Consider the following 144,179-nt stretch of genomic DNA (forward strand, 5'->3'; position numbering starts at 1 on the left):
AGTCATTGCATATTGGACAAACAATACACGTGTGTCGCGAAACAAAAAGGATGTATGTTGAAAGCGTGTTGGATGAAAGCTGTATGTGGTGCATCTACTTGAACAACCTCAGGTTTGTCTTCCTTGTTATGCCATACTTTTTAAATGTCCCTAATTATCTCTTGGTTGTACATTGGTCGGTAGTGCAGGGCTGAAGTAGGAACCAGCTTCATAGTGTGTAATACTAGTCTACCATGGTAACCCTTGTACCACTTTCAATTACAGTTTCATCCTCGTAAAGGCGGCTAGCAAAGGAAGCCACCAAGGTGGTGGTAGGCTCACAGATTGGTAGCAAAGGTTTTGCTCAAGCTGATATGTTATTAGGCCGGCAGCTAGAAGCATCAGGTTAGGATTTCTGTCATACCAATGAACTCCAAGCCTGGGAGTGGTATCTTCATGGTAGCTACTATGCTAAGAGTGGTGGCCCTTAGGCTTGGAGCTCAGTTACCAAGCTTGGAGCTCATAGGCAAGAGGCTGGGAGTGATTCAGGTGGTATCTTGATGATAGGTACTATGGTGGTGGTAGCCACCATAGTACCTATCATCAAGATACCACCTGGCCCTTAGGCTTGGAGCTCAGTTACCAAGCTTGGAGCTCATAGGCATGAGGCTGGGAGTGATTCAGGTGGTATCTTGATGATAGGTACTATGGTGGTGGTAGCGACCACTATTAACATTGCAGCTACTGTTCCAAAGCTGGTACTTACCTTTCTATCCCTAAAAGCCACCGGTAGCTTCCACTCTTGAGATGGTTGCTACCTTACCTACCTACTACTGGCTTTCACTCTATACAAGTATCTACCATTGTTAACATGGCAGCTACTGTTCCAAACCTAGTAGTTACCTTTCTGCCTTTAAAAGCCACCATTGTCAACCTGGTAGCTTCCACTCTTAACATGGTTGCTACCTTACCTAGCTGGTGGTTCTCACTCTATACAGGTAGCTACCACTGTTAACATGGCAGCTACTGTTCCAAAGCTAGTAGTTACTTTTCTGTCTTTAAAAGCCACCATTGTCAACCTTGTAGCTTCCACTCTTAACATGGTTGCTACCTTACCTAGCTGGTGGCTCTCACTCTATACAGGTAGCTACCACTGTTAACATGGCAGCTACTGTCCAAACCTGGTAGTTACCTTTCTGTCTTTAAAATCCACCATTGTCAACCTGGTTGCTTCCACTCTTAACATGGTTGCTACCTTACCTAGCTGGTGGCTCTCACTCTATACAGGTAGCTACCACTGTTAATATGGCAGCTTACTGTTCCAAAGCTGGTAGTTACCTTTCTGTCTTTAAAAGCCACTATTGTCAACTTGGTAGCTTCCACTCTTAACATGATTGCTACCTTACCTACCTGGTGGCTTTCACTCTTAATAGGTAGCTACCATTGTTAACATGGTAGCTACTGTTCCAAACCTGTAGTTACCTTTCTATCTTTAAAAGCCACCAGCTTCCACTCTTAACATGGTTGCTACCTTACCTAGCTGGTGGCTCTCACTCTATACAGGTAGCTACCACTGTTAACATGGCAGCTACTGTTCCAAAGCTGGTAGTTACCTTTCTGTCTTTAAAAGCCACTATTGTCAACCTGGTAGCTTCCACTCTTAACATGATTACTACCTTACCTACCTGGTGGCTTTCACTCTTAATAGGTAGCTACCACTATTAACATGGCAGCTACTACTGTTCCAAAGCTGGTAGTTACCTTTCTGTCCCTAAAAGCCACCATTGTTCACCTATTAGCTTCCACTCTTAACATGGTTGCTACCTTATCTACCTGGTGGCACCCACTCTTCACCTAGTAGCTTCCACTCTTAACACGGCAGCTATTGTTCCAAACCTTTAACCTAAAAGCTATTGTTTATTTCTGGCATGAAAAATTTCTAAATTACCAAGTTAGTTCTAATTCTTTGACTTCTATAAGCTATATATGTTGTTCATAGGCTGATTTATTGTCATGATTTATTGCAGGTAGAATTCTTTCTTGCTTTCAAACAGAGTCATCCAGAGGTACAGATTCACCAAAGAGCATTTGAAAAGCTGAAGCCTTATTTTGTACGCAAGCTTCGAGATCGGTACACTTGTTGTTGCATCACACATGTCCAGATGTCATTCTTACGAGAGATGCTATCAACCATTTACGCCAAGCTAGTCTGGGTGTGCATGGAAAAGAGTGTATATGTCAATGTAACATTTGTGGTGTTGGAGAAAAATGCAGAGCTCACACACAAACTTACTCAAGCCTTACAAATTTGTGGGAATCTGTGTTGTGTTTGAAGCCTAGCAATTTAGACTTCTTTGCTTTGAAGTGTTTGATGGGAAAGTGCCCATCTTGTGGACCCTCAAAGAATCTATCGAGGTGTCCTATGGAGGAATCAAGTAGCGTACGCACAAAAAAGGTGAAGATTTTTGAAGACATTCAAGTTGGTGAAACAGATTCAGGCAAGAAAAAGAAAAGAAAAGTTCTCTCCCACAAGGAGATGCAACCTGGGGAACTATTTGACCTCTTTAGGGATCACTTACAAGAGTTCATAAAGCACAACTTTATCTACAGATGGCAAGCTGAGCAATTTAAAGAGTGTCTACGTGTATTTCCTGACAATGTGGTTGTTTCAGTTGTAGACTTTGCTGAAAATTATACATTCAAAGAACAAAATGAGATTCAATCAATGCATTGGTTTTCTTGCCAAGTTACAATATTTGTCCATATCACATATGTGCAGATTACAGGAAGTCTTCAAAAGTATTATCATTTTTACATTTCTGATGAGTGATGATACTCTTTTTGTTCAACATTGCTTCATGCTTCATCATGGATGGTTGAAAGAGCTAGGCTAGTCCATTCAACAAAGGGGAAAAAATTGACGGAGCATTGTAAATGGCCTCCACATCTTCTCATTCTTATAACAACTTAAAATCTAGATATATTACTTGTTACCTCATATGTCAACACATGATTATCATACCTACTTTTAATCCCTTCAACCCTACCTCCATGCAATTTAGGTGGAAGCTCAAACAATAGATTCCCATCATATCTAGAGGGAAGCTCATCCACTTGTTGGATTGTAGTGACCAAATCAAATTCTTTTCGCAGTGAACTCTTACATGGAAACTGTCTAGGCACCACACTTAAGGAAGCCTTAGTAGATTCCAGATCTATTATTGTTTGCGTGTTGCTGGCAGGTATCAATCTCACTCCCTCTACAGTAAAGGTGTCTCCAAATTGAATATCCAAGTGAAACATATTGTTCTCTCCATGGTATACATTAGGCACTTAAAAAGACACATTATTGCAAGTTTCCTCCATAGGTAATTGGTAGAGTGTCAAAGAATGATTTGAAATACCAAAGGTAGAACACAATTGCTCCTTAGTAGTAGTTGCAACTCCATTTGTTGTAACAAGATGCAAATTCTTGTTGGCGATCTTCATTAGTCAAGGTTGCCAATTCCATTACACTCCCTTTTGTATGTGGAGAGACAACGGTGATGGATAATATGAAAATGGGTGGAGTGAATGTTGGAATAATTTTTGAGTAGGAGTTAGATGACTATTTATATAGTTAAGGTGTAAATTGGCTAGCATATATTTTCATAATAGATAGTTAGAGATATGTTCTTACTACATAACTTAAAATGATTACACTTTATTTAAGTAAAAAGCACAAATGTTTGCTTTCAATGAGGATGCATTGTGTGAATGGGACATGCACAAATTGATTATAAAGATTTTGAATCAAGATTATTTAAGAGAATTGAGTTTTAACACATTTTTACCACTAACAACTTGCAACAAACCCATGTAAATAAATAATGAGTTCAATCATACAAAATATTTAATGACAATAAATTTCTCATGATTTGGCCACTTTTCCATATTATAAATGTTTATCTACCATTTTTCCAATAACTCATATGTATTTTTTTCCCTATTGTCACTGTCCCACCATAGTTAAAATAAAACTAAATTGAGTTTTAGACTTTCAAAATATTATTATATGCCTTCAAAAAAGATGAAAAGTAAAGGGTTATACCTACCCTTAATTATCTACTCATTCCAAATGCGAGGAGGAGGAGATCAAGAGGTCCGTGGAACATCTTAACGTGGTATATTTCCCCCCTCTTCTTAGCATTTCACTGGAAAAATAGGAGTGACCTAAGGGAGCATGCTAAGAAGAGCATGCTTCTAGGCAAGTTAGGCATAGGAGCACGCTTGTGCGCTAAGTATTTCACTGGAAAAATAGGAGTGACCTAAGGGAGCATGCTTCTAGGCAAGTTAGGCATAGGAGCACGCTTGTGCGCTATGTATTTCACTAGCAAAATACATATTGTGGGACTTTGGAATGTTGAAATACATTTTCACTGCCTGAGGTGTGAGTGCAAAATCACTATAAATTAGACACATGGGATGTGTGACTGTGTGGCGAAGCTCTGCTTGGAGGGGACTATGGCACCTGATATCTTGGAGGTGAAGGATTTGAAGTCAACTTTGAGTGTAGAGGGTGTCTTTTGCTTTTTAGGCATCGGTGCTATGGTTCTCCTACCCTCATAAATCCCAGAGGGTGTCTTTTGCTTTTTAGGCATCGGTGCTATGGTTCTCCTACCCTCATAAATCCCAGTATACCTAGCATGGCTTTTTTGTCCTTTACAAACCCATTGCCACCTATGTTGGAAGTATGATTTTATACAAAGATTGCCATGTGTGCCCATGCCTTCATGACTTGCAAAAAAAGATGCAACACCTTATAAGTATGCCAGACATGAGCAACATATCCTCTGTAGTTGTAGATTAGGAAGGACAAGCTCTTGTTGTTATGAAGCGCAATGCCAGTTCCCTCATCCCATATGTATTTTGCCAATAAAGTGCAATGCTGGCCTGCTCCCCTTCTTCTTCCTTTGGGGCCATGCCCTCTTGGAAGAGAAGAGGAACTGACCTACATCAGAGATGTACTTGCCTTTGTTGGGTTCACTAGTGATGATGAGATAATCATGGTACATGCTCTTGCTGCAGAACACGGTCTTAACCCATTAAAATTTTAAAGGTTAGAGGGTTATTACATAACACAGTTGTGGACAAAATAGGTAATATTTCTTGAAAATGAGAAACATTTAGCATATTTCAAAGATTCCATAAAAAATTTCACTTTTTTACCTCTTTTTAAAAATTGGTCTACGCATGCATACAACACTACCAAAAAACGATAATATTTTGGGCACTTTACACATTTCTTACAAAAATTGGCATGAAAAAAAAAGACTTTGTTTTGTTTACTTTTTGAGATTATAATTGAAAATCTAACAATAAGTTTTCAAAACATGCCAAAATAGAGACAATGTTTATTATTTCCATTTTCAATCCATTTAAAAAATGATACAATTGTAAAAAGAAGCTATTTTCTAACCATATAGCTTATGGCATAGTTATGGCTCCTCATAATCATTGCTACACCATCACTAGTTTGATGTGCCTTTCCCTGAGAAGGTAGATGAGGCATCCTCTTCTTCACTATCCACAAATACATTTTTTTTCTTCTCTGTACACTTGAAGCTTAGACTCCTTGGGTCATCTACCATGTTAGCATAATTGAGGATGTGCTACAGAGTGCAACTATAAAAAATTATTTATATGATTATATAACAAAAGCCTTATCTTCATACAGTTATTATCTTAATTATAAAATCCTATTTTGGCTCTTTATGAGATTAATATTAAAATCCATTTTGAAGCTCTTGAGAATCACAATTTCTTAATTGATAATATATACTTTTTTTAAAAGAGTTCGTTACGTACAAATGAATTTTAAACTATCATGAATAAGCTATTTGAAAGTTGTCTAATTTTGAAAAATAATTACACACTCATTTTTAAAGAAGATGTGTCCTTGATGTGACAAAAAGGGGATAAAATGGTAATTTGAGTTTAGAAAGCATGAAAAAAACAAAAGTTTATGCTTTCCAAAATACTTTAAATATTAGGTAGGGACTTAGGTTCAAATTCTACTAGTTACTACACATGGTAAAGCCAACTCAATACTGAGTAGTAAGAGCTTCTCAAAGTTGATGCAAAACATCAACTTTTCCACATAACTTGATGTTTTGCATCAAAGTTGATGCAAAAACATCAACTCGTTGATGCAAAACATCAACTCTACCACAAAACTTGATGTTTTGCACCAAGTTTCAGATGCTCCAGAGAAGAAAGTTGGAGGATCGGAGGTTGATTTTCACAAATGGCTTGATTTAGCGATTCCATCTGTGTTGGCATGCTCAAAATCTATGGAATAGGTTGTCTGAGCATGCCAACATGGACGGAGATGAGGAGGCAGAAGAAGCTTGTAGGCTAAGTCACCTACTTTCTTTGAAATTAGATATGGTCCACAATATCTGGGGGATAACTTCTTGTACTTCCCAAGAGAGATAGAGAACTTCTTTTGGGGCATACTTGAATGAAGACCATATCTGCTTCTTTGAATTTTTTGTCTGTCCTCTTCTTATTTGCATACTATTTCTGCCTATCCTGGGCAGCTTTTATATCTTTGCGAATTGATTGCATCTGTTGCTCCATGTCGTCAAGCATTTGTCTGGACATCTCGACCCTAATTAATAGGTCGGACCAAGTTAATGGAGTTAAGCAATATTGTCCATACAGAGCTTTGAAAGGGCTCATCCCAATACTTCGGTGATAAGAAGCATTGTAGGCAAACTCGACTTGGTGTAGATAACTTAGCCACTTCTTGGGTTCCCTGCCATAGCATGACCGAAGTATATCTTCGATTACTTGGTTCACCCTTTTAGTTTGACCAATCGGTCTCGGGGTGGTAAGCTATGCTGAGATCCAAGAAAGTTCCTACTGCTTCGAAAAATGCAGTCCAAAATCTTGACGTGAATTTGGGGTCTCGATCACTTACTATTCTTCTGGGTAGGCCATGCAATCTGAAGATTTCCTCGAGGAACACTTTGGCCACATCCACTGCAGTGTAGGTTTCTTTTACTGGAATCAAATGGGAAACTTTGGTTAGTCTACTACCACGAAGATGGAGTTGTAACCTGATTGCACTGAAGGTAATCCAGTAATAAAATGATACATTCCCACTTCATCTGGGGGATGTCTAATGGATGTAACTTCCTAGGCATTTTTCCTCTCTCGGCCTTGACTTTCTGACAGGTCAGACATTGACGTACATGATTAAGCACATCCTTTGTTAGACCATGCCAAAAGAAGCTTTTCTTCACAGACATGTAGGTTTTGATGAAACCTGGATGTCCTACAACAATAAGGCTGTCATGGGCTTCATTCAAAATTTGACCCTTAGTTCCCTCATCATTGGGAATGCATAGCCTACAATTGGCACATGTTGAGATCCTTCTGAGTGAAGATCCACTTTAAGCTCTGATGAATCTTTGACCCAGTAGGTAATGTCTCCACAACTTCAGGGCATATACTACTGAAAGTAGTTCCAGGTTGTGGACAGCATAATTCCTCTCATGCGTTCTGAGTTTTCGGGATTCATAGGCCACTGCATGGCCTTCCTACATGAGTGCACCTCCCAGGGCAAAACCACTGGCATCAGTTACTACCTCAAAGGGTAGAGAGAAATCTGGCAGCTTCAGAACGGGATTGGTTACCAAGGCGGCGGTCTTCAGCTTATCAAAAGCACTCTGGCACCTGGAAGACCATTGAAACAGGATATTCTTCTTGAGAAGATTAGTCAGGGGGGAAGCTATGAGAGCATACTTTGGTATAAAAGTTCTATACCAACCAGTCAATCCCAAGAATCCTCTGACTTCTTTCACTGTCTTTGGTTCAGGCTAATCTATGACTGCTTGGACTTTTACGGAATCTGGAGAAATTCCATCTTTAGATACCAGAAAACCCAAGTATTCAACATGGTCGGTAGAGAAAGTGCATTTGCTATTTTTTGCAAAGAGTTGGTGTTTCCTTAGGATCTCAAGAACTCTTCTGACATGAGCTTCATTGTCAGCTGCATTCTTTGAGTAAATCAAAGTATCATCAAAGAAATCAAGAACAAAATCATCCAAGTATTCTCTAAGAATGTCCTGCATTAGGCGATAGAATGTAGCTGGGGCATTTGTCAATCCAAATGGCATGATAGTGAATTCATAATTCCCATACCGAGTATTGATGGCTGTCTTTGGGATATCTTGCTCATTAGTCCTGATATTACCCTGATTTGAGATCTATCTTAGTGAAGATATGGGCTCCACTTAGCCTGTCCAGAAGCTCATCAATTTTGGGGATAGGATACTTATTCTTAAATGTCCAACTGATTGAGACCTCTGTAGTCCACACAAAGTCTTAGCGTTCCATCTTTCTTTTTTTGAAAGAGAACTGGCGCATCCCAAGGTGAAACACTAGGTCTTACAAACCCTTGTTCTAACAGCTGTCTATGCTGTTCCTTGAGTTTGATGGCTTCAAGAACTAGCATTTTGTACGTGCGCAGGGCTACTGGCTGAGCTCCGAGGGTCAATTCTATCACATGATCTATTTCCCGAATTGGAGGCATCTCTCTTAGCTCTGCTGGGAATAAATCATCATAATCACTTAACCATTCAGGTTCTTTAGCTTTTAACTTTGAGTTTACTGGATTCATTTTGACAACATAAGTGAACTGCTTCTTTCTAAGTTCTTTTAGTAACTTAGAAGCTAATTGCAAACTTGGGGATCCTGAAATTCTGGTTCCTTGAACTTTATTTCCGTGTGAAGGTCACGGAAGGAAATGGTTCCATTATGATAGTGAATGTCAGCTTGATTTTTGTGGAGCCAATCCATTCCAAGGATCCCGTCAAAAACTCCCAAAGGTATAACTCTGAACTAACAGTCAGTTAAATTCCCATCTAGATTGAACTGAATACGATTTGTCTCAAGGTGAGTGAAAAGAATCTTCCCACTGGCCAATTCAACTTACATATAGGTTTCCCTGATTTCTGATCTAAGACTAGCTTATGCAAGCATCCAAGGGAAATGAAAGAATGATGTTTGCCTGAATCAATCAAAAGCTTAAATCAAAAGCTTAAAAGGCTTACCCTGATACTCAGCTGGAGTATGAATGACGGAGAATTGGTGATTTGGCCCTTGGTTTTCAATTGCTGCATAAATCTATCCTCTTTCTTCTTCCATTACTGCTACTATTGTGACTGCTCTGGCTGCTGCAGTTTGAGGTGAAACTCTTTCTCTTTGGTTGCCCCAGTTTTGGGAAGGAGTTCTGAGGCTACTCTGGACAGAGGCAAATGGCTGAGCTGTAGTTCTCTTGGGATTGCCCTGATTTTGACGAGATGGGCCTTGATTTTGACTGATAGGAAGGGGCTAGTCTCTGCACTCTCGGTCCTTGACTTCCATGTCCCCTTGACATGGCAGGAGTCGGGTAGTCTTTCAGCTGGTGACCAAAACCCTGACATCAACAAAAACACTGGTTCTCACTTCTAAGCTCATCCCTCTAAATCCTTGAGAGAGGTGGGGCTCTTGAGAAAGTGTTATGTGGGAAGGGTCTTCCTTCACTTGTAAGATTCCTCCCCAGCCTTCGAGGCATACAGGAGCAAGAATCTCCCTTTTTGATCTTAAAATTATTCCCTCTCAAAAATAAAAGAAAGATTCTGTTTAAAAAAAGGAAGACCCTTTCCCTAGAATACTTCTCAAGAGTCACGCTGTTTTAAGGATTCAGAACAATGAGTTCAGAAGTGAAAATCGGTGTTTTGGATACCAAGGTTTTGGTCTTCATTTGAGTACGGCAAAAAAGAAGTTCTTTATCTATTGGGGAGTTTAAGAAGTTATCCCCCAGATATTGTGAGCCTTATCTGACTTCAAAGAAAGTAAGTGACTTAGCTTACGAGCTTCTTTTATCTCCTCATCTCAAAGTTCTTAATGCCTTCTATAGAAAATTGTGCCAAACCCAAATCATGGAAAGACGGTAAAACTTCAGTGGCAAGCTACCGTTGGCTTCTAAGTTACGCTAGCTCCTTCCTTTATATAAGTCGTAACTTTTACTTGTCGCTCATAGTAATCTTACTCCCATCGATCTCCTTTCTTCCTAATCTCCTTCATGGCTTGGCAACAAGAATTAGTTTTATCCATAATGATTCCTCACCTTCAAGATGCAAGTGAGTCTGTGAAGAAGGATTTTATAGAACAGTATGAGCGCTCACTTTTCCCTCACTTGGGAACTTCTGTAGCGCAGACCAAATGGCGGACCTATCAAGACATAACTAGGGTAACACCCTGGGGTCAGCAGCACTTTCGCAACAATGTCCGCTTGGCCATGGTTATTGAAGCCTTGGGTTTGGGTCCCCGATACTACTGCGTCATGAGATCAAGACATCCTGGGTTTTCTGAGCGGGTCTTCTTACTGGCGTGTTTTCTTCCTCATGAGAAGATATGCCTTTACCCCGTTTTTGGCTTGCCTCTCAGAGGTCCTTTTGTTAGAACACCTCATACCACTGAGATAGGCGCAGCAATAACCCACAGAATTATTCCCATAGATGAGTTACCTTATACTTGTGCAGCTTGTGAGGACTGCTTTTGTGACCATATGATGGACAGGCTTATGGAAGTGTAAAGAGTTCCTCTATCTTTACTGTATAAGTTCCGAGAATGAATAAAGTTTAAATCTTGTTCGTATTTTGAATCTTGCTCTCTTTAAGACTTATCTTGGTGGTTAATCTTGATTAAAATTTTTCTCTAAGTCTCATATTCGTGAATCTTGCGAAATTATCACAAGTTGCGAGATGAGTACATCTCGCGTTTTTTAAGTGGGGTAGAATGTAAGATTCCTCCCCCAAACCCCTTTTTGATGTCTAGTATCTTCTTCTATAATCAATCCCTCTTCAGAAATATAAAAGACTTGTTTCTAACTGTTTTAACCTAGAGAGAGAAAATATTCTAGAGAGAGAATATTCAGATTTTGAATATTTTTGGATAGAAAAATATCTCTTCTAATTCAGATGAGTTCCGCTGAAACAGAAATTCAAAAAGAATTTTCCAATGTGCAATTGGAATTAATTGAAAAATAGCTATAAAGAACCTTAGCCTAAGGGTCTAGATTTTCAGAAATCTTTAGACTATGGTCCAATTAAGGTTCCTATGGACCAATAGCATCAATCCATGTGTAGGGAGGAGATAAATCCAACTTGTAAAAAGAAAATACCCAAAAATGAGTAAATGCTCACATGAGGTGAAGAGTTGAAAATGTACAAGGATTATTAGTAAAAAACTATGAGCAATATTAAAAATATGACATATGTAAGGAAGAGGAGTTCTTTAAAGGAGGTGCATATTTCACATAAGATGAAGAGTTGAAAATGTACAAGGTTTATTAGTAAAAAATTATGAGCAATATTAAAAGTATGACATATGTAAGGAAGGGGAGTTCTTTAAAGGAGGTGCATATTTCACATAAGATGAAGAGTTGAAAATGTACAAGGTTTATTAGTAAAAAACTATGAGCAATATTAAAAATATGACATATGTAAGGAAGGGGAGTTCTTTAAAGGAGGTGCATATTTCACATGCTTGAATGAGTTTTAAACTCATAAAAATTGAGATATTTCATCTCTCCTCTCTCCTCATTCAAGTCTAGTTCCAAAAAGTTAGCTTAACTGACCTAAAAATGGTCAAATATTGACCAAACTGATTTAGAAAATTCTAGAATCAGTTTGTTTGGTTAGGAGCTCAATTTTTCCTATAAATAGAAGCCTCACCCTTGTTGAAAAATATATAGTGTTTATGCATCGTTACTCTACTCCACCTAAGCCAGAAACTGTGAATTCATTTAATAATTCACTAGTTTTTGGAGCTTCCCTCTTTCTTCAATCCCCATTAGTGGCTCCATCAACATACTTAACCAATTGATTGGTTGGGGGCCTCTACCGTGAACAAAGAATCAAGCAAGTTGTAAGGTAATTAGTGAATATTCATCTTTCTATAATTTCTCAATGTTTCTCTCTTCTCAACCCCTCTCAAGCTTGAGAAGTTTAATTGGTATGGTTTTTTTTAAATGCTATTGAAGTTTGAATAGTAGTGAAGAGTTACATAATTTAATAAATGCTATTGAAGTTAATTTTTATTTATGTTTAAATTCTAATGATTCTTATGTAAATTCTCTCTCTCACTCAAGAAATGGTCATACTCATGACCCATTCTCAATCCAAATCAAGCTTTTCATAAAGCTTTTCCTTAACCCAAGATTAAGCTATGCTTGAGGCCAAATTAATGGCTTTTTCTTATACTTTTAGTTTATGTATATTGATGATTCAATCCATTATGGATTGAGGATCCAATTAGAGAATCATTTTAATTATTTTCTTAATGATAAGCTTTATCCCTTAGAAAAATTGAGATTTATCAGTCATAGCAGCGGAGCTATGGCAAAATTTTTATAAAAATTATGCATAAAAAAATTTTCATTCAAAGCATAAAAAGAGGACTTCCTACCATATTCTAGGAATCATCATCCTAGATTAATTGAAAGAATTTCATTATAATCATGGAGAAATTGAATTTTAATATTATGCATAAAGGATAATTTTTTATATCAAAAGTGTTATTTTTACCATTTTTATTTTCATGCATAGAAGTATGCATAATGGATAAATTTTTATATCAAAAGTGTTACTTTTATCATTTTTATTTCATACATAAAAGTATACATAAAAGAAAATTTTTATATCAAAAGTGTTACTTTTATCATTTTTAATTTTCATGCATAGAAGTATGCATAAAGGAAAATTTTTATATCAAAAGTGTTACTTTTATCATTTTTAATTTTCATGCATAGAAGTATGCATAAAGGAAAAAATTTTATATCAAAAGTGTTACTTTTATCATTTTTAATCTTCATGCATAGAAGTATGCATAATGGATAAATTTTTATATCAAAAGTGTTACTTTTATCATATTGGATTTCATATAGGTATGCATAAAAGATATTCTTTTTATACTAAAAGTATGATTTTCCTCATAAATGGATTTTATGCTCAACTTAGATGCATAAGAGAAATTCTTTTATTCTAAAAGTATAATTCCCTACCAAATTGAAATCATGCATAAGAAGATGCATAAAAGATTGATTTTAATTTCGAAAGTGTTAGTCTCCTTAAATGGAATTTATGTATAAATAAATGTGTAGAGAAATCTTATATCAAATAAAAGAATTCTCTTTTTTCTAAAAAAAAGATATGAAATGTGATAAGATGTGATAAGAGGTGTATGAGATGTGATAAGAATTGATAAGATGCGTATGGAAAGTGATAGGATGTGATAAGAGGTGTGATAAGAGGTGATAAGATGCTTATGAAATAAGTTAGGATGTGATAAGATGAATTAAGATGTGTATGGGGGGATGAGGTAAGAAGTGTATGTGATAGGATAAGATGTATATGGGTTGTGATAGGGCGAGAATGGATGTGATGTAAAAGATTAGATGTGAAGGTATATGGGGTTATATAAATGGGAATGTGAAAATGGATGTATGTATGTGGATGTGTGGATATGGAGATGGGAGTGTGGATGTATGAACATGAAAATGGATATATGCATGAAGATGTATATGCATAGATGTAAATGTGGATGTAGATGTGGATGTATAGATGTGAATGGATGTGGATGTATAGATGTGAATGGAAATGTGGATGTGGATGTATGTGAATGTGGATGTAGATGTGGATGTATGTGAATGTGAATGTAGATGTGAATGTGGAATGTGGATGTATGGGAATGTGGATGTGCATGTATGTGAATGTGAATGTAGATGTGGATGTATAGATGTGAATGTGGAATGTGGATGTGGATGTATGTATGTATGTGGATGTAGATGTGGATGTATGGATGTGTATGTATGAATGTGGATATGGGATGTGGATGTATAAATGAGGATGTGAAAATGGAGGTAAGCATGTAGATGTGGATGCATGTATGTGAATGTGAATGTAGATGTGAATGTGGAATGTGGATGTATAGATGTGGATGTATGGGAATGTGGATGTGGATGTATGTGAATGTGAATGTAGATGTGGATGTATAGATGTGAATGTGGAATGTGGATGTGGATGTATGTATGTATGTGGATGTAGATGTGGATGTATGGATGTGTATGTATGAATGTGGATATGGGATGTGGATGTATAAATGAGGATGTGAAAATGGAGGTAAGCATGTAGATGTGGATGCATGGATGTGAATGTGGATGTGGATGTGGATGTGGATATGGATGTGTATGTATGAATGTGGATATGGGATGTGGATGTATAAATGAGGATGTGAAAATGGAGATAAGCATGTAGATGTGGATGTATGGATGTGAATGTGGATGTGGATGTGGATGTATGGATGTGGATATGGATGTGAATATATGATATGTGATGTGAAGGAATCTGAAGTGAAGAGATGGAAAAGGAGGTGATTGGATGAGTACACATATACATGGAATGTGGAATAAGTAATGTGGATTAATGAGGGATAATGTGGAAAAATGAGAGTTAATATAGAAACTGTATTTGTAAACTGTTTGTAAATGCTGTTTGTAAATGGCTGTTTTATGTCAAGAATGCTGGGGAAGCATTTTGACCGTCTTGTGATTAAGGTCGTGGAGACCTAACTGATAAAGTTGCAACTGCTGACGGAGAGTCAATGGAGGACGTCTCGCGTAGCAAGGTCGACCGAGGTCTTGACCAGCCTCGGTTCGATTAAAATGGTGAGCTTCCGATACGGTGGATGAGGGACCAAGGAAGCGGCCTATGAGTGAAGCGCTAGGTCACCTGCGAAGGATCCTAGAGGGTGCTGACCATACGGTGCTCGGGCTCTGGGTCGCCTAGGATACCCACGCGTGCGTCGAGGAAGATATTGGAACAAGGAGTAAGAGTTGTTTTGTGAAACCGGGCATGGATCTGGTTGACTGACCTTGCTGGTCCTCAACGGATGAGTCCATGGCTCTTTTATATGGATCTGTTGGTTGATCTTGCTGATCTTCAACGAGAGTCCATCTTGATAAGTGATTATATTGCCGAGTATTATGGGCTAGGAACTATAGAAACGGCCCCTGAGTGGTCAGGTGGTGAGCGTTCTAGTTGCCAATGATGCCATAGATACTCTGATGAAGGAATGATGGAAAATTTGAGAATCAACTGGATAAATTGGAAGACTGTGATCAGTGGTACTATGGTTTCATTAAAGGATTGTTTTAAAGTTAGCTGATGCTAAGAAAAAGGCAATTTCATATTGGGTGTGTAAGTGGTGTGCCTAATTTTATGTTTGCATGAACTTCCGGCTAGGGGGCCTTGGAACTCTTTTCCTTGGTACCCGGGACAAAACCTAACCAAATTCCAAATTGGATCCCATCACTACAGTGGTTGGGCGGTTGGCTAACCCATGGGATCGGATGGGGTTAGGCTGGACTGATGGATCCGTAAATCGAGATTTAATTTCTATTATTACGATAGATGAAGTAAATCTCGGATAGAAATTGTTCTATGGATAGGAATCAACGGCTGTGCCTCTTGATGGGGAAAAAAGCGTTGATCCCAATGATTCAAGTGCAAGTTCTTCCTTGATTTGACCAAGTACCGTTAAAGGTGCAGTCAGATCAGTTGATCCGTAATGATCTTGACTACGTTAGAGTAAAGAGTTATCCTGGTGGAATCGCCCATGCTTTCCGGGTAAAGGAAGTTTTTTCGGTTTCGGTTTTGGACAAACCGACGGATTAGTCTCTTGTCCGGATATCCGTGGGCGAGGCCCCGAATGTGGGACCCCTGTCCCGCGCGAGAAGTGCTACTTCCGCTGCTAGTACCTGAATCCGTTGCTCGGTGGGAACAGGGGGATCTCACAGTTGGTATCAGAGCCTTTGGTTAATAAAGATCAATTGAGAAGACAAATAGGTCAGAAATTTATCAAGAAACACCAAAAAGGTTGTAATTGTGTGATATAATTCATACAATTTGATATTCAAATTGAAATTCGTAATTTGGTAATTGGGTCTTCAGATGGAAGTACCGCAATTATATAGAATCCTTGGCTTGCTTGAGGCCTAGACATGATGGTATTTACCTTATAATTCCAAGGGCCGTGACTATCCGTATATACCGAGAGTATAATTGCAGCTCTTTACTGACAGTATATACGAGTAAATCTAAGACTTGAAATTATAAGCGTTAATGCTATCCAGATGATGAATTTGAATGTGGTTGATATGATTTTTAATTCTGTTTGGGAACTGATGAATTGATTGGGATTCTGATTGAAAAATGATGATTTTTGAAATTTAGTTGAAATATAATAACTTGAGTAAAACCACAATGAGGATGAATGGGACGAGTCCCTGTAATGATAAATGATGATAATGATTTCAACAAATCACTATGAGATTAGTGGATTGTGCTGTCAAAGTACTACTGTTAACACTTGACTCGGTATATCAAGTTAAGGGATGACAAATTGAAAACTTGCTTGACTGAAATTCCCGTGGAGGAATGTTCAGAAAGAAAAAATTTCGATCTGATGGACCATTATCGTGTTAAAGATATGAATGATATGATCTGAAATGAATTTATTTAATGATGAGTTCTATATAAGGGATATTTATCCCCGTATTCTATTGGGTTGACCAGAATATAAGGAACCCTAGAATAAATTGGATCTTAAGAAAAAGAGTTGTCCTCTACTTGGCGAGATGAGGACATCTCGCACTTTTTTAAGTGGGGTAGAATGTAAGATTCCTCCCCAGCCTTCGAGGCATACAGGAGCAAGAATCTCCCTTTTTGATCTTAAAATTATTCCCTCTCAAAAATAAAAGAAAGATTCTGTTTAAAAAAAGGAAGACCCTTTCCCTAGAATACTTCTCAAGAGTCACGCTGTTTTAAGGATTCAGAACAATGAGTTCAGAAGTGAAAATCGGTGTTTTGGATACCAAGGTTTTGGTCTTCATTTGAGTACGGCAAAAAAGAAGTTCTTTATCTATTGGGGAGTTTAAGAAGTTATCCCCCAGATATTGTGAGCCTTATCTGACTTCAAAGAAAGTAAGTGACTTAGCTTACGAGCTTCTTTTATCTCCTCATCTCAAAGTTCTTAATGCCTTCTATAGAAAATTGTGCCAAACCCAAATCATGGAAAGACGGTAAAACTTCAGTGGCAAGCTACCGTTGGCTTCTAAGTTACGCTAGCTCCTTCCTTTATATAAGTCGTAACTTTTACTTGTCGCTCATAGTAATCTTACTCCCATCGATCTCCTTTCTTCCTAATCTCCTTCATGGCTTGGCAACAAGAATTAGTTTTATCCATAATGATTCCTCACCTTCAAGATGCAAGTGAGTCTGTGAAGAAGGATTTTATAGAACAGTATGAGCGCTCACTTTTCCCTCACTTGGGAACTTCTGTAGCGCAGACCAAATGGCGGACCTATCAAGACATAACTAGGGTAACACCCTGGGGTCAGCAGCACTTTCGCAACAATGTCCGCTTGGCCATGGTTATTGAAGCCTTGGGTTTGGGTCCCCGATACTACTGCGTCATGAGATCAAGACATCCTGGGTTTTCTGAGCGGGTCTTCTTACTGGCGTGTTTTCTTCCTCATGAGAAGATATGCCTTTACCCCGTTTTTGGCTTGCCTCTCAGAGGTCCTTTTGTTAGAACACCTCATACCACTGAGATAGGCGCAGCAATAACCCACAGAATTATTCCCATAGATGAGTTACCTTATACTTGTGCAGCTTGTGAGGACTGCTTTTGTGACCATATGATGGACAGGCTTATGGAAGTGTAAAGAGTTCCTCTATCTTTACTGTATAAGTTCCGAGAATGAATAAAGTTTAAATCTTGTTCGTATTTTGAATCTTGCTCTCTTTAAGACTTATCTTGGTGGTTAATCTTGATTAAAATTTTTCTCTAAGTCTCATATTCGTGAATCTTGCGAAATTATCACAAGTTGCGAGATGAGTACATCTCGCGTTTTTTAAGTGGGGTAGAATGTAAGATTCCTCCCCCAAACCCCTTTTTGATGTCTAGTATCTTCTTCTATAATCAATCCCTCTTCAGAAATATAAAAGACTTGTTTCTAACTGTTTTAACCTAGAGAGAGAAAATATTCTAGAGAGAGAATATTCAGATTTTGAATATTTTTGGATAGAAAAATATCTCTTCTAATTCAGATGAGTTCCGCTGAAACAGAAATTCAAAAAGAATTTTCCAATGTGCAATTGGAATTAATTGAAAAATAGCTATAAAGAACCTTAGCCTAAGGGTCTAGATTTTCAGAAATCTTTAGACTATGGTCCAATTAAGGTTCCTATGGACCAATAGCATCAATCCATGTGTAGGGAGGAGATAAATCCAACTTGTAAAAAGAAAATACCCAAAAATGAGTAAATGCTCACATGAGGTGAAGAGTTGAAAATGTACAAGGATTATTAGTAAAAAACTATGAGCAATATTAAAAATATGACATATGTAAGGAAGAGGAGTTCTTTAAAGGAGGTGCATATTTCACATAAGATGAAGAGTTGAAAATGTACAAGGTTTATTAGTAAAAAATTATGAGCAATATTAAAAGTATGACATATGTAAGGAAGGGGAGTTCTTTAAAGGAGGTGCATATTTCACATAAGATGAAGAGTTGAAAATGTACAAGGTTTATTAGTAAAAAACTATGAGCAATATTAAAAATATGACATATGTAAGGAAGGGGAGTTCTTTAAAGGAGGTGCATATTTCACATGCTTGAATGAGTTTTAAACTCATAAAAATTGAGATATTTCATCTCTCCTCTCTCCTCATTCAAGTCTAGTTCCAAAAAGTTAGCTTAACTGACCTAAAAATGGTCAAATATTGACCAAACTGATTTAGAAAATTCTAGAATCAGTTTGTTTGGTTAGGAGCTCAATTTTTCCTATAAATAGAAGCCTCACCCTTGTTGAAAAATATATAGTGTTTATGCATCGTTACTCTACTCCACCTAAGCCAGAAACTGTGAATTCATTTAATAATTCACTAGTTTTTGGAGCTTCCCTCTTTCTTCAATCCCCATTAGTGGCTCCATCAACATACTTAACCAATTGATTGGTTGGGGGCCTCTACCGTGAACAAAGAATCAAGCAAGTTGTAAGGTAATTAGTGAATATTCATCTTTCTATAATTTCTCAATGTTTCTCTCTTCTCAACCCCTCTCAAGCTTGAGAAGTTTAATTGGTATGGTTTTTTTTAAATGCTATTGAAGTTTGAATAGTAGTGAAGAGTTACATAATTTAATAAATGCTATTGAAGTTAATTTTTATTTATGTTTAAATTCTAATGATTCTTATGTAAATTCTCTCTCTCACTCAAGAAATGGTCATACTCATGACCCATTCTCAATCCAAATCAAGCTTTTCATAAAGCTTTTCCTTAACCCAAGATTAAGCTATGCTTGAGGCCAAATTAATGGCTTTTTCTTATACTTTTAGTTTATGTATATTGATGATTCAATCCATTATGGATTGAGGATCCAATTAGAGAATCATTTTAATTATTTTCTTAATGATAAGCTTTATCCCTTAGAAAAATTGAGATTTATCAGTCATAGCAGCGGAGCTATGGCAAAATTTTTATAAAAATTATGCATAAAAAAATTTTCATTCAAAGCATAAAAAGAGGACTTCCTACCATATTCTAGGAATCATCATCCTAGATTAATTGAAAGAATTTCATTATAATCATGGAGAAATTGAATTTTAATATTATGCATAAAGGATAATTTTTTATATCAAAAGTGTTATTTTTACCATTTTTATTTTCATGCATAGAAGTATGCATAATGGATAAATTTTTATATCAAAAGTGTTACTTTTATCATTTTTATTTCATACATAAAAGTATACATAAAAGAAAATTTTTATATCAAAAGTGTTACTTTTATCATTTTTAATTTTCATGCATAGAAGTATGCATAAAGGAAAATTTTTATATCAAAAGTGTTACTTTTATCATTTTTAATTTTCATGCATAGAAGTATGCATAAAGGAAAAAATTTTATATCAAAAGTGTTACTTTTATCATTTTTAATCTTTATGCATAGAAGTATGCATAATGGATAAATTTTTATATCAAAAGTGTTACTTTTATCATATTGGATTTCATATAGGTATGCATAAAAGATATTCTTTTTATACTAAAAGTATGATTTTCCTCATAAATGGATTTTATGCTTAACTTAGATGCATAAGAGAAATTCTTTTATTCTAAAAGTATAATTCCCTACCAAATTGAAATCATGCATAAGAAGATGCATAAAAGATTGATTTTAATTTCGAAAGTGTTAGTCTCCTTAAATGGAATTTATGTATAAATAAATGTGTAGAGAAATCTTATATCAAATAAAAGAATTCTCTTTTTTCTAAAAAAAAGATATGAAATGTGATAAGATGTGATAAGAGGTGTATGAGATGTGATAAGAATTGATAAGATGCGTATGGAAAGTGATAGGATGTGATAAGAGGTGTGATAAGAGGTGATAAGATGCTTATGAAATAAGTTAGGATGTGATAAGATGAATTAAGATGTGTATGGGGGGATGAGGTAAGAAGTGTATGTGATAGGATAAGATGTATATGGGTTGTGATAGGGCGAGAATGGATGTGATGTAAAAGATTAGATGTGAAGGTATATGGGGTTATATAAATGGGAATGTGAAAATGGATGTATGTATGTGGATGTGTGGATATGGAGATGGGAGTGTGGATGTATGAACATGAAAATGGATATATGCATGAAGATGTATATGCATAGATGTAAATGTGGATGTAGATGTGGATGTATAGATGTGAATGGATGTGGATGTATAGATGTGAATGGAAATGTGGATGTGGATGTATGTGAATGTGGATGTAGATGTGGATGTATGTGAATGTGAATGTAGATGTGAATGTGGAATGTGGATGTATGGGAATGTGGATGTGCATGTATGTGAATGTGAATGTAGATGTGGATGTATAGATGTGAATGTGGAATGTGGATGTGGATGTATGTATGTATGTGGATGTAGATGTGGATGTATGGATGTGTATGTATGAATGTGGATATGGGATGTGGATGTATAAATGAGGATGTGAAAATGGAGGTAAGCATGTAGATGTGGATGCATGTATGTGAATGTGAATGTAGATGTGAATGTGGAATGTGGATGTATAGATGTGGATGTATGGGAATGTGGATGTGGATGTATGTGAATGTGAATGTAGATGTGGATGTATAGATGTGAATGTGGAATGTGGATGTGGATGTATGTATGTATGTGGATGTAGATGTGGATGTATGGATGTGTATGTATGAATGTGGATATGGGATGTGGATGTATAAATGAGGATGTGAAAATGGAGGTAAGCATGTAGATGTGGATGCATGGATGTGAATGTGGATGTGGATGTGGATGTGGATATGGATGTGTATGTATGAATGTGGATATGGGATGTGGATGTATAAATGAGGATGTGAAAATGGAGATAAGCATGTAGATGTGGATGTATGGATGTGAATGTGGATGTGGATGTGGATGTATGGATGTGGATATGGATGTGAATATATGATATGTGATGTGAAGGAATCTGAAGTGAAGAGATGGAAAAGGAGGTGATTGGATGAGTACACATATACATGGAATGTGGAATAAGTAATGTGGATTAATGAGGGATAATGTGGAAAAATGAGAGTTAATATAGAAACTGTATTTGTAAACTGTTTGTAAATGCTGTTTGTAAATGGCTGTTTTATGTCAAGAATGCTGGGGAAGCATTTTGACCGTCTTGTGATTAAGGTCGTGGAGACCTAACTGATAAAGTTGCAACTGCTGACGGAGAGTCAATGGAGGACGTCTCGCGTAGCAAGGTCGACCGAGGTCTTGACCAGCCTCGGTTCGATTAAAATGGTGAGCTTCCGATACGGTGGATGAGGGACCAAGGAAGCGGCCTATGAGTGAAGCGCTAGGTCACCTGCGAAGGATCCTAGAGGGTGCTGACCATACGGTGCTCGGGCTCTGGGTCGCCTAGGATACCCACGCGTGCGTCGAGGAAGATATTGGAACAAGGAGTAAGAGTTGTTTTGTGAAACCGGGCATGGATCTGGTTGACTGACCTTGCTGGTCCTCAACGGATGAGTCCATGGCTCTTTTATATGGATCTGTTGGTTGATCTTGCTGATCTTCAACGAGAGTCCATCTTGATAAGTGATTATATTGCCGAGTATTATGGGCTAGGAACTATAGAAACGGCCCCTGAGTGGTCAGGTGGTGAGCGTTCTAGTTGCCAATGATGCCATAGATACTCTGATGAAGGAATGATGGAAAATTTGAGAATCAATCGGATAATTTGGAAGACTGTGATCAGTGGTACTATGGTTTCATTAAAGGATTGTTTTAAAGTTAGCTGATGCTAAGAAAAAGGCAATTTCATATTGGGTGTGTAAGTGGTGTGCCTAATTTTATGTTTGCATGAACTTCCGGCTAGGGGGCCTTGGAACTCTTTTCCTTGGTACCCGGGACAAAACCTAACCAAATTCCAAATTGGATCCCATCACTACAGTGGTTGGGCGGTTGGCTAACCCATGGGATCGGATGGGGTTAGGCTGGACTGATGGATCCGTAAATCGAGATTTAATTTCTATTATTACGATAGATGAAGTAAATCTCGGATAGAAATTGTTCTATGGATAGGAATCAACGGCTGTGCCTCTTGATGGGGAAAAAAGCGTTGATCCCAATGATTCAAGTGCAAGTTCTTCCTTGATTTGACCAAGTACCGTTAAAGGTGCAGTTAGATCAGTTGATCCGTAATGATCTTGACTACGTTAGAGTAAAGAGTTATCCTGGTGGAATCGCCCATGCTTTCCGGGTAAAGGAAGTTTTTTCGGTTTCGGTTTTGGACAAACCGACGGATTAGTCTCTTGTCCGGATATCCGTGGGCGAGGCCCCGAATGTGGGACCCCTGTCCCGCGCGAGAAGTGCTACTTCCGCTGCTAGTACCTGAATCCGTTGCTCGGTGGGAACAGGGGGATCTCACATCACTTATGAATCTCCTAGTATCCTGATTCTGATTTGGGCCTTGCTGCCTCTTTGGGGGAGAAAAGTTTGAAGTACTTCCTAGGGTTGGGAATCTTTTAAAGTTAGAGGGTGTAGGCTTCGGCGGGACCTTAACTACAAAGGCTTTGGCAAAGTCCTTTGCCATTCTTACAGCTTCAGCCATTGAGACAGGTTTGGCATTCTTTACTAAGGTGTCCAATGGCTCCTTCATTCCTCGAATGAATCTTTCCATCAGCTGCTCTTCATCCAATTGCGAGGAATATTTGAGGAGAAGGGCAAAATCTTGATGGTACTCTTTAATTGTTTGGCGATCCTGCTTTAGTTCCAAGAACCCATTCATTTTAGTTTTAAGGAAGCCCGGAGGACAAAACCTCTTTCTGAGGTAAGCTTTAAGATCGCTCCAGATTTGGGTATTCCGGTCGAGACGATTAGTCTCGCAGTGATTCCTCCAAGCGACCATGGCCGTTTCCACAATCTTTAACCTGGCAAGAGCCATCTTCCTTCTCTCATTGTAGCCAGTTACATCAAAGTATTCTTCCATAGCCTCAATCCACTTTTCCACTACTTCACCTAACTGCTCCCCTTCATCCTTGAAAAGGGACCAAGTTGGGATCTATGCAGGGCTTTTCAAACATCCGGATCTAACTCTTCATGCTCATCGATTAGAGGATCCGGTTGCCTTGCACGGCATGCGCGCCTTATGATTCTGACAAAACGAGATTTTCGTCAACTTAACTTTGACAACACATTTATGATTATTTAATTTTTGTGATTTATTCTTTAAACACATAATTATTTCATCATACTTCATGAAACAAGATTTACTCTGATAATTTTATTAACCATATTCACAATCATGAAAACAATTTGAAATTCTTTTGCAAAACATCGTTTATTATCAAAAGTTTGAGATATATACATAGAGCATCACGGCTCCCAAAATCACTACCTCAATCGTATACGCATAAAGAAACGAAACTCTGAAGGAGAAAACACATGATTCATTACAGAAAGAGGTGCTGTAATTCTACTTCTAAGGATAAAGCGGCTAAGAAGCCTAAAAACTCGGCATGAAATTCTGAAGTTTCTGGGTGAATGATCAAAGAGTTGTACATGCTGAACAAGCCCTAGCCTTATCAGAATCATGGCTAAGAAAGTATTTTGCCTGAGCCTCTCACGCTGACTGGTACTGACATTAATACATCGTCCTCCACAGAACCACATATACCGACGTCGCTCAAGAGGATTAGGAAAGTAAAAACTCTCAAAATGACGTGCGAGTCTCACTCTGCTTACACGGGTTGTAGCAGAGTTGATGAGGTGCTCGAATGTAAAGGCTCTCATATCCTGACTCTGGGAGAGTTCAGGAATGCTAGATAGATTCGAGGTATCCATCTATAAATTTCCAATTCAATTTATGAATTTTCAATTTTTGAAGTTCATTCAACATAAATTTAACAAGCGAAAACATTATTTCCTAGATTTACTTTAAAATTTTAAGCAATTTTTTATGTTGTTACGTAAATTTACAACAGGGCTCTAATACCAACTGTGAGATCCCACTGTCCCCTGTGCGCACCAGATTCCCGGATGGTAGCAGCAGAAGTAGCTTCCTCTTGCACGGGGCAGGGTTTCTCACTCGAGGCCTTGCCCTTGAATGTCCGGGCACGAGACTAAGTTGGTGGCCATTCCGAAAACCGGAACCGAGAAAATTTTCCATGCCCGAAAAACGGGGACAATTCCACCATTTTTATTTTCTTAACAAATTTTTTTAACAAGGTCAAGCTATTGAACTAACCTTCATCTGATTAAACCAGATAGAAGGAAAACTATTACATACTTAACTTGAATGAATCAACGCTTTTTTCCTAATTGAATCAGGCATAGCCGTTGATCTATTCATTAGAGAAGTCTTCATGCTTTTATTTAACTACTCAAGTTCTAAGCGTATTCCTATTAATCAATTTTATTATTTAAACTCTATAGATTCCAACCTAACCACTGGAATTGGTAGAACCAGACAAGTACTCACCTACCCATAATTGAATGCCTTTCTTAACTTTTGCTTTAGAATACAGATACGCACACACTCCTCTTTAAACTTTAACTTATAAAACAATCCATTGACAAACAATTATTGGTTACAGATGTCATAACTCAAAATTTCCATTCAATCCTTGTTTCTCACAAAACAGTATCACTCTGGAGTCTTCGTTGAGACCAGCAAGTCAGCAACGAGATCTAGTAAATAGATTATAATAATTTTCTCGTCATCATACATATATATATCTTCCACGACATACGCATGGGTGTCCTAAGCACCATGAGCCCATGCATCGCTTGGTCAGAACCCTCCAGGATTCTCCTTAGGTGTCTTGGCACGTCACTCAGGGACCGCTTCGTCGGCCTTCGCCCATCGTACCGGAAGCACACCATTTTTCACCATACCCAGGCTAGTCAAGACCTGGGCAGGTTTTTTCCGCGTGAGCCATCCTTTGAACACTCCTTGCCAGCTATTGCAACCGAACTTCTGTTATAAAAACACATATACCAAATGCTCCCTCCAGCATTCTGGCGTAAGACAGTCCTTTAAGAAAACAGGGTTTCTATGCAAGTTTTCGGTTTTGATTTTCTTTTGAATACAAATCCATATCCCAATACTTCTAGATCACAGGTCTAAAATTCCAACAGAATTTCCTCAATTCTGTAACCTTGATCCTCAGATCAGAATCAAGGGTCTTAACTTGATTTCAGATTCGGTGGGTGATTTGAGTGAAATTTTCTTGAACTGGTCACATCGTCTTTTCTTGAAACTGACGTGAAACTGACGAAGGAGATTAAGTCTTGGTCATAGTCTGATTTAGGGTTTGAAAGGTTCTCCCTGAACTAACTTTCTCCAAGGGTAATATTCCAATTACTACTTTACTGAATTTTATTCATTGAGTATTTTGCTTAATTGAATTTAAAACTAATCATGAATTTCTATGAGAAATAAATTAATCATTTATCTAAAATTTTGACTTCTATAGTTTTTTTGAATTTTCTCATTACCATCCTAGAGAATATGAAATGGTAGAATTTTCTCTCACAGAGTATTTGCTTATTGATTTACCAATATTCATGGGATTTAAACATAGGATTAAAGAGAACTCTTATTTTGATATAAAAATTTTGTATGCATCTATTTATGCATAAAATCCAACTTCTATGGAAATAATACTTTTATATAAAAGAAAATCCTTTTATGTAAAAAAATCAATTTTGATGAAAGTAACACTTTTATAATAAATTTTTTTAAATGTATAAAAATCAATATTGGTGAAAGTAACACTTTTATATTTAAAAAAAATCTTTTATGCATAAAAGTCAATATTGATGAAAGTAACACTTTTATAATAAAAAAATTCTTTTATGCATCATTTTATGCATAAAAATCAATATTGGTGAAAGTAACACTTTTATAATAAAAAAATTCTTTTATGCATCATTTTATGCATAAAAATCAATATTGATGAAAGTAACACTTTTATAATAAAAAAATCTTTTATGCATAAAAATCAATATTGGTGAAAGTAACACTTTTATAATTAAAAAAATTCTTTCATGAATCATTTTATGCATAAGAAACAATATTGATGAAAGTAACACTTTTATAATAAAAAAATTATTTCCAATATGCATCTTTCTATGCATAGAATTTAATTCTAATGAAAATCACACTTTTATAATAAGAATAAATCCAATATGCATCTTTCTATGCATAGAATTTAAATCTAATGAAAATCACTCTTTTATAATAAAAAAATAACCAATATGCATCTTTCTATGCATAGAATTTAAATCTAATGGAAATCACTCTTTTATAATAAAAAAATAACCAATATGTATCTTTCTATGCATAGAATTTAAATCTAATGAAAATCACTCTTTTATAATAAAAAAATTACCAATATGCATCTTTATATGCATAGAATTTAATTCTATTGAAAATCACACTTTTATAATAAAAAAATAACCATTATGCATCTTTCTGTGCATAGAATTTAATTCTAATGAAAATCACTTTGATAATAAAAAAATAACCAATATGCATCTTTCTATGCATAGAATTTAAATCTAATGAAAATCACTTTTTTATAAAAAAAAATAACCAATATGCATCTTTCTATGCATAGAATTTAAATCTAATGAAAATCACTCTTTTATAAAAAAATTAAATTCAATATGCATCTTTCTATGCATAGAATGAAAATAACACTTTTAGAAAACACAAATGGTGGTGGGGATTACTCTTTTTGAATAATAAAAGATAAAACTTTTTTCACAAAATTTAAGAAAATTTTTCCATAACCTCCTTTGTATGGCTGACCATTTTTCAATTTTTTCTATCGTCAAGTTACTTAAAAATTATCCCAAATGGTTTAAAGCATTTTAAACTAATCAAATTCCACTTTTAAAAGAGAAACAATATGAAAAGTTTGATTCTAACAATTTGATTACTTATCTAGGATAAAGAAGGGCTGAATTTAAGAAGGAAGAGAGGGGGAAAGCCTTTCCAACAAGGCATAGCATCATTTTATCATTTTAAAGATAACAAAATTTAAAAAACCATTAAAAGAATAAAGAAAAAGTAGGATTTCTAACTTACATGAATTTCTTAGAGCTTTCCTTTGGCTTGATGGTTTGAGGGGTCTACTCTTGTTTTCAACAAGAGTGGCCACCAATTCTTTAGAAGAGGGAATGGTCAAAAACTAATGAATTATTAATAAATTCACAATTTTTGGCTCTAGGGAGGAGTAGAGTAACAGTGCATAAAACACTATTAAGATTCTACAAAGGGAGAGGCTTCCTTTTATAGGAAAAAGTGAGCTTCTAACCAAGCAAACTAATTCTAGAATTTTCAAGATCAGTTTGGTCAAATTTTGACCATTTTTTGGTCAGTTTAGCTTACTTTTTGGAACTAGACTTGAAGTAGGAGAGAGGAGAGATGAAATATCTCAATATTTGAGAATTTAAATTTCCACCACCACACATGTGAAATAGGTGCCTCCTTCATGAGGGGGAATCCCCACTCTGAGGTGTCAAAAATTCCTTCATCTTATGTGAGTATTTACTCATTTTTGGGGGGATTTTCTTTATTTCTTCTATTTATCTCCTCCATACATTTGGATGAATCTGATTGGTCCCTCAAAACCTTAATTTAAAATTTTTAGAAAATCTGGACCCTTAGGATAAGGCCTTTTGAACAGATTATAATTTATTTCTAATGCACCTTCTGAAAATCTTTTTGAACTTTTGTTTTGGGGGAATTTATTTTAATAAGAAGAGATATTTTTCCATCCAAAAATATCTAAAATCTAAATAACCTCTCTCTAGAACATTTTCTTTCTCTAGGCCAAAATAGGTAGAAACAAGATCTTTTATATTTCTGAAGAGGGATTTGATTATAGGGGAAGATACAGGACATCTTGAGAGACTGGGGAGAAATCTTACATTCTCTCCCACTTGAAAAATACGAGATGTCCTCATCTCGCAAACTGGGGGTAATCTCGTAAACAGTTTGGCTTCTTTCTCCCAGGTGGCATCTTCAAAACGATAGAACTTCCATTTAACCAATTATTCTCTAAGAATTCTATTCCTGAGAACCTTTTCTCGAACATCAAGGATTTCTTCATGTTGGAGTTCCATCTGCCCTTGGGTTGTTGATTTCATCATCAAGCACATGATTCCGGCTTGGTATATACTTTTTAAGAAGGCTGACATGAAATACATTATGTACTTTGACATGAGGAGGCAGAAGAAGCTTGTAGGCTAAGTCACCTACTTTCTTTAAAATTAGATACGGTCCACAATATCTGGGGGATAACTTCTTGTACTTCCCAAGAGAGATAGAGAACTTCTTTTGGGGCGTACTCGAATGAAGACCATATCTGCTTCTTTGAATTTTTTGTCTATCCTCTGCTTATTTGCATACTGTTTCTGCCTATCTTGGGCAGCTTTTATATCTTTGCGAATTGATTGCATCTGTTGCTCCATGTCGTCAAGCATCTGTCTGGACATCTCGATCCTAATTAATGGGTCGGACCAAGTTAATGGAGTTAAGCAATATTGTCCATACAGAGCTTTGAAAGGGCTCATCCCAATACTTCGGTGATAAGAAGCATTGTAGGCAAACTCGACTAGGTGCAGATAGCTTAGTCACTTCTTGGGTTCCCTGCCATAGCATGACCGAAGTATATCTTCGATTACTTGGTTCACCCTCTTAGTTTGACCAATCGGTCTCGGGGTGGTAAGCTGTGCTAAGATCCAAGAAAGTTCCTACTGCTTCAAAAAATGTAGTCCAGAATCTTGACGTGAATTTGGGGTCTCGATCACTTACTATTCTTCTGGGTAGGCCATGCAATCTGAAGATTTCCTTGAGGAACACTTTGGCCACATCCATTGCAGTGTAGGTTTCTTTTACTAGAATCAAATGGGCAACTTTGGTTAGTCTACTACCACGAAGATGGAGTTGTAACCTGATTGCACTGAAGGTAATCCAATAATAAAATCCATACTGATACATTCCCACTTCATCTGGGGGATGTCTAATGGATGTAACTTCCCAGGCATTTTTGATCTCTCGGCCTTGACTTTTTGACAGGTCAGACATTGACGTACATGATTAAGCACATCCTTTTTTAGACCAGGCCAAAAGAAGCTTTTCTTCACAGACATGTAGGTTTTGATGAAACCTGGATGTTTTGCAACAATAAGGCTGTCATGGGCTTCATTCACAATTTGACCCTTAGTTCCCTCATCATTGGGAATGCATAGCCTACGATTATAATACATAATTCCATCATCCAGGTTGTACCCTTGAACTTGGTTCAACTCCTCTAGAGTTTTGCTTTCCTGCATAAGTAGGGTAACAATAGGGCCAAAGAATCTATCCTTCATGATCTTCTCTCTTGCTTCAATAATCAAAGGATTTGACACTATAGTAATTGCAAGCAAGGAGGCTTTTCTGCTAAGGGCATATGCTACCACATTTTCTTTGCCTGGGCGGTACTTGATTTCAAAATAAAATTCTTGCAGGGTCTGCATCCACCTTCTTTGGCGCATGTTGAGATCCTTTTGCGTGAAGATCCACTTTAAGCTCTGATGAATCTTTGACCCAATAGGTAATGTCTCCACAACTTTAAAGCATATACTACTGAAAGTAGTTCCAGGTTGTGGACAGCATAATTCCTCTCACGCGTTCTGAGTTTTTGGGATTCATAGGCCACTGCATGACCTTCCTGCATGAGTGCACCTCCCAGGGCAAAACCACTGGCATCAGTTACTACCTCAAAGGGTAGAGAGAAATCTGGCAGCTTCAGAACGGGATTGGTTACCAAGGCGGTCTTCAGCTTATCAAAAGCACTCTGGCACTTGGCAGACCATTGAAACAAGATATTCTTCTTGAGAAGATTAGTCAGGGGGGAAGCTATGAGAGCATACTTTGGTATAAAAATTCTATACCAACCAGTCAATCCCAAGAATCCTCTGACTTCTTTCACTGTCTTTGGTTCAGGCTAATCTATGACTGCTTGGACTTTTACGGAATCTGGAGAAATTCCATCTTTAGATACCAGAAAGCCCAAGTATTCAACATGGTCGGCACAGAAAGTGCATTTGCTATTTTTTGCAAAGAGTTGGTATTTCCTTAGGATCTCAAGAACTCTTCTGACATGAGCTTCATGGTCAACTGCATTCTTTGAGTAAATCAAAGTATCATCAAAGAAAACAAGAACAAAATCATCCAAGTATTCTCTGAGAATGTCCTGCATTAGGCGATAGAATGTAGCTGGGGCATTTGTCAATCCAAATGGCATGATAGTGAATTCATAATTCCCATACCGAGTATTGATGGCTGTCTTTGGGATATCTTGCTCATTAGTCCTGATATTACCATGATTTGAGATCTATCTTTGTGAAGACATAGGCTCCACTTAGCCTGTCCAGAAACTCATCAATTCTGGGGATAGGATACTTATTCTTAAATGTCCAGCTGATTGAGACCTCTGTAGTCCACACAAAGTCTTAGCAATTTATCTTTCTTTTTCTGAAAGAGAACTGGCACACCCTAAGGTGAAACACTAGGTCTTACAAACCCTTGTTCTAACAGCTGTTTAAGCTGTTCCTTGAGTTTGATGGCTTCAAGAACTAGCATTTTGTACGTGTGTAGGGCTACTAGCTGAGCTCCAAGGGTCAATTCTATCACATGATCTATTTCCCGAGCTGGAGGCATCTCTGTTAGCTCTGCTGGGAATAAATTATCATAATCACTTAACCATTCAGGTTCTTTAGCTTTTAACTTTGAGTTTACTGGATTCATTTTGACAACATAAATGAACTGCTTCTATCTAAGTCCTTTAAGTAACTTAGAAGCCTTTACAAATTGCAAACTTGGGGATCCTAAATTTCCGATTCCTTGAACTTTATTTCCATGAAGGTCACGGAAGGAAATGGTTCCATTATGACAGTGAATGTCAGCTTGATTTTTGTGGAGCCAATCCATTCCAAGGATCCTGTCAAAAACTCCCAAAGGTATAACTCTGAACTGATAGTCAGTTAAATTCCCATCTAGATTGAACTGAATACGATTTGTCTCAAGGTGAGTGAAAAGAATCTTCCCACTGGCTAATTCAACTTGCATATAGGTTTTCCTGATTTCTGATCTAAGACTAGCTTATGCAAGCATCCAAGGGAAATGAAAGAATGAGTACTGTTTGCCTGAATCAATCAAAAGCTTAAAAGGCTTACCCTGATACTCAGCTGGAGTATGAATGACATTGGTGATTTGGCCCTTGGTTTGCTGCATAAATCTGTCCTCTTTCTTCTTCCACTACTGCTGCTATTGTGACTGCTCTGGTTGTTGTAGTCTGAGACGAAACTCTTTCTCTTTGGTTGCCCTAGTTTTGGGAAGGAGTTCTGAGGCTACTCTCTGGACAGAGGCAGATGGCTGAGCTGTAGTTCTCTTGGGATTGCCCTGATTTTGACGAGATGCCATGATTTGACTGATAGGAAGGGGCTGGTCTCTGCCCTCTCGGTCCTTGACTTCCCTGTCTCCTTGACATGGCAGGAGTCGGGTAGTCTTTCAGCTGGTGACCAAAACCCTGACATCAAAAACACTGGTTCTCACTTCTAAGCTCATCCCTCTAAATCCTTGAGAGAGGTGGGTCTCCTGAAAAAGTGTTCTGTGGGAAGGGTCTTCCTTCACTTATGAATCTCCCAGTATCCTGATTCTGATTTGGGCCTTGCTACCTCTTTGGGGGAGAAAAGTTTGAAGTACTTCCTGGGGTTGGGAATCTTTTAAAGTTAGAGGGTTGGCGGGACCTTAACTACAAAGGCTTTGGCAAAGTCCTTTGCCATTCTTACAGCTTCAGCCATTGAGATAGGTTTGGCATTCTTTACTAAGGTGTCCAATGGCTCCTTCATTCCTTAAACAAATCTCCATGAGCTGCTCTTCATCCAATTGCGAGGAATATTTGAGGAGAAGGGAAAAAGCTTGATGGTACTCTTCAATTGTTCGGCTATCCTGCTTTAGTTCCAAGAACTCATTCATTTTAGTTTTAAGGAAGCCTGGAGGACAAAACCTCTTTCTGAGGTAAGCTTTAAGATCACTCCAGGTCTGGGTATTCCGGTCCAGACGGTTAGTCTCGCAATGATTCCTCCAAGCGACCATGGCCGTTTCCACAATCTTTAACCTGGCAAGAGCCATCTTCCTTCTCTCATTGTAGCCAGTTACATCAAAGTATTCTTCCATAGCCTCAATCCACTTTTCCACTACTTCACCTAACTGCTCTCCTTCACCCTTGAAAAGGGACCAGGTTGGGATCTGTGCAGGGCTTTTTGAGCATCCGGATCTAATGAGTTTTCAATTTTTGAAGTTCATTCAACATAAATTTAACAAGCGAAAACATTATTTCCCAAATTTACTTTAAAATTTTAAGCAATTTTTGATGTTGTTACGTAAATTTACAACAGGGCTCTGATACCAACTGTGAGATCCCACTGCCCCCTCTGCGCACCAGATTCCCAGATGGTAGCAGCGGAAGTAGCTTCCTCTTGCACGGGGCAGGGTTTCTCACTCGGGGCCTTGCCCTTGAATGTCCGGGCATGAGACTAAGCTGGTGGCCATTCCGAAAATCGAAACCGAGAAAATTTTCCATGCTCGAAAAACGGGGACAATCCCACCATTTTTATTTTCTTATCAAATTTTTCTAACAAGGTCAAGATACTGAACTAACCTTCATCTGATTAAACTAGATAGAAGGGAATCTATTACAGACTTAACTTGAATGAATCAACGCTTTTTTCCTAATTGAATCAGGCATAGCCGTTGATCTATTCATTAGAGAAGTCTTCAGGTTTTTATTTTACTACTCAAGTTCTATTAATCAATTTTATTATTCAAACTCTACAGATTCCAACCTACCCCATCCGGCCCATGGGAACCACTGGAATTGGTAGAACCAGACAAGTACTCACCCACCCATGCCTTTCTTAACTTTTGCCTTAGAATACAGATACGCACACACTCCTCTTTAAACTTTAACTTATAAAACAATCCATTGACAATTATTGGTTACAGATGTCATAACTCAAAATTTCCATTCAATCCTTGTTTCTCACAAAACAATATCACTCTGGACTCTTCGTTGAGACCAACAGGTCAGTAACAACGAGATCTAGTAACAGATTACAATAATTTTTTTGTCATCTTACATATATATATCTTCCACGACATACGCATTGGTGTCCTAAGCACCATGAGCCCATGCATTGCCTGGTTCAGAACCCTCCAGGATTCTCCTTAGGTGTCCTGGCACTTCACTCAGGGACCGATTCGTCGGCCCTTGCCCATCGTACCGGAAGCACACCATTTTTCACCATACCCAGGCTGGTCAAGACCTGGGCAGGTTTTTGCCACGTGAGCCATCCTTTGAACACTCCCCGGCCAGCTATTGCAACTGAACTTCCCTTATAAAAACACATATACCAAATGCTCCCTCCAGCATTCTGGCGGCATTCTGGCGTAAGACAGTCCTTTAAGAAAACAGGGTTTCTATGCAACTTTTCAATTTTGATTTTCTTTTGAATACAATGCGTATATCTTAAATTCGTATCCCAATACTTCTAGATCACAGGTGTAAAATTCCAACAGAATTTTCTCAATTCTGTAACCTTGATCCTTAGATCAGAATCAAGGGTCTTAACTTGATTTCAGATTCGGTGGGTGATTTGAGTGAAATTTTCTTGAACTGGTCACATCGTCTTTTCTTGAAACTGAGGAAGAAGATTAAGTCTTGGTCATAGTCTGATTTAGGGTTTGAGTCTGGAAAGGTTCTCCCTGAACTAACTTTCTCCAAGGGTAATATTCCAATTACTACTTTATTGAATTTTATTCATTAAGTATTTTGCTTAATTGAATTTAAAACTAATCATGAATTCTTGAGGAATAAATTAATCATTTATCTAAAATTCTGACTTCGATAGTTTTTCTGAATTTTCTCATTACCATCCTAGAGAATATGAAACCGTAGAATTTTCTCTCACAGAGTATTTACTTATTCATTTACCAATATTCATGGGATTTAAACATAGGATTAAAGAGAGCTCTTATTTTGATATAAAAATTATGTATGCATCTATTTATGCATAAAATCCAACTTCTATGGAAATAATACTTTTATATAAAAGAAAATCCTTTTATGCATCTATTTATGTAAAAAAATCAATTTTGATGAAAGTAACACTTTTATAATAAATTTTTTTAATGGATAAAAATCAATATTGGTGAAAGTAACACTTTAATAAATAAAAACAAATCTTTTATGCATAAAAATCAATATGGATGAAAGTAACACTTTTATAATAAAAAAATTCTTTTATGCATCATTTTATGCATAAAAATCAATAGTGATGGAAGTAACACTTTTATAATAAAAAAATTCTTTTATGCATCATTTTATGCATAAAAATCAATAGTGATGGAAGTAACACTTTTATAATAAAAAAATCTTTTATGCATCATTTTATGCATAAAAATCAATATTGGTAAAAGTAACACTTTTATAATTAAAAAATTCTTTTATGCATCATTTTATGCATAAGAATCAATGTTGATGAAAGTAACACTTTTATAATAAAAAAATTATTTCCAATATGCATCTTTCTATGCATAGAATTTAATTCTAATGAAAATCACACTTTTATAATAAGAATAAATCCAATATGCATCTTTCTATGCATAGAATTTAAATCTAATGAAAATAACTCTTTTATAATAAAAAATAACCAATATGCATCTTTCTATGCATAGAACTGAAATCTAATGGAAATCACTCTTTTATAATTAAAAAAAACCAATATGCATCTTTTTATGCATAGAATTTAATTCTAATGAAAATCACTCTTTTATAATAAAAAAATAACCCATATGCATCTTTCTATGCATAGAATTTAAATCTAATGAAAATCACTCTTTTATAATAAAACAAAAACCAATATGTATCTTTCTATGCATAGAATTTAAATCTAATGAAAATCACTCTTTTATAAAAAAAAATTAAATCCAATATGCATCTTTCTATGCATAGAATGAAAATAACACTTTTAGAATACACGAATGGTGGTGGGGATTACTCTTTTTGAATAATAAAAGATAAAACTTAATGAAAATCACTCTTTTATAATAAACAAATTACCAATATGCATCTTTATATACATAGAATTTGATTCTAATGAAAATCACACTTTTATAATAAAAAAATAACCATTATGCATCTTTCTGTGCATAGAATTTAATTCTAATGAAAATCACTCTTTTATAATAAAAAAATAACCAATATGCATCTTTCTATGCATAGAATTGAAATCTAATGAAAATCACTCTTTTATGATAAAAAAATAACCAATATGCATCTTTCTATGCATAGAATTTAAATCTAATAAAAATCACTCTTTTATAAAAAAAATTAAATCCAATATGCATCTTTCTATGCATAGAATGAAAATGACAATTTTAGAATACATGAATGGTGGTGGGGATTACTATTTTTGAATAATAAAAGATAAAACTTTTTTCACAAAAGTTAAGAAAATTTTGCCATAACCTCCTTTGTATGGTTGACCATTTTTTAAAATTTTCTATCCTCAAGTTACTTAAAAATTATCCCAAATGGTTTAAAGCATTCTAAACTAATCAAATTCCACTTTTAAAAGAGAAACAATATGAAAAGTTTGATTCTAACAATTTGATTACTTATCTAGGATAAAGAAGGGCTGAATTTAAGAAGGAAGAGAGGGGAAAAGTCTTTCCAACAAGGCATAACATCATTTTATCATTTTAAAGATAACAAAATTTAGAAAACCATTAAAAGAATAAAGAAAAAGTAGGATTTCTAACTTACATGAATTTCTGAGAGCTTTCCTTTGGCTTGATGGTTTGAGGGATCTCCTCTTGTTTGTAACAAGAGTGGCCACCAATTCTTTAGAAGAGGGAATGGTCAAAAACTAATGAATTATTAATAAACTCATAGTTTTTGGCTCTGGGGACGAGTAGAGTAATAGTGCATAAAACACTATTAAGCTTCTACAAAGGGGGAGGATTTCATTTATAGGAAAAAGTGAGCTTCTAACCAAGCAAACTAATTCTAGAATTTTTGAGATCAGTTTGGTCAATTTTTGACCAATTTTGGGTCAGTTTAGCTTACTTTTTGGAACTAGACTTGAATTAGGAGGAGATATGAAATATCTCAATATTTGAGAATTTAAAACTCCACCACACATGTGAAATCGGCACCTCCTTCATGAGGGGGAATCCCCACTCTGAGGTGTCAAAAATTCATTTTTTTAGTATTTCCTTTGGTCCTTAGTCCACTCTTCATCTTATGTGATTATTTACTCATTTTTAGGGGGATTTTCTTTATTTCGTCTATTTATATCCTCCATACATTTGGATGAATCTGATTGGCCCCTCAGAACCTTAATTTAAATTTTTTAAAAAATTTAGACCCTTAGGATAAGGCCTTTTGAAACACATTATAATTTATTTGTAATGAACCTTCTGAAAATCTTTTTGAGCTTCTATTTTAGGGGAATTTGTTTTAATAAGAAGAGATAATTTTCCATCCAAAAATATATAAAAACTGAATAATCTCTCTCTAGAACATTCTCTCTCTCTAGGGAAAAACAGGTAGAAACAAGATCTTTTATATTTCTGAAGAGGGATTTGATTACAGGGGAAGAAGATACGAGATATCTTGAGAGGTTGGGGAGGAATCTTACAACTTTTTTAACATGCTTAGGTTTACTCAAAGCCTCCATAGTTACCATCTTCTACCTATATATATAAATAGAAGTCTACCTTTGCACACCTACAAGTTGACCTCTTTAAACTCTTAGCATTGGTTGTATATCATTCCCACTATCTGCTTGTAAATAATAGAGAAAATAATTATGTCATGCAAACTGTCAAGGTAAGTATATAATAGAGGCTTTGCTATTTGAGTCTAGAAATAGACTCTAGGATGTTTGTAGAAAGTTTCATAAATTATGGAGCTTATATTGTTATGTATTATAATATTTTTTAAGTGCTTGTCAAATAATGTGCATATTTATGCATAGTGGTAGAATTTGTCCCAAGAAGCTTTATTAAAAAAAGTGTCTTACATTCATGAAATTTATAAAATAAATTTTTATTTGAAAAATATTGATATTTCTTTAAGTTATGTAGACTCCTATGTCATTTTGTAAGTCAAGTTTATTTTTATGTCATAAACAACAATAGTTTATAAATCTACAAAGGTCACACGTATTCTCAATCTTGAAAAATATAGCAGAATTCTTGTAATTTTTAAATTTATACATGAAATTCTAGAGATGTGTTTTCAAAAACTATGTTTTTAAGCCATTTTTGAGATTTCACACATTTTGGGAGGGAATCTTTTTAGGTAACCCTCATCAGTTATCTATTTTTCTCAAACAATGTTACATGAAGAGGTTTAGAAGAAACACATCAACAAGGGGAGGTGATATTCAATTGGATTTATCAAGTAGGAGGCTAGTGCTTAATGTTGTTGATCTGTCCTTGAAACTTAGGAAACCTGCCTTCCAGCCATGGTTAAGGCCAGCCAATCAGCAGCTAGAGTACATATGGGTTGATTTGAACTACCATCGCTTTGTGCCTTTTGAATTGGAAGAGGAAAGTTTAAATGATCTTTCATTAAAGGATTTGGTTAAAGAAGCTCCTTGGGCCCATTGAAATGGGAAAGTACATGAGACCTTAGGAAGCGTGCCCATAGAAAATATAGATGCGAGAGAAACCCCAGGTCCCAGCTGCCTGCTGTGGATGACTCCGCCCGGTCCTTGCCAGGGAACTCGAAGACAACCGCCACAAACATGGTTGGGGGGGGAGAAGGCAGCGTGGATCCTCTCAGGGAAGTATACCTGCCAAGGATGAGTCCCCACCTCACTAGTGGCTAGACATGCAAGATCTAGGCTCTACACTATCTACCGTGCTCTCCAACACCTAGCATCGCAGTACCCCTACAGGCCTCTCACTCACACCACACACACCACTCACACCTCACTCACCTCACTCACACAAAGAGATAGACAAAACACCAAACAGAGCACAACACTACCATCACAATACCAAAAAGGAATGATACAAGGGAGACTCCGCTCTGATAGAAGGATTGTGCTAGAACTCCAGGTGATACATGTGAGAGTGTCCTCCTCTATGAGAGTATGTCCCAGACTATCTGTATGCTACCGAGAGAGTGCTCCCTTTAACTCCTCCTTGGGTGTCCTCCTCCTCGGGTGGTGCTCAAGAGGATCTCGAAGAGGATCTCTCCTTTCCTTGGGAAAGGGAGAGGGGGAAAGGAAAATGGTGCTCAGGATCTAAAAGAGGATCTCTCCCTACCTTGGGAAAGGGAGAGGGGTGTTGCCTCCATGAGTGCCATCGGAGTTGGCCATGCACATATGAGATGTCAAAGGGGGACTAGCCAGTCAGAGGGGTCGAAGAGAGCACTGGCGGTCGGAGGGCACTGACGATGATGGCGATTGGAGTCATCAGAGGGCACCGATAGTCGGAGCCATCATAGGGCACCAAGGGTTGGAGTGGTCAAAGCAGTCGGAAGGCACCGATGATCGGAGTGGTCAGAGCACACAGGTGATGACGGCGATCAGTGGTGTCATCGGAGGGCACCGATGGTGACGGCGGTTGGAGTGGTCGATGGAGTGTGGAGGAACTAGCTTCCCATCCACAGGTCACCCACCACTACTACTCAATTCACCATCCCAGTGAATGCCAAGAAAACACAGGTGAGCCTCTGGGGAAAAGCATCTGGCAAGCAGGCTACCAGGCATACCTCATACAATGATCCTTCTGGAGAGATACAAAATAAATAAAAATGAATCAACTAGGCTCCTAGGAAACTTCATCCAACGAGCTGTAGAAAACAATGATTGAGCAGGGAGCTCCTGGGCACTTCATCCAGCAAGCTATTTCTTAGAGCTCCTGGGCACTTCATCATCCAACAAGCAATCACTAACTATATTATCGATGCCATCCCCCGAGCAAAGTATCCGACAGAAGGTTACCTCAACAAAAGCACCAAAACCAATCTAAACAATAATAATCACTGGTCTGGGCAAAACTTCCAGCACAAAGTCTAGGCATACAAGATGCAGAATGAAAGTTGGCCATGGCCAAGTACATGCCCGTAGGCAAACAAAGAAAATAAATTAAATAAAATGACAAAAGACCGAATTAGCCATCATGAGTCGCGTGGGAGGAAGCATCAGTCCTAAACCCTGGTGGACCTGTGGTGGATCTGGAGTGTGGACGGCCAATTAAACGATGCTTCTCAAATGAGATGCTGGAACTCCGCAAGGTCGTCCTATGCAAATGAAGCCTGTTGGCGGAGATCAGCTAACTCAAACACATGTTGCTGACTAAACTCTGTAAGAGCATGCTCATGTGCGTCCTGCAAAGTGGCGAGCTCTCTCTCATGCTCCAATCGAAGGTCCTGCATCTCTGACTCATGCTAATGCTGGGTCTCCACCAAAAGTGTATGCTCCTACTCTTGAATGGCTGCCATGGCATCCTCATCAAGGATGGGAGATAAGTACAGTTCAAATAGCTCCTCACAAAGCTCCTGAAGATCTCTGTCTCCTGATGGGCCATGGTCTTGTGTAACTGCTAAAGGGCCTCCTCTTCATCCTCTCCTCGGGCTGTAGCCTCGGGCTGTAGCCTCCTGAGCGGTCCGCTCTACTAGATAGATGAATTGACGCAAGTGTCGATAATCATTGGTGAAGGCACCTAGAGAAAATATTCTAGAGAGAGATAATTCAATTTTTAGATATCTTTGCATGGAAAAATATCCCTTCTTATTAAATTTTTTTTTCCCAAAACAGAAGTTTAAAAAGAAATTCCTAAGGTGCATTAAAAATAAATTATAATGTGCACAAAAGACCTTAGCCTAAGGGTCTAGATTTTTTAAAAATTTTGGATTAAGGTTCTTATGGACCAATAAGATTAATCCAAATGTAGGGAGGAGATAAATTGAAGAATAAAAGAAAAATCTCCCAAAAATATTAAATGCTCACATAAGATGAAGAGTGGACTAAGGACCAAAGAAAACAATTAAAAAACTCAATTTTGACACCTCAGAGTGGGGATCTCCCCTCATGAAGTAGGCGCCTTTTTTCTCATCATTACCCCCTAATTTTTAATTAATAAAATGAGATATTTCATCTCTCCTCTCTCCTATTTCAAAACTAGATCCAAAAAGTAAGCTGAAGTGACCCAAAAATGGTCAAAAATTGATCAAACTAATCTGGAAAATTCTAGAATTAGTTTGATTGGTTAGAGGCTCACTTTTTCCTATAAATAGAAGCCTCCCCCTTTGTAAAAGCTTATGCACTGTTACTCTATTGCTGTCGTCCGGCCTAATCCTCTCCAAAGTGATTTGGTGGCCACTCTTGCTTCAAACAAGAGTAGAACCCTCAATCCCTCAAGCCAAAGAAGAGCTTATAAGCTTCATGTAAGCTAATTTTCTTATTTATTTACAAATTTTAAATCTATAGTTTTCTTATTTTTTTTGTTTTACAGTTAATTAAATTAAATTCAAATGCTATTCCTTGATGAAAAGGCCACCCCTTTCTCTTTTTTACATTCTAGCCTTTCTTAATCCTAGAAAGATTAACTAAGAGATTAATTAAACTCTTCTTATTGTTTACTCTCTTGAATTTAGAAAATTGTGTAGATTAGAGTTCTATGAATCTAATTTGGGTTAATTTAAGTTAAAATAGAATGAAAAAAATGAGGAATGGTCAGCCATACAAAGGAGGTTATGGCAAATTTTGTGGAAAAGAAAGTTATTTTTTATGTTATTCCAAAAGAGTAATTCCCATGTAATTACTCCATGTACATATTCACATATGAATATGCATGGATATCACTGATATTAATTATTAAATTGATTTCTATGCAAAGAAAGATGCATAATGAATTTTTTTAATTATAAAAGTGTTATTCTCATTAAATTTGATTTTTATGCATAGAAAGATGCATAATGGAATTTTTTTTAATTATAAAAGTGTTATTCTCATTAAATTTGATTTTTATGCATAGAAAGATGCATAAAGAAATTTATTTATTATAAAAGTGTTATTCTCATTAAATTTAACTTCTATGCATAGAAAGATGCATAATGGAATTTTTTTAATTATAAAAGTGTTATTCTCATTAAATTTGATTTTTATGCATAGAAAGATGCATAAAGGAACGTTTTTAATTATAAAAGTGTTATGCTCATTAAATTTAACTTCTATGCATAGAAAGATGCATAATGGATTTTTTTTAATTATAAAAGTGTTATTCTCATTAAATTTGATTTTTATGCATAGAAAGATGCATAAAGGAATTTTTTAAATTTATAAAAGTGTTATTCTCATTAAATTTAATTTCTGTGCATAGAAAGATGCATAATGGAATTTGTTTTTAATTATAAAAGTGTTATTCTCATCTAATTTGATTTTTATGCATAGAAAGATGCATAAAGGAATTTTTTAAATTTATAAAAGTGTTATTCTCATTAAATTTAATTGTTTGCATAGAAAGATGCATAATAGAATTTGTTTTTAATTATAAAAGTGTTATTCTCATCTAATTTGATTTTTATGCATAGAAAGATGCATAAAGGAATTTTTTTAATTATAAAAGTGTTATTCTTATTAAATTTAATTTCTATGCATAGAAAGATGCATAATGGAATTTTTTTATTATAAAAGTGTTATTCTCATCGAAGTTGATTTTTATGCATAAATAGATGCATAAAGAATTTTTATATCAAAATTAGAATTCTCTTAAATCCTATGTTTAAATTTTTAGTATTTGATAAATGAATAATTAAATACTCTAATAGAGAAATTTATATCGTTTTATATTCACACGGTTTGTAAAAAGAAAATTCAAGAAATCTATCGAGATCAACTTATTCAGATAAATGATTAGTTTATTCCTCGTTTGGAATTCATAACTAATTTAGAAATCAATTAAGTGTATATTCAAAGAAAGAAATTTGGTAAAATAGTAACTGAATTATCAAACCTTTTCGAGAAATTTAGTTCAAGGAAAATCTTATACACTCAAACCTTGAATCAGACTATGACCAAGACCAAACTCTTTCGTAGGTTTCGAGGAAAGAAGATGTGACCACTTTAAAAAAATACACTCAAAACTCCCGCGAAATCTGAAACTAAGTTTGAGACCCTTCGAATTGATCTGTGGATCAAGGTTACCGAATTCGAGGAATTCTGGTATGAAATTCAAAATTTTGTTCAAGAAGTTTTGGGGATACTGATTCAAGAAATACTAATTGTATTCAAAAGAAAATCAAATTGAAAACTTGTATAGAAACCCTATTTTCTTAAAGGACTGTCTTACGCCAGAATGTTGGGGAGGGAGCATTTGGTATATGTTTTTCTAAGGGAAGTTCGGTTGCAACAACAGTTTAGCGGGGAGTGTTCAAACGATGGCTCACGCGGCAAAGCCTGCCCAGGTCTTGACCAGCCTTGGTATGGTTGAAAAATGTTGTGCTTCCGGTACGATGGGCGAGGGCAGAGGAAGCGGTCCCTGATAACTGACCAGTTGATCTCAACAACGGAGAGTCCAGAGTGATACTCTTTTTTGAGAAACAAGGGACTGGATGGAATTTTTGAGTCATGACATCTATAACCAATAACTGTTTGTCAATGGATTATTTTATATGTTTAAAGAGGAGTGTGTGCGTATCTGTATTCGAAAGCAAAAGTTAAGAAAGGCATTCAATTATGGGTGGGTGAGTAATTATTTGGTTCTACCAATTCTAGTGGTTAGTGGTGGGCTAGCCCATGGGCCACGGCCGGCGGATGGGGTTCTACCAATTCCAGCGGTTGTGGGTGGCGGCTAGCCCATGGGCCCGTCCTATGGGGTTAGGCTAGAATCAATGGAGTTTTAATAATTAAATGAAAATAATAGGAATACGCTTAGAATTCGAGTAGTTAAATAAAACCCTGAAGAATTTCTCAAATGAGTAGATCAACGGCTATGCCTGATTTTGGTTAGGAAAAAGCATTGATTTCTTCAAATTAAGTCAGTGATAGTTTTCCTTCTATCTGGTTTAATCAGTTAAAGGATAGTTTGATCTCTTGAACCCGTTAGAAAATTCATTAAAGAAAATCCAAAAGGTGGAATCGTCCCCGTTTTCTGGGCAAGGGAAATTTTCCTAGTTTCAATTTCGGAATCACCACTAGTTTAGTCTCGTGTTCGGACATTCGAGGCAAGGCCCCGAGTGGGAAACCTTGCCCCGCGCAAGAGGAAGCTACTTCCGTTGCTAGCAAAATTGGGAATCCGATGCGTGGAGGGGACAGTGGGGTCTCACAGCTGGGATCAGAGCGCTGTTGTAAACTTACAAAATAGCAGTAGAAATTGCCTAAATTTTTAAAGTAAATCTGGGAAATAATGTTTTCACTTGTTAAGATTATGTTTGAAATGAACTTCAAAATTGAACTGGATTTTTAGATGGATACCCCAAATCTGTCTAGCATTCTTCGACTCTCCCAGAGTCAGGATATGATCGCATTTGCCTTCAAAAATCTCATCAACTCCACTACGACCCGAGTAAGGAGAGTGAGACTCGCTTGTCACTTTGAGGATGCATACTTTCCTGATCCAGTAGAGTAATGTCAGCATATGTGTCAACATATGTGGTTCTCTGGAGGGTAAAGTATTTACGTCAATACCAATCAATGACAGAGATTCAGGTAGAATATCTCACTAGCTAAGATCTTGATAAGGCTAGGAGTTATTCATTATGTACGACTCTATAATCACTCATCCTAGAATTTTAGAAATTCTTACCATATTTTTAGACTTCTTAGCCGCTTTATTTCTAGGAGAAGAATTAAAGAACCATTATCAGTGATGAATCATGTATATCATAGCATGTCTTGATCGTAGTATCACCTTTTATGTGTACGTGATTGAGGCGGTGACTTTTGAAGCCAAGACGCTCTATGTATGTATCAAAAACTTTTGATAATAAATGATGTTTTGCAAAAGATTCCAGATTGTTTTCGTGGTTGTGAATATCGGTTAATAAAATTATCAGAGTGAATCTTGTTTTCAAGAATTATGATGGAATATATATTTGTTTAAGAAATAAATCTCAAAAATTAAATAGTCATAAATCTGATGACAAAGTTAAATTGACTAAAATATCATTTTGTCAGAATCATGAGGCGCACGGCCCGTGGTAGGTAGCCAGATCCTCTTATCGATGAGATGAAGAGTTAGATCCGGATGTTCGTGAAGCCCTGCACTGACCCCAACTTGGTCCCTTCAAGGGTGAAGGGGAACAATTAGGAGAAGTAGTGGAAAAATGCATCGAGGCAATGGAAGACTATTTTGATGTAACCGGTTATAACGAGAGGACCAAGATGGCTCTCGCCAGATTGAAAATTGTGGAAATGGCCAGGGTCACGGCTAGGGTTGCATGGAGGAACCATTGCGAGACAAACCATCTCGACTGAAATACCCAAACCTGGTCAGATCTTAAAGCTTACCTCAGGAAGAGGTTCTGTCAAAATGAATGAGTTCTTGGAACTAAAGCAGGATAGCCGGACGATTGAACAATACCATTAGGCATTTGCCCTTCTCCTCAAATATTCTCCACTTTTGGATGAAGAGCAGCTGATGGCTAGATTCATTCGAGGGATGAACGAGCCATTGGACACTTTAGTAAAAAATGCCAAACCAGTCTCAATGGCAGAAGCTATCAGAATGGCAAAGGACTTTCCCAAAGCATTTATTGTTAAGGTCTTGCCGAAGCCTGCACCCTCAAACTTTAAAAGGTTCCAAACCTCGGGAAGTGCTTCAAACTTTCCACCTCCAAAGAGATAGCAAGGCCCTAATCAGAATCAAGATGCTGGGAGATTTAGAAGTGAAGGAAGACCCTTCCCTCAGAACACTTTCTCAAGAGTCCCACCTCTTTGAAGGATTCAGAGGGATGAGCTTAGAAGTGAGAACATGTGTTTTGGGTGTCAGGGTTTTGGTCACTAGTTTTAAGACTGCTCGACTCCTGCCATGTCAAGAGAGGACAGGGAAGTCAAGGACTGAGAGTGCAGAGACCAACCCCTTCATATCAGTCAACCGTCTCACCAAAATCAGTGTAAGATTCCTCCCCAGCCTCTCAAGATGTCCAGCATCTTCCCCTGTAATCAATTCCCTCTTCAGAAATATAAAAGATCTTGTTTCTACCACTTGGTCTAGAGAGAGAAAATCTTCTAGAGAGTGGTAATTTAGTTTTTAAATATTTTTGGACAGAAAAATATCTCATCTTATTAAAATAAGTTCCCTTGAAATAGAAGTTCAAAAAGATTTTTAGAAGGTGCATTAGAAATTAACTATAATCTGTTCAAGAGGCATTATCCTTGGGGTGAAGATTTTTTTAAAATTTTAAATTAAGGTTCCTATGGACCAATAAGATTCATCCAAATATAGGGAGGAGATAAATAGTAGAATTAAAAAAAACCCCAAAAATGAGTAAATACTCACATAAGATGAAGAGTTGACTAAGGACAAGATTAATAGTTAAAAAAGAGAGATATTTAGGTGAAATGAGGCATTTTGACACCTCAGTATGGGGGAATTCCCCTCATGAAGGAGGTGCCTATTTCACATGCTTGAATGAGTTTTAAACTCCCAAATAATGAGATATTTTTATCTCTCCTCTTTTCTATTTCAACTAGATCCAAAAAGTTGACTAAACTGACCAAAAAATGGTCAAAAATTGACCAAACTGATCTGAAAAATTCTAGAATCAGTTGGCTTGGTTAGAAGCTCATTTTTTTCTATAAATAGAAGCCTTCCCCTTTTTTGAAACTCAATAGTGTTTTGCACTGTTACCCTGCCTCTCCCAAGTGCCAAAAACTATGAATTTTACTCATAATTCATTAGTTTTTGACCTTCCCTCTTCAAAAAGATTGGAGACCACTCTTGTTTCCAAACAAGAGTAGAACCCTCAAACCATCAAGCCAAAGGGAAGCTCTCAAATTCCTTCGTAAGTTGGAGATTCTTCTCTTTTCTATTCATTTTATGGTTTTCTTATGGTTTTTATGATTTTTGTCTTCTCTATAATGAAAATGATGTTATGCCTCATTAAAAAAAGAAATTCCCCTCTCTTCTTTAGTAAATCCAACCATTCTTTATCCTAGATGATTGATTATTGGATAAAATCAAGTTTTCATGATGTTTCTCTTAAATAAGTAGAAAATGTTTACTTTAGAATGATTTAAATACTCTTGGTGAACTTCTAATTAATTTTTGAAAGTAAAAATTTAAAAAATGGTCAGCCATACAAAGGAGGTTATGGTGAAATTTTTCAAAAATTTGAAAATAAGCATTATCTTTTATTATTCTAAAAGAGTAATCCTTATGGTTTCTAATTCTAAAAGTGTCATTTTCATGCATAGAAGATGCATTTTGATTATTTGCATAAAAGAAATTATTTTTATTTGAAAAGTGTTATTTTTATCATTATTGATTTTTATGCATAAAAGATTATTTTTTAATATAAAAGTGTTGCTTTTATCATTATTGATTTCTATGCATAAAAGTATGCAAAAAAGATTAATTTTTTTATTATAAAAGTGTTACTTTTATCATTATTGATTTTCATGCATAAAAGTATGCATAAAAGATTATTTTCTTATTATAAAAGTGTTACTTTTATCATAAATGATTTTTATGCATAAATGGATGTATAAAAGAAATTCTTTTATATTAAAAGAGTGATTTTCATCATAAATGATTTGTATGCATAAACATATGCATAAAAGATATTTTTTTATATTAAAAGTGTGATTTTTATCATAAATGATTTTTATGCATAAAAGATATTTTTTAAATTAAAAGTGTGATTTTTATCATAAATGATTTTTATGCATAAACATATGCATAAAAGATATTTTTTTATATTAAAAGTGTGATTTTCATCATAAATGATTTTTATGCATAAACATATGCATAAAAGATATTTGTTTTAATATTAAAAGTGTGATTTTTATCATAAATGATTTTTATGCATAAACATATGCATAAAAGATATTTTTTATATTAAAAGTGTGATTTTCATCATAAATGATTTGTATGCATAAACATATGCATAAAAGATACTTTTTTATATTAAAAGTGTGATTTTCATCATAAATGATTTTTATGCATAAAAGATATTTGTTAATATTAAAAGTGTGATTTTCATCATAAATGATTTTTATGCATAAAAGATACTTTTTTATATTAAAAGTGTGATTTTCATCATAAATGATTTTTATTCATAAAAGATATTTTTTTATATTAAAAGTGTGATTTTCATCATAAATGATTTTTATGCATAAACATATGCATAAAAGATATTTTTTTATATTAAAAGTGTGGTTTTCATCATAAATGATTTTTATGCATAAACATATGCATAAAAGATATTTTTTTATATTAAAAGTGTGATTTTTATCATAAATGATTTTTATGCATAAACATATGCATAAAAGATATTTTTTATATTAAAAGTGTGATTTTCGTCATAAATGATTTGTATGCATAAACATATGCATAAAAGATTAATTGTTTTATATTAAAAGTGTGATTCTCATCATAAATGATTTTTATGCATAAATGGATGCATATAAGAAATTCTTTCATATTAAAAGAGTGATTTTCATCATAAATGATTTTTATGATGATAAAAGTGTGACTTTCATCAGAATTAGATTTTATGCATAAATAAATGCATATAGAATGATTATATTTAAATAAGGGTTCTCTTAATCCTCTGTTTAATTTTTGCAAAAATTGGAAAAATGAATAAGTAGATAATCTGTGAGAAGAAATGCTAGCGTTTCATTTTCACTAAGATGGTAATGGGAAAATTCAATTAAACTATCAGAGTTGGAGATCGAGATAAATGATTATTTTATTTCTCTTAAGAAATTCATGTTTTAGAAATACTCGTCGAATGAAATTTAGAAAAAGAGAAATTGAAATAGTACCTTTCGAGAAAGATAGTTTAGGAAGAACCTTTCCAGACCCAAAATCTGATTCAGACTATTGACCAAGACCTAATTCCTTCGTCAGTTTCAATCAATGACTGTACTCAAATCACCATTGAATCTGAAACTACATTAAGACTTTTGATTTTGATCTGAGGATCAAGTTAACAGAATTCAAGGAATTCTATTTGGAATTCAGACCTAGATCTAGAAGTATTGGAATACGGATTTAAGATTATTCATGGTTTTCAAACAAAATCAAAACTGAAAACTTGCATAGAAACCCTGTTTTCTTAAAGGACTGTCTTATGCGAGAATGCTGAAGGGAGCATTTGGCATATATTTTTATCTAAGGGAAGTTCGGTTGCAACAGCTCGTGGGGAGTGTTCGAGGGACAGCTCACGCGGCAAAAACTAGGTCTTGACCAGCTTGGGTATGGTGAAAAATGGTGTGCTTCCGGTACGATGGGCGAGGGCCGACGAAGCGGTCCCTGAGTGAAGTACCAGGACACCTAAGGAGGATCTTGGAGGGTTCTGACCAGGCGATGCCACAGGCTCGCGGTGCTTAGGACACCCATAAGTATGTCGAGGAAGATATATATATGTATATTGACGAAGTGATTATTGTAATCTGTTTACTGGATCTCGTTGCTAACTAGCTGGTCCCAATGGAGAGTCCAGAGTCGTACTGTTTTTGTGAAACAAGGGATTGAATGGAAATTTTGAATTATGAAATCTGTGATCATACTTGTTTTGTCAATGGATTATTTTTATATTAAAGTTTTAAAGAAGTATGTGTGCGTATCTGTTTTCTAAAGCTAAAGTTAAGAAAGGCATTTCAATTATGGGTGGGAGAGTAGTTGTTTGGTTCCACCAATTCCAGTGGTAGGGTGGTGGCTAACCCATGGGCCGGATGGGGTAGGCTGGAATCATTGGAGTTTTAATAATCAAATTGAAAAATCTTAGGATTACGCTAGGATTCGAGTAGCTAGTTAATTCCCTGATAAATTTCTCAATTGAGTGGATCAACGGCTGTGCCTGATCTTGATTAGGAAAAAAGCATTGAATTTACTCAGATGATCAAATTATATTAGTGATAGTTTTCTTCTATCTGGTTTATTCAGGTGAAGGATAGTTTAGAATTGATCTCGTTAGAAAAATTCGTTAAGAAAATTCAAAATGGTGGAATCGTCCCCACTTTTCGGGCACGGGAAATTTTCTCGGTTTCGGTTTTCGGAGTGACCACCAGCCTAGTCTCGTGCCCGGACATTCATGGGCGAGGCCCCGAGTGAGAAACCCTATCCCGCGCGCATGAGGGGGCTGCTTCCTCTGCATGTTGGGGGAAGGTGTTGGGGACAGGGGGATCTCACAGTTGGTATCAGAGCGAAGTTGAAAGCTAATAAGGATGAACAAATTCTTATCAAAGAAATTGATAATAAAAACTCAGAAAAAGCATTTTTCATAATGTATTTTCATTTCGTAAGCTTCTTTAATGAAGAATTTTTAATCAAAGAAATTGTTTTTATAGATGGAAGTTCCCTATTTATCTGGTATTCCCGACCTCACCCAGTCTCAAGATATGACTATGTTCGCCTTCGAGCATCTCATTTCTTCTGCTTCAACTCGAACAAGCCGAGCTAGACTCGCACGCCATTTTGAGGATTTATATTTTCCTAACCCAGTGGAGAAACTACAGCATAAGTGGTTTGCAGGGCAGTATGTCCACGCCTCTTGTGACCGCCGTGCAATGTTGTGGCAGAACCTCTCATTGGCTATGATTCTGTTAAAACTGAAAATGGTGCGTGGCGTCATTCTATATCATTCGACGCCTCGGAATTTCAGACTTTCATGCCAAGTCTACAGACTCCTTAGTTGTTTTATTCCTAAGGAGAAAATAATAGCTCCCTTGTCAGTAAGTGAATGTTTGTATCAGGGCATGGCTAGGACCCCCAGTACCGTCGTCTTATGCGACTCTCGAGGAGATTTTGAATTCTAGAGCCGAGCTGCTCTATGTACATATTGCAACTTTTATATAAATAAAGAAATGTTTTCCGGAGAAAAATTCCCTATTGTATAAGTTATTGTTTATGGACGATCTGATAAAGAAAAATCTGTTATCAGACATATGTCATAGATCTCCAATAAGATCATTGTCTTGTTTAAGGAATTGTTTTCCGAACCTCTTAAGTCTTAGGATCTCGTGGATGATATCAAAATAAAAATTTAATAATATATAAATTTTTGACAGAATCATGAGATGAGGAAACCGTGGCCATCAGCCAGACCCTCTCTCTGAAGATGACGAGCTTGACCCTGATGTTCGCAAGGCTCTTCATAGGACTCAGCCAGGACCCTTCAAAGGAGAAGTGGAGAACCTGGGCGAGGCTGTGGAGAAATGGGTGGAAGCTATGGAAGAATATTTTGACGTCACAGGCTACAATGAGCGAAGCAAAATGGCTCTTGCCAGGCTGAAAATAGTGGAAACAGCCAGGGTAGCATGGAGGAACCACTGTAACACCAACCGTCTAGACAGAAATACTCAGTCCTGGAACAACCTAAAAACCTATCTAAGAAAGAGATTTTGTCCCCTTGGATTTTTGGAAATCAAAATGAACGAATTCTTAGAGCTAAAGCAGGAGAGCAAAACCATCGAGAAATATCACCAGGCCTTTGCTCTTCTACTCAAATATTCACCATCTCTTGATGAAGAACAACTCATGGCCAGGTTCATTCGGGGAATGAATGAACCCTTGGACACACTGGTCAAAAATGCCAAGCCAGTGTCCATGGCTGAAGCAGTAAGAATGGCAAAGGATTTTGACAAAGCCTTTGTAGTAAAGGTCTCGCCAAAGCCTGCACCCTCTAACTTTAAAAGATTCCAAGCCCAGGGAAGTACTTCAAACTTTCCACCCCCAAAGAGGCAGCAAGGCCCGAATCACAATCAGGATGCAGGAAGATTCCAAAGTGAAGGAAGACCCTTCCCCCAGAATACTTTTTCAGGAGTCCCACCTCTTTCAAGAAATCAGAAGGATGAACTCAAAAGTGAAAACCGATGTTTTGGATGCCAAAGTTTTGGTCACCAACTGAAAGACTGCCCGACTCCTACCATGTCAAGGGGACAGGGAAGTCAAGGACCCCGAATTCAGAGACCAACCCCTTCATACTAGTCTAATCAGGGTCCATCTCGCCCAAGCCAGGGAAACCCCAGAAGAACTCCAGCTCAGCCACATCTGCCTCTTTCCAGAGTAACCTCAAAACTCCTTCCCAAAACTAGGGCAACCAAAGAGAAAGAGTTCCACCTCAGACTACTGTAGCAGCCAGAGTAGTCACGATCTCAGATGTAGTAGAAGAGGAAAGAGGGCAGATCTTTGCTGCAATTGAAAACCAAGGACCTAACCATTAGTTCTCAGTCATCCATACTCCAGCATAGTATCAGGGTAAGCCTTTTAAGATTTTGATTGATTCAGGCAGTTCTCATTCATTCATTTCCCCTGGATGCTTGCATAAGCTAGTCTTAGAATAGAAATCAGAGAAACCTATGCAAGTTGAATTGGCCAGTGGGAAGACTCTTTTCACTCACCATGAGACAGATCTTATCCAGTTCAATCTGGATGGTAATGTAACCGACTGTAAGTTCAATCTAGATGGCAATGTAACCGACTGTCAGTTCAAAGTCCTACCTTTGGGAGTTTGTGACGGGATCCTTGGAAGGGATTGGCTCCACAAAAATCAAGCTGACATACACTGTCACAATGGAACCATTTCCTTCCATGACCTTCATGGGAACAAAGTTCAAGGAACTGGAGTTTCTGGATCCCTAGACCTTCAGTTAGTAAAAGCTTCTAGGTTGCTGAAAGGACTTAGGAAGAAGCAGCAAATTTATGTTGTCAAAATGAACCCAGTAGACTCAAAACTTAAGGCTAAAGAACCAAAACGGTTAAATGAATTTGATGATCTATTCCCAGCAGAGCTAACTGAAATGCCTCCAATCCGAGAAGTAGATCATGTGATTGAATTGACCCCCTGAGCTCAGCCAGTAGCCCTACGCACGTACAAAATGCCAGTTCCTGAAGCCATCGAACTCAAGGAACAGCTTAGACAGCTGTTAGAACAAGGGTTTGTAAGACCCAGTGTTTCACCTTGGGGTGCGCCAGCTCTCTTTCAGAAAAAGAAAGATGGAACGCTTAGACTCTGTGTGGACTATAGAGGTCTAAATCAGCTGACAGTTAAGAATAAGTATTCTATCCCAAGAATTGATGAGCTTTTGGACAAGCTAAATGGAGCCCAGATCTTCACAAAGATAGATCTCAAATCCGGGTATTACCAGATCATCAAGATCAATGATCAAGATATACCGAAAACAACCATCAATACTCGCTATGGGCATTATGAATTTACTGTCATGCCGTTCGGATTAACTAATGTCCCAGCTTCATTCAATCGCCTAATACAAGGCATCCTCAGAGAATACTTGGATGATTTTGTTCTTGTTTTCTTTGATGACATTCTGATTTACTCAAAGAATGCAGCTGACCATGAGACTCATGTCAGAAAAGTTCTTGAGATTCTAAGGAAGCACCAACTCTTTGCAAAAAAGAGTAAATGTACTTTCTCTGCCGACCATGTTGAATACTTGGGCTTTCTGGTATCAAAAGATGGAATTTCTCTAGATCTCGCAAAAGTCCAAATAGTCATAGATTGTTGGCCAGAACTAAAGATAGTGAAAGAAGTCAGAGGATTCTTGGGATTGACTGGTTGGTATAGGATTTTTATACCAAAGTATGGTCTCATAGCTTCCCCCCTAACTAACCTTCTCAAAAAGAATATCCCGTTTCAATGGTCTGCCAGGTGCCAGAGTGCTTTTGATAAGCTAAAGACCGCCTTGGTAACCAGTCCCATTCTGAAGCTGCCAGATTTCTCTCTACCCTTTGAGGTAGTAACTGATGCAAGTGGTTTTTCCTTGGGAGGTGCACTCATGCAGAAAGGTCATGCAGTAGCCTATGAATCCTAAAAACTTAGAACGCATGAGAGGAATTATGCTATCCACGACCTGGAACTACTTTTAGTAGTATATGCCCTGAAGTTGTGGAGACATTACCTACTGGGCATATATTACTTTCAGTAGTATATGCCTTGAAGTTGTGGAGACATTACCTTCAGGGCATATACTACTTTCAGTAGTATATGCCCTGAAGTTGTGGAGACATTACCTACTGGGTCAAAGATTCACTTTGATGACAGATCATTAGAGCTTAAAGTGGATCTTCACTCAGAAGGATCTCAACATGCGCCAAAGAATGTGGATGCAGACCCTGCAGGAATTTGATTTTGAAATCAAGTATTGCCCAGGCAAAGAAAATGTGGTAGTAGATGCCCTTAGCAGAAAAGCCTCCTTGCTTGCAATTATTGTAGTATTAAATCCTTTGATTATTGAAGCAAGAGAGAAGATCATGCAGGATAGATTCTTTGGCCCTATTGCTATCCTACTTATGCAGGAAAGCAAAACTCCTCAGGAGTTGAATAGAGTTCAAGGGTATAGCCTGGATGATGGCATTATGTATTATAATTGTAGGTTATGCATTCCCAATGATGAGGGAACCAAGGATCAAATTCTGAATGAAGCCCATGACAGCCTTAGTAGGACATCCAGGCTTCATCAAAACCTACATGTCTGTGAAGAAAAGCTTCTTTTGGCCTGGTCTGAAAAAGGATGTACTGAATCATGTACGTCAATGTCTGAAAAAGGATGTACTGAATCATGTACGTCAATGTCTGACATGCCAAAAAGTCAAAGCTGAAAGAGGAAAAATGCCTGGGAAGTTACATCCATTGGACATCCCCCAGATGAAGTGGGAATATATCAGTATGGACTTTATTACTAGCGCAATCAGGTTACAACTCCATTTTTGTGGTAGTTGACAGACTAACCAAAGTTGCCCATCTCATCCCAGTAAAAGAAACCTACACTGCAGTGGATGTGGCCAAAGTGTTCCTCAAAGAAATCTTCAGATTGCATGGCCTACCCAGGAGAATAGTAAGTGATTGAGATCCCAAATTTACTTCAAGGTTCTGGACTGCATTTTTCGAAGCAGTGGGAACTTTCTTGGATCTCAACACAGCTTATCACCCTAAGACCGATGGTCAAACTGAAAGGGTAAACCAAGTAATCAAAGATATACTTCAGTCATGCTGTGGGGCAGGGAACCCAAGAAGTGGCTAAGCTATCTGCACCTAGTCGAGTTCGCCTACAATGCTTCTTATCACCGAAGTATCGGGATGAGCCCTTTTAAAGCTATGTATGGACAAGATTGCTTAACTCCATTAACTTGGTCCGACCCATTGATTAGGGTCGAGATGTCCAGACAGATGCTTGACGACATGGAGCAACAGATGCAGTCAATTTGTAAAGATATTAAAGCTGCCCAGGATCGACAGAAGCAGTATGCAAATTAGAAAAGGATAGACAGATGCAGTCAATTTGTAAAGATATTAAAGCTGCCCAGGATCGATAGAAGCAGTATGCAAATTAGAAAAGGACAGACAGAAAGTTTAAAGAAGCAGATATGGTCTTCATTAGAGTACGGCCCAAAAGAAGTTCTCTATCTCTTGGGAAGTACAAGAAGTTATCCCCCAAATATTGTGGGCCATATCTGATTACAAAGAAAGTAGGTGACTTAGCCTACGAGCTTCTTCTGCCTCCTCATCTCAAAGTTCATAATGTATTTCATGTAAGCCTTCTAAAGAAATATGTGTCAAGCCCAAATTATGTACTTGATGATGAAATCCTAACCTCTTCAACCCAAGGGTAGATGGAACTCCAACCTGAAGAAAATCTTGATGTTCGAGAAAAGGTTCTCAGGAACAGAATTCTCAAAGAATTATTGGTAAAATGGAAGTTCTATCCTTTTGAAGATGCCACCTAGGAGAATGAAGTCGATCTATTCGGGATTATCCCCAGTTTGCGAGATGAGGGCATCTCGCGTTTTTTCAAGTGGGAGAGAATGTAAGATTCCTCCCCAGCCTCTCAAGATGTCAAGCATCTTCCCCTGTAATCAATTCCCTCTTCAGAAATATAAAATATCTTCTTTCTATCAGTTTTGGTCTAGAAAGAGAAAATCTTCTAGAGAGTGGTAATTCAGTTTTTAAATATTTTTGGATAGAAAAATATCTCATCTTATTAAAATAAGTTCTCTTGAAATAGAAGTTCAAAAAGATTTTTAGAAGGTGCATTAGAAATTAACTATAATCTGTTCAAGAGGCATTATCCTGGAGGTGAAGACTTTTTCAAAATTTTAAATTACGATTTCTATGGACCAATAAGATTCATCCAAATGTAGGAAGGAGATAAATAGAAGAATAAAAGAAAAATCCCCCAAAAATGAGTAAATACTCACATAAGATGAAGAGTTGACTAAGGACAAGGTTAATAGTTAAAAAAGAGAGATATTTAGGTGAAATGATGCATTTTTGACACCTCAGTATGGGGGAATTCCCCTCATGAAGGAGGCGCCTATTTCACATGCTTGAATGAGTTTTAAACTCCCAAATAATGAGATATTTTTATCTCTCCTCTCTCCTGTTTCAACTAGATCCAAAAAGTGGACTAAACTGACCCAAAAATGGTCAAAAATTGACCAAACTGATCTGGAAAATTCTAGAATCAGTTGGCTTGGTTAGAAGCTCACTTTTTCTTATAAATAGAAGCCTTCCTCTTTGTTGAAACTCAATAGTGTTTTGCACTGTTACCTTGCCTCTCCCAAGTGCCAAAAACTGTGAATTTTACTCATAATTCATTAGTTTTTAACCTTCCCTCTTCAAAAAGATTGGAGGCCACTCTTGTTTCCAAACAAGAGTAGAACCCTCAAACCATCAAGCCAAAGGAAAGCTCTCAAATTCCTTCGTAAGTTGGAGATTCTTCTCTTTTCTATTCAGTTTATGGTTTTCTTATGGTTTTTATGATTTTTGTCTTCTCTATAATGAAAATGATGTTATGCCTCATTAAAAAAGGCATTCCCATCTCTTCTTTAGTAAATCCAACCATTCTTTATCCTAGATGATTGATTATTGGATAAAATCACGTTTTCAAAATGTTTCTCTTAAATAAGTAGAAAATGTTTACTTTAGAATGATTTAAATACACTTGGTGAACTTCTAATTAATTTTTGAAAGTAAAAATTTTAAAAATGGTCAGCCATACAAAGGAGATTATGGTGAAATTTTTTAAAAAATTAGAAATAAGCATTATCTATTATTATTCTAAAAGAGTAATCCTTATGGTTTCTATATTCTAAAAGTGTCATTTTCATGCATAGAAGATACATTTTGAATATTTGCATAAAAGAAATTATTTTTATTTGAAAAGTGTTATTTTTATCATTATTGATTTTTATGCATAAAAGATTATTTTTTAATATAAAAGTGTTGCTTTTAGCATTATTGATTTCTATGCATAAAAGATTAATTTTTTTATTATAAAAGTGTTACTTTTATCATTATTGATTTTCAAGCATAAAAGTATGCATAAAAGATTATTTTCTTATTATAAAAGTTTTACTTTTATCATAAATAATTTTTATGCATAAATGGATGTATAAAAGAAATTCTTTTATATTAAAAGAGTGATTTTCATCATAAATGATTTGTATGCATAAACATATGCAGAAAAGATATTTTTTTATATTAAAAGTGTGATTTTCATCATAAATGATTTTTATGCATAAACATATGCATAAAAGATAATTTTTTATGTTAAAAGTGTGATTTTCATCATAAATGATTTTTATGCATAAACATATGCATAAAAGATATTTTTTTAATATTAAAAGTGTGATTTTCATCATAAATGATTTTATGAATAAACATATGCATAAAAGATATTTTTTATATTAAAAGTGTGATTTTCATCATAAATGATTTTTATGCATAAACATATGCATAAAAGATATTTTTAAAATTAAAAGTGTGATTTTCATCATAAATGATTTATATGCATAAACATATGCATAAAAAATATATTTTTTATATTAAAAGTGTGATTTTCATCATAAAATGATTTTTATGTGCATAAACATATGCATAAAAGATATTTTTTTATATTAAAAGTGTGATTTTCATCATAAATGATTTTTATGCATAAACATATGCATAAAAGATATTTTTTATATTAAAAGTGTGATTTTTATCATAAATGATTTTTATGCATAAACATATGCATAAAAGATATTTTTTTAATATTAAAAGTGTGATTTTCATCATAAATGATTTTTATGCATAAAAGGTATGATTGCGATGAATGAATTCTAGTTTAGTAGCCATGGCGTCCTTCGAGTGTGAGGCTGTGTGTAATCTTACTGGATCTCGTTTTGCTGACCAGCTGGTCCAGACGGAGAGTCCAGAGTGGTACTATTTTTGTGAAACAAGGGATTGAATGGAAATTTTGAATTATGAAATCTGTGATCATATCTGTTTTGTCAATGGATTATTTTTATATTAAAGTTTTAAAGAGGAGTGTGTGCATATCTGATTTCTAAAGCTAAAGTTAAGAAAGGCATTTCAATTATGGGTGGGTGAGTACTTGTTTGGTTCCACCAATTGCAGTGGTAAGGTGGTGGTGGCTAACCCATGGGCCGCATGGTGGCTGGAATCAGTGGAGTTTTAATAATCAAATTGAAAAATCTTAGGATTATGCTAGGATTCGAGTAGCTAGTTAATTCCCTGATAAATTTCTCAATTGAGTGGATCAACGGCTGTGTCTGATCTTGATTAGGAAAAAAGCATTAAATTTACTCAAATGATTAAATTATATCAGTGATAGTTTCCTTCTATCTGGTTTATTCAGGTGAAGGATAGTTTAGAATTGATCTCGTTTTAGAAAAATTCATTAAGAAAATTCAAAATGGTGGAATTGTCCCCGCTTTTCGGGCATGGAAAATTTTCTCAGTTTCGGTTTTCGAAGTGACCACCAGCCTAGTCTCGTGCTCGGACATTCGTGGACGAGGCCCCGAGTGAGAAACCCTGCCCCGCGCATGAGGGGACTGCTTCCGCTGACAGCTACCGGGAGTCCGCCGATGCGTGGAGGGGGCAGAGGGATCTCACAATCAAGGCAATCCTAGGAGGACTCCAGCTCAACCATCTGCCTATATTCAGAGTAGTCTCAGAATTCCCTCTCAGAACTGGGGTAACAAGAGAAATAGTTCCGCCCCAATCTGTAGTAGCCAAAGCAGTTTACAATAGCAGAAGTAGTGGAAGAGGAAAGAGGTCAGATTTATGCCGTGATTGAAAACCAAGGGCCAAATCGTCAATTCTCTGTCATCCATGCTCTAGGTGAGTATAAGGGTAAGCTATTTAAACTTTTGATTGATTTAGGCAGTACTCATTCATTTATTTCCCCATGATGCTTGCGTGAGCCAGTCTTAGAGTAGAAATCAGGGAAACCTATGCAAGTTGAATTAGCCAGTGGAAAGATTCTTTTCACTCACCATGAGACAGATCGTATTCAGTTTAATCTAGATGGGATAACTGACTGCCAGTTCAGAGTATTACCTTTGGGAGTTTTTGATGGAATCCTTTTAATGGATTGGTTCCACAAAAATCAAGCTGACATTCACTGTCACAATGGAACCATTTCCTTCCGTGAACTTCACAGGAACAAAGTTCAAGGAACTGGAATTTCAGGATCCCCAGTAAAAGCTTCTAGGTTACTGAAAGGACTTAGAAAGAAGCAGCTCATTTGTGTTGTCAAAATGAATTCGGTAGACACAAAGTTAAAGGCTAAAGTACCAAAATGGTTAACTGAGTATGATGATTTATGCCCAGCAGAGCTAACTGAGATGCCTCCGATTCAGGAAGTAGATCATGAGATAGAATTGACCCCCGGAGCTCAGTGAGTACCCCAGCACACGTACAAAATGTCAGTCCTTGAAGTCATTGAACTCAAGAAACAGCTTAGGCAGCTGTTAGAACAAGGGTTTGTAAGACCCAGTGTTTCACCTTGGGAGCGCCAGTTCTCTTTTAGAAAAAGAAGGATGGAACGTTAAGACTCTGTGTGGATTATAGAGGTCTCAATCAGCTGATACTTAAGAATAAGTATCCTATCCCCAGAATTGATGAGCTTTTGGACAGGCTAAATGGAGTCCAGATCTTCATAAAGATAGATCTCAAATCAGGGTATTACACGAGATCAGGATTAATGATCAAGATATCCCGAAGACACTCATCATCAATACTCGCTATGGGCACTATGAATTCATTGTCGTGCCGTTTGGATTGACAAATGCCCCAGCTACATTCAATGGCCTAATGCAAGACATTCTCAGAGAACACTTGGATGATTTTGTTCTTATTTTCTTTGATGATATTCTGATTTACTCAAAGAATGTAATTGACCATGAAGCTCACGTCCGCAAAGTTCTTGAGATTCTAAGGAAGCACCAACTCTTTGCAAAAAAGAGCAAATGCACTTTCTCTGTCGACCATGTTGAATACTTGGGCTTTCTGGTATCCAAAGACGGAATTTCTCGAGATTTCGCAAAAGTCCAAGCAGTCATAGATTGGCCTGAACCAAAGATAGTGAAAGAAGTCAGGGGATTCTTGGGATTAACTAGTTGGTATATAATTTTTATACCTAAGTGTGCTCTCATAGCTTCCCCCCTGACTAATATTGTGAAGAAGAATACCCCGTTCCAATGGTCTGCTAGGTGTCATAGTGCTTTTGATAAGCTGAAGCCTTGGTAACCAATCCCATTCTGAAGTTGCCAAATTTCTCTCTACCCTTTGAGGTAGTAGCTGATGCCAGTGGTTTTGCCTTGGGAGGTGCACTCATGCAGTGGCCTATCAAATCTTGAAAACCCATAACGCATGAGAAATTATGTTGTCCATGACCTGGAGCTACTTTTAGTAGTCTATGCCCTGAAGTTGTGGAGACATTACCTACTGGGTCAAACATTCACTTTGATGACAGATCATCAAAGCTTAAAGTGGGTCTTCACTCAGAAGGATCTCAACATGTGCCAAAGAAGGTGGATGCAGCCCTGCAGGAATTTGATTTTGAAATCAAGTACCGCCCAGGCAAAGAAAATGTGGTAGCAGATGCCCTCATCAGAGCAGAAAGCCTCCTTTCTTTCAATCACAGTGGTGTCAAATCCATTGATTAATGAAGCAAGAGAGAAGATCATGCAGGATAGATTCTTTGGCCCTATTTCTACCCTACTTATGCAGGAAAGCAAAACTCCTCAAGAGTTGAATCGAGTTCAAGGGTACAGCCTGCTGGATGAAGGAATTATGTATTATAATAGCAGGCTATGCATTCCCAATGATGAGGGGACTAAGGGTCAAATTCTGAATGAAAAATAGAGTTCTATGTATCTAATTTGGGTTAGTTTAAGTTAAAATAGAATGATAAAAATGAGAAATGGTCAGCCATACAAAGGAGGTTATGGCAAAAATTTTCAAAATTTTGTGGAAAAGAAAGTTATTTTTTACGTTATTCCAAAAGAGTAATTCCCACCATTTTTGCATCTAAAAGAAATATTCTAATTACTCCATGTATATATTCACCTATGAATATGCATGGATATCACTGATGTTAATTATTAAATTGATTTCTATGCAAAGAAAGATGCATAATGGAATTTTTTTAATTATAAAAGTGTTATTCTCATTAAATTTGATTTTTATTTATAGAAAGATGCATAATGGAATTTTTTTTATTATAAAAGTGTTATTCTCATTAAATTTGATTTTTATGCATAGAAAGATGCATAAAGGAATTTATTTATTATAAAAGTGTTATTCTCATTAAATTTAATTTCTATGCATAGAAAGATGCATAATGGAAATTTTTTTAATTATAAAAGTGTTATTCTCATTAAATTTGATTTTTATGCATAGAAAGATGCATAAAGGAGTTTTTTTAATTATAAAAGTGTTATTCTCATTAAATTTAATTTCTATGCATAGAAGATGCATAATGGAAAATTTTTATTATTATAAAAGTGTTATTCTCATTAAATTTGATTTTTATACATAGAAAGATGCATTAAGGAGTTTTTTTAATTATAAAAGTGTTATTCTCATTAAATTTAATTTCTATGCATAGAAAGATGCATAATGGAATTCAATTTTAATTATAAAAGTGTTATTCTCATCAAATTTGATTTTTATGCATAGCAAGATGCATAAAAGAATTTTTTTTATAAAAGTGTTATTCTTATTAAATTTAATTTCTATGCATAGAAAGATGCATAATGGAAATTTTTTTGTTATAGAAGTGTTATTCCCATTGAAGTTGATTTTTATGCATAAATAGATGCATAAAGAATTTCTATATCAAAATTAGAATTCTCTTAAATCCTATGTTTAAATTCTGAGTATTTGATAAATGAAAAATTTAAGAAATTTCTATCATTTTATATTCACACGGTTTGTAAAAAGAAAATTCAAGAAATCTATCGAGATCGACTTATTCAGATAAATGATTAGTTTATTCCTCGTTAGAATTTATAACTAGTTTAGAAATCACTTAAGTGTTTATTCAAAGAAAGAAATATTCGGTAAAATAGTAACTAAATTATCAAACCTTTTCGAGAAAGTTAGTTCAGGGAAAATCTTATCCGACTCAAACCTTGAATCAGACTATGACCAAGACCAAACTCTTTCGTCAGTTTTTTGAGGAAAGAAGATGTGACCAGTTTAGAAAAATACACTCAAAAGTCCCGCAAAATCTGAAACTAAGTTTGAGACCCTTCGAATTGATCTGTGGATCAAGGTTACAAAATTCAAGGAATTCTGGTATGAAATTCAGAATTTCATTCCGAGAAGTTTTGGGGATATTGATTCAAGAAATACTAATTATATTCAAAAAGAAAATCAAACTGAAAACTTGCATAGAAACCCTGTTTTCTTAAAGGGCTCTCTTACGCCAGAATGCTAGAGAACATTTGGTATATGTTTTTCTAAGGGAAGTTTGGTTGCAACACGGGGAGTGTTCAAAGGACAGCTCATGCGGCAAAGCGTGCCTAGGTTTTGACCAGCCTCGGTATGGTTGAAAACTGGTGTGCTTCTGGTACAATGGGCGAGGGCCGATGAAGCGGTCCGTGAGTGAAGTGCCAGAACACCTAAGGAGGATCCTGGAGGGTTCTGACAAGGCGATGCACGGGCTCGCGGTGCCTAGGACACCCATGCGTATGTCGTGGAAGATATGTATGATGGATGAAATGATTATTGTAACCAGTTATTAGATCTCGTTTTGCTGACTAGTTGGTCTCAGCGGAGAGTCCAGAGTGATACTGTTTTTTGAGAAACAAGGGACTAGATGGAATTTTTGAGTTATGACATCTGTAACCAATAATTGTTTGTCAATGGATTATTTTATATGTTAAAATTTTAAAGAGGAGTGTGTGCATATCTGTATTCAAAAGCAAAAGTTAAGAAAGGCATTCAATTATGGATGGGTGAGTAATTCTCTGGTTCTACCAATTCTAGTGGTTGGGGGGTGGTGGTGGCTAACCCATGGCTGGATGGGGCTAGGCTGGAATTAGTGGAGTTTTAATAATTAAATGGAAATAATAGGAATACGCTTAGAATTTGAGTAGTTAAATAAAACCATGAAGAATTTTTGAAATGAGTAGATCAACGGCTGTGCTCGATTCTGGTTAGGAAAAAAGCGTTGATTTCCTCAGATGATTAGATCAAGGGCTGTGCTTGATTTTGGTTAGGAAAGAGCGTTGATTTTTGGAGGGGGTCGATGAGGTGGAAAGAGAGAGGAGGGTCGGTTGGTGAGTATGCAATAGAGGAAGGGGAAGACAAGGGGGGTCGGGCAAGAGGGTGGGGCTGGGTGAGCGAACAAGGGGGGGCGCTGGACGGTGGGGTGACGGGTAAGGAAGAGAAGGTGGTGGGGTCGCTGGACGGTGGGGTGATGGTGAGGAAGAGAAGGTGGTGGGGTCACCTGAGGGAAGGGGGAGAGGAGAGGGATGGTGGTGAGTGGGGTGAGAGGGTGAGGAGCGTATGGTTGGTGAGAGTGAAGGGAGGGGGTGGTCGGTGGGGTGAGGGAGGGGGAGAGGGAGAGGGGGGGTCGGTGAGGGGGAGAGAGAGAGACGTTGTTGTTGCTGATTTTTAAAAAAAATAAATTCATGGGGGTGGGGCAGGGAGTGCAGGGTAGGGTGGGGTCGCGAGGGCGAGGAGAGTGAGGGGGCTGGTGAAGGTGAGTTGATGAAGGGGCAAGGAGGTGGTTGATAGTGGGGTAAGAGAGAGAGGGGGGCTGGGTGATGCTATGTGAGGCATGATGTGAGGGGGGAATGAGAGCTACGGGGGTTGGGGGTGGTTGGGTAAGGAGAGTGGGGGGTGAGGGGGGTGGTTGGGTAAGGAGAGTGGGGGGTGAGGAGAGTGGGGGGATGGGGGGGTGAGGGGGGCACGACTAAGTGTGGGGTCGGGAGGGCAAGGAGGGGGGATGCTGGGGTGTCGCGCATGAGAGAGGAGAGGGGGGGACGCTACACATGAGTAAGGGGGGGTGCTGGTAAGTGAGGAGTGGGAGGGAGAGAGCTGCGGGGGATAAGAGGGGAGAGAGTTGGGTTGGTAGAATGAGTGAACAAGGGGGCATTTTGGTGGGGTCAGAGGGGTCAAGGGGGGGATAGGGGTTGGTGACTCAAAGGGGTGTTGGTGGGGAGAGGCAGTGAAATAAGGGGGGGGTGGTCGGTGGGGTGAGTGAGTGAGGAGAGGGGTGGTTCGGTGGGGTGAGCGAGAGGGGAGATTGAGAGAGGGGATGGTCAGTGGGGAGTGGGGTGAGCAAGAGGGAGAAAAAGAGAGAGGCAGATGGTCGGTGGGTGCGAGAAGGGAAAGGGAGATGAGGTTGGTTGGTGGGGTGAGCGAGAGGGAGAGAAAGAGAGAGGGGGATGGTCGGTGGGTGCGATGGGGAGATTTTTATTTTTTTTATTTTTTTATTTTTGAAAGGGTCGACGAGAGGGGGAGCACGGGTGAGCGACCAAAAAAAGGGCTAGGGAAGGTGGTGAAGGTCCGTGGGGTGAGGAAAAGGGGGGGTTTGGGCACGGGGGAGGTGGGTTGAGTGAGATGGAGCCGAGAGAGAGTGAGTGAGAGAGGGGCTAGGTGGTCGGTGAGGTGAGGGAGAGAGGGTGTCAGTGGGGAGAGAGGGGGTTGGTGGGGTGATAGTGACAGTAGTGTTTTTTTTTCTGGATGGTGTAGAGAGAACGCTAGAGAGAAAGAGAGAGGGGGGTGGCGTGGGTGAGGGAGAGAGAAAGAGAGATGGAGGGCATGGGGCAAAAGGGGTGTGCAAGGGAGAGGGCGGTGGTGGGGTGAGAGAACGAGAGAGGCGGATGACGGGGTGGGTTTTTTTATTTTTTTACAGGGCAATGAAGAAGGACGAGGGGAGAAGTGATAGGAGAGGGGGTCGATGAGGAAGGGGTGGTGAAGCCACCCTCTGACCCTCTAAAAAAGAAGGAGAAAAAAGAATGATACAAAAAATGTATAAAAAATTTGTACAATCCCTTGCCTTCTTATGCCCACTAGCTTGCTTGTCACCCTTGAGAGGAAGCCAATAGTTCTTGACCCTAGATCCGTTCACCAATGGAAGGGCGGCACCCTGGAGAGTTTCTAGCTGTACCGCACCCATGGGAAAGATCTCCACCACTTGAAAAGGACCCTGCCAAGCATACACCAACTTCCTAAGCCTTTTTTAGATATTTAGAGTTGTAAACCAAAGACAAGTCACCTTTGGAGAATTGAGGAAGTCTCAAGTGTTGATCATGCCACGCTTTACGTCGAAGTTGCTCCACTTCTATGGCCATCCGAGCAAGTTGACGGGTCTCTTCCAAGATTTCGAGCTGCTCCTGCCAAGCGGAGTATGCGGGGTGATAGATGGCCACCCTATGCTGCCCCACTCTGGATGAGCTTGCATTAAATTCAAAGGGTAACACTGCCTCAAGTCCAAAAGCAAGTTGGAAAGGAGTGTGTAAGGTGGTTGCCATGTAGGATGTGTGATAGGCCCACAATACCCCCAAAAGGGCTTGGTCCCATTGGTGAGAGTGCTCCTTGGCTACCGGTAACAAGGATTTGCACAAGACCTTGTTGGTGCTCTCTACTTGCCCATTAGCTCTGGGGTAGTATGCATTGGACCTCCGATGGAAGATTTGGTAACGTGCCAATAGGGTATCTATGACTTCATTCACAAAATGTTTCCCCCTATCACTGATAATTTCTATGGGACACACAAACCTTGTGAAGATGCTCTCATACAAAAACTTGGCCACTGTAAGAGCGGTGTTGTCTCGAGTGGCTCTGGCCTTTGCCCATTTTGCCGCATAGTCATGGCCACCAAAATATACTCACAGCCCGTGGGGTGAGACTTTGGGGTGATGGGGCCCACAAAATCAATGCCCCCTTCTCAAAAGGCTCCTAAGGTGGTGTAGCATGGAGAGGCAAGTAGTGCCTACTATCTGGTTTGGGTCCACACCTTTGACATATATCGCATTGTTGCACCCACTTTGTGCAGTCAGAGAATAGAGAGGGCCACTGCATGATCTTTCGAGCGGTGACAAGGCTAGACGAGTGACCACCACTCACCTGGTCTGGAATGCGCATCTTCCGTGATGAGGGGAACCTCATGATGAGGGTTGACACATCTCCTCAACACTTCATCCTTGCCCCTCTTGTACAACTATCTGCCAGATAAGGCCTACTCTTAAGTGAAAGCCTCCTTTTTGCCTTGGCATAAGCATTCTGGGGAAACCTCACTGTGCTCAGTAGCATCACTATGTCCTCATACCAAGTAGGGGTGGAATCCACAACAAACAACATGCTGTCCGGACATCATCACAAATCCCCTCATTCGAGGCTGGCTCCCCACTCGGGATTCTGAACAGATGATCAGCCACCATGACATGGTCCTTCCTTGGCAGACCATAATCTCAAAGTCAAATTCTTAAAAGAGAAGGAGCCATCTCCAGATCCTGCCAGTGACCGGGGCTTTATTCAACAAATACTTCAGTGCTTGATGGTGATCACCACAAAGTGATGCCCTAATAAGTAATGCCTGAATTTCTGAAATGAGTAGACCAAATCCTCCCACTCTGTGGTGGAGTAGTTTCTCTTGGCCTGATTGAGCTGCCTACTTGCATAGCGAATAGGCCTATCCATCTTTAAATCCACATTTGCCTGCGCTAGTACTGCTCCTACTGCTATTGCAGTGGCATCCGTGTGCACATGGAAGATCAACTCCAAATTCGGAGTGGTGAGGACGGGAGCATGCACCACCATCATGTACTTGAGAAAAGTGAAGGCTCTCTCTTGATCTAGGACCCAATGGAAGGGAACATCCAAGTGGAGCAAACGGTTGAGTGGAAAACAAATATCTGCATACATGCAGAAAAACCGATGCTGGTAGCCTATATACCCAAGCAACTCTTGCACACCTTTAGGATTGGATGGGGGGCCTAACCTGAGAATAACGATAATCTTGTCTGGATCAGGGGAAAGACCATCGGCCGCGATGATGTGATCCAGAAGGGCACCATGACCCACAAGGAAGTGGCACTTGAAGGGGTTAAGGCGGAGACTGAATACCTTGCACTTCAAGAACACCAAAGTGAGTTGAGGTAGGTGTTCCTCTAGAACCACCACCCTAAGCATGCCTTTTTTCCCACTGAAGTTAGAGAAGTCATCCAAAAAGATGCGTAAAAAATCATTCAAATAATCCTGGAAAGTCTTGATGGTGGTCCTCTGGAACGAGGCTAGGGCATTGCAAAGACCAAAGGGCATCATCTTGTAGGCATATGTTCCCCATTGTGTGACAAATGCTGTCTGGAGCTGATCTTTCTTGTCAATTACTACCTGGTTGTAGCCGTTGAACCCATCCATGAAAGAATAAAGCACATGGCCTGCCACATCTTCTAGAACCCGCTCTATGAAAGGCAAAGAAAACCCATCTTTGATTGTGCATTGATTGAGGGGTCTGAAGTCGACACATATTCAAGTTTTCTATCTGACTTCTTCTTATCTGCATACTGCTTCTGTCTATCCTGGGTAGCTTTTATATCCTTACGGATTGATTGCATCTGCTGCTCCATATCATCAAGCATCTGTCTGGACATCTCGACCCTAATCAATGGGTCGGACCAAGTTAATGGTGTTAAGTAATCTTGTCCATACAGAGCTTTGAAAGGGCTCATCCCGATACTTCGGTGATAAGAAGAATTATAGGCAAATTCGACTAGGTGTAGATAGCTTAGCCACTTCTTGGGTTCCCTGCCATAGCATGACCGAATTATATCTTTGATTACTTGGTTTACCTTTTCTGTTTGACCATCGATCTCAGGGTGGTAAGCTGTGCTGAGATCCAAGAAAGTTCCTACTGCTTCAAAGAATGCAGTCCAGAATCTTGACATGAATTTGGGATCTTGATCACTTACTATTCTCCTGGTGCGTAGGCCATGCAATCTGAAGATTTTCTTGAGGAACACTCTAGCCACATCTACTGCGGTGTAGGTTTCTTTTACTGGAATTAGATGGGCAACTTTGGTGTCTGTCAACTACGATGAATATGGAGTTGTAACTTGATTGCACTGAAGGTAGTCCAATAATAAAATCCATACTGATACATTCCCACTTCATCTGGGGGATGTCTAAAGGATTAACTTCCGAGGCATTTTTACTCTCTTGACTTTGACTTTCTAACATATCAAGCATTGACGTACATGATTAAGTACATCCTTTTTTAGTCCAGGCCAAAAGAAGCTTTTCTTTACAGACATGTAGGTCTTGATGAAACCTAGATGTCTTGCTATAAGGCTATCATGGGCTTCATCCACAATTTGACCCTTAGTTCCCTTATCATTTGATAATGCATAGTCTACTATTATAATACATAATTCCTTCATCCAGGCTGTACCCTTGAACTCGGTTCAACTCTTAAGGAGTTTTGCTTTCCTGCATAGGTAGGGTAGTAATAGGGCCGAAGAATTTATCCTACATGATCTTATCTCTTGCTTCATTAATTAATGGATTTGACACCACTGTGATTGTAAGCAAGGAGGCTTTTCTGCTGAGGGCATTTGCTACCACATTTTCTTTGCCTGGGCAGTACTTGATTTCAAAATCAAATTCTTGTAGGCTCTGCATCATCCACCTTCTTTGGCGCATGTTGAGATCCTTTTGAGTGAAGATCCACTTTAAGCTCTGATGATCTGTCACATCAAAGTGAATCTTTGACCCAGTAGATAATGTCTCCACAACTTCAGGGCATAGACTATTGAAAGTAGCTCCAGGTCATGGACAACATAATTTCTCTCATGCGTTCTGAGTTTTTGGGATTCATAGGCCACTGCATGACCTTCCTACATGAGCGCACCTCCTAGGGCAAAACCACTGGCATCAGTTATTACTACCTCAAAGGGTAGAGAGAAATTTGGCAACTTCAGAACGAGATTGGTTACCAAGGTGGTCTTCAGCTTATCAAAAGCACTCTGCAGACCATTAAAACGAGGTATATGAGAAGATTAGTCAAGGGGGAAGCTATGAGAGCATACTTAGGTATAAAAATTCTATACCAACCAATTAATCCCAAGAATCCTCTGACATCTTTCACTGTCTTTGGTTTAGGCCAATCTATGACTGCTTGGACTTTTGCGCAATCTAGAGAAATTCCATCTTTGGATACCAGAAAGTCCAAGTATTCAACATGGTCGAAAAAGAAAGTGCATTTGCTCTTTTTTTGCAAAGAGTTGGTGCTTCCTTAAAATCTCAAGAACTTTACGGACGTGAGCTTCATGGTCAGCGCATTCTTTGAGTAAATCAGAATATCATCAAAGAAAACAAGAACAAAATCATCCAAGTATTCTCTGAAAATGTCCTGCATTAGGCGATTGAATGTAGTTGGGGAATTTGTCAATCCAAATGGCATGACAGTAAATTCATAGTGCCCATAGCGAGTATTGATGGCTGTCTTCGGGATATCTTGATCATCATTAATCCTGATCTAGTAATACCCTGATTTGAGATCTATCTTTGTGAAGATCCGAGCTCCATTTAGCCTGTCCAGAAGCTCATCAATTTTGGGGATAGGATACTTATTCTTAATCGTCAGCACAGATGATTGAGACCTCCGTAATCCACACAGAGTCTTAACGTTCCATCCTTCTTTTTTTGAAAGAGAACTGGTGCTCCCCAAGGTGAAACACTGGGTCTTACAAACCCTTGTTCTAACAGCTGCCTAAGCTGTTCCTTGAGTTCAATGGCTTTAGGGATTGGCATTTTGTACGTGCATTGGGCTACTAGCTGAGCTCCGGGGGTCAATTCTATCTAATGATCTACTTCTCGAATCGGAGGCATCTCAGTTAGCTCTCTTGGGAATAAATCATCAGTCACTTAACCATTCTGATTCTTTAGCCTTTAACTTTGTGTCTACCGGATTCATTTTGACAACATAAATGAGCTGCTTCTTTGTAAGTCCTTTCGGTATCCTACAAGTTTTTACTAATTACAGATCTGGGGATCCGAAAATTCCAGTTCCTTGAACTTTGTTCCTGTGAAGGTCACGGAAGGAAATGGTTCCATTACGAGACGACTCTGAATGTCAGCTTGATTTTTGTGGAGCCAATCCACTCCTAGGATTTTGTCAAAAACTCCCAAAGGTAAGACTCTAAACTGGCAGTCAGTTACATTCCCATCTGGATCAAATTGAATATGATCTGTCTCATGGTGAGTGAAAAGAATCTTTCCATTGGCCAATTCAACTTGCATAGGTTTCCTTGATTTCTATTCTAAGACTAGCTTACGCAAGCATCTTGGGGAAATAAATGAATGAGTACTGCCTTGATCAATCAAAAGCTTGAATGTCTTACCCTTATACTCAGCTGGAGTATGGATGACAGAGAATTGACAATTTGGCCCTTGATTTTCAATCGCAACATGAATCTGACCTCTTTTCTCTTCCACTACTTCTGCTATCGTAACTGCTTTGGTTGCTGCAGATTGGGGTGGAAATCTTTCTCTTTGGTTACCCTAGTTCTGGGAGGGAGTTCTTAGACTACTTTGCACAGAGGCAGATGGTTGATATGGAGTCCTCCTAGGATTGCCTTGATTTTATGGAGCTTGATTTGACTGATATGAAGGGGCTGGTCTCTGCACTCTGGGTCTTTGACTTCCCTATCTTCTTGACATGACACTTGTTCTCACTTCTAAGCTCATCCCTCCGAATCCTTTAAAGAGGTGGGGCTCCTGAGAAAGTGTTTTGAGGGAAGGGTCTTCCTTCACTTCTGAATTTCCCAGCATCTTGATTCTGATTAGGGTGTTGCTGCCTCTTTGGGGGTTGAAAGTTTGAAGCACTTTTCTCGGGGTTTGGAATCTTTTAAAGTTTGAGGGTCCAGGCTTCGGTGCCTTAACAACAAATGATTGGCAAAGTCCTTTGCCATTCTGACAGCTTCTGCCATTGCGACTGGTTTGGTATTTTTCACTAAAGTGTCCAATGGCTCGTTAATCTCTTGAATGAATCTGGCCATCAGCTGATCTTCATCCAAAAGTGGAAAAATTTTTTAGGAGAAGGGCAAATGCCTGATTGTATTCTTCAATCATCTGGCTATCCTGCTTCAGTTCCAAGAACTCATTCATTTTGGTTTCCAGGAAGCCTGGAGGACAGAACCTCCTCTTCCTGAGGTAAGCCTTAAGATCTGACCAGCAGGTCTACGTATTTCGATCGAGACAGTTTGTCTCACAATGGTTCCTCCAGGTGACCCTTGCCATTTCCACAATTTTCAATCTGGCGAGAGCCATCTTGCTCCTCTCGTGTTATAACCGGTTACATCAAAATACTCTTCCATTGCCTCGATCCATTTTTCCACTACTTCTCCTAACTGTCCCCTTCACCCTTGAAGGGACCAGGTTGGATCGATGCAGGGCTTTACGAACGTCCGGATCTAACTCTTCATCGGTAAGAGGATCCGGCTGCCTAGCACGGGCCGTGCGCCTCATGATTCTAACAGAACAATATTTTTGTCAACAAATTTATAACTATTTAATTTTTGAGATTTATTTCTTAAACAAATAAATATTCCATCATCATTCTTGAAAACAAGATTCACTCTGATAATTTTATTAACCAATATTCACAACCACGAAAGCAATTTGGAGTCTTTTGTAAAACATCATTTATTATCAAAAGTTTTTGATATATACATAGAGTGTCTCGGCTCCAAAAGTAGCCGCCTCAATTACGTATGATTAAAAAAGCGATAGTGCGATGGAGACATGCTATGATATGTTAGAATTCGTGGTACTCATGCTAGATCAACTATATGGAGGAGAGAGACTCACAAAATACAAGAAAATATCTTGTTTATTAAGTTGTTTATGGATACAACTTGGCCTTGCTCAATACAAATTGCCTCCTAGCTTCACCTTTAAATAGGTGAGCTAGTGGACCATAAGTCCATTCACACACACACCCTTCTCCTACCCTTTTACATGACCTTAGAATTCATGGTGCTCATGCTAGATCAACTACGTGGAGGAGAGAGACTCACAAAATAGAAGAAAATATCTTATTTATTAAGTTGTTTATGGATACAACTTGGCCTTGCTCAATAGAAATTGCCTCCTAGCTTCACCTTTAAATAGGTGAGCTAGTGGACCATAAGTCCATTCACACACACACCCTTTTCCTACCCTTTTACATGACCTTAGTCTTTTAATACCGCCCCTCAATACCAACTACGAAAGAAATTGGAATAGGTGATATTGGACATAGGTTGCCTTTATAACATTAGGCGTACAAGGATGTCATGGTGGAGGACTTACAACTATGTTCCTAGAGCCTTAGAGGCTAATACAATGATGCCATCTAAGTCTTTATTTGATGTCGATGAAGATGTACACCTTAATGATGGTGCACCCCACTCTTTGTGCTTGCTTGACTTCTTGTAGTTGACATGCTTTGGACATACATGCCATTGTTTCCACATGCTTTCCACCTTGACCATTCTCACACAATGATTAAAACAAGGCTGCCACCCTTGCTTAAGTGGTTTGCACATAGATGTTCCTTCAACATGCTTGATGGTTCTCTGCATACCATACCTCCTCCATGGGCAATGAGGGCCTTCCTTCTAAGAGTAATGGTTATGAGGTAGATTTATATGGGAAGGGGAAAGGGAGGGTCTTACCATACCTCCTCCATGGGCAATGAGGGCCTTCCTTCTTAGAGTAATGGTTATGAGGTAGATTTATATGGGAAGGGAAAAGGGAGGATCTTACCACTTGCCGCCTTATGGATTGGTCAAGGGTAGTGTCTACTCCATAATTACAACAAAAACTTTTGTGCATGTTGGTCAAGGGCAGTGTCTACTCCATAATTACAAAAAAAACTTTTGTGCATGTTGGTTACATGATACCCATTAGGTTTTGAAGGTACAAGCTTAATGAAAGTGAGTAAGTGGTTGAGGTAAATGCTCAAACCAATAAGGTACATCATTCTTGGCTCAAGAAGGAGAGGGCATGGCTCATAATGTTGCCTATGCCTCTTACAAAGACAATGCCAAGAGATGCTTAAAAACATGACAAACAACAAGGTAGAGCACTTAGTGATGTTATGCTCAACCTTACAACTCATCTTAGAAGATGAAAATATTGAATATGGAGCGGAATAACATGCCTTGTGCTTGGGAAATGAGAGCATATGGCTTATGACATGCCTATGCCTCTTACAAACAAGAGCCTCAAGGGTGATACAAGACAACATTAAAGATGAGCACTTAGTGTACATGTGCCCAACTTTAAACCACTCAAAATTTGAGTTTCTTGATGAAAAACCAGAAAACTTCAACCTCTTTGGCTTATGGGATGAAGACAACGGCTTATGGTTGCACCATTTCTCCTTGGAAGCTTGCCAAGGTAAGAATAGAAGCGGGTTGATGATGAAGACTTATAATGTGGCACTTATGGTGTGTTCTTGGCCTCCAATGTTGATGAAGAAGAGCCTCCTTAGCGTTAAAGACCTCCTCCTTTGATGGTTAAGACCACATTAGTGTTAAGCAACACTTTGTTTGGTGATTAAGATCACCATTAGTGTTTAAAAACACGATTAGTACTTAAAAGCACATTTCTAGCATCTAATGACACTTGTATTGGTGATTAGATTCACCATTAGTGTTTAAGAACACTCTTAGTGTTTAAAAACACTTTGGAATAACTCTCCTTTGCTAGATTAGAAGTCTCATTAGTATTAATCAATACTATTAGTGCTCATAAGCACACTTTGAAAAGCTTTGTGCACTTGAAGATGATGTTGACGATGGACCTTGATGAGAATCAGACTTATGAATGCCTCATGTGGTTGGCCACCGCTTCAAAATCGAAACTAGGATCAGCAACAAGCCCTCACAATATCACTTAGGTGATTAGAGCAAAGACGAGAGGATTAGAGCAAGAAAAGACTTGGTTTTGAAGCTTTAATGGGGTGAGCTTCAATGGCTTGAAAGAGGCAGCTCTGGTTTTTCTACTGTAGCGCACACAAGGATGCACCATTGGACATGAAATTCAAGCTGGATGCTCCTGAGACAATGGGCTTCAAAAGCCCTAAGCCCATGTTGCTAATGATGGCCTGTAGGCATCGTATTTCTGTGTACGACATCCGGTGGTGCAGTAAACTGGCACCGGCGCACTCAAGCGGCAATGTCGCAGCAGCGCATGAAGATCTCCGTCGATTGACCGTACAAGTATGAGCGCCCAGATGTTATCTTCACTTTCGTAGTTGAAATCTCCCCAAGATATTGCCTCCACGAGCTACTAGAGCTCCTCCACTGGCGGGAGGTTCAGCTCCCACACAAGAAAAAAGTGATAATTTTGACCTATTCTACACCACAAAGGGGACCTAATCTTGCCAAGCTCTAGATACCATGTTAGAATTCATGGTGCTCATGCTAGATCAACTATGTGGAGGAGAGAGACTCACAAAATACAAGAAAATATCTTGTTTTATAAGTTGTTTATGGATACAACTTGGCCTTGCTCAATACAAATTGCCTCCTAGCTTCACCTTTAAATAGGTGAGCTAGTGGACCATAAGTCCATTCACACACACACCCTTCTCCTACCCTTTTACGTGACCTTAGTCTTTTAATATGATATACACGATTCATTACTGATAATGGTGCTGTAATTCTTCTCCTAGGAATAAAGTGGCTAAGAAGTCTAAAAATACAGCAAAAATTTCTAAAATTCCGAGGTGAATGATTATATAGTTGTACATAATGAATAACTCCTAGCCTTATCAAGATCATGGTTAGCGAGATATTCTGTCTGAGTCTCTGTTGTTGATTGGTATTGACGCGAATACTTTGCCCTCCACAGAACCACATATGCTAACGTTGCTCTACTGGATCAGGAAAGTATAGATTCTCAAAGTGTGATGAGTGAATCTCACTCTGCTTTCTCGGCTTGTAGCAGAGTTGATGAGATTTTTGAAGGCAAAGGCGATCATATCCTGACTCTCGGAGTCCACGAATGCTAAACAGATTTGGGGTATCCATCTAAAAATCCAGTTCAATTTATGAGTTTTCAATTTATGAAGTTCATTTCAACATAATCTTAACAAGTGAAAACATTATTTCCTAGATTTACTTTAAAATTTTAGGCAATTTTTGTTGCTGTTTCATAAGTTTACAACAGCACTCTGATATCAGCTATGTGAAACCCCTCTGCCCCCTCTGCACAGCACCGGATTCCTGGTTGCTAGCAACGGAAGTAGCTTCCTCTTGCGCGGGGCGGCAGGGTTTGAAACCATTCGGGGCCTCACCTTCGAATGTTCGAACACGAGACTAATCTAGTGGGAAAATTTACCTTGCCCGAAAAACGGGGACGATTCCACCTTTTTGATTTTCTTAACAAAGTTTCTAACGAGTTCAAGAGATTAAACTATCCTTGACCTGAAACCAGATAGAAGGAAAACTATCACTGACTTAATTTGAAGATATCAACGCATTTTCCTAACCAAAATTAGGCATAGCCGTTGATCTAATCATCTCAAGAAATCAACGCTTTTTTCCTAACCGAAATCATGCAAAGTCGATCTACTCATTTGAGAAATTCTTCAGGGTTTTATTTAACTATTGGAATTCTAAGCGTATTCTTATTATTTCAATTTGATTATTAAAACTCCACTGATTCCAGCCTATGGGTTTTATTTAACTACTCAAATTCTAAGCGTATTCCTATTATTTTAATTTAATTTATTAAAACCCCATCCCTGGCTGCAGCCCATGGGTTAGCCAACCACTGGAATCGGTAGAACTAGACAATTACTCACCCACCCATAATTGAATGCCTTTCTTAACTTTTACTTTTGAATACAGATACGCACACACTCCTCTTTAAAACTTTAACATATAAAATAATCCATTGACAAATAGTTATTAGTTACAGATATCATAACAAAATTTCCATCCAGTCCCTTGTTTCTCAAAAAATATTATTGAGACCCACTGGTCAGCAAACGAGATCCAATAACATATTACAATAATCATTTCGTCCATCATACATATCTTCCACGACATACGCATGGGTGCCTGTATACATGGCCTCTAAAAGGTTCTGTACAAGACATTAACAAACAATACTCACTACACACCATTCAGAGCACAGACTCTGATTTATCACAACAGCATAATGATTGCACAAACATCAAGAAAGACATGATAAACGTTGAGCAAAGACATAGCAGAACTTCTCTTTCATTCATTAGAAGCGATCAGAATCATCGCCATTCCCTAGATGCAACTGTCAGGGAATAACCACTCGGTTCAGATCCCAAAAGGTACATCCACACATAACTAACCACCAAGCCCTTTGACTAAGGTCTAAGAATTACATAAGAAAGCCCTAACACTTGGCACAGCCTGGTGGCTAAATTTTTCCCAAAAATTTGACCTGAACCCACCAATCCCTGATCAGCAAAATTTGATTTCTGCAGATTTAGAATACATCCATATGGCTTCATACAAGCTAAAAATGAAGAACCATAGATGAATAAGGATATCCATACTCCAAGAACATGGAATAGGACATAAGAATCTGCATGACTCTTCAACATCTGCAACATATCTTGATGAGAATCCTCCAACATCTTCAACATGTACCAAAAAATGGCACTCCAATGTACTTCAAACAAGTTAGAATCATTATCATCATGAACAATTGGTTAATTGAAACCATTGCATACATCTTTGGCTTCAAAAATTGATTCAGTAAATCAAAAATATGCTTCAGGAAATTTGCATTCTGAAAATTCTGTTTTGAAATCTGAAATTCTGAATTCTGAAAATCTGCATCCTGTAACTCTAAAATCTGATATTCAAATTTTGAAATTTGAAAATCTGCAATCTCTTTCTGAAAATCTGAAATCAGAAAATCTCCTAAAGTTGCAAATCCATCTGTCTTTTGAAAATTCAGATTTTTTAAAATCTGATCACATACTCCTGTTAATCTGATCTGAGAGACCACTCCCAACATGATGTCAGATTGAAGTTTCTGAATTTTTGCATAAGCCAAAATTCTTGAAATCTGAAAAATTTTGTTTTTTGAAATCTGAATGTATATCCTTGATATTCTGAATTGGAATAACACTCCTAAAACCTGAAATTGAATTTTCTGATCATTCTTTAAAATCAGATTAAAAATCTCAACAATCTGATTCAATCCTGTCTTTGCAAAAACTTTATTGACAGAATTCTGATTTGATTTGATTGCTCCTATGACATAATCTGATCCCCACCATAAAGCTGGAAAACATGATTTTCAAATAGTTTGAAGCTCTGCCCTCTTGACAAGAAAAATTGACCTGCATTTGAATGAGTTTTTCTTCAAATCTGCAACTTCTACTATATTCTGATCATTGTTTCCATGAAACACAAACTGAATAAACACTTCTCTTCTATCAACTTGGATTTTAGATTCATAAACTATTGAAAATGAGTGTTTTGAAATTAGATCCTGGTTTGAAATCGTATTCTCCACCACTTCTTCCATTTCCTGTTTTATTTGACTTCTGTTGATTACTTTCTGTTTACAAATCCTTACATCTTCATTAATCTTCACTCGTTCTTGACTGGATTTTATCATTTTTTGATCTGTTTTTTGATCTGTTTGAACTGTTATTGAACAAAAGAAAATCTCTGATCCCTGAAATATGATTACAACAACATTATATTGCACTGAAATCTGATTCCTTTCATCTTCTACACCTTCATTATGATCACACAAAGACTGATCTCTTTGTAGCTGTAAACTCCCCTGACTTTGTTGAGAATCCCCGACTGCTCCTATTTCAATCAGATTTATTTTCTTCCATATTTGATCCAATTTGAGTATGTATTTTGCTTCAATGAAAGTCACACACCATTCAGATTTGAACTGAACTCCAAAAATAAACACAGATCTAAAAATATGATTCAATAAACATTGAAACTGAGTTGCTCCAACTTCAGGTTGTGCAGAAATTTGCCTCTCCTGCATTTGTCGATGGTCAATTTGAACATCCAATGGATTATCTAATATCAGTTGCACCATTTGGTGAAATTTCTGACTTTCAGGAAAACATTCCTGTCTTTTATTGACTGCTTGCTGCTAAATTTCTTCAATGTTCTTGAAGATTAATGGACAATGTGACCACTTATCTTCATCATGGCATTCAAATCTATTAAATTCTCCACCATCTTCACACCTCTCCTTAGCATGGATAAGCTTTAAATCCCCATCATGCTCATCATAAATGTCAATTGCATGGATAGGTAAACATACCCCATCATACAATAATAACTCAACATCAATTGATCAGCTCATCATGAAAAATGCAAGAATTATGCACATCATAATCATCCACATCATCAAGAAAAAGTAAGAATTTCTCAATCATCTCATCACAATTTTCATCAACCATTTTATTGTGGTGGGTAGTGTTAGATGTGAGTGTAGGGCCATCTTGGGACTCTATTTGGCTTCTTTGGCTCTCTAGATCCTCAATTATGCCTCTAGGCTCCATCCTTTCCATCCCATCTCCATCACAAACATGCTTATTATGCAAGTAAACATCATCTTTTTGGGATTTATTGCTATGTTGCAATGCATCACAAATTGCACAAGAAATGCAAACTCTAATACACCATGACATCATTCTCATCACTTCTTTTGATGGATAATCTTTAACTACTCTATGAGCTAGCTCTAATGTTGGGCTAGGGGTATCTTTTGGGTTTTGTTGGCTCTCTTGGCTCTCACCCATTTGTACTCCCTTCACTCCAATCATCGGCATCTCCATTTGGTAGCTAAACCATTTATCATCATCACTTGATTCACTCTCAAATTCATCCTCATATTTCTCCCTCAATTTCTCACATGCTTTCTCCAACCTTTTCACCCTCTTCTTGCTAGAACAAGATCTACATCTTCTACCCTCATGATCCCTATGATACTCATATGCATCTTCCAACACTCCTTCAAATACATCTAGCTTCTCTCTAGCTCTCTTCATCTTCTCACATGATGATGCTTTATGAAAATGCTTGATGATTTTGTGAAATTTTGTGCATAGATCAATCATGCAAAACTTCTTGCAATCATCTCCCATGCAACACTCCTCACAAATTTATGGACACTCCGTGCAATGCTCATGCTTCAAACAAATAGAGCACTTCTTCTTCTTCTTTTTACCCATCTCACATGTACTTTAAAATGGCATGCTTAAGCTCTCACAAATGATGCACCACACCATTGCAAGACCAAGTACATGCATGCAAGGAAGAGCTTGGTGCTATACCAAGATCCCAATCATACACCATACATGGTTGCTTAAACTAGTCATAGTACTCTCTCTCCAGGCTGCACTCTGCCCCCCCCCCCCCCCCCCCCCCGACCTACAAAAATGTTGCCATGGGCCACCTTCTAAGATCTCAACTGTGTAATTGCCATCCTTGTGCTCTTCAATTTTGTTGCTCAATGCTTCAATCGTGCAATCCACTGTAATTCCCTACTATGCCCTCCTTGCTAAGACTGGTAATGGTTGAAACTGCAACCTTCTCCTACTACTTCCCCTGATAGCTCTGTTCAACAAGGTTCCTCCAAGAAATGTCCTCAAAGTGCTTGAGAATACTGGTGGATTTTGAGCATCCCCAACACTTGCTGCTTCTGCATTAACATTTGAATCACTATTTAAAATTGGAATGCCCGAATCAAATTGAGATTGTATCAAACCTGTCGGAATCCCTTCTCCTGGGAACAGCATCCACAAACCGATCATGTACTTCTTCCTCATCATCAATATCCTGTGCTTCTTGATCCAATTTTTCCTCCTCTACATCTTCTTCCAAAACAGTTTCCAAAGGTCCACTTGTCCATGGAGGAACTTCATAATCTGAATCATAATCATCACCTTCTTCGTCATCATTCCTGCTTGTTAAAGCAACATCAGCATCTCTGGCCCTTAACCTTGTATAATATCGTCTTGAATTCCCCGAATTATCTTCAGATATCCAAGGCTAGTGGTCCTCTGAATATGTCATATCCTCCCAGAACTCAGGGCATTAGAACTCGCAGGATCGCCAGTGTATACATGGCCTCTAAAAGGTTCTGTACAAGACATTAACAAACAATACTCACTACACACCATTCAGAGCAGAGACTTTGATTTATCACAATAGCATAATGATTGCACAAACATCAAGAAAGACATGATAAATGCTGAGCAAAGACATAGCAGAACTTCTCTTTCAATCAGAATCATCTCCATTCCCTAGATGCAACTGTCAGGGAATTGTTGAGATATCGAGCTCATCTAGTGAGGCAGTGGACACTGATGACCTGCCTAGGGTATAGGCCCCACACTTACACCACTGGCATGGTTGGTGAGATCGTGGGTGATATGCGGCCAGTGGGATGACAGGCTGTGTGACAGCCATTCTAGAGACTGGCATCTCTGATTTTATATTCACGTGATCACAAAATTTTTTTTGTTAATAACATGTGTGAACATGTTATTAACATGTTCACATGTTAACATGTTCTCAAAAAAGCCGGTGGCAAGCGACCTGGTAACCGGGAAAAATCCCGCCAGGCTTTTGCTATACCCGGCGGGCCTGCCGGGATAAATCAAAGCCCGGCGGGTCCCTGCGGGGTCGTCATATAGCCCGGCGGGGTACAATTTTCTATATATATGGGCCCGGGGGGCCCTTTGGGATTTCATTGCTGACAGCATACACAGGTAATGAAAACTTGTGTGTGTGTGTGTGTATGTGGGTGTGTTCGTGCGGGCAGCCGCCCACTGTCGCAATGCGCGGCAGGATGTGGGTGGTCCGCCACACGAGGGATGTGTGTGTGGGTGAGTTCGTGCGGGCAGCCGCCCATTGTCGCAATGCGCGGCAGGATTTGGGTGGCCCGCCACACGACTGGTGTGTGTGCAAGGCCATTCTTCGGAATGGTGCTTACCCTGGGGCACTTAGTCGGTAACGCGGCTAGTCTGTGTCCTATGGTAAGTATGACACGCCGTAGCGGTACTAGTCGGTAACGCGGCAAGCATAGTATCGTTATGGCGATGTCACCTTCCCTTCCCTTCCCTTTGTCAAATGCGGACATATGGTCGGTAACGCGGCCAGTGTATGTTCGTATCCTATTGGTATTCCCATAGAATCGGGCGGCATTTTGTCGTTAACACGGCAAGTTGGTGTCGTCCGCTAGTGCATAAAATGTTTTTTGCATATTGCGGCATTTGATCGTTAACGCGGTCGAAAAAGTGTTGTAAATTTGCTTGTGTATTTCGGCATATGATCGTTAACAATAAATGTCGTAAATTTGTTTGATTTGACTTGTATTGTTTTTATTGTGTTTGATCCATGCGATACTTGGTTGCTAACGCGGCATTAGGATTTCATGGATCAAAGTTTACATCATATTGTCTAAACGTTTTATTTTATAATATCGTGATTCGTACCTCGAAAAATATGAATCTCTCTCTTCTTACCCCCCTCTCTCTCTCATGATACACTTCACAACTCTTTCTCTATCTCTCTCATGATTCACTTCACAACACGATAGATGTGTAGATAATGATTTTTTTTTATTTCTCTTAAAATATACATAATTCTTAATAATTTCTTTTTTCTCCCTCTATTTACTTAAAAATTAAAACAATACATTATTTTTCTCTTTAGGAACTCACAAAAACATTAAAAATGTCATTTAATGTTTCTTCTCTCTATCTGTCACAACTCTCTCTTCCTCTCCTCTCTCTCTCTCTCTCATGATACACTTCACAATTCTCTCTCTCTCTCTCGCAATGATACACTTCACAACTCTTTCTCTCTCTCTCTCATGATACACTTCACAATTCTCTCTCTCTCTCTCGCAATGATACACTTCACAACTCTTTCTCTCTCTCTCTCATGATACACTTCACATCTCTCTCTATCACGATAGGTATTAGATGAGGAAAGCTTTAGGATTACAAAACATTATTTTTCTCTCTTTAGGAACTCACAAAACTATAAAAAATGTCATTTAATTTTTCCTCTCTCTATCTGTCACACCTCTCTCTCTTCCTCCCCCTCTCTCTCTCTCTCTCTCATTCGATAATGTATACACTTCGTAAGTAATAATGCGCTTGTTGCGGTTGTCTCACGTTCGATAATGTATTGCATGATGTTGAGTTCAGTAATGTTGTTTGATATATTCTGTTTTTGTTTGATCATTGATAAGTAATGATACACTTATTGCTGTTTTCTCACGTTTGATGATGTATTGGATGATGTTGAGTTCATTAAAATTATTTGATATTCCGTTTTTGTATGAACATTGACGATATTGATATACTTGTTGCTGTTCTCTCACGTTTGCTTGATGTTTATTTCAGTAATGTTTGATATTCTGTTTTTTTGTGTTTAGTGATATTTGCTAGATTTACGAAGACGATCAACATGCTTTCTCCCAAAGAGCGCAAAATTGTTCTGCGAGCAATTCGCGTTGAAGCGGTCATCACAGTATCACAATGTACTGATGATGTCGTAAAAAAGATCAATGAGTCTGAGATACTCATGCGAGATCTCATAGACCAAATATGGGAAAATGCACAGCGTCGGCTTCGAAACGGAGGCAACGCTGAGCTGCTAGATAGACAGAAGATAGCAGATTTCAACCATCAACACATAACACAAACCATTTTGGGGAGCATGCGTGTAGCATGCAGTGATCTTAGAGATGCTGCCCCGCCTGAAGCCAATATGCAACGTCTACAGTTATGGGACGTTGTATGGAGCGAGCAAAGAGCCAAGAGCAAGCGCATGAAGGCGTTGGATGCAGAGTCCCTCCCCAAAAGAGTGTGCATTGCCCAGGACGTCGCTGCAACATCCAGTCAGGCAGATGCAAGTGGTACAGGTGTCATTAATCGTACCATCTACAATTCTATGTGCACACATCTTATTGGCATCCCGCACGAAGCTCTTCACGAAGGACGAAAAATAGGCTCCGGTGTGTTTGGAACAGTAAAAGAGTATGCAATTAAAGGTATATCATTTTTACCGGAGCACATCACTTTTTGCGAAAAGCACTACAAAGGAGAAGGCAGCGCGAAGTTCGAGAGCTTCCAGGCAGAGCAGGGTATGCAAGTGCTACATCCATCGATTGTCCGATGCATTGCCTTTACAAAAGAGGCTCCTTGGATCACAATTTTCCCGTACTATAATGGCGGCGCTCTTGGTGATACTCTTCTGAAGGTTCCCTTCAGATTCAGTGAGTTCACCAGAGCAATTTTTCGTTTGGATCGAGGATGGAGACAACCCCCGCCTGATAATATCCCTTTAAGTCATCTAGAACTCTCAAAAATAAAAGAGGTAGTAATAAACATGCCACATATTATGCATGCCCTAGTGGAAGGTCTAGCGGCAGCACATATGGCAGGTATTGTACATACCGACCTACATCCTTTTAATGTAGTGTTGGATTATACAAAAGAGCTAAAGCCACGCATAGGTATTATCGATTGGGGGTTGCTGCTGAGAGCGCCCAAAAAACGGGTGTCTCTCAATTTTGTTTTTGAAGCAGACAAGAACCCCGAGAAGGTGGCACAGGCAGTCTCCTACGCAGACAGAGAGCGAAATAAACGGCCGTGGATAGCCCCAGAGCTTTATGATCCATTTTTGGCAGATGCATACACTCCTGCATCTGATGTTTTTGCCTTGGGATATTTATTACAAACTTTATATGACTTTTGGCAGAAAGTGCAAGAGTTGTGGATGGATAATAGTTCCCATGACAAAGTTACCATGGATACTATTATTCATAGAGTCAAAAATTGGATGTTTCTGCCTAATCGCGATGAGCGAAAATCAATTTTGCAAGTAGTTGAATTTTTTAGATCACTAAATACTGACCCTACGAGGGCACAACGTCCTCTTGTAGAGCTATCGGTGGCATTCACCCCAACTTTGTAATGATACAATATCAAGAGATTAAGTTTCAGGAATGGCATTTTGTTTCTCTCTTCAAAATTTGATGTGTCCAATGTTTCAAAATTTTGTTTCTCTCTTCATTGAGTCTTTGCAACATCTCTCTCCTCTTGTGGTGTTTAAGTTTATGTTTTCTCTTCAAAATTTGATGTGCGAGCATTGTTTGAAGTGTTTTTGGAGTCAAGTGGATATTTCTCATCGAGTCTTTGCAATACATATCTCCTCTCGTGGTGTTTGACTTCAAGATTTTGAGAGTAATGGTCAATTTATCTTACGTTGATCTTTACAGTTCATTAAAATCCTAAAGTCATTTACGTTCATGCAGATATGGAGCAGGCGCAAGCGAACGAGCATCATGAGTTAGCCAAGAAGGCATACGAGCGAATGAAGGCCCTTGCACATAGCCTGACAGCCCGCGAAGCTACAAGAACAGCATGCAGGTTATCGAAATGGACAAATCCAACTTATGCCCAATGGAAAGACATAAACAAACGCGTAACCACAGAGATGATAAAGGAAATATGGCCATGTCCAGATGGCGAGATTAAGAAGGGAAGATGGAAGATTTCTCGTTGCACTCACAATGATATTAAAACTAATGCCGAGCGCATTTTCTTGGAGGTGTACGGTCGTCCTCTCCATAACGCCGACGCTCCACTCTATTTTGCTAAAATGCTATATGCTCACTTTATCCTAGAAACTCCAGTGGACTTCGCCTCCAGAGAGGCCACTGTCAACACCCACGACATACGTGAAGAGACAGTGACATTCACAAGAGAAGAACTTGCTCTCATGGTGGAGGGCGTTGGACTGGAGTTAAACCAGGTCAAAGAAAGCTTAGGGGCACAGCTAGCAGAGAAGGAGAAAGAAGCTGACCGATTAACTCAAGCGTCAACTCCTCCCCCGGCCAATAGAGGGATTCAAGAGCAGCTAACAAAGATCAGCCAAGATGTGCAGAGCATCTCCTCACGTATTGCTCCTGTGCGCCAAGGAAACCACATCTCTCATTTTTTGATACATCCTGATCTTGTGGGAGTTTCTGCTGAGGCTACAAGTTCCTCCACCCCCCAATGTCCTGTATGTTACAAAGTATTCGATGGGTGGAGCGGCCAGTATATACTACCATGTGGACACTATTACCACTTAATATGTTTAGTGAGACAAATGCAAAATACTTCCACATGTGCATTGTGTAATGTCCCAATAAATCAAGGTATTTATACAGTGTTCGGCATGGCTAGCGAATATAAACCACCAGGACCTTTAGATGCAACTCCTAGTGCAATTCGCAATTTATTTCAAGATGAGAGCTAAGAAAAACAAATTCTACTTTTGTATTGATAATTTCTCCAAATATGATCATTTGTACAAGTACTTTTTATTAAATTAATGAAGTGACTTCTTCCTCTATGTCAGTATCTTGCTCCAAAATTCTTTCACCGTTTACTCTCTCGTCTGCTAAATTAAGCTCATCTAAGTCAATGTCTAAATTGTCTTCTATCTCAAGGGTGGTGCACAACGTACGTCCAACATCAAAGTTCTCGTCTACTACATCTTCACAATTGTACATCCATCTGGGCATATCTTCTTCATACTCTTCGCTTTCGATGTCTCGCAAGATCTTTTCATTGCAGTACATGTAAACAAGTTTATCTGCTCGATCTGCAAGAAGTCGATTGCGAATAGTACTATGAATATATTTATACATGCTCCAGTTTCTTTCTGAGCCTGAGTTTGAAGAGCACTGACTTAGAACCTTCATCGCAAGGTTGCGCAATAAAGCATAATGCTCACCACCATTCATCATCCACCACTTCCATGCAGGTTGCTCTTTAGCCATTTGTTGAACAAGGGAGTTGGAAAATAAACCCTCTTTCAACCGAAATGAGGTCATCTCCTTTATGCACTGTACACGATCATCATCATTATTATAGAAAGTGTTTACTACTTTATAAAAATCTTGCACCACCTCAACATTGGACATCAAATCCATATTCCAATATTCAGGATCTAACATGTAAGCAGCACTGTGCAGTGGTGAATGCGCTCCAATCCATCTAGCATGAAAGTACTTCAACAGAACTTTTCTTTGTCTACTGGAGAATGGTACACGCCATTGCTTTTCCACCACTGAATGCTCTAATTTCTCAGGACACTCCAAACTCCGCTGGACAGTCCATCATTGCATCCATGCTTTTATGAGATTAGGCGCTCTTTGATCAAGACTTCGTACAGCATACATAACAGGCATCATTACATGGTATGCATCCATCACACTGTTCCACCAACTTCTTCTCGTAAGTGCTCCCTTCAAGACTTTGATTTTCTCTTTCACTTTTTCAAGTTGAGTATTCTCCCAGTCATGAAATGCCATGCATGTAAATGTTTCACAAACTGCATCTTTATTTCTAAGAAGAGACTCAAAAGTGTAAAAGTGAGTGCAAAACCTAGTCTCCGCTGGAAGCTTTAACATAACTGACATGCGAGGTCGAAACATATCTAAAACTCTCTGTCTCTTGAGCATGAATTTCACAAGCTGGCGAGCAGTGTCGACGATTGAGGCAAACCATTTGGTATCATCAGATTTATACCAATCTTTTAATACAAGATTCAAACTATGAGTATTACAGCCTACCGGAAAAATATGTGGATATTGTCGCTGTAGGATTCTGGATGCATTTTTACAATTTTTTGCATTGTCCATGACGACTTGGACTACATTTTTGGCACCCACTTCCTCTATCACAGAGCTAATGACTTGAGCAATGTAAGCCCCAGTTTTGATTGAACCAGCTGAATCCACGGCACGGATGAAAGTCTCACCTCTAGGTGAAATAACCATTACATTAATTAATGGTTTTCTTTGCACATTAAACCATCCATCACTTACTATACTACATCCAGAAAGCTCTATATTGCTAAGAATTATTCTTTGTACACGTTCTTTTACCTGCGCATAACATTTCTCTAATAGATCATTTCGCATAGCATGGTACGTAGGCGGTGAAAACCCTGGTCCAAACTCACCAATTTTCTTCCATGCTCTCTTCCAATGCTCACTGTCCACCATCATCATAGCACTCCCAGAAAAGTAAATCGCTTCAGCAAGGACGAGTTGTGCATCATCGAGTCGACCTTGACGTAGGCTTTCTTGCAATGAAGTTTGACGCATGGGTATATTTCCTACGTCAAAGTTTCGCTTGCAAGAAGATGCACTGGGTAGATTACTTTCTGGTTGCACATTGCCGTTCGGGGTACAAGTAGGCGATGTAGCGGGAGTTTGATGATTAGAACAACAGTGTTCTTGCTGCCTTGATACATTAACGGTAGGAGTGTCATGTTTTCTTGAATCTTTCTTTTGAATTTCTTCTCTTATGCGTTTGGCCACTATAGGTGCAGAGGGGTGGGTACATGACTTTTTCTTCGGTCCGCCTAAAAAGTGTTCTCTTAGTCGAGGCGCCCCACACCTGATTTTACTGCATGGCATAGCTTACACTCCCAATCTATGAATCGATCACCAACGTTAATTGCATATTGCCACTCTATCCCAGGTGCCTTTTTTTTCTGCTATTTGAAATTTGGACTCTATTGGAGGTATCACTGGATCCAACATTGTCCTCCATCTCAACAAATAACCTATTCAACCAAGCATATAACAATGAATACACAAATGAAAAAACAACAAATCACTCACGTATGACAAAACATACATCTGCAGACAAAGTACTTCGAAACTATCTTGACAAATACAAAAGATCATCACATAACATAAAACTACTTCAAACTATCTTGCAAGGTCTTACTACAAAACTACTTTGAGACTATCATGCACATTGCACCCCCAATGAAGGATGCCTTTTGTACCCAATTAAGGATACTTTATACAATCAAAGATCTATGCTTGCCCAATACTCTAGTATAGGACAATAGACCTTCTCTAACATTCACAAAAAAAATCAAAGATCTATGCTTGCCCAATACTCTAGTATAGGACAATAGACCCTTGTCTACTCTAAACTATATCAAGTATCAAGAACCAATACAAGCCCCTAAGCAGGACTCTTGGCTCCATCAAACCATTCATAAAGCAGAATGAGGTAGATTACATACGTGGCTCAAATGCAAAGCTGAATGACTCCAAATTTGTCCCTAAATCTCCGCAAGTATTAGATACGAACCACACCCTGCCCCCAGTTCAAAGAACTAAGGACGAGTGGCCCAATAGCCTTAGGAGTGCCTACAAGGAAAGACGGCAGCCCCTAAAATAAGGACGTTCTTCCCAAGAGGACACTTCTAGCAACTCGAGAGCTCTACAAGTACTTTGAGGAGAGATATCACGCCCCCAAAACAAGGACTATCTTCCCAAAAGTTGTACGATAGGTGTCGGGCAGTGTTTATATACAGAATAATATCCCGCCGGTGTTCGTTCTTTTTCCCGGCGGGCCCACCGGGCTTTTGTCTTTCCCGACGGGCCCGCCGGGAAAACTCTGTATCCCGGCGGGCCCGCCGGGAAAGGTAGAAGCCCGGAGGTGTTACTGGACTAGTGGGTTCCGGCAGGTCATTTCTCAGGTCATGTGAATATACAATGTGATCACAAGTTTTAATATGTTAACACTAGGTTTTATTAACGTGATCACGAAATTGTGAAGACGTTAATGAAATCCCTGACTGGCATAGTTATAGCGCCAGCTCATTTAGTTGGGTTCACACTATAGAGAACCCTCGTATGTATTGGTTGAGAAACTGGAGTACCTTTCATATTATGTGTACTCTTATCTTGTATATGGTGTGTTGAGTGTTGAGAGAAGAAGTAAAAGATTTTCAGCCTCTCACCTTGTGTGTTCTCTATTAGGGTTTTGTGAGTGTGTGTGTGCTTGCAAGAGCTCAAGCTCTCTCCCCCCCTGCATCTTTTCATGGTATCAGAGCCTGGTTCATGCCAAGGACTGAGCTGCAAACAAGAGAACCACAGGAAGCGGTACGAGGGTAAGAGCTTCAACTACTCTTCCCTATTTGTGTTGGTGACTACACCCTTGTCGGGAGCTCTACAGGAGGCACCGGCAAACGATCTCTAATTGAGGAGCTTTCTTCGCGGGAGTAAATCTATAGGGTACCTATATTGTCCTATCAGACGGAACTTTTTTTGGCCAAAATCGCGTTTCAGGCGTGTCTGGACCTCCGTTTTTCAGAAAGCAGGCGATTTCGAGCATTGCGAGTAAGTCATCGGTTCTCTGCAGAACTCTGTTTTAAGAACTGCAGGAAGACAGATTGGCTGTGCAGACACTGTGGGTACTGCAAAGAGGTCAAGAGTTGCCATTGGGTGTATGTATGCACATTGAGGTCACTGGTTGTGACATTTGAGTCTACTACAGTACCGCTGCAGAAATACAGCAGTTTGTGCAGGACAAACCAGAGTGCTGTTTTTGGAAAAATTGTGTTTCTGGCAAGATGTCAAATGATGGCATAACCCAGATTGTGGCTGAGAAGCTTGATAATAATAACTTCCATGCTTGGAGGTTCATGTTGACGAATTTCCTGATGGGAAAGGGCTATTGGGACTACATAGAAGGTGAGCATGAAGAGGCACCAGAGATACCGGACATAAATCCGACTGCTGCAGATGTCAAGGAGTTCAAGGATTGGAACCAAGGAGCCAGAAAGGTTATGTATTGGCTCTCCACCATCAGTATACAGGACACCATGATTCGGCACATTCAGGATGCCAAGTCCCCCAAGGAGGCATGGGACACCTTGGTAAAACTCTATGAAACCAATACCAAGGCACGCAAGATACAATTGAAGAATGAACTTCATACTGTGGAGAAAAAGAGCATGTCTATGAATGACTATGCATTGAAGATAAATGGTATTGTGGAATCCCTTGCATCTATTGGTGTTTCAGTAGATGATGATGATAAGGTGGAAGTCCATCTACGTGGTCTCGGGCCACAATACAAGGCGTTCAAGACGTCTATTCAGACTCAGGAAAACATTCCCAACTTTACAGATTTGGTGTCTATGCTGATTATAGAAGAGAAGAGCTTGGGTGAAGACCAACAGTCTTCACAAAGCAAAAACAGTTTGGAGCAACAGGTCTTCTACACAAGTTCAGGAAGAGGACGAGGTAGAGGAGGCCGTGGACGCGGTCAAGGAGATGGCCGAACAGGTAATCAGAATTATGGCCAGCAGTAGCAACAACAACAGTCCCAGAATACACAACAATAATATCAACAACACACAGGTGGAAGAGGCAAATTCAGAGGTAGGGGGAGTCAAAGAGAACGTGGAAATTAGCAAAGACAGTATAATGATGCATGTGAATGCTTTTACTGTGGTAAGCCTAGACATGTGCAGGTAGAATGTTATAAGAAGCAGGCTAACATGCAAAATGGGAAAGTGCAGTAGAACAACTATGCATCGTCCAGCAGAAACAATGAGGATAATGAAAGGTTGTTTGTTATGCAGCATGTCGTGAATGCCATGTCTGAAAATGTTGAAGCAGCACAAAAGGATGATGTATGGTATGTGGATTCAAGTGCTTCGAACCACATGACAAGTCATGGGGAGTGGTTCAAGGAGATGAAAAATCCGGAAAGACCAGGTTTTGTGGAAACAGGGGATGACAATGCTCATCCAATTGCCCATGTTGGAGATGTGCCATTGTCTATGCAGGATAGCAAAGTGAAGTACCTTGCAGATGTACTTCATGTACCGAACATAACAAAAAATCTGGCTTCAGTTGGCCAGATGATTGAGCAGGGTTTGCAGGTTCGGTTTAACCCTGATAGTTGTTATGTCGAAGACTTCAAAGACAAGTGCAGGTTGGTTGCAAAAGGCAATAGAGTGGGCAGAATGTTTACGTTGAACGTAGACATGCCTGAAATGAGTGCTGCAATGTTTGCAAATGGTTCAGGAATTGTTGCAGACACAGACATTTGGCATAAAAGAATTGGACATGTGAATGTGCAGAGACTGAAGTCTATGCAGACTAAAGGAATTGTGACAGGGCTGCCAAAATTTAAAGTGAAAGGTATGCAGAGAATATGTGAAGCATGCCAATTTGGGAAGCAAACAAAGCATGTGTTTCCACGTAACAGATATGTGAGTAGAAATGCACTAGATGTTGTGCATTCACAGATGTATGGGGTCCTACGAAGACCATGTCTATGGGAGGCTCCAGATATTATGTGACATTTATTGATGACCACACAAGGAAAGTGTGGGTATATTTCATGAAGGAGAAGAGTGAGGTGTTCAATCACTTTCAGAATTTCAGAGTTTTGGTTGAAAAGCAAACAGGGAAATATGTAAAGTGCCTAAGGTCAAATGGAGGGGGAGAGTACTTCTCCAATGAGTTCTCTGAATTTTTGAAGAAGAATGGTATTCGGAGACAGTTTACATGCAGATACACTCCACAACAAAATGGATTTGCTGAGCGGAAAAATAGGCACATTGCTGAGATTGCGTGAGCATTGATGGAAGAGAAGAATATGCCGCATAGCTATTGGGCTGAGGCTATTTCTACAGCAGTTTACATCATGAATAGGACACCAACTGCAGCCATACATGATGTAACTCCAGAGGAGAGGTTTACTGGCAGAAAACCTGATTTGTCTCATCTGAAAGTTTTTGGATGCATTGCATATGTGCATGTGCCAGATGAGCTGAGAACTAAGCTAGATCCAAAAGCTAAAAAATGTGTGTTTATTGGATATTGCCTTGAGCAAAAGGGATACAGGTGTTATAACCCTGCTACATGTGAGTTGAGGGTAAGTAGGGATGTTATCTTTGATGAGATGAGTAGTTGGTATGCTGCTGAAAAAGAAGCTATTGGGGCTGATGTGAGTGGAAGTGTGGTTGCACAGGATGTAGGTCAGCAATCACAGTCTTTGAGTGGACTAGGAGAGTCCTCATCTAGTGGGTCTGTTGATAGACCATGGAGTGGCAGGCTATGTCATAATACCAGCCCTGCAACTGTGATTAGTACATCACGTAAAGGAAAAGAGAAGTGGTTGAGCCCCTTGGTATGCCTAACTTTTCTGCAGGGCATTCTCATGTTGATGGAGAGTCTAGTGGCTCAGAGATGAGCCTTGATGAGGAGCTTGGGATCCCAGCTATGAGAACACCTGGTGTCAAGAAGGCTATGGAAGCCATGAATGAAAAGCTACGAAGATCTAGGAGAGTGAAAAATCCTATGCAGAGATTTACCTATGATGGTTATGTGGCACATCACTATGCATATATGGCAAAAGTTGTGCAGGTTGTAGAACCCACATGCATTGATGAGGGGTTGGAAATATGTGTTGGGAGAAAGCTATGGATGAGGAGATGAATGCACGATATGGAAATGAGACTTGGGATTTAGTGCAATTGCTTGAAGGCAAGAAAGCCATTGGATGCAAGTGGGTGTACAAAGTAAAACATAACAGTGATGGAAGCATAAACAGGTACAAGGCTAGATTGGTAGCCAAAGGATATGCGCAGACAAATGGCATTGATTATGAGGAAACTTTCAGCCCAGTTGCCAAGATGGCAACAGTGAGAGTTGTGATAGCAGTGGCTACGTCAAAGCAATGGTCTTTACATGTAAAGAATGCATTCTTGCATGGGGATTTGCAAGAAGAGGTGTATATGTTGCAGCCACCTGGTTATGAGGATGTGGGTCACCTTGAGCATGTTTGCAGGTTGAAGAAAGCCTTGTATGGCTTAAAGCAAGCACCAAGAGCATGGTCTGACAAGATTTCTGAATATCTTGTCACTATTGGCTTTCATGTAGCCAATGCAGATTTCTCGCTGTATGTGAGACATGGTGATAGAGGGGTTGTGCTTGTTTTGTCATCTATGTAGATGACTTGATCATTACGGGGGACCATGATGCAAAGATCTTTGATGTAAAGATCTTGCTAAGACAAAAATTTGAGATGAAGGATCTGGGGGAGCTCACATATTTCCTGGGCATTGAGGTGATTAGGTCACCACATGGTATTGGATTACTGCAGAGACAGTATGGCTTGGACATGTTGTCCAAGTATGGTATGATAGGCTGTAAGCCTATCTCAATGCCATTGGATCAGAATGGCAAGTTGAGTGTAGATTCAGGAGACATTTTGGAGGATCCTACTATGTATAGGTGCATAGTAGGAAGCTTGATCTATATGACGATCACCAGACAAGATTTGAGCTATGCTGTTGGGTTGGTGAGTCAGTTTATGGAGGTTCCACGGAAACTGCATTTGGATGCATTGAGACGCATACTGAGGTATGTGAGGTCTACTTTGCATTGTGGACTATTCTATGAGACTGGGACAGAGATATGTGTACATGGGTACACAGATGCTGATTGGGCTGGTAGTATCTCAGATAGGAGATCTACTAGTGGCTTCATGTTTTCTTTGGGGAGTGCTGCTGTGACTTGGAGCAGCAAGAAGCAGCCTACGGTTGCTCTATCAAGTACAGAGGCCGAGTACAGAGGAGCTGCTATGGCAGCATGTGTGGTAGCTTGGTTGAGAAAGCTACTTGCAGATTTGGGTCTATCAGTGGATAGACAAGTTGTCATTTTCTGTGACAACATTAGCAGTATACAGTTGGCCAGGAACCCAGTTTTTCATGCTCATACGAAGCATATAGAGGTCCACTACCAGAGAGAGAAGGTCTTGGCAGGAGATCTTGACCTTGTTTATGTCAGCACAGAGGATCAGGTAGCTGACATCTTCACCAAAGCATTGGGTACAGAGAAGCTCCGCAGATTCAGGGCTTCGCTTGGTGTACATGAGATGGAATTGAGCTCGAGGGGGAGTGTTGAGATATCGAGCTCATCTAGTGAGGCAGTGGACACTGATGACCTGCATGGGGGATAGGCCCCACACTTACACCACTGGCATGGTTGGTGAGATCGTGGGTGATATGCAGCCATCTCATTTAGTTGGGTTCACACTATAGAGAACCCTCATTATGTATTGGTTGAGTACCTTTCATATTATGTGTACTCTTATCTTGTATATGGTGTGTTGAGTGTTGAGAGAAGAAGTAGAAGATTTTCAGCCTCTCACCTTGTGTGTTCTCTATTAGGGTTTTGTGAGTGTGTGTGTGCTTGCAAGAGCTCAAGCTCTCTTCCCCCCTGCATCTTTTCAGGAATAACCACTCGGTTCAGATCCCAAAAGATACACCCACACATAACTAACCATCAAGCCCTTTGACTAAGGTCTAAGAATTACATAAGAAAGCCCTAACAGTGTCCTAGGCACCGCGAGCCCGTGCATCACCTGGTCAAAACCCTGCAGGATCCTCCTTATGTATCTTGGCACTTCACTCAAGGACCGCTTCGGTAGCCCTCGCCCATCATACCGGAAGCACACCATTTTTCAACCATACCGAGGCTGTTCAAGACCTGTGCAGCAGCATGCTTTGCCGCGTGAGCCGTCCTTTGAACACTCCCACCAGCTGTTGCAACCCAACTTCCTGAAAAGATGCAGGGGAGAAGAGAGCTTGAGCTCTTGCAAGCACACACACACTCACAAAACCCTAAAAGAGAACACACAAGGTGAGAGGCTGAAAATCTTCTTCTTCTTCACACAACACTCAACACACCATATACAAAGATAAGAGTACACACCATATGAAAGGTACTCAACCAAATACATACTAGGGTTCTCTATAGCGTGAACCCAACTAAATGAGCTGGTGCTATAACTATGCCAGTCTCTCTAGAATGGCTGTCATATAGCTTGTCATCCCATTGGCTGCAAATCACCCATGATCTCACCAACCATGCCAGTGGTGTAAGTGTGGGGCCTATCCCCCAGGCGGGTCATTAGTGTCCACCGCCTCACTAGATGAGCTCGATATCTCAACACTCCCCCTCGAGCTCAACTCCATCTCATGTACACCAATCAAAGCCCTGAATCTACGGAGATTCTCTGTACCCAATGCTTTGGTGAAGATGTCAGCTACCTGATCCTGTGTGCTGACATAAACAAGGCCAACGTCTTCTACCGCCAAGACCTTCTCTCTGACAAAATAGTAGTGGACCTCTATATGCTTCATGTGAGCATGAAAAACTGGGTTCCTGGCCAGTTGTATACTGCTAATGTTGTCACAAAAAATGACAACTTGTCTATCCACCACCACTGATAGACCCAAATCTGCAAGTAGCTTTCTCAACCAAGCTACCTCACATGCTGCCATAGCAGCACCTTTGTACTCGGCCTCTGTACTGGACGAGCGACCGTAGGCTACTTCTTGCTGCTCCAAGTCACAACAGCACTCCCCAAAGAAAACATGAAGCCACTAGTAGATCTTCTATCTGAGATACTACCAGCCCAATCAGCATTTGTATATCCATGTACACATATCTCTGTCTAGTTTCATAAAATAGTCCCCAATGTAATGTAGACCTCACATACCTCAGTATGCGTCTCAATGCATCCAAATGTGGCTTCCGTGGAACCTGCATAAATTGACTCACCAACCCAACAACATAGCTCAAATCCGGCCTCGTGATCGTCATGTAGATCAAGCTTCCTACTATGTGCCTATACATAGTAGGATCCTCCAAAATCTCTCCTGAATCTACACTCAACTTGCCATTCTGATCCAATGGCACTGAGATAGGCTTACAGCCTATCATACCATACTTGGACAACATGTCCAAGCCATACTGTCTCTGCAGTAATCCAATACCATGTGGTGACCTAATCACCTCAATGCCCAAGAAATATCTGAGCTCCCCCATATCCTTCATCTCAAACTTCTGTCTAAGCAAGATCTTTACATCAAAGATCTCTGCATCATGGTCCCCCGTAATGATCAGGTCATCTACATAGATGACAACAAGCACAACCCTTCTATCACTGTGTCTCACATATAGCAAGAAATCTGCATTGGCTACATGAAATGCTCTTGGTGCTTGTTTTAAGCGATACAAGGCTTTCTTCAACCTCCAAACATGCTTGGGGTGACTCACATCCTCATAACCAGGTGGCTGCAACATATACACCTCTTCCTGCAAATCCCCATGCAAGAATGCCATCTTGGCAATTGGGCTGAAAGTTTCCTCATAATCAATGCCATATGTTTGCGCATATCCTTTGGCTACCAATCTAGCCTTGTACCTGCTTATGCTTCCATCACTGTTATGTTTTACTTTGTACACCCACTTGCATCCAATGGCTTTCTTGCCTTCAAGCAATTGAACTAAATCCCAAGTCTCATTTCCATATAGCACATCCATCTCCTCATCCATAGCTTTCTCCCAACACACATTTCCAATAGCCTCATCAATGCATGTGGGCTCTACAACCTCTACGACTTTTGCCATGTATGCATAGTGATGTGTCACATAACCATCATAGGTAGACCTCTACATAGGATTCTTCACTCTCCCAAATCTTTGCAGCTTTGCATTCATGGCTTCCATAGCCTTCTTTACACCAGGTGTTCTCATAGCTGGTATCCCAAGCTCCTCATCAAGGCTCATCTCTGAGCCACTAGACTCTCCATCAACATGAGAATGCCCTACAGAAATGGCAGGCATACTAAGGGGCTCAACCACTTTCTCTTTGCCTTTATGTGATGTACTAACCACATTTGCAAGACTGGTATTATGATGTAGACTCCATGGTCTATCAATTGAACCACTAGATGAGGACTCTCCTGGTCCACTCAAAGATTGTGATTGCTGACTTGCATTCTGTGCAATCACATTTCCACTCACATCAGCCCCAATAGCTTCTTTTTCAGCAGTATACTAGCTGCTCATCTCATCCAAAACAACATCCCTACTTACCCTCAACTCACGTATAACACCTGTATCCCTTTTGCTCAAGGGAATACCCAATAAACACACATTTTTCAGCTTTTGGATCCAGCTTAGTTCTTAGCTCATCTGGCACATGCACATATGCAATACATCCACCAAAGACTTTTAGATGAGACAAATCAGGTTTTCTGCCCAATAAACCTCTCCTCTGGGAGTTACATCATGTATGGCTGCAGTTTGAGTTCTATTCATGATGTAAACTGCTGTAGAAAATGCCTCAGCCCAATAACTATGCGACATATTCTTCTCTTCCATCAATGCTCGTGCAATCTCAGCAATGTGCGTGTTTTTCTGCTCAGCAACTCCATTTTGCTGCGAAGTGTATCTGCATGTGTAAATTGTCTCCAAATACCATTCTTCTTCAAAAATTCAGAGAACTCATTGGAGAAGTACTCTCCCTCTCCATCTGACCTTAGGCACTTTACATATTTCCCTGTTTGCTTTTCAACCATAACTCTGAAATTTTAAAAATGAGTGAACACCTCACCCTTCTTCTTCATGAAGTATACCCACACTTTCCTTGTGTGGTCATCTCAATAAATGTCACATAATACCTGTAGCCTCCCATAGACATGGTCTTCGTAGGACCCCATACATTTGAATGCATAACATCTAGTGTATTTCTGCTCACATTTCTGATACATGCTTTGTTGTACGAGTAAGAGGAGATAAAGCTTGGGGATGATTGGATGATTTCAATCGTAAGACAAGGTATTAGAAGACTCTATTCTCATATGTCAAGTTCTAAAGCTCTTGTTAACGAGCAAAGACAACGATAAATGACAAATTTCTATAAGGTATATACATATTTTGTTTTTCAATTATATATCATTCTTGGGGGTTGAGGTATGGCCCCGGCTTCTCTATTAATTGTTAATAGTGATCTATTTGATTGATTTACTATTTAAAGTTTGTATTCTTTTGAACAATAGCATATGCCTTAATAAAGAATGTCTTATCCGCAATCTCAAGTTGAAATGCAAAAATCTTTGTGAAAAGAATTGTTTTCTTAAGAAGGTAACATGGATTCTAGTCCTATGGTTTAGTTGAGTAAATGGATTGTTATCTTGGTTAAATTAAGGTACAGGTACAACTCTCCCTGCCTTGACGCTGCCCCGTTCTTGTGCTTGTATAGTCGGATGGCGGAGACGTTAGTAAGGCTCGGGGTTGGCCTATGGTATCCCTCATACCATTGGGAGAATGAGGTTTGCCGATTGAGGCGAGTGATTGTGATGCTGCCTAGTTCTGAGGGCCTAGGCTAGTGCAGTGAATTAGCCCACCCTAGTACGCAGACATCCCTCTCAAGGGCGGGAGGATCGAGCAATGGAGCCTTAAAGGGCGACAGGCCGGCTTGAGTCCTCTCGCCAGCAGTCGACGATGAGGTGTATGGTCCCGTAGGGTTTTGCCCGGCATGTAGAGGCTGGAAGGCCGAATTCTAAATCATCGACGGTATAAAGGAAAAGAATAAGAGAGCCGATTTGGCTTGTATGAAATTGATTCATGTATAAACTTTTCTTTTAAATCTTGTCTTGGCATTATTGTACTGTGGAAAAAGGCTGTTTTAATAAACCTTGTGAAAAGGGCCTTAATTAAGGAACATGTTTATTTATGTCAAACAGTGTGGTAGGATTAATTAGAAAACAAATTGACGCATGAGTAGGGTGAAAAGTGGGAGGATGGAATGCCTCGACGGCACCATCCTACGGACGGGTGGACCCGATTAGTCGGGTAGCTTTCCAACATATTAAGTGAAAGCCCTATGTTAGATAAAGAGGTTCTCGGGCAATTCTATTCTAGAAGACTAGGCTAGCGGCGGTGGCTGTGCCTTACATGGATGAGGAAAAAAGCGTTGCCTCTAGAAATCAAGTCTTGTAGTTGCCCAATTTATGATCAATTATCCTATGGGTGATTTGATTTTTAGAAGACCACGCTCCCCCTGCAGGATAGAATTTAAAGGTCGTACCTATGAGTCGTATCCTTGAATCTCTGCATGGTCAAGGTGTCGATTGAGTAGGAAATTTTCTCCAAGTTAAGACTTAGTGGACTATCTTAAGTGTTTCCCCTATTTTGGAAGGGGGGGAAACTTACATCTGAGGACTATTTCCATATTGCTTCTCAATTCTTCAATTGAATTTTATTTCATATTCTTCTTTTGAATAAAAGAATTCATGGGATTTATAGAAATCCATTCTACCCATATTTCTTCATTTGGTAAAAATAACCATAAATCGAATTTATACTAAAAATTCCTCTTCTTTCCATTTAATTTCTAGGATTCCAATTACCATGGAAATTCCTCTTTTTTAATTACATTCCAATGTCCTAGGAATTCCTCTTTTCTCATCATCTCATATAATAAATTAATCTAAATTAAAATATCCATTATTTCAATATGTTAGAAATTTCTCTTTGCCCAACTAAATGAGGGAATTCCAAATGTCGTAAGAATTCCTCTTTTGACATTTAAATATTTCTCATAGATAAATAAATTTATCTAAAATTTTTATCTTTGAAATTAAATGAATTATCTCATAATTTGAAAATGATAAGAATTTCTCTTTTCTCATCCAATCATGGAATTCCAAATGTAATGGGAATTTCTCTTTTAACATTTAATTATTTCTCATAGATAAATAAATTTATCTAAAAATATCATCTTTGAAATTAAATGAATTATCCCATAATTCCAATATGATAAGAATTTCTCTTTTCTCATCCAATCATGGAATTCCAAATGTAATGGGAATTCCTCTTTTAACTTTTAATTTTTTCTCATAGATAAATAAATTTATCTAAAAATTTCATCATTGAAATTAAATGAATTATCTCATAATTCCAAAATGATAAGAATTTCTCTTTTCTCATCCAATCATGGAATTCCAAATGTAATGGGAATTCCTCTTTTAACTTTTAAATATTTCTCATAGATAAATAAATTTATCTAAAATTTTCATCATTGAAATTAAATGAATTATCTCATAATTCCAAAATGATAAGAAATTCTCTTTTCTCATCCAATCATGGAATTCCAAATGTAATGAGAATTCTTCTTTTAACATTTGATTATTTCTCATAGAAAAATAAATATATCTAAAAATTTCATCTTTGAAATTAAATGAATTATCCCATAATTCCAATATGATAAGAAATTGTCTTTTCTCATCCAATCATGGAATTCCAAATGTAATGGGAATTCCTCTTTTAACTTTTAATTTTTTCTCATAGATAAATAAATTTATCTAAAAATTTCATCATTGAAATTAAATGAATTATCTCATAATTCCAAAATGATAAGAATTTCTCTTTTCTCATCCAATCATGGAATTCCAAATGTAATGGGAATTCCTCTTTTAACTTTTAATTATTTCTCATAGATAAATAAATTTATCTAAAATTTTTATCATTGAAATTAAATGAATTATCTCATAATTCCAAAATGATAAGAAATTCTCTTTTCTCATCCAATCATGGAATTCCAAATGTAATGAGAATTCTTCTTTTAACATTTGATTATTTCTCATAGAAAAATAAATATATCTAAAAATTTCATCTTTGAAATTAAATGAATTATCCCATAATTCCAATATGATAAGAATTTCTCTTTTCTCATCCAATCATGGAATTCCAAATGTAATGGGAATTCCTCTTTTACTTTTAATTATTTCTCCTAAATTTCCATCATTGAAATTAAATGAATTATCTCATAATTCCAAAATGATAAGAAATTCTCTTTTCTCATCCAATCATGGAATTCCAACTGTAATGGGAATTCCTCTTTTAACATTTAAACTTATCTAAGCAAAAGATAAATTTAATTAAATTATTCTCTTAAATTTTTAATAAAATCTCCATTAATTCCTTTGCAATAGGAATTACACTTTCCTTATTTAAATATTTGAATTCCAATATAGTGAAAATTCCTCTTTCATCATAAAAAATTATCTATACAAAAAGATAAATTTAACTAAAATCTTTCTTTAATTTTTTAACATAAATTATACATAATCTTAGCATTCCAATTCTTTTCTCTAAATCCATGGAATACATGGATTCCCAAGGTCATGGGGATTACTCTTTTAACATAAAATTTAATTACTAGAAATTTCTCTTTTTATTAATTAAATAATTATGCATAAACATAAAAATCAATTTCTCCATGATTACAATGAAAATCTTTCAATTAATCCAGGATGATAATTCTTAGAATATGGTAGGAAGTCCTCGTTTCATACTTTGAATGAAAATGTTTTATGTGTAATTTTTACAAAAATTTCGTCATAGCTCCGCTGCTATTACTGATAAATCTCAATTTATTCTAAAAGAATGAACTTTAATATTATGGATATGATTAGAATGATCCCTAATTGGATCATTAACCCATTATGGATTGAATCATAAATTTTCATGAAATAACTAACTTAAAAGCATAAAAAAGCCATTAATTTGGCCTCCAATTAAACAAGCATAGAATTTATTCTTGGATTAGGGAAAAGCTTCATGTCAGAAGCTTCATTTGGATTGAGAATAGGTCATGGGAATGACCATTCTTTGAGTGAGAGAGAGAAATTACATAAAAACCATTAAAATTAAGCATAAATGAAAATTTATGTATTTCCTTACTACCATTCATCAATTAAGTTCAATAGCCTTAAAAAGCCATTCCAATTAAGCTTATCAAGCTAAAGAGGGGTTGAGAAGAGAGAAACATTGAGAATTTATGGAAAAAGATCAAAATTCATACTTTACCTTACAAATTGCTCGATTCTTTGATCACAGTAGAGGCCCCCAACCAATCAATTGGTTTGGTATGCTGATGGAGCCGCCAATGGAGATTGAAGAAGGAGGGAAGCTCCAATTTCTTCAATTTGGAGAGAATTTTAGAGAATTGTAAAAATTATCATTATTTCAGCATAATTCTGACATAATATAATTCTCCTATTTTTTTTACAAAGGGCTCATGTTCTATTTATAGGAGAGGGAGGCTCTTACCAGGACTAACTGATTTCTAGAATTTTCTAGATTCAGTTTGGTTGAATTTGAACCAAATTTGGACCTAGTGTGGTTCCTTACACGTGTCAAAATGGAATCATTATACCCAAAATATCTCATTTTTTTAGTAATACTCATAGTTTTTTACTAATAAACCTTGTACATAGTCAACTCTTCATCTTATGTGGACATTTACTCATTTTTGGTTATTTTCTTTTACAAATGGGATTTATCTCCTCCCCACACATGGATTGATCCTATTGGCCTATAGGAATCTTAATTTAAAATTTTTCAAAAATCTAGACCCCTAGGATAAGGTCTCTTGAGCAGATTATACTTGATTTCTAATGCACCTTTTGGAAATCTTTTTGAAATGTTTCAGGGGAACTTATTTTAATAAGATGAGAAATTTTTCTATCCAAAAATATTCAAAATCTGAATAACCTTTCTCTAGAACATTTTCTCTCAGGCAGAAACAAGATCTTTTATATTTTTGAAGAGGAGATTGATTATAGGGAAAGATACTGGACATCTTGAGAGGCTGGGGAGGAATCTTACAACAACTCCAGGGCATAGACTACGCATAGACTACTGAAAGTAGCTCCAAGTCATGGACAAAATAATTTCTCTCATGCGTTTTGAGTTTTCGGGATTCATAGGCTACTGCTTGACCTTCTTGCATGAGCGTACCTCCCAGGGCAAAACCACTGGCATCAGTTACTACCTCAAACGGTAGAGAGAAATTTGACAACTTCAGAACGAGATTGGTTACTAAGGCAGTCTTCAGCTTATCAAAAGCGCTCTGACACCTGGCAAACCATTGAAACGGGGTATTCTTCTTGAGAAGATTAGTCAAGGGGGAACCTATGAGAGCATACTTAGGTATAAAAATTCTATACCAACTAGTTAATCCCAAGAATCCTCTGACTTCTTTCACTGTCTTTGGTTCAAGCCAATTTATGACTGCTTGGACTTTTGCGAAATCTGGAGAAATTCCGTCTTTGGATACCAAAAAGCCCAAGTATTCAACATGGTCGACAGAGAAAGTGCATTTGCTCTTTTTTGCAAAGAGTTGGTGCTTCCTTAGAATCTCAAGAACTTTACAGACGTGAGCTTCATGGTCAGCTTTGCATTCTTTGAGTAAATCAGAATATCATCAAAGAAAACAAGAACAAAATCATCCAAGTATTCTCTGAGACTGTTATGCATTAGGCAATTGAATGTAGCTGGGGTATTTGTCAATCCAAATGGCATGACAATAAATTTATAGTGCCCATAGTGATGGTAGTGATGGCTGTCTTTGGGATATCTTGATCAAATTAATCCTGATCTGGTAATACCCTGATTTGAGATCTATCTTTGTGAAGATCTGGGCTCCATTTAATCTGGGCTCCAGAAGCTCATCAATTCTGGGGATAGGATACTTATTCTTAACTGTCAGCTAATTGAGACCTCTGTAATCAACACAGAGTCTTAATGTTCTATCCTTCTTTTTCTGAAAGAGAATTGGTGCCCCCCAAGGTGAAACATTGGGTCTTACAAACCCTTGTTCTAACAACTACCTAAGTTGTTCCTTGAGTTCAATGGCTTCAGGAACTGGAATTTTGTACGTGCGCTGGGCTACTAGCTAAGCTCTGGGGGTCAATTCTATCTCATGATCTGATTCCCGAAATTGGAGGCATCTTAGTTAGGTCTGCTGGGAATAAATCATCATACTCACTTAACCATTCTGATTCTTTAGCCTTTAACTTTGTGTCTACCGGATTCATTTTGACAACATCAATGAGCTGCTTCTTTCTCAGTAACCTAAAAAGCTTTTACTAATTGCAGATCTGGGGATCCGGAAATTCAAGTTCCTTGAACTTTGTTCTCGTGAAGGTCATGGAAGGAAACATCTCCATTGTGACAATGAATGTCAGCTTGATTTTTGTGGAGCCAATCCATTCCAAGTATTCCGTCAAAAACTCCCAAAGATAAGACTCTGAACTGGCAGTCAGCTACATTCCCATCTAGATTAAACTAAATACAATCTATCTCATGGTGGTGAGTAAAAAGAATCTTCCCACTGGCCAATTCAACTTGCATAGGTTTCCCTGATTTCTGTTCTAAGACTAGCTTACGCAAGCATCCTGGGGAAATAAATGAATGAGTACTGCTTGAATCAATCAGAAGCTTGAATGGCTTACCCTTATACTCAGCTGGAGTATGGATGATAGAGAATTGATGATTTGGCCCTTGGTTTTCAATCGCGGCATAAATCTCACCTCTTTCCTCTTCCACTACTTCTGCTATCTGCTGTGGCTGCTGTAGATTGGGGCAAAACTCTTTCTCTTTGGTTACCCCAGTTCTAGGAGGGAGTTCTAAGACTAGTCTGAATAGAGGAAGATGGTTGAGTTGGAGTCCTCCTGGGATTGCCTTGATTTTGGCAAGACGGAGCCTGATTTGACTGATACAAAGGTGCTGGTCTCTGCACTCTAGGTCCTTGACTTCCCTGTCCTCTTGACATGGCATGAGTCGGGCAGTCTTTAAGCTAGTGACTGAAACCCTGACACCCAAAACTCTTGTTCTCACTTCTAAGCTCATCCCTCTAATTCCTTGAAAGAGGTGGGGCTCCTGAGAAAGTAATCTAAGGGAAGGGTCTTCCTTCACTTCTGAATTTCCCAGCATCTTGATTCTGATTAAGGCCTTGCTGCTTATTTGGGGGTGGAAAGTTTGAAGCACTTCTCGGGGTTTGGAATCTTTTAAAGTTTGAGGGTGCAAGCTTCGACGGGACCTTATTAACAAATGCTTTAGCAAAGTCCTTTTCCATTCTGCCAACTTCTGCCATTGAGATTGGTTTGGCATTTTTCACTAAAGTGTCCAATGGCTTGTTCATCCCTCGAATGAATCTGGCCATCATCCAAAAGTGGAGAATATTTGAGGAGAAGGGAAAATGCTTGATGGTATTCTTCAATCCTCCGGCTATCCTGCTTCAGTTCCAAGAACTCATTCATTTTGGTTTCTAGGAAGCCCGGAAGACAGAACCTCTTCTTGAGGTAAGCCTTAAGATCTGAGACTAGGTTTGGGTATTTTGATCGAGATGGTTTGTATTGCAATGGTTCCTCCATGCAACCCTGGCCGTTTCCACAATTTTCAATCTGGCGAGAGCCGTCTTGCTCCTCGTTTTATAACCGGTTACATCAAAATACTCTTCCATTGTCTCGATCCATGTTCCACTTACTTCTCCTAACTATTCCCCTTCACCCTTGAAGGGACCAGGTTTGGACCAGGTGCAGGGCTTTACAAACGTCTGGATCTAACTCTTCAACATCATCGGTGTAAGAGGATTCGGCTGCCTAGCACAGGCTGCACGCCTCATGATTCTGACAAAACAATATTTTTGTCAACTTAACTTTGTCAATAGATTTATAACTATTTAATTTTTGAGATTTATTTCTTAAACAAATAAATATTCCATCATAATTCTTGAAAACAAGATTCACTCTGATAATTTTATTAACCAATATTCATATAACCACGAAAACAATTTGGAATCTTTTGCAAAACATCATTTCTTATCAAAAGTTTTTGATATATACATAGAGTGTCTCAGCTCCAAAAGTCACTGCCTCAATCACGTACGCATAAAAAGGCGATACTGCGATGGAGACATGCTATGATATACATGATTCATCACATGGTGTTGTAATTCTTCTCCTCAGAATAGAGTGGCTAAGAAGTCTAAAAATACAACAAGAATTTCTAAGAGTCCGGGGTGAATGATTATAGAGTTATACATAATGAATAACTTCTAGCATTATCAAGATCATGGTTAGCAAGATACTCTGTCTGAGTCTCTGTCATTGATTGGTATTGACGTGAATACTTCACCCTCCAGAGAACCACATATGCTGAAGTCGCTCTACTGGATTAGGAAAGTATAGATCCTCAACGTGACGAGCAAGTCTCACTTTACTTTCTCGGGTTGTAGTGGAGTTGATGAGATTTTCGAAGGCAAAGGCGATCATATCTTGACTCTAGGAGAGTCCAAGAATGCAAGACAGATTTGGGGTATCCATCTAAAAATCTAGTTCAATTTATAAAGTTCATTTCAGCATATTCTTAACAAGTGAAAACATTATTTCCCAGATTTACTTTAAAATTTTAGGCAATTTCTACTGTTGTTTCGTAAGTTTACAGTAGCGCTCTGATACCAGCTATGAGACCCCTCTACCCCCTCCGCGCGCACTGGATTCTCTATTGCTAATAGCAATGGAAGTAGCTTCCTCTTGTGTGGGATAGGGTTTCCCACTCGGGGCCTCGCCCTCGAATACGCGACTAGTCTGGTGGTTATTCTAAAACCGAAACCGAGAAAATTTACCTTGCCCGAAAAACACGAACGATTTTACCTTTTTTATTTTCTTAACAAAATTTCTAATGGGTTAAAGAGATTAAACTATCCTTCACCTGATTAAACTAGATAGAAGGAAAACTATCACTAACTTAATTTGAAGAAATTAACGCTTTTTCCTAACCAAAATCAGGCAGCCATTGATCTAATCATCTAAGGAAATCGATGCTTTTTTCCTAACCAAAATCAGGCATAGCCATTGATCTACTCATTTGAGAAATTCTTCAGGGTTTTATTTAAGTACTCGAATTCTTAGCATATTCCTATTATTTCAATTTAATTATTAAAACTCCATTGATTCTAACCTACCCCATCCGGCCCATGGGTTAGCAACCACCCAACCACTGGAATTGGTAGAATCAGACAATTACTCACCCACCCATAATTGAATGCCTTTCTTAACTTCTGCTTTCAAATACAGATACGCACACACTCCTCTTTAAAACTTTAACATATAAAATAATCCATTGACAAATAGTTATTGGTGGTTACAGATATCATAACTCAAAATTTCCATCCAGTCCCTTGTTTCTCAAAAAGCAGTATCACTCTGGACTCTCCGTTGAGACCCACTGGTCAGCAACAATGAGATCCAGTTAACAGATTACAATAATTATTTCATCCATCATACATATCTTCCACGACATACACATGGCTATCCTAGGCACGCGAGCCCGTGCATCACCTGGTCAAAACCCTCCAAGATCCTCCTTAGGTGTCCCAGCACTTCACTCAGAGACCACTTTGTCAGCCCCCACCCATCGTACTACCGAAAGCACACAATTTTTTAGCCCATACAGGCTTTGCCGCGTGAGCCATCCTTTGAACACTTCCCACCAGCTGTTGCAACCAAACTTCCCTTAGAAAAACATATACCAAATGCTCCCTCCAGCATTCTGGCACGTAAGACAATCCTTTAAGAAAACACAGTTTCTATGCAATTTTTCAGTTTGATTTTCTTTTGAATACTAGGAGTATTTCTTGAATTAGTATCCCCAAAACTTCTTGATCGGAATTCTGAATTTCTTACTAGAATTCCTCGAAATCCTAAACCTTGATCCACAGATCAATTCGAAGGGTCTCAAACTTAGTTTCAGATTAGGCGAGAGTTTTGAGAGTTTTTTTTTTGTAAACTGGTCACACCTTCTTTCCTCAATACTGACAAAAGAGTTTGGTCCTTGTTATAGTCTGATTCAAGGTTTGAGTCAGATAAGATTTTTCCTGAACTATCTTTCTCGAAAAGGTTTAATAATTCAGTTTACTATTTTACCGAAATTCTTTCTTTGAATATACACTTAACTGATTTCTAAATTAGTTACAAATTCCAATGAGGAATAAATTAATCATTTATCTGAATATTTTGATCTTGATAGATTTCTTGAATTTTCTTTTTACTACAAACCGTGTGAATATAAAATGATAGAAATTTCTCTCTTAAAGTATTTAACTATTCATTTATCAAATACTCATAGAATTTAAGAGAATTGTAATTTTGATATAAAAATTCTTTATGCATCTATTTATGCATAACAATCAACTTCAATGGGAATAACACTTTAATAAAAAAAAATCCTTTTATACATCTATTTATGCATAAAATCAAATTTAATAGAAATAACACTTTTAAAAATCAATTTTTATAAGAAGAAGGCTTTTATAATAAAAAAATTCTTTTATGCATCTTTCTATGCATAAAATTTTAAATTTTATAAGAATAACACTTTTATAATAAAAGAAATATCCTTTATGCATCTTTCTATGCATAAAAATCAATTTTAATAAGAATAACACTTTTGTAATTAAAAATTTCCTTTATGCATCTTTCTATGCATAAAAATCAATTTTAATAAGAATAACTTTTTTATGATTAGAAAAAATTCTTTTATGCATCTTTCTATGCATAAAAATTAATTTTAATAAAATTAACACTTTTTTAATAAAAAACATTCCTTTATGCATCTTTCTATGCATAAATATCAAATTTAATAAGAATAACACTTTTATAATAATAAAAACTCCTTTTATGCATCTTTCTATGCATAAAAATCAAATTTAATAAGAATAACACTTTTGTTAATAATTTTTTTTTCTTTTATGCATCTTTATATGCATAAAAAAAAAATTTAATGAGAAAAACAGTTTTATAATAAAAAATTTACATTATGCATTTTTCTATGCATAAAAATCAATTTTAAATTAATATCACTAATATCCATGCATGTTCATAGGTGAATATGTACATGGAGTAATTAGAATATTTCTTTTATGTGAAAAAATGGTGAGAATTACTCTTTTGGAATAACATAAAAACAACTTTCTTTCCCACAAAATTCTAAAAAATTTTACCATAACCTCCTTTGTATGGCTAACCATTTCTCATTTTTATCATTCTTTATTTAATTTAAATTAACCCAAATCACATTCATAGAACTCTAATCTACATAATTTTCTAAACTCAAGAGAATAAATAATAAAAAGAGTTTAATTAATCTCTTAGTTAATCTTTCTAGGATTAAGAAAGGTTGGAATGTAAAGAAGAGAAGGGGTGGCATTTTCCTCAAAGGTATAGCATTTGAATTTAATTCAATCAACTGTAAAACATAAAAATCAAGAAAATCGTAGATTTAAAATTTGTAAATAAGTAAGAAAATTAGCTTGCATGGAGCTTGTAAGCTCTCCTTTGGCTTGAGGGATTGAGGGTTCTTCTCTTGTTTGAAGCAAGAGTGGCCACCAATTCACTTTGGAGAGGATTAGACCAATAACAATTGAATTATTAAGAAGTTCAATGTATATGGCAGCTCAGGACAGCAGTAGAGTAACAGTGCATAAACACCATTAAGATTTTACAAAAAGGGAGGCTTTTATTTATAGGAAAAAGTGATCCTCTAACCAAGCAAACTGATTCTAGAATTTTCCAGATCAGTTTGGTCAATTTTTGACCATTTTTAGGTCAATTCAGCTTACTTTTTGGATCTAGTTTTGAACAAGAGAGAGGAGAGATGAAAATATCTCATTTTATTGATTGAAAATTAGGGGCAATGATGAGAAAAAAGGCACCTACTTCATGAAGGGAGATCCCCACTCTGAGGTGTCAAATTTTAAATTTTTTACTCTTTTCTTTGGTCCTTAGTCCACTCTTCATCTTATGTGAGCATTTAATCATTTTTGGGGGGTTTTCCTTTTATTCTTCAATTTATCTCCTCCCTACATTTGGATTAATCTTATTGGTCCATAAGAACCTTAATCCAAAATTTTCAAAAAATCTTGATCCTTAGGCGGCTAAGGTCTTTTGTGCACATTATAATTTATTTCCCAGATTGGGCCACTGACGCCCCCGCCTTCATGGAGAGTTGGTTGAGCTCTTGAGTGATGAGGTCGAAGTAGTTCCCTAGCCAAAAGGTAGCTAAGAGCTGTAGCCTCAGGGTGGCCCAATCTGGGAAGTGGTTGATGGGAAATTGACTGTACCACCGATCGTCGTCGACACTTTCTTCCAGCGTTGTTGGGAACAAGACCAAGCGTGCATCATCTCGATTGAGACCTGTTGAGTCACACATAGTGAAGAACTGCCGCACATGGTCTTTCGCATCTTCAGTGATGGTACCTTTGAAGGTTGGTAGCTTAACTTGCACGCGGTTAAGGATAGTAGCCAATGGCTCTGGCCCTGGAGCTGCCATGGGGTTAGAAAAGGAAGATGCTGAGGGGAGAGTAAGGGAACCAAGAAGAACCCTACTACTAGTTCAAGTAGTTGGAAGAGGAGAATGAAGGGGTGAATCACCTCCAGAAGCTCTAGTCTTTGGGGGCATGCACAACACTCCTCTCACCACACGATCAAAAATCACCAAAAAAGAAAAAGAAAAAAATTTGAGACTATCCTTGACCTCTAGGAGAGTCCCACCGTGATTGCCAAATTTTGTCTAAACTGTGGATGACTCCATCGTTCCTTGCTAGGGAACTCAAAGAAAACTGCCAAAAACACTATGGTTGGGGGAGAAGGGAGAGTGGATCCTCTGAGAGAAGTATACCCGCTAAGGATGAGTCGACCTCACTGGCTAGACATGCAAGACCTAGGCTCTACACTGTCTACCGTGCTCTCCGACCACCACCTAGCACCATAGTACCCCTACAGACCTCTCACTCACACCACACACACCACTCACACCACACACACCACTCACACCACACTCACCTCGCTCACACAAAGAGATAGACAAAACACCAAATAGAGCACAACACTACCATCACAATACCAAAAAGGAATGATACAAGGGAGACTCCACTCCGATAGAAGGACTGTGCTAGAACTCCAAGTGATAGATGGGAGAGTGTCCTCCTCTGTGAGAGTATGTCCCACACTATCATATGTATGCTGCCGAGAGAGTGCTCCCCTTAACTCCTCCTTGGGTGTCCTCCTTTGGGTGGTGCTCAAGAGGATCTCTCCCTGCCTTGGGAAAGGGAGAGGGGTGCTACCTCCATGAGTGCCATCGGAGTTGGCCATGCACGTATGAGATGTCGAAGGGGGACCAGTGGTCAGAGGGGTCGAAGAGCACTGGCGGTGGGAGGGAACCGGCGGTCGGAGCCGTAGGGCACCAGGGGTCGGAGTGGTCAGAGCAGTCAGAGGGCACCGACGATCGGAGTGGTCAGAGCACACCGGCAGTGATGACAATCAGTGTCATCGGAGGTCACCGACGGTGACGGCAGTCGGAGTGGTCGGTGGAGTGTGGAGGAACTGGCTTCCCGTCCACACTGCTCCCCCCATAAGCGTGTGCCAAAAGTATCCCCGCTTAAGTATTTATAGATTTTATTACTTCAAAAATAGGTTACATGGCTATTTTAGCCCAAGCTTACTCTATAAAATTTCTTTTTTTTACAAAAATTGGATAGTAAAATCTCACTCCTGTGATAATCCTCCCGGTTTAGGAGATAACCGTCCTCATTTGTAATTAACAACACACATGGGAGAAACACACATTAATCGTTCTGACATTGGATTCACTCATAATGTCTCTACATAATTAATTGGATTCACTCTCACATAAACTTTTTACAGGCCTGGCGTAAGGGTATAAGGGAGGAAATGTTAGGTGTTTGGTTCTTGTCTCTTAAAAGGAGACACGGGTGTCATTGACATCATTGTGTTGTGTACTAGTTGCCACGTCTTGCCCGTCTCAGTTATGCTTGTTGCTTGCCTGCCATGTGGTGTTGTGCCAATTTTTGGACTGCCATTGGCCAATGCGCTACCCATTACTCTACTACCTGTTTGCCGGTGTGTCAGACCAGCGCGGTGCCCCCGCTGCTTTGTCCCCTCGCGCGACCGGTTCCTCTTGTCGGGACATGTGACTTCAGCTCTGATGTTCACATTAGGTGGATCCTCGATCTTTGTGCCTATGTTGCTCTGTGCACATTCACACACAGGACCTATTAGTTTCAAGCTGTCTGAGTGCCCCAAACACACACACCTTTTTGATGACAAAGTGTACACTGGGCTCTGATACCACTAAAATGGGAAATTACATGGGACCTCGGGAAGCCTGCAAAAAAACACAATTGCATAAGAAACACAAGATTGGGTCCCAACTTCCCCCCCAAGCATGTAGCATCCCCATTGAGTATTTTTAGATTTTATTACTTAAAAAATATGTTACATGGCTATTTTAGCTCAAGCTTGCTCTACAAACATTGTTTTTTAACAAAAATTGGATAGTAAAATATTTCAAAAATCTCACTCCCATGACACATATTCATAAAATGGCATGCAAATGGTGGCAATGGAGTCGAAATGTCTGATTTGTGGTGACTTGGTCAAAGAATCTGTACATGAATATATTAGAATATAAGCTGAAAGATTAGCATGAGTGGCATTACACTTCATGGGGAGACTACTTTAGGTCGTATACAAGGAGCGAGTCATGCTCAAAAAAGGAGAAAAGGTCTTGGTATAATCAATGCCCTGGACTTGTGTGAATTCACAAAAACTAGGCACCATTTGGAATGAGCAACAGAGGCATCTAGATTGTACTTGTGTCAAAGGAGCCGTTTGCAAGTCACAAGCCAGTGGTTTTATGGTGGCGGGTCCACCAATGTCCAGGTCCCATTTTGCTGCAACAACAAGTGATACTCGTCGTCTATGGTGGCCTTCCATAAATTTTCCTCTAGTCCAGCCAGAGCTATGAGGGCATCACCAGGGTTGAGGTCTTCTTCAAGGGAATATTGTGGGGTCTCAAGCATCTCAGCAGCATGTGCTTCACCAAGTATGTTATAGTTGTTGTGTTACATGGGAGCATGGGATTGGAAGGACAATGCGACTGTGGATCCTCATGTGAAGAAGTCCTAGAGGGGGCAAGATCACAAGTAGCTATGGTTGGTGAACATGATGAGGCAGGGGGTTCCATGCATCCAGCTGAGGTGGGTGTATTAAAAGACTAAGGTCATGTAGAAGGGTGTGTATGTGAAGGGACTTAAGGTCCACTAGCTAATTTAAAGGTGAAGCTAGGAGGCATTTTGTATTGAGCAAGAGGCCAAGTTGTATCCATAAACAACTTAATAAACAAGATATTTTCTTGTATTCTTTGAGTGAATCTCCTCCACATATCTCATACACCACGTTTTCTCTTAACATGGTATCAAAGCTAGGTTGTGTGGTGGAAATTCTCACTTTTTGAACTTTTTCTTCTCAATCTCCATAGCCTCTTTGCCCCAACCATCACAGTGGAGGATGTGGGGAGGGCTGTAGAAAGTGTTTCATCGTTTGATTTCTTTTGGAGAGATCATCCTCAGCTCAGGGCGCATCAGCTCATCTACTCAGAAGTGAGATATCCGCGCTGCTACGCCCAACATTGTGCTATTAGCAGCTCGGCACCGTTTTTCTGCAGCGCAGCTGGTCGTACAACAATACACCGACTGTAGCGCATAATAGGCAACATTGTGTTAGGGCTTTTGAAGCCCAATGTCTCTCTTGTCTACAACTCAGGTTTCAAGGCCAATGATGCATTCTCGCGCGCGCTACAGCAAAAAAACCAGGTAGAACTTTCTCAAATCCATTGAAGCTCACCATTAAAGCTTCAAATTTGGTTTTTTTCTTGCTCTAATCCTTCCCTCCTTGCTCTTATCACCCAAGTGTTAGTATGAGAGCTTGTTGCTAATCTTCCTGTTGATTTTGAAGCGGTGGCCAACCACATGAGGTATCCATAAACCTCATTCTCATCAAGCTCCATCATCAACATCACCTTCAAGTACTCAAATCTTTTCAAAGTGTGCTTATGAGCACTAATAGTGAACACTAATGGTAAATCTAATCACCAATATAAGTGTCATTAGATGCTAAAAATGTGCTTTTAAGTACTAATCATGTTTTTTAACACTAATGGTGATCTTAATCACCAAACAAAGTGTTCTTTAACACTACTGGAGCTAATCCCTATCAAAATTAGCAATTGGGCACAAACCCTAAGTGCTAAACCATAAAAATTACTATTTTAATCTCCTATTTATGCAACATCCTTGACTTGATTAGGGTTGTTGCACTCTCATAAGCCTTTCTCTTTCTCATTAAGCCTAAATATCATAAATTTCTGGTTTCTTCTTCTTCATAAATCAGCCCATTACTCTCTAATATTCTCTTTCAATAACCAATATCCAAGGACAACACCCAAGTCAAGAAGTTCTCAAGAGAGGGCTTCCACACTTGGCAAGTCCTTGTCAAATACAAGATGAGGTCCAAAGATTTTTGGCCATTCATCTCCGGCACTAAGGTCATTGATCGAACAAAGGCTGAAGATATTGAAGATGATGAGAGGGCACAAGCCATCATCATGCTTCATCTTGATGAGGCTCTCATTCACCATGTGGACCAACTTCTGACTGCAAAGGAGAAATGGGATGAGCTTGATAAGCTCTATGGAGCTCGTGGTAAGAATTCCAAGATCTCACTCAAAATTGAATTTTTAGCTTGGAACTCAAAGAGGGAGAAGGCATTGGAGCCTTCATCTCTCACTTGAAGGGCCTTATGGCTCAACTTGCATCAGTGAATGCAAGAATGGATGAAGATGATGCAGTGGCTGTTTTGCTCAAAGCAGTCAAGAAGGTGTACCCCACCTTAGTCACCACCCTGAAGAACATACCTAATCCCACCCTCAAAGGAGTCATTCAATCATGTCTTAATGAAGAAAAGAGCCCAAAGGGAGGAGCTGAATCTTCAAATGCAACCACTTTTGAACAAGCTTTGTCACATCAAGTGGTCAAAGTAAAATGTACCCATTGGAAAAAGGTGGGTCATTTGGCAAATAATTGTTGGATCAAATATCCCAACAAAATGAAATGTAACAAGTGTAAACAAACGGGACATATCATTTCAAAATATCCTAAACAAAGAGTCAGAGGCTAACTTTGTATCAACCTCTAACTCCTCTGAGCATTTATTTTAAATCTCAATGTAACAACACCTATAATCCTAAACCTTGTACGCCTAATGTTATAAAGGCAACCTATGTCCAATACCATCTATTCCAATTCTTTCATAGTTGGTATTGAGGGAGGGTATTAAAAGACTAAGGTCATGTAGAAGGGTAGGAGAAGGGTGTGTATGTGAAGGGACTTAAGTTCCACTAGCTCACCTATTTAAAGGTGAAGCTAGGAGGCATTTTGTATTGAGCAAGAGGCCAAGTTGTATCCATAGCAACTTAATAAACAAGATATTTCTCTTAACAGGGTGAGGGAACATTGTTTACATCTACATGGTAGCACTAGTAGATGGAGCACCTTCATGCGTGCCAACTGAACATGATAAAGATTTGTGCATCATGGTCACCTGAGTCAGCATATTGTGATCTAGAGATTTCATGCGAGAGGGGTGAACTTTTAGAAGCGCCACTATTAACCACTCTGATTAACATGACCTTTTGCGTGGCTACCACATTACCTTTATAATCCATCTTTTTTATAACCACGCCAAGTGCCGATTTTGTAAATGAGACAAGGGATGGTTGAGTTTACAGCTTGTGTAATGCTGGTCATAAGGAATTGATGTACATAGAGCTAGTTAAACTAGGAAGACTAGTTTTGGGCCCCCATTTGTAATTAGGCAAGCGACCATTGTAAAAAGTGAGCTTATGGATATAAGACATTTTATGGAATATGAAAGGGGACAATCCAATTTTTCTCAATTGAGTCTTGCCTTCTCTCCCTCTCACTCTCTCTTGAGCTTATGGTAGTTTGCTTACTTGTGATGCTTGCATGCTTGTTATTGTTGGTGTATGTGAATAGGAATGGTGTTGCTCTCCCTTCTCTCCTTCTCTCCCTTCTCATTTCTCTCCACATTGTCTTGTTTGCATTCAATTGGAATGAGGTAGAGGTTGAGCTCTCCATAGCTCCTTCCCTCTTGCTCCTACCTAGCTTACTTGGATCTCTCTTTGGGTGACACAAAGACAGTGTAGAATGAGCCCGTATCGGGGAGTTAACCCTAATAGGGCTGTCTTGTTTGCATTCAATTGGCATGAGGTAGAGGTTGAGCTCTCCATAGCTCCTTCCCTCTTGCTCCTACCTAGATTACTTGGATCTCTCTTTGGGTGACACAAAGACAGTGTGGAGTGAGTCCCTAGTTGCCTCACATTGGGGAGTTAACCCCAATAGGGCTGTCCAAGTGCAAGTCATCGGATTATTCAACCCTTGCAAGCACTCTCTTCTTCTTATCTCTTGTGTTTGTGAGGTAGCATGTTAAACCAATAACATCTTTGGCACCGTTGCCAGGGAGTTGCATTTGGCTTAGGTTCCTCGGCTTGATTCATTAGCTAGAGCTTGATTTTGTCCAGTTGGGATGAAAATCCACTGGGATGGTTGATTAAAATTTTTTGTTTTGTGTTTTGTTGGAGATTACCCAAAGGTTGGATCGTTGATTGAGCATCGGAGTATTTGAGTCTTCAACGAGAGTGGGGAAGAAGAAAGTAGGTTCCCCTATTTGGCCTCAACATTCAAGCAATTTTCAATTTCTATGTTTTTCATCATATTTTCATTTTTATTTAGTCATTCAATTAATCTCAATACATTAGCTCAAACCATGCATTATAGTTATCAATAAGTAGCTAGAGACTAGCTCTAGCTCCTTGTAAAAACAAAAACATCAAAAGACAGTGGGAAGGTTCATGAATCAGCTTCTGATTGGAGACGTTCTCGGGCGAAATTCCATTTTGCCAAGCATCTCTAAGATTCGAATGTTCGTGGCAAGTTCAGGGAATGCTCGTTCTAACTCTGCCACATCCATTTCTTTTGCATGCAATCCAAATCTAGTAGATTTGCTACCTAAATTTGGTAGGAGCATTCAAATTAGTTTAATAAATTTCATTAGGTCTCATGTGCATTGAAGTGCAATTAAATAAGGAGAATTTTGTATTGTCAGGTTGGCTGTCAGACAGCATGCCAATCCAATTTGAAAAAATATTTGTCTAAGAGTGCCACGGTCGTACGCTTGTGAGGGCACATCCGTTCCAACTTTCACATGTCCGTTCTAAGCTTTGCCACGCTCGTTCTCTCCTCAGCTTGGAGAAAACGCCCATTCGAGTTCCTTTTTCCGCCTTGCCATGTCCGTTCTAATCGGCTCATAAACTTGCATGCCCGTTCCTTCTCCTGAGCCGGAAGCGAGCACCTGAGCCAACCTTGAAATGAATGCCGTGGCACGAGCTTGCCATGCCCGTTCCAATTTTCTTCATCTTGAATGTCCGTTCCTTCCTGATCCTGAAAGCGAATGCCCATTCCATTTTGAAATCTCATCTCTTCTCTCACCAACAAGCAAATGCTCGTTCCATCTTGAATTCCTCGAAGCGCACGGTGTGCCAGTAGAGAAGCAAACATCCGTTTGTTCTCTCACTAAGGAGCATATGCCTGTTTGCTCAAAAGCGTACAACCATTCCCAAAAAAAAATCTTTTTTGGGGGGGTTTAGAGCAGTGAGTCTATATTCCCATGCACCTATGCTCGAGTAGGTTGGTGAGAAATAACCCTCTCTTTGACAAAGTGATCTCTTTAGACGCCCCTTTGCAAATCAGATCGAACCCATCGGTAAATACCGCAAAAGAGTGAGGACCTCCCCATAGTAGTGGGACGAGGGACCCCAGACCTAGAGGCGAGAGAGCCTGAACCATGGTGCATGGACATACCATCTGTTCAGGAAGCTGCTTCTATCTTAAAGAGAATGTGGGGGAGAGGAGGAGCTTCAAACCCTAGCAAGCAAACAGACACACACCAGAGAAAGCAAGACACGAGAGAGATGGATAACTGAATTTTCTTCTATCTTCTTCTTCTCTACTCAACCAACATAACATAAAGATAAGAGTACACACTATATGGGTTAGTACTCAACTACTACAACATACAAGGGTCGGTCCATAATGTGAACCCGACTAAATGAGCTGGCATTATAACTAGGCCAGTCTCTAGTAATCCAAAATGGATGTCACACAGCCTATCATCCCATTGGCCGCATATCATCCATAATCTCACCAACCATGCTAGTGGTGTAGATGCAGAAACTATCACCTAGGCGGGTCATCAATGTTTGCTGTAGCACGAGTTGAGCTCGATATCTAAACACTCCCCCTCGAGCTCAAATCCACACACTGCACTCCAAGAAAGCTCCTAAACCTATGGAGCTTCTCTGTGCCCCAATGCCTTCGTGAAGATGTTAGATACCTGATCCTTTGCACTGACATTTGCACTGACATATACCAGATCTACATCTGCTACTAGAACCTTCTCCCTCTCCACAAAGTGATAATGCACCTCAATGTGCTTCGTTCTAGCATGATATACTGGGTTACTGGGGACAACTGTATGCTACTCATGTTGTCTCAATATATGACAACTACCCCATCCACCACGGGCTCTCCAAGTAGCTTCTGAAACTAAGCTACCTCTCACAAGCTGCCATAACGCAGCACCCCTATACTCTTCCTCTAGAGTACTCAACAAGGTAACTGTTGGTTGCTTCTTACTGCTCCAACTCATAGCAGCACTCCCAAATGAGAACATAAAACCATTAGTAGATCTCATGTCTCCAATACTACCAGCCCAATTAGCATCTATGTACCCATGCAATTGTATCTCTGTACCAGCCTCATAGAAAAGTTCAGAATCAACTATGGACTTTATGTACCTGAGGATCCGTCTAGCCACGTCCAAGTGTGGCTTCCTAGGGGCCTGCATAAACTGACTCACACGTCCAAGAGCATAGCTCAATCTGGCCTTGTAAAACGGTCATGCAGATCAAACTACCCACTATGCGCCTGTATGTAGTGGGGTCCTCCAAAATCTCACCTGTATTTGGAGAAAGCTTTGTGGTTTGCTCCAATGGCACTGAAATAGGCTTACAGCCTATCATACCATACTTGGACAACATGTCCAAGCCATACTACCTCTGCAAATAGAAAAATGCCATGAGGTGATCTCATGGCATTTTGGCTGTAAGCCATGGTATGATAGGCTTACAGCCTATCATACCATACTTGGACAACATGTCCAAGCCATACTACCTCTGCAAATAGCAAAATGCCATGAGGTGATCTCACCACCTCTATGCCCAAGAAATACCACAGCTCACCCAAATCCTTCATCTCAAACTTCTGCTTCAAAAGCATCTTGACATCATGTATGTCTGCATGACTATCACCAGTGATAATCAAGTCATCCACATAGATGACTAATAGCATTATCCCTCTATCTGTCTTTTTCACATATAGTGAAAAATTTGCATTGGATATCTGAAATCCATTGATAAACAAGATACTCCCCGATCTTGTTTGACCATGCTCTGGGTGCCTTCTTCAAGCCATACAAGGCTTTGCGTAACCTGCACATAAAATCTGGATGTGCATCACTCTCATAACCTAGTGGCTGCATCATGTACACTTCTTCTTATCATCATGCAAGAAAGCATTCTTTACATCCATTTGGTGTAATGACCAACCCTTTGCTGCTGTAGCCATAGCAATGACAGCTCTCACAATTTCCATTCTTACAACTGGGCTGAATGTCTCCTCATAGTCTATGCCATAAGTCTGCGCATGACCCTTACAACCAATCTTGCCTTGTACCTGCTCACTGAACCATCAGCATTGTGCTTAACTTATACACCCACTTACATCTAATTACCTTCTTTTCCTTAGGCAAAGGCACTAACTCCCATGTTGCATTTGCATCCAATGATGCTGCCATCTCCTCATCCATGGCATCGTCCCATTTCTTATTTCCAATTGCCTACTCAAAGCAAGTGGGCTCAACCTCTTGTATTTCTTTTACCATGTAAGCATAATGATGGGCTGTATATCCATCATGTAAGATTCCTCCCTCCGGCTTTTAAGGTGTGCAGGTGTAAGAAACTCCGCTTCTGATCTTATAATTATTCCCCTCTCTGAAATAAAAGAAAGATCCTATTTTACCCTGTTTTGGCCTAGAGAGAGAAAATGTCTAGAGAGGTAATTCAAAATTAAGATATTTTTGGATATAAAAATCCTCCTAGTGTCTAAAATGGTTTCCCTTGAAGTAGAAATTCAGAAAGAACTTTCCAATGTGCAATTGGAATTATTTGAAAATAGGTAAAGGACCTTAGCCTAAGGGTCCAGATTTTCAGAAATTTTTGAATTATGCTCCAATAAAGGTTCCTATGGACCAATAAGATTAATCCAAATGTAGGGAGGAGATAAATTGAAGAACAAAAGAAAATCCCCCCAAAAATGAGTAAATACTCACATAAGATGAAGAGTTGATTAAGGACAAGGTTTATTAGTTAAAAAAGAAGAGATATTTAGAGGAAATGATGCATTTTTGACACCTCAGTGTGGGGATCTCCCCTCATGAGGGAGGTGCCTATTTCACATGTGTGGAGGAGTTTTAAACTCATAAAAAATGAGATATTTTTATCTCTCCTCTCTCCTGTTTCAACTAGATCCAAAAAGTAAGCTAAACTGACCCAAAAATGGTCAAAAATTGACCAAACTGATCTGGAAAATTCTAGAATCAGTTTGCTTGGTAGGAGGATCATTTTTTCCTATAAATAGAAGCCTCCCCCTTTGTAAAAGGTTAATAGTTTTTATGCACTGTTACTCTACTCCTACCCAGAGCCAATTACATTGAATTTTCTTGATAATTCAACTAATTTTGGCTTAATCCTCTCCAAAGTAATTGGTGGCCACTCTTGATCCAAATAAGAGTAGAACCCTCAATCCCTCAAGCCAAAGGAAAGCTTACAAACTCTATGTAAGCTAAATTCTTCTTACTTTTAAATTTTAAATCTATGGTTTTCTTAATTTTCTTATTTTTTATAGTTGATTAAATTAAATTCTGATGCTATGCCTTGATGAAAAGACCATCCCCTTCTCTTCCTTACAATTCAGCCTTTCTGTATCCTAGAATGATTAACAAACAAATTGATTAAACTTTTCTTATTGTTTACTCTCTTGAAGTTGAAAATTATGTAGACTAGAGTCCTTTATATCTTTTTGGGGTTAATTTAAATAGAAAATAGAATGTTAAAATGGAGAAATGGTCAGCCATACAAAGGAGGTTATGGTAAAATTTTCTTGAATTTTGTTGAAGAGAAAGTTTATTTTTATGTTATTCTAAAAGAGTAATTCCCACCGTTTATGCATTCTAAAAGAAATATTCGAATATAATCCATGTACATATTCACCTATGAATATGCATGGATATCACTGATATTAATTATAAAAATTAATTTTTATACATAGAAAGATGCATAATAGAAATTTTTATTATAAAAGTGTTTTCATTGAATTTAATTTCTATGGATAGAAAGATGCATAGTGGAAATTTTTATTATAAAAGTGTTGTTTTCATTGAATTTAATTTCTATGCATAGAAAGATGCATAATGGAAATTTTATTTCAAAAGTGTTATTTTCATTAAAATTGATTTTATGCATAAAGGAATTATTTTTCTTTCAAAAGTGTTATTTTCATTAAAATTGATTTTATGCATAAAGGATTTATTTTTCTTTCAAAAGTTTTATTTTCATTAAATTTGATTTTATGCATAGAAAGATGCATAAAGGATTTATTTTTATTAAAATTGATTTTATGCATAAAAAGATGCATAAAGCATTTATTTTTCTTTCAAAAGTGGTATTTTCATTAAAATTGATTTTATGCATAGAAAGATGCATGACGGATTTATTTTTATTTCAAAAGTGTTATTTTCATTAAAATTGATTTTATGCATAGAAAGATGCATAAAGGATTTATTTTTCTTTCAAAAGTGTTATTTTCATTAAAATTGATTTTATGCATAGAAAGATACATACAGGATTTATTTTTATTTCAAAGGTGTTATTTTCATTAAAATTGATTTTATGCATAGAAAGATGCATAAAGGATTTATTTTTCTTTCAAAAGTGTTATTTTCATTAAAATTGATTTTATGCATAGAAAGATGTATAAAGGATTTTTTTTATTTCAAAAGTGTTATTTTTATTAAAATTGATTTTATGCATAGAAAGATGCATAAAAGATTTTTTTTTCTTTCAAAAGTGGTATTTTCATTAAAAATGATTTTATGCATAGAAAGATGCATAAAGGATTTATTTTTATTTCAAAAGTGTTATTTTCATTAAAATGATTTTATGCATAAAAAGATTCATAAAGGATTTATTCTTCATTAAAACTGATTTTATGCATAAAGGATTTATTTTTCTTTCAAAAGTGTTATTTTCATTAAAATTGATTTTATGCCTAGAAAGATGCATAAAAGGATTTTTATAAAAGTGTTATTCCCACTGAAGTTGATTTTTATGCATAAATAGAAGCGTAAAGAATCTTTATATCAAAGATTATAATTCTTTTAAATTCTATGTTTAAATTATATGAATAGATGTGATGTGAATCAGATAGATGTGGAATGGATGGATGGATGTGATGTGAATAGAGGTGATGAGATGTGAGGTGAATAAATGTGATGTGAATTAGATAGATGTGAATGGATGGATGTGATGTGAATAGAGGTGATGAGATGTGAGGTGAATAGATGTGATGAGATGTGATGTGAATCAGTTAGATGTGAATGGATGGATGTGAATCAGATAGATGTGAATGGATGGATGTGATGTGAATAGAGGTGATGAGATGTGAGGTGAATAGATGTGATGTGAAATAGATAGATGTGAATGGATGGATGTGATGTGAATAAAGGTGATGAGATGTGAGGTGAATAGATGTGATGTGAATCAGATAGATGTGAATGGATGGATGGATGTGAATAGAGGTGATGAGATGTGAGGTGAATAGATGTGATGTGAATCAGATAGATGTGAATGGATAGATGTGATGTGAATAGAGGTGATGAGATGTGAGGTGAATAGATGTGATGAGATGTGATTTGAATCAGATAGATGTGAGTGGATGGATGGATGTGATGTGAATAGAGGTGATGAGATGTGAGGTGAATAGATGTGATGTGAATGGATGGATGTGATGTGAATAGAGGTGATGAGATGTGAGGTGAATAGATGTGATGAGATGTGAATGGATGGATGTGATGTGAATGGATGGATGTGATGTGAATAGAGGTGATGAGATGTGAGGTGAATAGATGTAATGAGATGTGATGAGAATCAGATAAGTGTGAATGAATGGATAGGTGGTTGTGATGTGAATAGAGGTGATGAGATGTGATAAGATGAGATGTGAATAGAGATAGATGTGAATGAATGGATAGATGGTTGTGATGTGAATAGAGGTGATAAGATGAGATGTGAATCAGATAGATGTGAATGAATGGATGAGATGTGATGTCATGTGAATCAAGATGTAAATGAATGATATGGGATATGAGTGGATGATATGTGATGAAAATGGATGTGAATGAGTATGTGAATGTGATGGATATGAATGAATGTGAATGTGTATGTGAAAGAATGGATGTGGATGTGTATGTGAAAGAATGTGATATGATGGAAAGAGATGTAATATGTCATAAATATATGTGGATGTGAATGTGATGGATATGAATGAAAGTGAATGTGATGGATATGAATGAATGTGATGTGATGGGATGGGATGTGAATGAATGTGATGTGATGGGATATGAATAGGGATAGATGTGAATGAATGAGATGTGAGGTAAAATGAATGAGATGTGATGTGAGTGAATGTGATGTGGTCTGAATGGATGAGATGTGATGAGATGTGGGTATGGGTAGATGCGAGTGGATGAGATCTGATGCGGATAAATGAGAAAAGATGTGATGAAATGGAAAATCATGTGATGAGAATGGGAATACGCATGAAATAAAAGAATTGACGTGGAACAATGTGGAAAGATGAGAGTTTGTTATAGAAACTGTATTTATGACCTATTTTTAAATGACTATTTTATGTCAAGAATGTTGGGGAAGCATTTTGACCGTCTTGTGAATGAGGTCGTGGAGACCTAGTCTGATAAAGTTGCAATAGCTCTGACGAAGAGTCAATGGAGGACATCTCGCGTAGGCCAAGGTCTTGACTAGCCTCGGTTTCGATTAAAATGGTGAGCTTCCGGTACGGTGGATGAGGGACCAAGGAAGCGGTCTATGAGTGAAGCGTTAGGTCACCTGCGAAGGATCCTAGAGGGTGCTGACCATACGATGCGTGGGCTCTGGGGTCGCCGACAACGATACCCACGTGTGCGTCCAGGAAGATATTGGAACAAGGAGTAAGAGTTGTTTTCTGAATTCGGTTATGGATCTGGTTGATTGACCTTGCTGGTCCTCAACGGATGAGTCCATGGCTCTTTTATATGGATCCGTTGGTTGATCTTGCTGATCTTCAACGGAGATTCCATTTTGATATGTGAATATATTGCCGGTTACTATGAGCTAGGAACTATCGAAAAGGCCCCTTAGTGGACACCGTTCTGCTTGCCAATGATGCCATAGGTACACCGATAAAGGAAAAATTGGAAATTAAGATTCAACCGGATATTTTGGAGGATTACGATCAGTGACACTATGGTTTCATTAAATGATTGTTTTAAAGACAGTTGATTCTGTGAAAAAGGCAATTTCATATTGGGTGTGTAAGTGGTGTGACTAATTTTAAGTTTGCATGAATATCCGACTAGGGAGCCTGGGAACTCTTTACCCAGGACAGCCTAACCAAATTCTTAATTGGATCCCATCACTACTTTTAAGCACCTCTGCTTGCACCACTCCCAATCGCCTGAGTCGCTGCACTATTGGCTTGCTTTGGGGTTTGAGGTCAATTTTGTGCTCCACTAAGGTAACTTGGTGTACTTGTGAGTAGCTATTTGCAAAAAGGTTAGGAAATCCATCTACATTTTCAAGTAATCCTCCCTTTCATTACCTGTTATGGACTCATCAAGGAGTTCACTTTGTTGGCGAATACTAGTGAGGTCCACACTGTCTCTCAAGATCATGGTAATCTTCTCCTTCCAAGGTTCTATCTCTTTCAGTGTCCCCCCCGATCTATTCTGAGGCAAAGACCAAATGCAACTCCTTCCACCTCTCCTTCTGAGATGGAAATCTCTGAGCTACCACTTGTCTCCTCATTGGATGACTCTAACTCTGAACTTTCAGAAGTTGAGAATTCCTCTCTTACCATTCCTTTGTAGCACCGACTCTTGATGTTGTACCATTTCGCTGCTCCCTTGAAGAATGAGATCACCTATCTCCCATTTTTGAATTGTCTTCACTTTGTGGAGCCATGGCCTTCCCAAAATCCAAGGATAAGCCCTAGCATGAGGCTTGGTAGGAATCACCTGAAAAGTAGTAGGCACAGAAATTCCACAAACATCTACTTCCAAATCTCTTACTACTCCTAGGGTGTTCACCCTAGTGTTATCTGCAAGTTTGATGTGGTATGGAGAATTAGCAGAGGATAGCTTCAAATCCACATCCTTCATTGTCTTCTCACTCATCACATTGACAGAAGCACCCCCATCAATGTATGAATTAGATATGGATTTCCCATCTATGATGGCATCGACCACTGGAACATCATCTCCTACATCAATGTCCACCTTCTGAGTTGTAGGAGTCTCATCACCCTTCTTCTTCTTTCTCTTTCCTTCTCTTGTGCTTGCTAATCTCCCCCACTCCTTTCTAAGCTTTGGGGAAAGTGCAAGGAGTTGGCCAAATGTGATATGAGCATTTTGATCCCTTAAGTCAGTGAGAAGATCATAGTTAAGGGATCCTTGTCCAAGAGGAAAATCAGATTGGCTATTTTTTCTCTTAGATGACTTCTTATTCATCCTATGATTCTCTTCCTCCCCCATCCTCTCATCTTCCTTTTCTTCTTTTCCCTCTTGACTCCTTGTTCTAAGATCCCTTTTGGCTTTTAGTGGCATCAAAGTCTCATTATCTCCCTCTGAAGACATGTCCTCTAGTAATGCCACCCTCTTGTCCTCCTTTTGTTTTAACTTTGGACACTCAGAGTGATTAATGACCCTTCTCTTGGCACTCATAACAAGTGATACTCCTTTTATCCCTTGTTGTCCTATCTTTCACTCTAGGGGGTCTAGGTGGGTGAGCATTTACTAAGTGAAGCTTAAGATCATCAAACTCAGCTAAGTTGTGTAATATTGTGATCTAATGTAGTGGATGAAGGTACCTTTGATGTTGACAAAGTAGTTGAAGGGACATCCACTTGAGAAGTTGGAATTGCCAAAGTTATGGAAGCATAAAGTGTTGACTCAATTTGAAGGGCAGTAGCCTTCTTCATAGCAATCCGAAGGGCTTCTTGAAAAGTTTTGGGGTCTTTTCTTAAGACCTTTCCTCGCAAAGAAGGAGCCAAAACCGGCTAATTTTTAGGTGCTCCATTACCAACAAGGAGCTCTTAGAATCCACCATGGAAGAAGAAGGAGAAGAAGCAACTACAACATGTAAGAAGGCATGTAGGTATTTGTTGAACAAGGCTTCATACCTCATGGAGAAAGCAGACACCGACTGCCCCTCTTTTTGAGAAAGCTGATCCAATTGTAGAAGCAAAGCATTTGGTGACTCCACTAATCCAAACCTCTCCTTCATTGCCTTGGTTAGCTCTTCCCAATCCTTTTGAGAATCTTCTGGCAAGTCTTCATACCATGCCAAAGCTACACCTTCCAAGAAATTAGAAAGTATCTCTGCTCACTGCTCGCGCCGATGACCAACTTGGTATCCTACATGCTCGACTAAACTCTCGCAAGTAGGCCCTTGGATCTTTTCCTTCATTTCCATGGAATACTAGAATGTTAAGTATCTTTACAATTGGGAAAGTAGTCACCAAACCCCATGCTATCATGGTATACCTTGTCGGCATCGATGACTCATGAGGGTATTCAATAAGGAAAACATGAAAGCAATGATTATGATTACTAATCAAAATTCTTGATGATCTCCTTCACTTTCTTCCAATTCTCGAAGCTGGGTGAAACTCTCCTCCAATGGTGTCCTCACCATTATGAAGTCTTTATTGACCCATTCACAAAGACCATTAGGTAAGGCAGCTTAAAAAAAACCAAAGCCAAACTTGCCCGAAGTTTCCACCAAAATATGTGACACAAAATTGGGAGATTATTTTGGTCACTTCTTAAGATCATGTGTTGAAGAAGGAAGAAAAGATTTTGGTGTTAAATGAGAAAAAGAGACAATCTCACTTCCTATCTCCCTAGAGTAAAACAAAGATATAGACATCAAAAGTGAGGTTGTAATCCATATATGGAAATAGAAATGGCTCAGGGGAAGCATTAATTTGGGCTAATTGATCAGCTCCAAAAGCAAGGGCAAGTCTCTGGTGCTGGAAGAAAATCTTTCAGCTTAGCACTATGTGAATAGAGGTGAAAGGGGTGTATTGATATGGCTCAGTTGGACGTATTGGGTGATTTGGACACAGCATTGGGAAGTAAATGGTAGTATAAATAGGTTCCAAATGATTTAAATACATGGGGTCTCACCTGGGCAAGATGATTAAAAGAGGAAATAATTGTGATTAAGGAGAGAGATGACCAAATATGTAAAAAAAATAGCAAAAATAGAGAATTTCTATTTGCAATCCTTATGGTTGTACTCAAATTAGACTACATATATGCGTAGAGCTCAAAGAGAGCTTCGCTCCTATAAAAAAACTTTTGAAAATGGATAATCGAGCGGAAAGTTATGTTCATTTTACTAACGGCATAGACAGCTGTTAGAAAAAAACGACTTTAAGCTAGAAATTATAGAAAAGATCACCCAAGAAAAGAGTAATTACCAATAAAAAGTAGGGATTAAAACGACCAAATCTGCATTCCTCTTTGCATTTGAGACTCCAACTTAGCAAAGTCCTTGCTTTTCATCTCGTTCATCATGATAAAAACTAGAGAGTAAGGATTAACATTGCGCAGTGGATGATGCAAATCTACCCATGGTTCCCAAAGTCTTTCCACATGCTCATTACTGCTAAAACCATTCTACCTCCAAAGGAGGGTGGCAATAAGGCAAGGGCTACCTTGAGGAGTCATAGGCCCACCGAGATAATAACTCCTTATCTCCCTTAGTTTAGATCATCAAGAGTTACAATCTTAAGGTAAGGCCTTGGGAGCTAATGCTAAGTAGGCCTACATATGCAAAAAGAGTTTAGATCATCAAGAGTTCCAATCTTAATGTAAGGCCTTGGGAGCTAATGCTAAGTAAGCCTACATATGCAAAAAGAGTATCTTGGGAAGAGGATTAAGAGAATTGGGAGAGTGATAATGACACAAGAATGCTCAAAATCTCAATTGTAGAGGCTTCACTCATTGATTTGAATGGGAGAGGAGGGCTCCTTTTATAGATGGAAAAGTGACCCCCTCTCACCTTGTTACAAGTTACAATTGTAGCATTGTTCCACCTCCCATGACACCTGTGAGGAGATCACATGAAATGTCTCTTTAGGCAAAGTTTTTTATTTTATTTTTAATTTGGAGATCTTTGACTAAAGATACTTGCATGAGACAAGGTTGTAGCCAAATTTGCACCTATGTGGCATTTTCACTTTATAAATGTCAAAAGGCTCCTCATCCATGTAGGATTTCCAGAAGAATCTTCCCTAATTATGCACCTACACACACTTCTCCACATGCCTTCCACATGGTAGCTTGTGGCAAATAGCATTTAAATATTAGAAAGGTGAGCCATGCATACATTTAGACCCACTTTTCTTTTCCACATCACTCACCTATAACAACCATACCAAAGCATTTATAGAACATACTTGGTATTTACAATGGGCACATCCACACATTACACAAACTTTAGGAAATGCAAAATCTTGATGAGAGATGCCGTCGGGATAGCCGCCAAGTCGCCACCATGATGTCATTTTATTACGGGCCCGTCGCAATCTTCTTGGACAAGCTTCCACCTGATTACCATTGCAAAGCCACAAAACTATATACAAAGTTAAAAATGAAAGATATTATTTTTTAATGCCACATTAGTTAATGGTTGATCATACCTTTGAGGCTTCTTTCTTTGTACATGTTTGGGTGATGTTTTGATGCTCTTGGGAATCCAAGCTTTGGTATTAACTTGGTAGTACCCTTGTTTGCAGAAATCTTTTTGGTACTCATACTTATTAAGTTGTTGGAGTTCTTTGAGGGACTTACATACACTTTTGTGTGGACAATATTGTGGTGTACTTTTATTCTTCCTTGTCCTTTGAGTGTTGCATTGAGGACAAAGAGCCTTTGATGATTGAGGCACCCAAATTGGATTGGTGCCTTCATAATCGCCTTGAGCTAGAAGTAGATGCTTTTCCACCCACATTTTGATACCATTAAGATACCTTGATTTCGGTTGCAATCGTGGAGTTTTCTTTTTGGTTGAAGCTGAAGGGTTGGAGCCCTCCTTCACATTGGTTGGAGTTGAGGTTGTGGGCTTGAGACTCATGGGTGTTGTTGACGATGAGGCTTAGGTCTCTTGCGGAGTGGCTTTTGATGATGAGACTTTTGAGAATGTAGCCCGTTCTTCTAGTAGCGAGGCTGGTTGATGAAGAGGTGTTGGCTTTGGGGCTTTTCCCTTGAGTTTCTTGTTTAAGAGTGGAATGCTTGAGGAACTTTTTCAAGAGTGGCTGTCGATGGAGAGGTTTTGACATTAGAAATAGAAGCTTTGTCTCTTGGTGGGTGAAGATGGAGCTGGAGAAGTAGATAGTAAATGGGAGTTGGGTGGTGATATAGAAGTTATGTTTTCATGTAGAGGGGATTCCGAGGAAGAGGCTTGTAGCTTTTTGCGGCTTTCTGCGCTGAGCATCATAGAAATTCATTCGGGTTGGATCCTCTTCCTTGTAGTAAGGTATCATCAACTTTGTATTGTTGACATGATGACCCTATCAACAAAGCATAGTGGTGCTTGGGCAACAATAGTCCATTTATGCCCCAAGACTCATATCTGCTTTCCAACACATACTCAACCACAAAAAACTTACATGTAAGGGGGTTAGTTTCAATATACATTCTATGTTTAAAGAACCCCAAACATGGCATGTTGATGTCTTGTCTAAATGGAATTTTCTTTGGATGTGCCTTGAGTGTTGGTTGACCTAACCAATCCCATAACTCGAGGGTTATGAGATTGTGTTCTCATTGTGGATAAAATTGTTCTTGGATTGTGGTGATTTTATTGTAAAGTTCTAATCCGACCATAACTCTTGGGATATTTAGAGTAAGATATATTGGAAGTTCCAACTCCTCCAAGGTCTCTTCCTCCCATAATAACAATTTCACAATTCCTGTATGAGTGTTCAAGGTGAGTGTTTACATGGATTCGTCAATTGAATACCACCAATCACGTACCCAGGTTCTGCCCCCCGGGATGAAATCATATGCAAGGGGATCTGGGGTTACATGGAATCTAAATTCCACATTTGACTGATTGTTTGACTACATATTTAAAGCAACCTGGAACTTCAATGTTTTGTCCATTGGCACCTCTTGCAAGGCCGTTGTCTTTAGGGATGATTTTAGGTTGTCCTAATGACACCCAAGTGTCTATTGTCACATTGTTATTATGACTAGCTCAATGGCTAATCAATGCACGTTTGCACTTAACATAATTGCCCATAGGGAAATATGGCCATATCATGATAGAATATTCAAGTGGAACCATGGATTTATTTCAGTTTCAATTCCCGTTTCGGTTTCATTTTTCCATTCCATTTTGTCCTCTTATTGGCTCTCAAATTTTCCAAAAGTGCCCAGTGTGTACAATGGCACACTATCGGTCCTTTGACCAATTTTACTGAGGTCTACTTGGAAACTTGCGATTCCCTTACAATCTTGTTCTACGTAGTTGTGGAGATCTTGGTACAACTCATGGTTTTAGTGTTTAAAGGTGCAATGGTTAAAGCTACACTAGCTTCACCATGAGAGAAGAGCACTCATCCAAATGAGGATTTGAGAGACTGCTTAAATTTTATAAGGGATTCATCGAGTTCCTCACATGCTTTTTCAATCGCATCATTCATGAAATCTTCTCTAGTGACTCTTCTTGGCTTGTTAGGTTCATTTCTATAGAGATTACATCTTCTTGTTGAAAGGGGTAGCGATACTCCTCCAGTTTTTGTATTTTGGTTGCTTTTTTTAGGTTTGACATTAGGAGGTTCAATCACAATTGGTGATCATGTATGACACTCAACAATTCTAGGCATGCTCTCTTGAGCTTGTTTTTGCGTTCCGCATATGTCATGTGACCATGATTTTCAAGTTGTGTTGGTTGGGCGGATTCTAGATTCTTGATTGGTCTGTGAGGTGCACCGAGTGACAAGTCAGAACTTGTTTCATCTTTTGACTTTCTTTGGATCGTCAGGTTTTCATTATGTTTGCCCATGCGATGAGAACAAACTTTCCTTTGGGCTTTTGTATCATGTGTCACACATGTGGGTTTTTTGGTTTGAGGGGTAGCCTTTGAGGTGGATGCATTCACATCATGTGTAGCTTGTGGCTCTTTTGGGGTTAGGTGTTCCACAGGCTCCTTACTCTTGTCCTTTATTTCTTGGCTTGTTAGGTTCATTTCTATAGAGAGTACGTCTTCTTGTTGAAAGGGGAAGCAATACTCCTCTAGTTTTTGTATTTTGGTTGCTTTTTTAGGTTTGACATTAGGAGGTTCAATCACAAGTGGTGATCATGTATGACACTCAACAATGCTAGGCATGCTCTCTTGAGCTTGTTTTTTGCATTCCGCGTATATCATGTGACCATGATTTTCAAGTTGTGGTGGTTGGGCGGATTCTAGATTCTTGATTGGTCTGTGAGGTGCACCGAGTGACAAGTCAGAACTTGTTTCATCTTTTGACTTTCTTTGGATCGTCAGGTTTTCATTATGTTTGCCCATGCTATGAGAACAAACTTTCCTTTGGGCTTTTGTATCATGTGTCACACATGTGGGTTTTTTGGTTTGAGGGGTAGCCTTTGAGGTGGATGCATTCACATCATGTGTAGCTTGTGGCTCTTTTGGGGTTAGGTGTTCCACAGGCTCCTTACTCTTGTCCTTTATTTCTACAGTTTGTTGGCCCTTGTTTTTCTTAGGTGTAGAAGGTTTTGTTTCACCTTTTGGTTTTTGTTTTAAAACATGCTCCTCTACCCATCTAGAAGTGTGTTCTTTTGCATTCTTTTTGACTGTTTCTCATGCCTTGGCTTGCAATTGTGTAAGCACATTCAAGGGTGCCATGGCTGTTTTGTACACTCAAGATGTTAAGAGTTGTATTCTATGAGACAGGTTGCATTGAAGCAATGCGCCTTGGTCAATCATGGAATATGTGATCAATGCCACATCCTTCACATTCGGGTTGCAACGTGTCAGTGACGTAAGTATTCCAAACTGTGTAGTCTGCCACTTTGTGCAGTCCATGACAATAGAAACAGTGAAGTGTTTGCTAAACTACTTCCTAAGCAATTTCTACTCTTTGAACTATGTTTGTTTGGGGCACAGGAGATTGAGGTTTTGAGGAAACTACATGTGAATAGGGACATTGGGGCACAAGAGATTGAGGTTTTGAGGAAACTGCATGTGAATAGGAACATTGGGGTGTGTCGTTACCAAAGACTTTGCAGTATATGTAGTACATAAAGATAAGCCTAGGGTACGCACATTGGGGATTGGGACGGACATACTGATGGCAATGAACACAAGGCATTTTTCCCATCACTTTGAGAGGCATTGAAGATGTTTTGTTTTGAGGGAGCTCATCTTGGTTCAAAGCTTTTATGCAAGGCTGTGTAGAATTCAGGGAATGACAATGTCGAGATCAAATTTTCTTCACTTGCTTTAAACAAGGAACATCTCGTATCATGATCATCCTCTATCATGTTTTCATCTAAACGTATTGCTTCTTTACAACATTGATCAATTTTTTCGAATTGGATATAATGATCAAGTTGTGTAAGATATTTTTCTTTTTGCCCATCATGAAACATCTCATCAATTGAGTATCATTTAGTTTCTCCCATAGCTCACATTGTTAGTCCAAGATTTTTATGCGAAGGATAAAATCTCTAATGGTTTCATTTTGTTGATACTCAATCTAATAGAGTTCTCTTGCTGCACTCCATCGATCACCTTGTCTTGAAAAATGGATAAAGGCTATTTTCAAGGTCCTGAAATTTATTTTAATCGCTGGCATCAATGATGTGATGAACCATCGACTACCCTTTCCCACTAATCATAGGTTCAACGCATATAGCTTGGTAGGACAGTTTGGATTTCCAAAGGCTTCACATCTTTGTTCAAACATTTGCATGAATTAAACAGTATTAGTCATTCCATCATATTTGCCCATGATTTTGGAAATCTGTATGACCACATTCTTGGATGAGTCACTTAGGCCGTGTGTGAATCACTAATTAACTCACACCATTGAGCACATCATTGGATAAGGCATGAAACTGCTAAGTTATGTGCATCAATTAATGTGTAAATTAATCCATAATTAGATATTAATTAAAATCTTAATTTTAGTCTCTTCTCTTTATGCAAAATTAAGAAAAAGAGAGTTAAATTTCTCCAATTAATGAAGAAATTGGTGTAATTAGGTGTTTTGATGCATCTAGATGCTCTCGAAACACTCAAGAACACTAATTTCAACCTCTTACATGATTGAAATGGACTCCAAACAACATATTTTCTATTTTTTTACCTCTTAAATTGGATTAATCACCCCTTAATGAGACAAAAACTAGTCGATTAAGGAATATTAGTCAATTTCAAGAGTTTTTAAGAAATTTTTTAAATTATTAAGCTACTCCTAGTACTTGCTAACACTCTAATACATACAAATCAAACAAAAAACACACAAATCAAGAAAAAATTAATGATTTTATCTCTATGTCTACCGCTAAAGAGAGCTAAAAATCACAAAATTACAATCTATCGTTGCTATATCTTGATGCTGCCAATTGCTCCTTATTGAGCAAGCACACATGGTGCTTTTTTTAGCTTTTTAGTTATTTTTACAGGCTGAGGAGGCCTAGCGCACCCTTCTCTAGGTCAAACAAGGGCTCGGTTGCCTTAATTTACTTAGGCGCTAAGCGCACGTAAGCCTTAGAGATTTTTTTCAAAAAAAGTGTGTGCCACTAGTGTTTAGATGGAAGCTAAGGTCTCAGAAGCACATGTGAACGCCCTCTTAGGATGAAGTTTTCTGAAAAAAGGGCATGCCAGTAGCATCCCAGATGGACGAGGTCTCAAAACCTATTTTCCATCACTGTCTCAAGAAAAAAATAATTTTTCCTGTTTTGTAGCTCATTTTTGAATGTGTTCCAAAAGGAATTTGGAAAAACGCTGTATGAGAGAGTTGTAGTATTTTTGGAGTACTACAACTTTGTCTGCTTGAATTTTTGTGATTTCATCATTTAGACACTCAAAAAGTAGCCTGAATATGGTAGGCGACCTTTTTTGAGCGCTGTTTAGTGCTTTAAGGCCCATTTTTTGCCTCGATTTCCAGGTCGAATTTTGAGGCTGCTGATCGGAGGCCAAAAGAAGGATTTTACCCTCGGATGCTCGAGACCAATTTTTAAGAGCTCGATATTGGCTTTTTGATGAGTACTAAAATGCGTTTATCGAACTCATGGTCTAGGAGATTTGAGCCTTCAAATAGGGCTATTTTCCAGACTTTTGTTTTGGCCAATGGACCCTCTTTCACGACATGAAAGTGCAGGGACCTTTTCACGCCACCATGAAATAGATTTCACGAGCTTAATTAAATTAATTTTTTTTTATGCATGCGGGTCCATTTCATGACGTGAAACAATAGGTTCTGTTGGAATTAGGGTTGCAGGAATGCACACACAACTTCAAGAAGATGAGGAAGCTTGAGCACAACACAGTAGTGTATTATGAGTGCCAAAAATGAAAGATTACAAGCCCTAGAAGATAATGGGCGTATATACAATGCACGGGGGAAAAAACCTCCTAGTGAGGGAAAAAGTGCCCCGGCGGTCCTAAGTGTGTTCACACACATCACTACTATAATATGGTAACAAATCCCCCCTGGAGTGATGCGGTGAACAAGAGCTAGCACTCATGTATAGGGAAGTGTCTAGCTATGTGGACGAATCCACAAAAGGGAGTAAGCCCAAAGCTTTGCGAAAAGCTTCGAACTTCTCACGAGGCAGAGCCTTTGTGAAAAGGTCTGCAAGGTTATCCTGTGTTGGCACATAAGCCAAACTGATCTCTCCTGCAGAGAGTCTCTCCCTGACATAATGGTAGTGCACCTCAATGTGCTTCGTACGAGCATGGAACACTGGGTTCCGCGCAACTGCCAATGCGCTCTGACTGTCAGTGAAGATGGTGGTGGCAGATGGCTGCCCAACACCCAAATCAGCCATAAGGCGTCTGAGCCACACACACTCAACCGTAGCTGTGAAAGCTACCCTGTACTCAGCTTCACAACTAGAAGTGGCCACAGTAGGCTGCTTCTTGCTCAACCATGATATGCATGAGCTTCCAAGCATGAAGCAAAAACCACTCGTGGACACGCGTGTGTCATAACAACCAGCCCAGTCAGAATCTGAAAAAACATGTAAATCTGGCGGCAATGATCCCCCCTTGGGATAAAACAACCCAAGATGCCGAGTACCACTCAAATAGCGAAAGATACGCTTCACTGCCTGCCAATGCTTAATGCCTGGGCTATGCATAAATCTGCTCACCTGTGAGACTGCAAACTGAATGTCTGGCCTCGTAATGCATACATAAATGAGGCAACCAACAGCTGTCTGATAGAGTGTGACATCAAAGTGATCTCCAGCATCATGAAGACTCAACTTCAAACCTGTCTCCATTGGAGTAGCAATAGGCTTGCAGTCTTCAAGGCCAAATCTCCGCAACAATGTTTCAATATACTTTGTCTGACACAAAGCAATACCTCCATCACACTGCTTAAATTGTATCCCCAAGTAATGATGCAAATGCCCCAAATATGACATCTCAAAAGAGGCATTCAAATCAGCCTTAAAATCAGCAATATGACTCTCATTTGGTCCTGTGAGCAGCATGTCATCGACATAGAGAGCAATGATTAGATGTACACCATCCACACGTTTAACATACAAAGTGCTTTCTGTTGGACTATTCTGAAACCCATGTGCAGTCAAATATGCATGTATTTTTTCATACCAAGCTCGTGGAGCTTGCTTTAAACCATATAAAGCCTTTTTTAACCTGCACACTTTGTTTTCCTGCCCTCTTTGAACAAAACCACGAGGCTGCGATACATACACCTCCTCATGCAAATCTCCATTTAAGAACGCAGTCTTTATGTCCAGCTGATGTACATTCCAACCATTATGAGCTGCTAATGCACAGATGCTACGAACAGTGGTCATACGACATGTGGGAGCAAAAGTCTCATCAAAATCAATGCCCTTCTCTTGAGCATAACCTTTTGCAACAAGCCTAGCCTTATGGCGATCCACTGTGCCATCAGGCTTACGCTTCAATTTGTATACCCACTTAGTGCCAATGGCCTTCTTGCCAGGGGGCAAGTCACATAAAGACCATGTACTATTCTTCATAATAGCATCGTATTCTGCTTGCATAGCAGCCATCCAATTTTTTGAACTTTGTGCCTCATCAAATGAAACAGGCTCACTTTCATCGCACATACTAGAAACAGCCAATGCATAACAATCTGACGCATAAGAGGCACCATGAGAGCCAGAACGAGTGCGACTAGACAAAGGGGCATCCAACTTGCTGTCACGCAAAGTCTGCACCAGCCATCTAGGCATGTTCCTAGAGCCCTCAATCTCTTGTCTCTCATCCTCAAGTGCATCATGCACATCTGCATCAGATATAGGCTGATCTGTGCCATCATTTAAAACCTGCATAGGCTGAAAAACTGCCTCATGAGGTATTGCACTTGACTGTGCACCACTGAAAAGAGGCAACAATGTATCATAGACATCACGTGAGCTGATATCTGTCTCCTTAGTACATGAAACCAAGGGCTGAACTGCATCTTCCACAAATACAACATCACGGCTAACCAAAATGCGCTTTGTCTGTGGATGATACAAACGATAGCCTTTGCTCTCAGCACTATATCCAACAAAAATACATTTGACAGCTTTGTCATCCAATTTTCTGCGATGTTGCACAGGCACTAATGCATATGCCAGGCAACCAAAAACACGTAAATGGCCAACAGATGGCTTGCGGCTATGCCAAGCCTCATATGGAGTGACAACCTGTAATGCTTTGGTGGGACACCTGTTTAGTACATAAGTGGCACACATGACAGCCTCAAGCCAAAAACCATGTGGTAGACTTTGACTCTTAACCATACATCTTGCCATTTCCATGAGAGACCTGTTTTTTCTCTCAGCCACACCATTTTGCTGTGGTGTATACGGCACTGTACATTGGTGTTTTATCCCACGCTCAGCCAGAAATGCATTAAATTCTGAAGACATATACTCCCCCCCTTGATCTGAACGGAGGGTGCCCATCTTACTTTCTGACACATTTTCAGCCATAACCAAAAACTGTTTGAAGCACAAAAACACTTCGGACTTTGCCTTCAAAGGATATACCCATGCATGCCTGGTAAAATCATCAATGAAAGTCACGAAGTAAAGGTAGTTTCCAAATGATGGAGTTTGCATGGGACCACAAACATCACTGTGAACAAGCTGCAATCTGCGTTCAGCTCTCACTGATCCATCTTTGGGAAAGGAAGCACGCTGCATTTTACCCAATATGCAGCCCTCACAAACATGCTTGACAGGTGCCTCAAGCTTAGGCAAAGAAGACACCATTTCAGATTTCTGCAGGCGCAGCAAACTTGCAAAATTCAGATGACCAAAACGTGCATGCCACAGTTTTGCATTTGAAATAGCCTGCGTATCCATAATAGCACATGCTGAATCCTCTACACATTTGCCATCCATATTGAGCTTATACAGCCCTCGACATAGTGAACCAGATGCTACAATGATGTCACCACAAGAGAGATCATGAACAGTACATCTGTCATCCACAAATTTTACAACCAAACCTGTTTTGGCAAATGCGGAGACTGACAGCAGATTCTTTTTGATCCCTGGCACATACAATGCATCAAAAAGTGTAAAGGTGTTGCAATTTGCAACATTCAGCACAATCTGTCCAACTCCTTTAACGGGATAAGAGGAGTTATTGGCACAAGTGACAGTATTCCCTGTGGGAGCAGACTCAAGGAAAGTGAATAAACTGCGCTGCGAGGTGATATGCTTAGTGGCACCACTGTCAAAGTACCATACATCTGAATCTACTGCAGACATACATGTGTCATGCAAAGATGGGTCATAACTGCACTGCGCATTGAATGCCCATTCTGTATCTTGAACAACATTAGCAGATTCATTGTTAGAAGGAGAGGCATCTGCAACAGCCATACCAGCCTCTTTCTTCTTAGCCTCTTTCGCAGCCAGCTTAGGACACGCTTTGATGACATGATCATTTCCCTTACAGTACTTGCAAAATGTCTTCTGTTTGTCACCCTTCTTCTCATCTTTGTCTTCCTTCTTTGGTTGCGCAGCATTTGCAGATTTCTGCTTACTAGAAGAAAAGCCAGCTTTACCTTTCCCGCTTCTCTGACTAGCAACGAAAGCTTGATCTGCGACACGCATAATATTCATGTTTTGCCTTGACTGGTCTTCTTGCAGCAAAACAGAAACTAACTCCTCAAATGATAAGGCATTGGGATTGCCTTTCATCATCAAGCGAAGAGTGGAAGCAAAACCCTGATAAGAATCTGGTAGACCATTCAAAACAGTCTGCACAAGTGAACTGTCTGACAGGATTTCATCTGCAGAAATGAGCTGCTCTTTGAAATCCTTGATCTTTGTCAAAAAGCTATCCATAGAATCACCTTCGTTCATATGCTCACTCTCCAACTGTTTTCGGAGGTAAGCAACACGAGCCTCATTTCTTGCCTGATACAATGTGGCAAGTACATCCCAAGCATCCTTAGAAGTCCTGCAGGAGCGAATATGTGGGATAATGGTACGTTTGACAGACAGCGCAATCAAGGCATGAGCCTGCGCATCTCTACCATCCCAACGAATCTGCTCTGCTGAAAGTGGTGGTTCTCGAACAGCTGCTACAGCACTTGTGCCTGCACCATCATCAACAGTACCTGTTTCTGATGTGTTTGCAGCATTCCCAGCCACAATAGGACGTGCATCAATACCCTGCACAATGTTCCATAACCCCTTTGCTACCAATACATGTCGCATCATATATGCCCACAATGGATAGTTGGTGCCATCCAACTTATCCTCAGCAGCCAACATGCGGAATACATCATTGTTGTCAGCCATGGCCAATGACTGTACTACTAGATGTAAATGCTGTCTGTAAGAGGTAAACCTGTATAAAATCGACCTGTGCTATGTAGCACAGCCCAAAACAGACGAATGGGCACCTGTCCTGCAGATTTTAATCTTGACAGAAAATCTGCACAGTAGGACGATTTTGCCTGCGCAGTACTTGGAATGCAAAAACGGAGGGCGAAATGACTTCAGATCAAAATTCTGAAACGAACGAGCCCTACGGGCTCGCCCACGGCATATACTAACCTGCAGACGCTCGTGAAACCTCGTCGCAATCGGAGGAGATGAAGCGGCAGGTGCCGGTGATGCTGCCCGGGAGGAGGAAGCCTGCTCTGATACCAATTGTTGGAATTAGGGTTGCAGGAATGCACACACAACTTCAAGAAGATGAGGAAGCTTGAGCACAACACAGTAGTGTATTATGAGTGCCAAAAATGAAAGATTACAAGCCCTAGAAGATAATGGGCGTATATACAATGCACGGGGGAAAAAACCTCCTAGTGAGGGAAAAAGTGCCCCGGCGGTCCTAAGTGTGTTCACACACATCACTACTATAATATGGTAACAGGTTCATGTTTCACGACGTGAAATGGATATTTCACAGAAGTTTTTCTTTTGCGTGCGCGAGCCGTTTTCATGACATGAAACAACATGTTCACGTTTCACAATTTGAAATGGATATTTCATGGATTCTTTTGGCAATAGCTAACTCGTAAAACAACTAATTCGTGAAATAGGCTTAATCAGTGAAACAGGCTAAATTCGTGATACATTTCATGAAATAAGCTTAATCTGTGAAATAGGTTAATCCATGAAATGGGCTTAATACATGAGACACCCTTAATCGGTGAAACATGCTTAACACATGAAACACTTTTAATCTGTGAAACGAGCTTAATTTGTGAAACATGATTAATCCGTGAAAATGGACTTAATCTGTAAAACAAGCTTCACACGTGAAACACTCTTAATCCATGAAACAGGCTTAACACGTGAAACATGCTCAATCCATGAAATAGGCTTAATTTGTGAAACACCCTTAATCTGTGAAATAGGCTTAATTCATGAAACATGCTTAATCCGTGAAACATCTAATTCATGAAACAACTAATCCGTGAAACAGGTTGAATTCGTGAAACAGGTTGAATCTGTGAAATAGGCTTAATCCATTAAAACAGACTGAATCTGTGAAACAAGCTTAACACGTGAAACACCCTTAATTAATCTGTGTGAAACAGGCTTAACATGTGAACGTTTTTTTTAAATTCTAGAGGGAAATTTGAGTTTCCTTGTGTGGAAGGAATATTTTTAAAATTATAAATTTGGGAAAATATGGGCATTTTCCCAAAAAGGTAAGTGGGAATAAAAAAATCAACACTTTTATGACACCCCTTTACACCCTTCATAAATGACCCCCAAAATGGACAAATTGACAACTCATTGGCATCTTTTCATTGAATGCTGAAAAAAGTGCTTAAGAATTAATCAAAGATTAATCCTTCCACTAATCTTTCTCCCTTTCAGGCTAATTAAGTGCTCTCCCTTTCAGGCTAATTAAGTGTTCTAATTAACTACTAAATCACTAATTAATTCACACCATTGAGAGCATCATTGGATAAGGCATAAAATTGCTAAGCTATATGCATCAATTAATGTGTAAATTAATCCATAATTAGATATTAATTAAAATCTTAATCTTAGTCTCTTCTCTTTATGCAAAATTAAGCAAACGAGAGTTAAATTTCTTCAATTAATGAAGAAATTGGTGTAATTAGGTGTTTTGATGCATCTAGATGCTCTTCGAAACACTCAAGAACACTAATTTCAACCTTTTACATGATTGAAATGGACTCCAAATAACATATTTTCTATTTTTTTGCCTCTTAAATTAGATTAATCACCCCTTAATGACAAAAACCAGTCGATTAAGAAATATTAGTTGATTTTAAGAGTTTTTAAGAGTTTTGAGAAATTTTTTAAATGATTAAGCTACTCTTAGTACTTGCTAACACTCTAATTCATACAAATCAAACAAAAAACACATAAATCAAGAAAAAATTAATGATTTTAGCTCGATGTTTAACTCTCTAAAGAGAGCTAAAAATCATAAAATTACAATCTATTGCATTGTTTGATGTAATGGATGCAAACTAAACCTAACAGACTCTATGTGCACACTTAACAAACACTAGAAACTAGATTAAAACTAACAAAACAACACATTTAAGCCAAAAAAGCATTCTTTCAAAAGAGAAAAAAAGAGAGCTACTTCTCACAAAATCTCACACAAATCTTCATCAAAACCACATCTTTTTGTGGTAATCACTAACCAAGACAATGGGCAATGGGTATTCGTAGATTAGAGAGAAAATAATAGAAAAAGGCAAGGGATGGCTCCCCTACAACGGTGCCAAAAATGTTATGGCTCACTTATACCCCCTTTGAAACACATCCAACAAGAAGATTACCTGGTGAACCACTATTTTTATGAGGATCTTTCCATTGGATGAGCTAATAATCCTTGAGGTCTCCAACCTCCATAACGCTTTGAGAAGCAATTCCACCATGCCTCTTGCATTGCGTTGTCACATCCTCACGTTGCACTACGTGTACTCATCCCTCCTCCTCTCACCTCTCTTCACTCACACACACTCACTAACATGGACTAGAGAAAGATTGGCAAGAGGGTTATCAAGAGCAAGATTCTATTGCACAATGGGAGAGTTTTTTATATTATGAGATATATTCAATTATATACAAGGCCATAAGTGTTCACACTCACTCAAACTGTGGGGCTGACTGGGCACTTTAGGCTCATAAGAGGCCCGATGCTATTACAATGACTACTCTCTTAATATATCCATGAAGTATATCACTTGTTGGGACTTTATCCTAACTTTCTACCACACGCTCTTAAAGCAAAAATCGCCATATGTATTCCGTTCAACCATTGCAGGGACCCATCCAATTTGTAGATTTGGACACCATTGCTTCATATCTTGAATGTGTGACCTTTTGGTGTATCTACCGTGACTGCTTAATGTGTAAGATAATGGTAGTAGCTCTTGTTAACCCTAGAAATGGGTTAACACCCATTTTGAGCTAATGATGAGCTTCATGAGCATCTTTCTACTTTACACTTGATTTTATGATGCATTGATTAATGATTGTTGGGGGCAACAAGCACATGTGGATTGGCACCGAGTTTCTTGGAATGACTTATCTTTTCTTGGGGTTGACTTGGAGTCGTCTTCAAGAGATATTGACGTGCATGAGATGATGGAGTCCATATGCGTTATGGAGGTGGATGGTTTTGCTTTGGTCACTATACCTTCTATTGATGCATGTATTCTTGGGTATGATGACTTTGGAGAAGAGATGGATGTCTATGTTCACATAAGAGATTGGATAGCTGTGCATCTACTTTGTGTGATGCTTATGATGTGGACATGTGTGATACTCATAGTGTGGACAACTTTGTTTTGATCCGCCTATGGTTGGTGTTACACATGCATTGATTAGTGTGGATAGCCATACTAGGGATTAGTGTGGATAGCCAAACTAGGAATTCACCTATAGAAGCTTTGAAGGATGGTCTGTGGACTACATTTGTGAGTCCAATTGATGATGCTTTTTCGAGTTCGAAGTAGAAAGTTTATGATGATGAGCTCTATGAGACCGCTTCATTTGTGGATGCATTATCGGAGTCGAGTTTTGATGAAGATCATGCTTACGATGGTATTAAGGATTGTACCTTAGAAATGTTGGAAGATTACACATGTCGTGATGGTTATGCACATGATGATTAGACATGTATTCATTAGAGTGTTATGTACTACAGTGATGCCTTACATACACCTATTGGAGATGCTTCTTGTTTTCATGATGCGTATGGTGATTCACCTTGTATACAGGGGACATTGACTGTAAGGTCCCTGTCCCCACCGCGTAATGAATTTAGGGCTGTTAGCAGTGGAAGTAGCACTTCTTGCGCGGGCTAGGGTCCCTCACTTGGGGCCTCACCCATGGATATCCGGACAAGAGACTAATCCATCGGTTCTTCCAAAACCGAACCCAAAAAAATTCCCATTGCTCGGAAAGCACGGGCGATTCCTCTAGGATAAATTTTCTCTAACGTAGTCAAAAAGTCTTAACTAACTGAATTGATCTGACCAAACTCGTAAGTCCCATAGTGCAATCTGGGAAAGATTGCACTTGGATCATAGAGACCAACGCTTTTTCCCTCATTGAGAGAGGCACAGCCGTTGATTCTTTTTCATAGAACAATTTTTGTCCGGGATTTACTTCATCTTTCATACCATAACAGAATTGAGTCTCAATTTAGGGATCCATCAATCTAGCCTAACCCCATCCACCAGCCCCATGGGTTAGCCAACCACCCAACCACTATAGTGATGGGATCTAATTAGGAATTTTGTTAGGTTTTGTCTTGGGTACCAGGGAAAAGAGTTCCCAGGTCCCCTAGCCGGATATTCATGCAAACTTAAAACTAGTCACACTACTTACACACCCAATATGAAATTGCCTTTTTCACAGAATCAGCTGTCTTTAAAACCATAGTATCACTAGTCATAATCCTCAAAATCTCCGGTTGAATCTTTATTTCCAATCATTTCTTCATCCGTATATCTATGGCATCATTGGCAACCATAACGCCACCACCAATCCACTCAGGGACCTTTTTGATAGTTCCTAGCTCATAGTAACCGACAATATATTCACATATCAAAAATGGAATCTCCATTAAAGATTAGCAAGATCAACCAAAACGGATCCATATAAAAGAGCCATGGACTCATCCGTTGAGGACCAGCAAGGCCAATCAACCAGATCCATACCCGATTTCAGAAAACAACTCTTACTCCTTGTTCGAATATCTTCCAGGATGCACGTGTGGGTATCTTCGGTGACCCAGAGCCTGAGCACCGTTTGGTCAGCACCCTCTAGGATCCTTCACTAGTGCTTCACTCATAGGTCGCTTCCTTGGTCCAT

This window comes from Cibotium barometz, chromosome 50, assembly GCF_041138505.1.
Source record: "Cibotium barometz isolate CiBa-2024 chromosome 50, ASM4113850v1, whole genome shotgun sequence".
NCBI lineage: Eukaryota > Viridiplantae > Streptophyta > Polypodiopsida > Cyatheales > Cibotiaceae > Cibotium > Cibotium barometz.